Source organism: Colossoma macropomum, unplaced genomic scaffold (assembly GCF_904425465.1).
Source record: "Colossoma macropomum unplaced genomic scaffold, Colossoma_macropomum, whole genome shotgun sequence".
NCBI classification, from domain to species: Eukaryota; Metazoa; Chordata; class Actinopteri; order Characiformes; family Serrasalmidae; genus Colossoma; species Colossoma macropomum.
Genome location: NW_023494808.1, coordinates 18,946,701 through 19,090,353, shown reverse-complemented (window position 1 = coordinate 19,090,353; position 143,653 = coordinate 18,946,701). Strand labels below are relative to the sequence as shown.

The window sequence follows — 143,653 nt, the reverse complement described above, 5'->3', positions numbered from 1 at the left end:
TCTCTACTAGTGCGTTTAATGATTTATCTTCTAATATCTGTGAAGAGTTTGCAATTCATTTCCAAAATACAATAGACCTGATACGACAGGTTGTAGCTCAGCAGACGCAAACAAGCTCCTATAATGTTTCTGATAGGCATCTATCTGTTTTCAACTATGAGGAGCTCACAACTATTTTAAACAAACTAAGTTCATCCACATGTGATCTTGACCCTGTTCCTACTTCATTCCTTAAGATGGTTTTTGATTTTGTGCACAATGATGTTTTAACTATTGTAAATTGTTCTCTGTCAACAGGTGTTTTTCCAGATGCTTTCAAAACTGCCCTGGTGAAGCCTCTGCTAAAAAAGAGTAGCATGGATCCTTCCGTACTAAATAATTTTAGATCAATTTTAAACCTACCTTTTCTTAGAAAAAGTTGCTTTCAAACAACTAAATACGTATCTAATATCAAACAATTTATATGAGAAGTTTCAGTCAGGTTTTCGTTCTAACCATAATACAGAGACAGCATTGATTCGCGTTATGAATGACCTCAGGCTCAGCGCTGATGCACAAAATCCTTCTATCTTGGATTTATTAGATCTTAGTGGAGCCTTTCATACCGTTGACCACAAGGTTTTACTCCAGCGTCTTGAATGCTGGGTCGGCCTCTCAGGCACATTTTTAGAATGGTTTAAATCATATTTAAGTAATGGACAGTTTATGGTTTCACTTGGAAATCATTCATCAAAACGATTTGCCATTTCTTGTGGAGTCCCCCAAGGTTCAGTCTTAGGGCCTTTGCTTTTCTCTTCGTACATGCTACCTCTAGGTGATGTTATTAGGAAACATAGTATACATTTTCATAGCTATGCTGACGATACCCAGCTATACATTTCTATTCCTTCTGAAGATCCAGACTAACCAGCTGTGTGTCAGATATTTCTCAGTGGATGTCACAAAATTTTCTACAATTAAATCATGAAAAAACTGAATTACTGATTGTTGGTACAGAAACTCAGAGAAAAATGATTTTTGAGAAACTTGCTGGACTTCCTAAGAAAACTACACATCCCTTACAACTTGTACAAAATGCAGCAGCGCGCATCCTAACAAAAACAAAAAAGAGAGATCACATCACTCCTGTTTTGAAAGAACTACACTGGCTGCCTGTATCATTCAGGACAGATTTCAAGGTTCTGCTATTAGTCTTTAAAGCTCAAAACAACCTAGCACCTACACCTACAACCTAGCACCTGTCTGTTTATGTTCTGGCACTAATCTAAGATCTGCAGATAGTGGCCTTCTACAGATACCCTCTGTAAAATACAGAAAACATGGAGAGGCCTCTTTCAGTTGTTATGCTTCTAAACTGTGGAGCTCAATTTCCACCTTTTATTAGACAGTCAAGCTCAGTGCTCACTTTTAAGAAGCACCTAAAACGTATCTCTTTAAATTAGCATTTAACCAAAACTGAATGTCTTGTGGTGTTTATCTTGTAATTTAATCTTCTTCAGTTTCTTCTGATTCTAATTAAGTACTAATGATCTTTTCTATAACTATGTTTTATCACTTGTCTGTAAAGCACTTTGAGCTGCCATCGGCATGAAAAGTGCTATATAAATAAAATTATTATTATTATTAAATTATTATTCATTTGGTTTTAGGTATCAAAAACATTTACGTGATCATTTTCCTTCCTTGCTTCATCCTGTAGAATGAAACAGCTGTTTTTGTTACTGTACCTTTAAGACTGATATTAGATAAATTACTTCTGTTCTGATTGGCTGCCCAGTACTCAGCAATATAGGCTGAAACATTCCTTATAACTTCAGCATGAAAGGGTGGAGCTAAACTGCTATAGGCTGGATAAATATGCCAGTTTTATTGACATCACAAACAAATATTTGGAAAATGTGCTGTTTTTAGTTTCCATATACGGACCTTATGGACTGGAGAGTGAACGATCCACTTTGAAACGTTTACAAATGTTTACATACTAGATAAAAACCCTTTTATTTCAAAACGGTGTGGGAAATTAAGTTTTAAGCATTGGACTTTGATCTAAATTTGAAATTAACGTGGCGAGAGGAAGCCTTCCAATGTGTGAGCAATCAATTTGTGGGGGTCATTGGAGACCTTTGGCATGGCAATCTTTGACCTATGACCCTCTGGACAACCCCCACGTTGTGTCATATTAAAGCGTTGACCACCCGAGCAGCCCCCTTTTCTCTGAACGCAATTATTTTACACATCCACCGAGGCCTCATTGAACTACAGTGATCAATAACTGCCTGTTTTAGTTTATAGTCGCAGGATCAGGTTCCTATATCCAGCCTGTCCCAGTGGCACCATGATTTAACCCAGGTCAAGTAGAGGCCACTCTCACACATCTGTAAAATATTTCTTAACCCGAGATTTATATTTCAGTATACTGCATTGATTACAGAGGGCTGAGAAGGCACGTATGAAGACGTCGGTAGCACAGAAAACATGTTTTTTAGTCTCAATAATATTATACATTTCTTCAGGATTATGTTTTTGAATAATTCAGCAAATAACCCAAAACGAAGAAATTGTACTTTTATCCAAACTGCTGTACTATCATTAAGATAGATTAAGATTAAGACATTCCCTATATCTAGAAAAATTCTGAAGCTTGAAGGGAAATTCCACCAATTTTTCTAAATTTCTGTTTTAATTAAGTAGTTAAGATGTAAATAGAGTCATTTAGCGTGGTTTGGTGTAAAATGCTACGTTCTAGAGAAACATACCAAGTCAGAATTATTCAGAGTGGTGGTAATAGGAACCAGACGTCTGAAATGTTTAATACTTCAAAAATCCACCTCACAGAAAGATATTACATGAAATAGTTATGAATATGCCACCTGATATCTGATACATTGTTCTAAGATAGTTTTGAGAAAAGATTTAAGCCTAAAACACATTTTTTTAATCCATTAACGGTTGAGGGCTACAGTGTGTTCTAAGGCAAAGCATTCCCCAAACTTATTTTTTCAGATTTCTACTATTTTACCATCATAAACATCACATATCAATAATCAGAATACATATGTAAGTTCACTGGTCATTTTGGAAAGCAAATAAAATGGCAATATTTGCGTTGAAGTAAAAATTTTAACTGAATTTCCCTATTAGCTTTGACTCTTTCAATAGCACAGTCTTACCAGGCATCTCCTCCTCTTGGGCTCCCAGTTATGCATTGCTGTGGCATCGCTGGGCTTCAAACTCACAACCTCCTGATACTGAGGTAACGCTTAGATAGGCACGCCACTCAGGAGCCCCTAAAGTTACTCAGATTTCTGTTTCCATGAATGTTTTAACTTTAAAAAGTAACACAGCTGATCTATGTTTACTGATCAGCAAAAAATATAAAAACAATGTAAGACAGATTATTGTTAAGTAATAACTTACTTTTTCATGTTCAGTTTACTACAAATTTAAAACTAAATTTCAAGTGAATTGCAAATTTTGGTATGCAAATTTTTTCAACTATTTTATGTGCTCGTAACACTGAGACATATTATTTTGAACTAAAATGAACATTTTAACCCAATATTTTTTGCGTCTTTTTTGCTTAAATAAAAGCAAAATGCCTTAAAGGCTCACAAATTTGAATTAGATTTTTTATAGTGATCATGCATTTTTAATGGTGTGTTAAACATTTAGAATTACAGAAACTTGAATAACCTCAGAGTGGTACAACTGTAAGGAGACATCTGGAGATTATTAGTTTGAACTGCAGTGATGCCACAGCCATCCATAACTGGGAGTCCAAGAGAAGAAAATGCCTCATGATAAAGTGTTATGGAAAGAACTCCAGCTTGTGGGTAAAATAAGGAGAAAAAATAAACATTCTTTACCTAATTTAGATGTTGAACTATAAAATGTGAGTCCTAAAAATGTTTGACTAAACTAAGAAGGGAAACTCTAGTTTCTTTACTCAAGAAAGATGTGTAATAAATTACCTTATAATTTGAATTTGAGCTGACTTTTCAGTTCTTACAGTGAGATTCCAGCAGAAAACAGACAACATCTATTGAAAGGTTCTTTAGTATACCAAAAGTGGTTGTTCTATGGCATTGCTCCAAAGAACCGAGTTGGAGGTTTGAAGGTGCAGATATTACTATATTTGTTATATATGTTATTATGTTGCCAATATCAAAAAAGAAAGAAAAGAAATTGAAAGAAAGAACAAGAAAGTATCGGCAGCAACTTTAGGTCTGTCATAGCCTACATAGTCAAAAATGTTTCTCACAAAGCTTTTCTCTTTGTCGCTGATGAGAGGGATTATAGGAATGTCTTTGAAGGATTTCCTCAGTAAAGTTCTCTTTGTGTCCCCCTCCTTTTTGCCGGACCCTGAAAGCTGAGATGCTATCCCATAGCAGCTGACTGGATGCATTCAGAAGCAGCAGTATTGATATGCAAAATAATTCAGAGTGGACTGCTTATATGAGTGATACGTCCCAGCACTGTTGTAACAAAACCTTCTGTCCCTGAAATGGGAAACTTTATATGAGAAGGTAAAACAGTAACTTCAAAAGTATGTCATGTCATGAGATTTAATGAGATTTCATTTCAAGTGAGTTTGGATCAGTTCTATTGGTCTATTCTTCATCTAATGTACACACAATGTAAAGGCAGCTGGCATTTTCCAAAGATGAATGAATGAAAATTGTGCAAAATGACGTAAATAAAATCTGTCAAAAAAATCATAAAAAACAACATAATTATGTCTGTGCAGGTAAACTGTGCCTCATTTTCCATGATGCATCACTTTAAGGAAGGTACTTTTTTATGGAATTAGTGTTAATTTGACTCCAACTTAATCGTGCATGCCACACTTCTGCCTGTCATCAGAGAGTCTGATAGGTTCAGTCGCTTAACGTGACATAGAACTGGCGGTTTCAACAGGAAGGGTCCATTTGATTGACATGCCAAAACAGACTGCTGTTTGTGTGGTGTGTAGAAGCAAATGATTTTGAGATTGGGTCTACAACAAAAACAGACCTGCAGATAACAAAGTAATATGCACTGGCAAACATTACTAGCCTTTCACTGCTTTAAAACTGTTAAATAATTTTTAAAGATGTGATGCCATGAACTTCTCATTTTCCAATCCAGCTTCTACATCTCGCTCCAAAAGACTTGCAGAATAGGTAACTGTAATTCTCAGTAGATTGAGCACCAGAATAACAAAAACAGTTGACACTGTCAAAAGCTGAAGCATCAAGCTCACATGCACAGAAGTTTGCACATGCACAGTGTACATATGACTCAACTTGCACAAAAAGTTGATGTGCACCTTTATATCAGTGTGACTGAACAAGTGCTGGCTGGAGATGTTTTTCTATTGAAATAATTTAGCCAGCTGACAGACAGCAAACACAAAGGACCGTTTGATTAACTTTGTTAGACAGTTTACATTCTGAATGGCTACAGCAACAATGATGAAACATCACTTTGTCAGTCATCTATCTAACAGAGCTGTACAACAAATTCAGTAGTGCAAAGGAGACAAAGGAGAACATTCATAAACTTTTTTTTTGCCTTGGTTATTCAAGAGCCTTGGGGAAATCTTCTGGCCACTGTGACGTAAAACACAACCCAGTCAGTTTAACATTAGATGCGGGGAGGTCTAAGCCTTTTAGATGAGGTAAATTATTTTCTGCTCAGTGAAATATTGGGCAACACGTTGCGTGGTCGAGGTAACATTGAGAACAGAGAAACATCTTGTCTAACTTAAGCTATCATGGTTAGCGTAGCCACACTACTTTATACTTCACAGTCATGTCTGTGGCATTGACTCATTGGCCATTTCAGTTACTAAACGCACCTATAAAACACTGACTTAGGCTACGTGCTGAGATGTAGTGTAGTGGAACAAATGATTGTAAGACATCAAGTTGTTATAGTCTTACATGCGAGAGGGTCACTCTCCGAGAATCTCACGTCAGCTTTTTACAGTGTCAACTATCTTCATTACATAACGCAACTGACAAAATGTGGGCTGTACCCCTGTGTGCAGAGCATCTGAGACTGAGCTAGCTACACCTCAGATTTCTTCTAATTGTTTCTCTTCATCTCAGAAAGCAGGCAGCTCATTTTAGGCCTTCTACAAACCATGAGATCCTGTCCATGCTTCCCAAGCCCCTAACTGGAATTACAATCCATAATTTAGAAAGTGTTATTTCTCCTTGGAAGAAATTTCCACCAAACATTTTTAGCCCTTAGAGATGCATGACTAATAATAGTTATTACTGTCATGTTGCTATACTATTTACATATTATTACCTTATTAATATAATTATAATAAATTATTTACATTTGATTTACACTCTGTACCAACAGCTTCAAGTTTGCACATCTTTTTTCCATTTGCTTTGATGTCAGTAATAACAAAAACATGGCAAAAATGTAAAAATGTTTCATTTTCCTTCCAATTAAGACTTCAACTTATAAACAGTGATTTGTTTTTGATTGAAAGTTTAGAATCTGCACTTTAACTAGGATTGCTCCACTTGTTTCCCTGAGCTAGAAGAGAGAAATAAATCAACAGAATGCAAGAAGGCACAACGCATCGCTAGGCTATTGCTGCGTAGCATTAGGCAGGGATTATGGAAGTGTTGACAAAATCCTTTAGATTATAACACTTCTACTCTCTCGCACAAAATGACTGGCGACCCACAAAGCAAGGGTCAAGCATGGATACAAAACTGCTGAAGAGGCCGTTGAGTAGCAGTGTTCAGTTATGCATGATGCTGTCAAGGTTTCTAATCTGCCTGGTGTTGGTCTCTTTTGGACAGCTTTTCAGGACAATGGATCAGATTAAAACGAGCTGCAGTGGCTGCACAGAAGCACAATTACTGCAGCACAAATGGGCCACTGAAAGTCAGAGCGAAATAATTAAGCTGATATTTATTGATTACTGATAGGCATGATGTCCCTGGACATGAAATTATTTACTGAAAACACACACAACACACACAGAGGCTTGTCAGGCTGTGAAGTCATGTATAGCCAAACATACACATGCATAGCCACATTAGCATGTTTGTTGAGCATGTCTGGCCATATATCTATATATGCCTTCCTAAGACTTGTTAATATATATGAAATGCAGTCATGAACATTATGCAAACATCGTGAAGCCTAATAATAAAGCCTGCTAGCTCACTGTGGCCGACCAGTGGTGCGTCTCTATTTAAATAAGAATGCCAAAGACAGTATCTCACCATTTTGTAGGTAAACCAGGCTAAACAATAACCTTTCCCTGAATTTATATCTGAGCATCTATTTTTCGCTAATGGACAGCAAAATGCCATAATCAGTTTGTTTTCGGGACCTCCAGAATTTTGATTCTGAGACATTCAGGGGGTCTGAGAAGTTAACTAGGAGGTCTTGGACCCCTAAAATCCCCTTGTATTTCATACCATGGTCATGAATATTTGGACAATGACAAAGTTATTGTTATTCTATCTGCCAACTCGTTGGAAAGTTCTATTTGTAAAATATGTATTACAAACCTTGTATCTCCAAAATAGTAACAAAAGAAAGAAAAAATCTCTTAACTTTGAATGGAAGTTAATAGAACAAAATTTTATTGTATATTTTTTTTTCATTTTTTTAAATATAATTGAGACATTTTTATTGCTCTAGTCATTGAATTTTAACACAGTGTAAAGACCACCAGGTATCTTCAAAAACACTAAAATGTGCAGGACAGTGTGGGTCTCTAGGACCAAGGGTTGGTAAATTCTGCTGTAGACAGAGGCTACATGTCAAAGGCCAAATGTGCTAATGGGCCAACAAAACATTAAAAATTGAAGCCACCAATTATCATTTGCATATGGTTCATTGGTTTATTGGTGGTGGTTTGTTTCCATTTATTGTTAGCAATACTAGCATTTTTTTCCATCCTTGGTTGCCAAAACAACAAATGGTTTTACTCTTTACGGTACACAAATAGTAGCTTTTGTTAAAAGCACTTTACAGAAAAGCACTTCCTTTACAGACAAAAAGGAAGAAAAACAGAAATATTCTACAATGCTGTGTCCAAGAAAACGTTTCTTACTTTGAATGTTTCTGGTTTTCTTCCTTTTTTCTGTATCTATTATAAAGTCACAGTATCAGAACTCTCATCACTGTGAGGGGATTTTGTGCCTACGAGAACATTAATACACAATACATACACAAACACAAATGACATTCACCCTTTCTTTCTTCTCTCTATCTCCCTCCAACAGACTGCAACAACTGCAAATCTTCCAGGGTCCTTCATTCTTCCGCTGAAGTGGCCGTCTCTTTCTCTCTGCGGGGGTCTGATAGGATCGCAGTGACCTCAAAGGTCAGAGGTGAAAGTGCATTCCTCAGGCCTCTCGCTGATAGCCATCATGACTCACATCCTGCCCTGCTTGCTATTCTCAGGACGAAGGAGGACGATAGGCAGCATGTGTGGGTCACACTGAATGACTCCAAAATCTAAATTTGATGAGTTATTTATGGGGGTCGTCACAGCCTCTGAAAAAAAGTTTAAATTGAGATTTTAAGGTTGTCCTGAAATGGATCGCTACTGATCATGCTGAAAGGACAATTACACGTTTATCAATAGCAGTTCTGAAAATAAGATGTTTGCAGACATAAACATACGATGCAGTCTTAGGAAACGAAATCTAAAACAGATAGAACAGGGTTCTAAAATCTGATTGGCTGAGCCATGTTTGCAGCCGTTGCAAATTACTCAGTATACCCTCATAAGATCACACATGCCAGTTGAATTCTGTATTAAAACTCCAACTGTTGCATTGTTCATGGAATAATCTGTGTTATTTTGCTTGGCAACCAAAGCCTACTGTTAACAAACTACATTATTTGGTGGCAGAACTGTTGATCAACTAAATTAATTATGGCTATTGGTGCATTTTGTATTGTATTTCACATTCTAAAAGCAACAAGGCCCTTGACGCTGTGTGTGGCTCAGATACTAAAATCTGATTGTAAAATACTCAACTTATGCAAATGATTGCATTAATTGAATTCTGCGTTCAATTTTTAAAGACTAAATAAAAAATCTGTACTGTTACTATTTGTGCATTTGATTTTGTTGCCATTTTACAAAAGCAATAAGCCTCGAGAGGCTATGCATTGCAATGGTTTTCCTTTGGTTAAGAAGTATTAGGCAGGATGCAAAGCTGTGTACAACAGAGCGTATAACTATGACCACCAGAGCAAGCAGGACAAGCTATCATTTGATCCAGTACTTTTCGAAGCTATGGGGCGATGCCCCACCGTTGTTGATTGAGTTTAGGCTGCTTATTTAGATTAAAACCCAGCTCAGTGGCACAAGCAATTTAAATCTCCGTTTCAGGTGGGGGTTCATAAAAAGTGAAACCTGCATGACTTAGTGTTCAGTGAGAAAACACACTGTTCTCACTAACTAAAGCTCACTAATTCATTATAAGTTTATTTATGAATATGAAGGGCTTGAAAATGTATGCATTTGGTCACAGTTTATGCTACCACTTGCCACTATGATAAAGTTACTAAAAGGCATTTATAATCATTTTTGCTGCTTCTTTGCTAATATATGATGTTCTTCATAGATGCTAGAAAATTATATTACATTATAGCAGATTACATACCTATGATCTAGACTACATGCAGTACTGAAAGGAAGTTTTAGTTACTACTGTGGGTACTATACACCTTTTTTTCTCAACCTTGGTCCTGGAGGTCCTCCACTCTGCACATTTTACTAATTTTCCTGCTCCCAACGCAGCTCATCTAACTAATCAGCTCCTTAACAACCCCTGCTGAGCCAAAGCGGGTGTGTTAAAGCCAGGAAAGCACTAAAATGTGCAGGACAGTGTGGGTCTCTAGGGCCAGGGTTGGTAAATTCTGTTGTAGACAGAGGCCTAGTTGATTGAACCAATAAATTTTGCCTCACTATTTTCAGAGGTGTGGCACCACCCCTGCACATACTGCCACAGTTTGCTCTTTGTGGTCCTACTCAAAATGGAAAAGGTTAAGACTGAGACAAAATTGTTCTTAGATGGCCCTCATGGTCCAACTTCCGTCTTGTAAATTAGACTGACTTTCAGTCAGAGCCATCAGTCAGACGGAGCAAGCAGCTGCTGACCTTTGACCGCAGTACTTAAGGGTCTCAGGGTTAGTGAGAGTTTGCCGTCAGTCATCACACTGTAACACACGTGTCCACTAAATCATCTCAATCAGGACTGCTGTCAGAGCCGCCAATGAAGCTGTAAAATACGGTACAATTTCAGCATGAGGAACACAAAAGAGTCTTGGATACATGTCAAATACATGAATTGAAGTACATTTCACACTTTAGTGGCCTTTTATTATCCCTCTGATGAAACAAATCAAGAATAAGCATTTCATTTCCATGATATGCGCATGCTTGCTCTAAAATCACAGTGCGTCCAACAATAAAGGCAGCACAATGATCCAGGAGCTCCTGAGTGGCTCAACCATCTAAGCATTGGCCTAATCATCAGGACATTGCATGTTTGATGCCCCATTTACACCTGGTCACTTCATGTAACTAGTATCTGGATTGAATCGTGATAGGATTTTAGCCAGATATATTAACACTATGTAGACAAATGGATCTCTTGTTAGTTGGATTAAGATCTGATTGCTGGGTGGGGTGGAATATTCAAATCCACTCATTACGCAGCAACCTAGGAACAAACTGTTTATCCATTCAGCCCCTTTGTCTGCTGTTTGTTTTGCACAGTAGTGTCTGTCCATATTGCTATTAAGCATTTTGTTTCATCTGGCCCCCAACCATGTGTGTCCTCCATTATTATCTTCCTCGCATACACGGACCATGTGCCCAGTGGTGTACTGGATGGGGAGGAGAATCGATTGTACTGGGAGGGGTTTCGGTTGTTGAATGTGTCTTGGAGAGATGGATGCATTTACTCTGCTGTTACATGTGTCTCAAATGCGTCTCAGACCACCTCCTGAAGTGGTTTGAGTGATCGGATTTGTATCTGTTTTAAAAGAAGTTTCATAAAGTGACCAGGTGTAAACAGGGTCTAAGGGAGCATAACTGGCCTTGAGGGTAGGATGGCCCTCCCTCTCCCCACCACTCAGCACAGTGGTGGACAGTGCAGGCATCTCTTAGGTGACAGAATTGTCAGTGTTCTCCTAGCTTGTTGAGCTGTCCAGTGACATTGGGATGGCTGCAGTTTAAAAAGTTTTTACAAATAATTTTAACAGTAATGAAAATGAGCACTATTGATTAAAACTGCTGCTCCATCTCAGCCACATGGAACTCTTTCATTTTCTATGAGGAACATTAGACAAGCAATTTATAATAACTGTTCATGATCAGCATCAACACCCAAGAACTTCTCCCCACTGCAGGTTTGATACCACGTGATGACACACAAACACAACATCCCACTCATTATGCAGTATAGAGCAAAACAGAAGCAGGAAAAAAAACACCACTAGCACACACATGAGAGGGGCAGCCACAGTTTTTGAAATTATGGAAAAAAAAATTCACATGCCAAAGTGCAAAGTGTAACTAAAATTTTATGTAAATAATGGCCTTGGATGACCAACTGACCTTTGTTTCTGAGGATGTTGGATTTTGTTGGCCTATAATGTAACCTACTCATTGTAATAATTTTGGTAAGTGTATCTTATGTGAACTGTTTATATTTCTCAGCTTTTTTCGGTTTCAGTTTTCGGCTCAGTGAATTTTGGAGCAATTTTGGTGAACACTAAACTAGCAAGTGGAACCAGCCAGGACTACATTGAGGAGTAAACTGTGTAAAAGTCAAAATCCCCCCTCCCCCCGCTTAACAGCCATGAGTCTAAGAAGAATGAAGTTTCTGAAGTAACAGTATTTGCAAGAATGGTGATTAGTTGGCTGATCTTCAGGGTCTAGCAACCTTTCAGTTCAGTGTTCAGCAGTCTAATACAGTGGGCATTTGTGGCAGGAGCCCAGTAACCTTTAACACTTCTAGCTACAAAAAATGGGCTTAGCCATTATAACAGCCAATAAAAGCTCCAGCTGTAGCCTGACAGACAGGTCACCAGAATTCCTCCAAAACCAAAGTGAACAGATTGGAACCGTAACAGACACTGTAAGGCGTTTTAAGAAGCTAAGATGGAGTTCCTTTTTCCCCCTCAATGGTTTTCTGCATAAGAACCATGTGTTGGAACCAGTAGCCAGCTGTCGAACAGCTCTAGAAGGCCAGTTTTTTTCTTTCATATATAATATAAGGTTTCTTTCTGCAGTGGCCTGTAATTAAACAATGTGTTGGCATGGTAAAAGGAAAAAAAAGCTTGCTGCTTCGGAAACATTTGCACCAGTGTTTCCTTTGTAATTAAGCAAAAAGCTGATCAAACATGAGAGCCAACATCTGCTCTTATTATAAAGCTGCGCTTATGAGCTGGAGAGCTGATATTTTTGTTTAATGTTAGCGTTAGTTCAATGTTTGTACTGTGTTATGTTTGAAAGGCCCAGATTGAGGGATTTTTTTTATAATGAAAGGTTGAGAATGTGTGCATGGACCATGTGCTGAGCAATCTGGCTCTTGTTGCTCTGCTTGTACATGGACAGCTGGAATGAGAGGAACATGCCGTTGAAGTGAAAAAGGAAGAGTGACTCCCAAAATAGTCCAAAACAGAGGCAAAACGACAAACAAACAAACAGATTCTCTCCAGTTCAAAAAAGGAACATGGCAACATAACAGTTCAAACAGGGATTATGTACAAAGTTAGGTTGGAGAGAGGTTGGATTGTTGTTTGCAGATTGTCGAAAGTGAAAACATTCTCACCTCAAAGGCAAAGCAGGACAGACAAGTCATACTCACAGTGTGAATGTGTGAGCCGGGGGGGGTGGGGGTGGGTCGGGGTGGAGAGAAGTTGGACAGTTGTGCCAAAATGGGGAAATTGGGAAATGTGCCCAAATGACCGCTTCACAGCAAAGTGGAAACCAATGACATGACAGAAATTTTGGGATGGCATCTATGGTGGCCAGTTAGATTTCAAGGTATGGACCTGGCCACTCCGGTCACCCCTTTAAAACCACACATGCTGATTACTGTAGTTTTTAAAATAAAATTGAAGGAAACACTGACCACATCTTTCTGTTGTACATCTGGTGTGCTTTATAATAGTACTGTATTGTGATGCTGGTGTTGTGATATGTATCATACTGTGAAGTTGTTGACAATACCAAGCCCTATACATCATCATTTGTGTTGTTTCATTAAAATTTCACAAATATTTCACAAAGCAGGAATTCTTGGTTGGCTTAAACATGAAGCCCGTTCAATAGCAGAGGAGCTAAGGAACATTTCTGTAGGTTTTGGCTGTACAGCTTACTGCAAAAATCCTGCTAACAGCCAATTGCAGCACACACACACACACAACACCTGTCAAAACACGTGGTCCTCTTTTTTGTCTGAGATGTCCATAAAAGGAGTTATACAGAGGTTCAAGTTATTTTGGACTATGCCTTATTTTGTGCAACAATAGCACACTGCCAAAACAGAATTTTTCTTTTTTGAAAAACGAGCAAAACAGTATGTGTTCACAAGCATGACAGTCTTGTTTGTTTAATTTATTTTTTGAATTTTTTTCTTTCACTTACTGAGTCTGTTTAATTTAGTTCAGCATGCTATGTGCTCAACTTCAGGGGTGGTTTGGCATTCTTTATACACACACACACACACATAAAGGTTAAAAATAAATCAGGTTTTACACACCACTGCTGTAAAAATAGAAGTAGCATCATGGTGAAGATAAAGGTCGTTTCTCAACATTATTAAACTACGCTTGAATGAAAAAAGCTACAGAGCACAACTAATCAACATAAACATCCCTGTAAGTACAACTGATTTGATAACATGCAGTTGGAAAGTTCACAGAAATGCAGCTAACTGTGCCCGGACAGGTGCAACACTCAAGATTTCTCTCAGACTAACAATAATGAAGGTAAGAGAGAAGTAAGTGCTCAGTTGAAAGGAGTTGCCGGATTAACACGCAGCTGTGGATTCTTCATCAACACAGTGTGTATTGGCATTTGTAAAATTTCACAAATATTGTAAACAAGACAAAATAAGAATCTTTTATTTTCCAGCCCCATACACACCAAACCCACAATCTTTCTGTTTGATATGTTTATAAAATATCGAGAATAAATGCACACAAAGGGAAAAGGGCATTGATAAGATACAAAATAAGGCATTAATATGACATAATAGATGCAAATGATGCAGAACCAAACTGAATATACTTCAGAACATTATTATATACCCTTAAGGGGTATATATTCATCATGCTGTTCTGAAATTTGCTACAAGCTGCTGATAATCTCTTATACCGGATGTACAGGATTTTTGCCAAATGTTTTTTAAAGCTTGTCAAACCTCTCAATAGAATGCTTCATCCTTCTCTAGTCCTGGCAGCAGTAGCAAGTCAACTTATTTTTTCAGAATTCTGACTTAGTATTGTGAAATAATGACTTTTATCTTGAAATTTTGACTTACTATCTTGAAATGATGTCTCATTATCCCAAAAATATTACTTATTTTCATCATTGACATAAATCATTATTTTGAGATACAAAGTAAATATTTATACCGCTGCCAGACTTTCGAAGAAAAAAATAGGCATTTTTTCCTATCTGCATTACTTTTTTCAGCAAAGTTGGAGAAACCCTTCATGCAACAACAGAGAATAAAACAGATGGAAAAGAAGGAGATAAGAGAGCAGGCTAAAAGCATTCAGAATGTGTAAAAGGGGCTGTGGCACCAGGAATCGAAAGCACGCTGTCCAGTGATCCCTCTTGTCTGTGCTAAGTGACCCAAAACCAGGGTTGGATATGCTTCTATGGTCACCCATGACCTTTGACATTATATCAAAGGCTCTGTCTCGTCCAAGAACCCTGGCATGGAAGATAGCGGTAGACTAAAAATCTGTTCAGATTTGTTAAGAAAAGAGACGCCGCGCAGTAGCTGCTCTAGACCTTTCCATGGCCATGGATGAGCAGTTTAGTTCCCCTGTGTGCACGTAGGTGTGTGCGTGCATATAGCTTAGAAATAAGCAGCTGTAGCCCTCGCTGACCACCTGTGCTTTGACCACACATTAATGCCACCCCACCCCCCTTAACCGACATACTACATGGATAGAAGGGCACTTATGTGGACAAATAAAATAAAGCCTTTATGCTTCTACCTATGAATATTTTGCCAGCCTTTGTCATAATGTCACAATCGATAATAATGAATTGGAATAATAGTTCTATATAGTAAGGGTTTAGCATGTGCTTATTTTTTTGGCCAAAATAAAATTCTCAGGGGAAAATTGTCAGATTTTATTTTAATGTATTTTACTATAACAAAAAATTTGACAATTTTACCCTTAGGGGGAGAATGTGGAGTATAAAAATAGGAGCACCTTCACAGTTAAATTCAACAGGATGCTGAAATTATGTACAATACATAATACTGACATCACAATACAGTAAACATGAATACAAGAGTTGTGATGACAGACTTTGTTCAGTAATATAACAGTGTTATGTGACCATTACCAGTAACTGTAACGACAGATGCCACAAAGTTTAAGGTCATGCTAATATCACATGCTCATTTTTGAAGTGTGCTCTAGTTAGCCGTCTAACATCAAACATGCATGTGCAGTACATCACTTGTCCTTCTATCAGGAGACCGTCCCTGACCACTGCCTGCTTCAACGGACTGCCTCTCAGTTCAAGCTAGAGAAAGTCCTGATAGCATATATAAATCACTGTCTGCTGGACTTTTATCTTATGCAGCCATTTATTAGTTAAGCTAATTTACACTACCCATCTATATATTGTTAATGCACATAGTTTATTAGTTAGAGATAATTCATGAAATAATGAAACACTTTTTCTTTCGTCTGTGTGTTTCTGATCTAATCTGCTGCAATGATACTACATTAGCAAACACCACATTAGCAGTCAACACTTCCTTTAACTTTAGAGGAAATCTATCAAAGTTTGCGAGCCAGCTCATTTTTGAGACATCCCACTGACAGCTGCACCTCGCCGGTCACTCAGACCGAGCATTAGCATGCATTATGGAAAGCTTCACATCAGAATCTTCAATACAGACCAAACCAAGAAATCACAAAACGAAGGAGAGAACTCAATTACAATGTTAAGAATGAGAGGTCAGCTTAACTCAGAATGATACAGTAATTGATTACATGGCTTTTCTTGAGTTGACTCAGCTTGAGGACACCAGAGTTCACACAACTCAAACCTCTTAGTTGAGTCAAAATTTCTCTTACTTTTTTAGTTCTGCATCTCAGTTGGGTAAATGAAATAAACTTGTTTTTTTAAATACTCAACATCCCCACTAGCCAGGACTCTTTCCATCATACAGTTCTGCTAGACATCTTTTCCTCTTGCATATGCACTTATGGATGGCTATGGCATTGCTGGGGCTCAAACTCACAACCTCCTGTGGGGCTGATGGCTTAGTCCACTACACCACTCAGGAACACATGAAGACACACATGTGTCTACAAATGTTTAACACACTGAAGAAAATAGTTTTAATTTTAAAGCATGGTGTAGTCTTATGTGGGGCAACTGTCTAATAATTCATCCCAACATCAGAAGACTGTGAGTTTGAATCCCAGCAATGCCATAGCTGTCCACATCCAGAAGCCAAAGTGGAAGATATTACAGATGGGACTGTGTGATAGGAGTGCCAGCTAGTAGGGACATTCAGTTTTCTAACTGAGATGCAGACCTAGAAACAGTAGCTGGGAGACTTTTGACTCAACTAAGAAGTTTGAGTTGTAATCAGTTACTATATCATTGTAAGTTAGGCAGACTTCTCATTTTTTACAGTGTATGGAGCTATCCCAATAGACTCATCCCAATAGAAAGCTGAATCTGAATTTGAATCTCTATCATACCATCTGATATTGAATTCTGAACTGGCATTTCAAGGTTTGTAAGAAAGCATTTTAAAATCTGAAACTGAAATTGACGGTTGATATTCAACTGAAAGTTTGAATCTCAGTTTCTAAACAGCAGTTTTTTTCTACTAATTTACATTTCAAAATAACACCTGCATGTCTTGCAGACAAAAGCAGTTGACCACCCCCCTCCCCCCATCTCTACACTGACTTGCATTTTTATCAGAAACACTTACCATACAGGTACATTTGCAGTTACAGACTGTAGCGCATCAGCCAAAAAATTCAGTTTCAGATTTTATAGTGCTCCCTTACATACCTAAAAATTAAATTTCAGATCAGAAATCAATTTCAGACTTCATGGAATTCAATTTATTTGGGAAAGAATGCATTTGAGAAAGAATATTTTAATTCATCCATTTTATGAAAAGGCTCTAGAACCGCCGCTGCTGTATCACATTCCCTCAGCTATTTGTATTATTTTTTTCTAGCCTCCTAATGCTGGCATTATCATCTAAAACATTAAGCCCACAGCTCTACATCCATTTCAGCCAAAATAACAGATTTTGGTCATTTTTGTTATTGTTTTTTTCTTCCCTGCAGTTAAAAAAAATCTCTCTTCATTTGTCTGTTACAGATACTCCAATATCAAACTTACTATGAACGCATATTCCTAGTTGATGCTCACACAGTGTTTAGTGCTTAACCCTACCACAATTTTTGGAGAGCGGGTTGGGTCCAAGGAAAACTTGCTTGCGGGATGGATTTGGCCTGCTGGCCACTATTTGATGATCCTGGATATTGTACTATTGAGAAGATTTTATGTTTTTGTCTGAAAGTACACCTACAGATTATTACAGTTAATTAATATAATACAATCTCTTTCTGCCCACTCAGTCACCTTTCTGTCTGCTCAACATCTGGAGTACACTGCCAGATGACAGAACCGTGGACCTGACAGCTGCACAGGTCCCACAAAAAAAAAAAATCTATGGGCATTTTACAGTTAGACCTGTGTGCTGACGCTTTCTCAAATACAAATACACTGGATATTCTTGCCATTTCCTCTAGTCAAAAGAAAATCACTTTTTTTTTTTCAATATCATGTGCTTTGGATTTATTTTTAGAAGAGTCATATATTTCAAAAATCATACAGTACCAATCTTTACTGCCACTGAAAACATAGGATTTAAATGCAAGCATGTACTTGTAGTTTTTGGCAGTCTTGAACATGAGCACAGACTTGATGTTTGTGGACTTCGTATTGGAGGATTAAACAAGGCCAAAGCCAAAGAGTTGGCAAAAGGCTGCTCTGTCTCAGCCCTCACAGGGAGCATTTAGAAAAGACATGGCTTCCTTTAATCTTTAACTACAACATCGGAATGATGTAACAAACTGTATAACATATTGGACACATTCAGAAAGTGTGTCTCCTGTTCAGAACTTATTAAACGTGGCAAATATAATTGTTTGGGATACAGTAAAGAAATACTCCAGCATTTGTCAACCAGATTTACTAAGAGAGGCACTCTGTCTATGAACACTGTGCGCTGGTGCAGGTGGCTTATCTAGCAGGTTATCTACTATGAACTACCACACAAAGGAACACAGACTCAACTTCATAATTAATGTAGAAGCAGCACAATATAACCTAGTGTTTAACTCGCATGCTTTTTGTATGGAAGCTCATTACCTTCTTGAGGATTGGATTAAGTAGGTCAAATAATGACTTCTAGCTAAAGAGCAAGCTACTATTCTTTGAGAAAGTGCATAATTATTTGGACATAAATCATTCATTTAAGAAAATAAGATATTGTGGCATGATAAACAAAAATTGAGAGGTGAGCCGTTTTGACTCTCAATCTCTTTTGAAACACATTTTGATGGTTTGTGCTGAACTTAAGTTTCATGCTGAGTGCATTTGGAATTCGTATGACATTTTTAAAAACCTGATTAGTTTCGCTGAGCACTTCTGCTCGACTGGGAACCAAATGATTTGAACATGCTCTGTGCAGTGCATGGTACCATGACACTTCTGTAACAGAAACCACAAGTAACAAAGTAACAAGTAGCTCTAGTAGTTCAGTGATTGTAGAGCCGAATAGTCTGGGAAGAAAAACAGTCAAATTATTATTTAGACAGTGACACTTTATTTTGAGTGCTCCTTTTAGATGAAACAAACACTTAACAAACTCTCAGTAACATGTCAAAAACATATGAGGGTCAGGATTAGGTTGGGTTGAGGTTAAGGTTAGGGTTAGGATTAGGGCCAGGCTTAGGGTAGGTTTTGGGTAAAGGAAGTATCATATTAACAATACATCTACTTAATGTAAGTAATGCATCAACAGAACATCTACAAAATATTTACTTCAATATATTCAGATGCTTCACTACAGCCACTTCACTGATATGTTGTTGTATAACTGACAATCTGTTAGGAGTTTATTAATCATCTACAAAGGACCACTCCAGCTGCTCTTAAGACACTGTTTTAGGAAACATCAGTTTAAAACACTGTTACTAATTGGTTCAGTTTTTATTGACAACAAAGTAAGCATATCATACAAAATGTGTTACATGTGCTTACAATTTTTTTTTATCCACCTAAGTTGAAAATAAATTAATGTTGTATGATAAACTCTTTTTTTCTCTCAGCAACAACAACTGCAGCCACATTAGCACCAAATATGAGACCACTAAAAACCTGTAGATACAAAACCAGAGAAGTTATGAAGGAGGAGACAGGTCAGTGAATGAAATAAGAATGGGAAAGCTTGTTATGCTTAACATGGCATCTATTTACAACCTTCATTGTGGAGATCAGTGGCCAGAAAAAACAGAAAAACACGTTTATTGGGTTTATTGGCTTACTGAGCCGAACACAACAAACTATGAGAGTTTTCTCCAGTTTTACCAGTAATTTCAAATGTGTTTTTGAAATCGTAATTTGACCTTCAGTTTCAAGTATTCTGGTCTTTTCGCATACAAAGAGATAGATGTTTCGTCTTGTATGGCTGGAAATAACTGCCCGATTGCATTGCAAAGAAGGCTGCAGAGTGAAAAGACTTTCCAATAGGGACTCTGGCGAAACTCATAAGCCATAGGGCACTTGTTAAATTTTGTGAATAAATGTTTGAAACACATGATGAACATAAATTCAAAACTATAACTGTTATACTTTGCCAATACAGGTTTTACAGACGTGATGCTGAAGCTGTTCTTATGAAGTTTTTAATGCATATCCACAGCCTGAGAAAACGAACGTGTTACTGCAAATACTTCCCTCCGGAAATTCAGTCACATTTCTGAAAGATCTAATTGTAACAGCTTTAGACACTTTCAGGAAGGTTCAACAAAAGAATTCATACAAAAACACGTGTATGCAGGCAACCCTTCTAATTAGTGAATTTTGCTGCTTTGAGGTGCACCCTTTGCTGACACAGGTGTTCAAACTGTAGAAAGCAGCTTGTATAATCTCCATAGAAAAGCACTGCCAATCATAGGTGATGCTCTGGAGTTGCCTTACGTGAGCCTTTATGTCTCCATATCTAATACCAAACACTGGCTAGAGGGCTATAAAGCCCTCCAGCACTAGGCTGTGGAGAAGTGGTGTTCACTGGAGTGACGGAGCTCCATCCAAACCTTCCTAAAAGATTTGGGGTGGCGTCTGTGATCTAGAACTAATCATCCAACATCAGTACATCTGACCTCACTAATGCTGAATGCAATCAATTCCTCACAGCAATGTTCCAACAGCTAGTGTAGTCTTCTCAGAAGAGTAGAGGCTGTTAATACCTTTCGTTTCAGAAGAAACATTGGATGAGCAGGTGTTAAGCTTTTTAGACAGTGAATTTTTTCACTAATAGATTATTAGATCACTTTACCCTCAAACACAAGTTGAGATGCTAACAAAAGTAAAAGCAGAAATAGATTAAATTTGTCTTTCTTAAAACTCCAAAAACTCTGTAAGTAGTCAGTGTTTTCAAATACTGTGTACATCAGCTTAAAGGCAGTTGCAATCTTTAGCTTTTAAACCTTTTTTGAAGCTTTGATGTGTAGTCAGACTAGTTCATCTCACGTAGTCAGCAGTCTTTAGCTTTCTTTCAGCCAGAGATCTTTAGCTTTTAGTTTTTTAAGCACTTCTAAAGCTTATTTTGTTGCTTAATCATACCTCATCTCTAACTCATCTCACACAAGTTAGCAATTAATCTTCTTGATAGGTTGATAGGTTATCAGGGGCAATTGCTCCCATTAGGACCACCCATAGCCGCACGCTGCAGTCCTCATGTGCGCTTGTGGGTAAGCATTTAAATATTCATCAGGCAGAACACACACAGACACGCGACCACATGCGCTGTCTTTTTCGCTTAGTCAGACAAGCCAGCAAGGATGTACGTGTAGCTCTGGAATGGAATGGTTTAAAAAAAGTTCATATGCTTATATACATAAAATCACACACGGTTTAAAATTCATTTTTTCCCCCAGTAAGGTTATCCACTCACAATCTTGTCTTTTTTAAAAGCATGTATATTATGGAATTAAAATAGTTTAACATAGTATGTAAACATAGTCAAAGTTTCAAAATTTATCATTCACATCTCCGACCATACATGAGCTTAAGCTGCAAAAACAGCCCATTTTAGTCTATTTTTGTGATGTCACAAAAAATAATGCAGACATATCTCCACCTATTAAGCTTACAGCAGTCATTCACATAAAAGTTCTGAGTGTTTCAGCCTTTTTAAATGAGGCACAATACAGGGCAGCCAACAGAATAGAAGACATTTATACATTAAATGTTTATCAAAAGTTTGGGCACCTGTTGTTAAAATAATGTATTTTGTTGATTTCCTGAGTGAAAATAAGTTGCCACATCCTCTACAGGCTTTTGCACATTTCTGCACATTTTAATGTACAGTGACTATATCTGCTGAATTTAACATTTTGGTAAAATAAATAAAAAGTAAATAAAACAAAATGTGGCCTGTGCAAAAGCTATGGCACATTTATACTTTATACTTTATACTTTATACTATATATATATATATATATATATCCCAATATGTTAAACTCAAAGCAAATAAATAGAAATTGTGCACTAAATAAAATAAAATAAAATAAAAAAAAAGTCATTTGACCAGGGGTGTTCAAACTTTTGCATATGACAATATATCAGTACCAACACAGATCCGAACTATATCCTCTCGTGCCTCCCCTCAATAATACAGGCAAATTTACTGATTTTATAATGAGTATTTTTGATGCTGCTTGTCTTGAGAGTGAAATAATCCTGCACTGCCAACATGTTGCTTACTTCACTTAAGCTGCATCTATTGGTGCACATGCAAGAGCAGAATCAGAAATTGCTTCATGGTATTGGTATTCTCTATTAATGATGCCAATACCATTTAAAAAGGACCCACATTCTACATTCTATCAGTATTTTATTACTTCTCCTAAGGCTTACTTATAACACTTATGTAGATTTAGGTTCTTCATGGTGTAATTCATTTTTACATGACCACTTTCCAACCTCTCTTTGTCCCATAGAATTAAACAGGCTGTTTTTGTTACTGTGCCCTTGGGACTGATATATGTAAACGATGTTCTGATTGGCTGTCCTGCATTGTGCCTCCTTCAAAAAGCACATCAGAGCTGAAACACTCCTTAGGACCTCATTGTGAATGGGTGGAGCAAAACTGCTGTACAATGACTTGGTGGATGTATGCAAATATATTGGTTTTTGTGACATAACAGAAACAATGAATCCAAAGTGAGCTGTTTCTTGCAGTGTAGTTTCCTTAAATGGACTGTAGAGTGAATGACACATTTTGAAAACTTAACATTGTTTACATGGTATGTCAAACTCTTATTTTAAAAAAAAAGCAAGGACAGTTCAGTTTTCTATGATATGGACTCTTTAAGTGCCAGTATCAGGTCATGTTACTTGAAATGTACAGTAACAAAAACAGCCTGTTGAATTCCAAGTGATAAAGAGAGGCTGGAAAATAATCTTGTAAACATGAATTATTGCTGTTTTGTTGTGCATAACCACTCAAATGTCATATGTTGTCCTCGAGGTGAAAAAAAAAGAAGGATATGGGCCCTTTAAAGTCAGGGGTAGTATATTATGGTATGTAGTATACAGCAAACTCAGTTATATTCGTATATATTTCACTCTTCCTCTCCTGGCCATGCATGCATTTGCGACCTTTGCAGTCAGACTTTAGAATCACTTCAAAATACATTTTTCTTCCAGTCCTGCCCGTCTTATCTTACAATGTGTCCCAGGGGCTGATAAGTGGAATAAAAGTATTTCTGTACTGTATCGTCCACCGTGTTTTATCAGAGTTTCGGGTGTGTGCCAGCAGGCTAGACTACAGCTGCTGATAAAACCTTCCTCGCATGCATACCTGCTTTGAAGTCAGAACTTTCAGCTGCTTTCTGTTGCTATCTTCGCCATACACCGATAAGCAGAAAGATCTAGGGCAAGAGGAATGTTTACAAACAGGTTTGAGTCATTTGTGACTTAAAGTACATTTCAGGCTGGTTCAGGTACAAAAGGTGATTCATGCAGCAAGTTTACATCTAAATGTAATTATACAAGGTCAAATGATGATCAGTGGGTGATAGAGAGTGTGCAGTAAGGAGAACTGCCACTCAGTAGTTTTCCAGGTTTGTCAGGCACTAGAGGGCGCTCTCGCACAAATCCAAAATGAATGGGTCTTTATGGAGCTTCTGTGTAAAATCACATGCATTAAAACATGAACCTTCAAGGGTTTTTAGTAAAGGTAATGGTTCTATTTAGAGCTATTTCTTGCTTGAATGTTCTTTGCAATCTTTGCATGATTAAATGGCCCTCTAATTGATGGAAAATGTGTTGTATATGGTTTATATAGCACCAAAAAGGGCTCTGCTATTGCTACGATGTCAAGCTGGTTCTGTATAAACCCATACACAACACATTCTCCATCAATCAGAAGAACCAATTACCCATGAGGAATGAAATGGTTCTAAATAGAACTCATGATTCAAAATAGAACCATTGCCTTTACTAAAGAACCTTTGAGGAGCCATCTTTTTTAAGTGTGCAGTTTGTAAATGGCTAATCATACAGAAAAATGCACCAATTTTCTCAACACAGAACAGCATAAAAGGTTTCAACACTACATTTTTATGCACATTTGAATCCAAGTTAAAAGACTTGATAATGGCACCTCACATACATTCATGACATCAGTGACAGTGAACGGCTTCACGCTTCACAAGCCAAAGAGCTGATCAGATCACCAACCAATCAGCACTCAGTAGGAGAAAAAAAAATGGCAGATACTAGTACATTTTCTTAGATTTTTTAGGGACATATATCTTTCTACTTTCCAACATTAAAAAAAGTTCAGAAATAAGTTTAACTTTTCTTTTTAAGCCATTCAGTTTCATTCACCCACATTGGGGGCTCACTCACAGGCACTCTCTAGCATATGCCAGTCATGTTTTTGATATATAAAATGTACATTTACATATATTACATGCATTTATATATTAAGCAGTGAATGTGTGTGTGAATGTGTATGTCTGTCTGTGTCTGCCCTGCGGTGGACTGGCGACCTGTCCAGGGTGTATCCTGCCTTTCGCCCAACGGCAGCTGGGATAGGCTCCAGCACCCCACCGTGACCCAGAAGGATAAGCGGTTTAGATGATGTGTGTGTGTGTATATATTAAGTAACCTCTGGTGTGAGAAAGGCTCTATATAGATGAAACGTATTATTATTGTTATTCTTGTTAATGTTGTTATATAACAGAAGAAATAGGAAGTGGCCAGGCTCCCCTTAAACCAGCTCTAGAGATGCTGTCATCGGATCAGGTTACCCCAAAGGTCAAGGAGATCAGTTCAAGAGGGTGAAACACAAGAGCCTTGAAAATCATCTTCCACACGCGGGTCACATCCACGTCCTAGTGTTCCTTCATTAAAGTGATAGTTTGGGGAATGTATTACCAGATTTATGCAATTTTTCCTTTACAACAGATGGAGTTAGCATAGGCTAATGTAGGCTAACATAGATAACAACATCACGAGGCTAGCACTAAATAAACTGCATGCCCAAAGAGCAATCAGGCAAAGCCTCAAATTCCCTCAAGTGTCCAGAGAGTATTCATAACCATTTCAGGTAAAAATGTTCTGTGATGTAGCTTTTAGCATTAAACTGATTGAACTGAACCAACCGAACCGATGTCTGAGTCCTGTCACCACTGCTGTGAACAACTCAGTAAGCTGGTAAGTTTCTCTAGAACTAAGCACTCCACATCAAAACTGTCTGAATGACTGTGTACATCCTAAGGATTTGAATATACATTTTTGTATATTTGTAAGTACATTTTTGGAATTCCCTCGTGTTAAATTCAGCATGTAAACAGTAATTGTGCATTAAAATGTGCAGGAGTGGGTTCTCTGTAGAGGGTATGTTAACTTATTTACAAAATCAACAAAATGTTATTTGACCAGGGGGGCCGGACTTTTGCACATGACTTTAACGTATGAGAACAAGAGTTGGAACATGCCATCGTTGTTGCTCTGGCTAGACGTCACTCATGAAAAGAAGGTGAAAGCTGTTACCAATTTTCATGTTCACCATGTCCTCGAGGGATTTTTATGTCCAGGTTGAAGTAATGAAAGTAGTAAATACATTTAGATGAAGCTTATTTTGTCGATTTACAAAATGCTTTTTAAATGGAAAAAAAAACTTCAGATACATGCTATTATCTACACAGACCTGTGCGATTTATCGTAAGTCATCATTCAAATCATATGACTAATCTAATATCTAATATTAGATTTTTGGCCTAAACACAGCTTTAAAAGAACGGAGCTGCCATTAACCCAGACCACTCACTACATGATTTAATGAACAGTTTCCATCTGAAAGCCACCTGCTAGAGATACAAGACTACATCAATTGTTTGTGCATAGTCCTATTAATGCTGTAAGACCTTGGCTGAAGTGACAGTGTATTTCAGTCTTAAATTATCCTTTTCTACAAAACATACGTATTCAGTGTATTCAGAAAGTGGCCTTTAAAGTGTTGTGCCGTGATTTCAGTTTATGATGCTGTTTTGCTTCATGGTTAAATGGTGAATGCATGTTTCAACAGAGTTAGCATTATTTAAAAGATGTTTTTTTTTCTACCAGCTGGCATTTTTGCAGATAATAGCACAGAGAGAATGCTGAGACTATGTCTGGATAGAGGTGTTTAAGACAGATGGAGCCTTAATTAAGCTTGCAGTTTTGGTTCTTGTGGAGAAACAAAAATGTTGAACGCATCATTATCATAGGTGCCCACTGGGAGGAACAACCGTATCTGTCAAACTGAGGAATAATTGTATCATTTGCAGGTCTGTACTGGTTTGAATGATTAGAAGTGATTAAAACATGATGACTGTCTGAAACTGAGTGGATGGCAGTCTTAGGAGTGTTTGCTCAAACAACTTCATACAACATCTAAAACCAGCAGAAAAGCAAAAGAGTATATAGCATGTCAATGCATGGATACCCTCATATTCATGCCGGAAGCAAAGAAAGAAAGAAAGAAAAAAAGAGAGAGGAAAAAACAAATGAATATGTGCAGAAGCATGTGCATATCTTGGTTCCTCTCTTGTATTGGTTGGTTCTTGAAATCTGACAATAAAAAACATATCAAACTTCGAATGTCAAGGCTGTCCAAATATCAGGGCAGGGCTTTGGGCTGTCCAAAGTTGGCCTGTGAGGACTTTTGATTTGGCCCTCCAGAAAGTCACCTAAACCCATTCCCTCACTCAACGAGAGAACAAACATATTTGTACACTATAACCTTTGCAGTAACATTTGTAGCATGTTCTCTGTTGAGTATGTCCTTGAGCAGGGGTGCCTAAACATTTGTTCAAGACTGTATAACTTGTCAAATCTTCATTTGAAAGTTGCAAGTTTGGAATAATTTTGTGCAACATAAAATCCTTTTTTCTAAAACCTGATTTTAAAACTACCTACCTTTTTTTTTATCTGTACCTCATTTTGTCCTTTAGCACCAAAAAGCACCTTATGATGAACCTTTTCTGCTAAGAATGTACCACTGTCACCCAGTGGTACATTCTTAGCAGGCTTACTCACGGTCTGATGGCTATAAAGCTGCTTTGTGACGTGTTTATCAAATATAAGTTGTTGTATTCTAGTTCTTAGTGCCAGTACTGAAGACTTCATGCATTGCACATTTCTTGTGTTTTCAACTGTCAAATCTGATTCATATCCAGACTTACATTTTTACTCAAGTAGAAGTGTGAAAGTACATACTCCTAAATGTACCTAAAGTGAAAAAAGTATTTTTTTAAAAAATCATTGCTAATTCAATTTTTTAAAAAGGATATATTGTTAGTGAGGGTTAGAGGCACAGATCTGTGAAACTGCTCATAATGGTTTACACTAGAACTGCAGGCATCACCACAATAATCTACTTCTCTAGAGCATCCAAACATTTCCTTTTAGAAGAATTTGAGATCGACACTGCTGGAATCTCAACAAAGTAAAAACTGTTGCTTTTTATTTTAGCAGTCAATACTCAACATCAGGTCAGATAAGTCTTTTGTGTAAGGCCAGGGCCAGGAGTTACACACCAGACAGTTAAACAGCTGCTCAGGATGCTCTCTATAGTGCCTCTGTACAAGGTGGTAAGGATGGCGGAGGGGAGATGAGCCTTCCTTAAAGTCCGCAGGAAAAGACAAAAATACTTGCATTTTTGCACATTTTTTTTCTATAACAATATCGGCTGCTAGAAAACTGTTCCAACCAAATACTGTACTCCATTGCAGTTGTTCTGGTTGCTACCTCAGTGGCTGCTATGCTCATAAATGCTAGACTATCCGCTAACATGTCATAGTATGTTACATCCTGCTTTGCACAATCGACATATTCTCAGTAACATGTACTGCCTGTGTTTTTGTATTTATTGTAATGTCTTTTGTATTTATTGCACTGTATTGTCTGCACTGTGTATATTGTATTGTTTTGCACGTGTCCCTGTGTTGCACCATGATCCGGGAGAAATGCTGTCTCATTTCACTCTGTACTTGTATGTAGCTGAAATGACAAAAGCCTCTTGAACTTGAATGAACACACACACACACACACACACACGCACACACACACAATGTAGTCATCAGCCATGCAGTCATCACCCTACATATTCCAACACCTCCACCCTGACACAAAACAAGAGCAACCAATCAGAAAGCTGGATTCACACAAACACAGCCAACACTAGCACCTTCACTGTAAAGCGTGATCACCACTGACAACTTCTGCCCAGAGAGGACAAATTAAAGTCAGACTGTCAAACCCACAAAGTTGAAGATCTACAAACTTAAATCATAATTTTCAAAGCCAAAAATACAGGTTACTGCCTCACAGAGGGTAGACTCAATGAAGACAACATGAAAGTTAGAATAGAATAGAATAGAATAGAACGGTTAAATCAAACAGCTGATGTGTGAAGACGGGGGAATACAACATAATCTAATCACTGTAGACTAAAGCATATTGCCACGGCAGATATAAAACGTTAATGGTCTATTTATGGTCTTAACTGTGATGACCTGATGCACTAACGTTAGATGTTTGCTTTGGCACTTCCTTCCTAGCGTATGTAGTAAAACAGCGCTGTAAGTACCAAATTCCCAGAAAACCGACCACGACGACGTTTTTACATTTGTTGTCAGCTTTAGATGGGAAGAACACCAGTCACTCTTTTAACTCAACTGGAGCTTAAATTCAAACACTGGCTCGCTGATAACGAACTGAAGGGTTGAAGCAGATATAATAAACTCAGTAGAGCTGCCTGTTGGGTCAGCCAGATTGGCAGATTGGATAAAATTGTGGCCAGATTCACAATCACGCTAATCTCTCCAGGTCTATTCAAATCTCCGTTCCACCTTAAAAAACGCTATCGTTCAATTTTAGAAAGTAGAAAGACGCATTTTACAACAAAATAAAAGAATAGAAAATATGAACAGGAAGTGGCCTGATTCCTCATAAACCGCGCTGGCCTTACTGTTACTGAGTACTGATTGGCTGGCGAATGGAGCAGCTCATTGGCTGTTCGCGCTCACTGATGTTATAAACATACATGAGGCGCCGTTTTAACCTCCTATAACTGGAGCGCTCAAAAATATAATAGTGTTCAAATGTTTTATGCTGTTCTGGGTTATAATACAGAGCGGTAATTCTCTATATAAGTTCTCTGGTAAGGCCATGGATGCAGTGTCCATAAGCGCTCAATGCTGCCACTGTGTTTCTTTCTTTATCCCTTTTCCCGCGTGCTCACTGCTGGGCCTGTAAGCGTCAAAGTAGCCAATCACAGGTTCACTCCGCTCCCCGTCCCTGTAGCATTCCGATTTGCATGTCATTAGGTACCTGAATATAATTGCCTGATAAATATATTAATTACAAATACATAAATAGATTGGAAAAATTAGTCAGTGTCTGTATTGAAAATGTAGTGAGCAAAAAACAGATGTCTTTTGAAATGTAGTGAGTAAAAGTAAAACATATTAAGTGACAGAAATACTCAAGTAAAGTACAGATACCTAAAAAATTACTTAAGTACAGCAACAAAGTACTTGCACTTCGTTACTCGCCAAAAATCCTGCAGAGTGTATAATCAGCCCAATCTTCTCTCCTGCACCATCCATCAGTTTCGACGAGATGCAAAATCCCTGTCAAGGAGAAAACATCCCCAAAAACATGATGGTGCCACCCACATACTTCACTATTAGGATGGTGTTTGTTAACAAATGGGCAGTGTTAGGTTTGTACCACACACAGCGTTTTGAATTTTGGGCAAAAAGCTCCATTTTCATCCCATCTGACCACAAAACACAAAATGTATCCCACATTTTAGCTGAGTCACTCAAATGGTTTCAAACTCCAGATATGCTTTCATGTGGCTTTTCTTCAACAATGGCTTCTTTCTAGCCACCCTCCCGTACAGGCTAGTTGTATGCAGAGCTCTTGATTTCATTGACTCATGCACCATCAATCCAGTTTCATCAACTCAACTTTGCAGTTCCTTTAATGTGACTGTTGGCTTCTGTGGCTTCCCTCATAAGTTTCCTTTAGATTCACAGTCTGAACAATCATACTTCAGTTAATGAGGTCTTTGATCAAGAAAAGGTGAACATTTGTAACAATTCACATGTAGAGGCCAATTGTGTTAGAGCAATATCTTTCATCTGTGTAAACTTGGAGCTTCCAAAGCATAGTGGTTGAATACTTACACCAGGAGTGTCCAGTCTTATCCACAAAGGGCCGGTGTGGCTGCAGGTTTTCACTCAAAACAAGTTGGAGCACACCTGGTTCTACTTGTTTAATCAGTTGGTCTTAGTCCTCAAATCAGGTGATCTGCTCATCAGGTGACCTCCTGCTTTGTTGGAGTGAAAACCTGCAGCCACACCGGCCCTCTGCAGATAAGACTGGACACCCCTGACTTACACAAACAGTATTTTTCCATTAGAAGGTCTTGCTTAAATAAATAAAAAAAGACAAATACAAAAAATATAAAGCTGCCATTTGTAATCCAGATGAATTTTGTGACTTTTAGGGGGTTGAATATTTGTGCAAGGCACTGTAATATTAGTGTTGCTGCATCTGCAGACCTTCACTGTACTCATGGTGCACTAGTTCTCTAACCCCTTGTCTTGCTTTACTCTGTTCCTCCATCAAATGAACCAACTCAGTTACATATATCCAACTTTTCAGCCTAGGCTTAGCCCAGCTCCTTTAACATAGCAGTTATAGGCAATGTTTCACCTCTGAGTGCTTTTTGAATGAAGTACAATACTTTTTAGTTACTCAGAATAAAACTCATTTATTTTATATTAGCCTTTAAAAGTTGATTTAATACTAAAGAATAAAGAGCCACACAAATGTTGTAATTAGACCTCAATTTGATGAAAAAAAAAATGCTTGAGAAATATGAGATGAGATGGCCTTAAAGATTTATTATTTTAGATACCACACCCACAAAATTCACAAAGTGCTCTTTTGTTGGGAATACCGTGGTGGAAAAAAGGGAAAACATTTAACAATTAAGTCCAAAAATTAAAAAAATGCTTCATCACTACACAGGAACCCTAAAAAAGGGACAAGTAACCCAAAAAGCAGTGGATATTCAGGCTACATTGCATGTATGGCGACAATAAAGCCTTCTGCAGAGCGGCAGTTTAATACTATTTGAGGTTTAATGTTTACCAATAATAGAGTTTATTATTTGGAATTTTATGCTTATTCATCTGAAGTGTCTGTAATAAACATCACTTCAACATTTTCGAAAAGCAAGTCAATTATTAAAAAAAAAAGTTAGAAATGTTAAAGAATGTTATTAGTATTATTAGTATTATTACTATTTTATCCCTCTGTTCAGCATCATGTTCAAGACTGCTTCCAGTATTAATTAGACTACAGAACTCTTCACTGAAACTTGAGATGCAGTGCCCTCTAGTGCTCATTTATGAGTCTGGAATAAGAGTTTCAGAGGAACCCAACTCAGAGTTGTAAATTCCACATTTTCCTGTATAATCTATCATTTATATTTTTTATTTATATATATTTTATATATATTTATTTATATATAAATTAAATGTATTTGTAATTTATGTGTATATTTTAAATAATTAGAATTGAATATTCTATGTACAACAATCTTCCTTCAAGCTGATCTATATTTTTTTTGTTCATTCCACAAACTTCCCAGTCTTACATTGTCCCTGTCTCAAAATTCACATTTTGGAATGCATCAAATTTGGAACTAACATATAATTACAAAAACCAATAAAGTTGATAATATATTAAACATCTATTCTTTGTGCTGTTTTCAGTTAAATGCCTGTGAAAGAAGTTTAGAAATCACAGATTTCTGTTTTTATTGGCATTTTACCTACTGTCCCAAGTTTTTTTGGAATTAGGTTTGTAAACTGGCTTACTTTACCAAACATTAGGCCTTTGTTTTACTGTCTTGGTTCCTCATAGTCATATGTTGAGCAATAGCAGATAAGTTACCTCTAAAATAAAATGCCAGAGAATATTAAAATCCAGATTAATTAATCTTTTTTGTGTTTGCCCTGTAATTTATTTAAATAACTGAACATTATTTTATTTCTTGAATGTTTTACTTATATTCCTGTTTAAAGCACTCGGACTTGTTGTTAGTACTTTTGTGATACAAGATGCTCACACATGGGGAAATCATTTACAATGTTTACAAATAAAAAAACCTGGTAAAAAGGGTAACAAAAGATATATGTGTATAGAAAAAACAACAATGCACAAAGTAAAATAAACAAACAGAACAAGGTAATATGGGAAATATGAGGTAAAATCAAAGTAAAGTCAAATATTCAGTACAATTAGGTTGCCAGAATGAAACCAAAAGTATGGTTAATTTAATTAAATCCTTACATGAGGGGACAAACAACAATGAATTATTTTTCTATCTAGACTTCACACTAATAGGTGCTGAGCTGTCAAGCGATCACCATCTGGAGGTGAGTTGTATCAGATGACCAGGGAAGACTGGTGGTCAGACCTGGTAGACTCAAGCGAATAGTGAGGGTGTACTGGGAACGACTGGTCCCTGTTCGGAATGATTTTAACTCCCACCTCCGGGAGAACTTTTCTCATGTTCTGGAGGAGGTAGAGGACATGGAGTCCGAACTGACCCTGTACAAAACCTCCATTGTGGAAGCCGCCAGGCATGTCTGTGGCCAAAAGCTTGTTGGTGCCTGTCAGGGCAGTAACCCCAGAACCCTCTGGTGGACACCGGTGGTGAGGGAGGCCTTTAGGGCATAGCTGGCCCTGGAGGACTCCCAGTTCAGCAGGTAGGTACCAACAGGCAAAAAGGTACCAGCGGCAGTGGTGGCTAAAGCAAAGTCCAGAACATGGGAGGAGTTTGGCGAGGCCATAGAGCAAGACTTTCGGGTACCTTCAAAGAGGATCTGGACAACTGTACTGTGACTCAGGATTGGTCAGAGTGGCTTCAGTCAAGCTGTACTCAGCAGGGATGAAGAAACTCTGACTTCAAATGAGGATATTGTAGGTCGGTGGAAGGAGCACTTTGAGGAACTCCTAAACCAGAGAGACATGCCTTTCTCATGGTAGTCAGGGCCAGAGGTTTCTGGCATTTCAGACTGCATTTCCCTGGTGGAGTTCATTGAGGTAGCTGGCAAGTTTCTCAGTGGCAAGGCACTGGGGGTAGATGAGATACTTCAGGCTCTGGATGTTGTGGGGTTGTCATAGCTGACACACCTTGGCAATGACTCAAGGACCTCGGGACCAGTTCCTTTGGACTGGCAGACTGGGGTGGTGGTCCCTATTTTTAAGAAAGTGGACCAGAGAGTGTGTGCCAGTTCCTGGGATATCACACTGCTCAGCCTCTCTGGAAAGGTTTATGCCACTGTACTGTAAAGAAGGTTCCAACTGATAGTCAAACCTCGGATTGAGGAGGAACAATATGGATTATGTCCTGGGCATGGAACAATGGACCAGCTTTTCACCATCATGCAGATTGTTGAGGGGGCATGGGGGTTTGCCAACCCAGTCTACATGTCTTTTGTGAACTTGGAGAAGGCTTACGACCGTGTTCCCCAAGATATCCTGTGGGAGGTCCTCTGGGAGTATGGGGTGCCAGGGCCTCTACACTGGGCCATTCAGTCTCTGTACTCCTGGAGGGAGAGTTGTGGCCATATACTCAGCATTCAGTCAAGCTTGTTCAGTGCAAGTGTTGGACTCGGCCAAGGTTGTGCCTCGTCTCCAATTCTGTTTGTGATATTCATGGACAGGATGTCAAGGCATAGCTGAGGTCAGGAGGGCATTATATGTGGAACTGGACATGGATAAATGTGAAAACTATTTGTTATTAGTCACACAACTGCATATTAATTTAATGTATAATTATGAACATGCAAAATATAATATAGTGTAAACATATAATAATAAATATATTATTTAAAGGTTTGATTAAAAAAAATGACCATGCTAAATGATTATGATTATGATTATGATTATGCTTATGATTATCATTAGATGTATATATAATTGTTTTTAAGGTTGATAATGAGTAAGAGTAATCAAGTATTACACTCATATTAAAAGTATTAAAAGTCTTATTGTGAAATGGTAGTTAGACCACGTAAACACACAGAGTGGGTCCGCAGAGTGCTGAAGCACACAGTGCGTATCCTCTGTTGAATCACTCACTAAAGCGTTCCAAATTGGACCAGAGAGTGTGTGCCAGTTCCTGGGATATCACACTGCTCAGCCTCTCTGGAAAAGTTTCTGCCACTGTAATGTATAGGCAATGCTCGCCAAGTCTTACCAAACCAAGTTAGCTGACTTTACAGCTACTTTAACCTGCTAGCGTTAAATTATCAGAGAAATGAACAGACAGATATGTCCTAAAGACAAAACTAGCACTAGCCATCATTTTCTAGAAACATCAGCTCGTCATTAGGCAGTGAATGTTACTGAATGAACAGAAAAATAAGCAGAAATATACACAAAAAAAACACTACTTACCAGGAATCAGTGAAACCTGTCACCAGCAGAACATCAGTTACGGAGCTTTAACTTGTAAACAGCTTAAAAGACGCGGCAGCTCCGTCTTCAGAACGAGGCCCAGGCATGCACCTGTATGAATCACTGTGAATCGGATCATACGTCACAGGGAACCGAGTCTAGAGTCTCCAAACAAACACATACTGCAGTCGGGCCAAATCAGAAACGCCATAACACACAGCTTTCAGTGGTACAAATTCACCTCAAACACTTCCTATGTTTAGTTACGATTATATTATTATTTATACACTGAATTGTTTCCTTTTTTTAGGTGGTACATAAACTACTATAAATGATTTACATATAAAAAATCAGATGACACTGCATAATCAACCAGGATCTGTGAGCATGTCTTTTCTCTCTTATTCACTGAAACAAATAATTGAACTTAAAAACACCAGAATACCTCATTCGTTCATTATTAGTTATTTGTGAGGTGACATACATGTGTGTATATCTTTCATTTTTATATCTTTTATTTGTTGAGCTTGTGCTACACATTATTACCAGTTTTATTTATTTATTTAAATATATGTATTTTTTCCAGTTAAGTATTCGATAAAAAAAGATAGTAAAATCACTGCTTTCTGTAATGCAGATGTATCAGTATCAAATATATCTCATAAGCCATCCGGCCACATCATTAAGTGATTGTTAAGCACTGTGTCCACTCACTTTCATGACTAATGAAGAACAGGGTGAAAGAGGGTAAACAAAGTGTCCAGAGAAACAGATGGACTACAGTCTGTAATGTAGAACTACAAAGTGCTTCTATACAGTAAGTGGAGCTGATAAAATGGACAAATAGAGTAGATACAAGGAGGTGGATTTAATTAAGTGTCTGTTCTGTGCATTTAAAGTAAATATAAATAAGAAAACAAGCACAACTATTTTGATCAAGTCCTCCAACTCTGTCATTCCAATCAGCTTAGACAAACTGGCCTACCAGCTCTAACCAGTTGGCCAAGCTGGTCGTCCAGCTCTGACCAGCTTGACATAGAGGCTCAACCAGCTAAACTAGCCTCAGACCAGCTTGACCATGTAGAGCTCTACCATCGATACATGGATCTAGTCCACCAGTCTAGCTTTTCTTCTCCTTGTGATAATGAGCTCTATCAGAACACACAGCTCACCTAAAAACATGGTGACATGGTCTTCTTAATGACACAACTGAATACTATGAATACAGTCAACTCAGTCAAATGTTTGGCACCCTTGAAGAAGATGGATAAAAGGTCTTGTGAAAAATGTCTGTGGTTTATTAGCTCAGTCTCTCAATCTAGATTCATTTAGGTGTCTGTCTAGGTGTGCATGAACTGTAACCATGAGGATGAGGATGTTTTGACAAGTGTTTAAATTCAAATAATCATATAATTTCAATATTTTTATTACTGATTGATTGACTAAATGCATAGTGAAATATTAATCACTGCTGGAACGCCACAAGAGAAGACTCAAAACATCTTTTGAGTTTTAAAAATTTTATTGATGTTTAGGCTGTTATTTAGTGCAGAGCCTCTGAAAGGATGTGGTTTCGTAAGCTAAAAAAACTGGTGCACAACAGGTACTTTAAGAAGAGAACCAGATACTATCGGGTGAGCACTGGATAACATAGAGTTAGCAACAGAAACTATTGGGTGAATTCCAATTACTACAGAGTGAGAAGGAGATACTACAAATTGAGCCCCAGATACGAAGGTGTCGGCACCAGATACTATGGACTGAGCACCAGACAGGCAAGTCAAGACAAGTCAATGATTATTTATGAAGCACTTTTACAACAGATGTTGTCACAAAGCAGCTTTACAGAAAAAACCCGGGTCCGAGCCCCTGTGAGCAAGCCAATGGCTAAGAGTGAGAGGAAGAAACCTTGAGAGGAACCAAGACTCAAAAGGGGAATCCATCCTCCTCTGGTCGACACCGGGTAGCAAACAATAACAGTAACAGGTCTGAAAGACACTGGCTGTAAAATCTGTTACTGTGTACGGCTTCATCAGAAATCAGGTTTTCCAGCTGTCTTACTTTGGAGTCTGTTTGAAAAAGAGGTTTGGAGGCTTCCACAGTTTCAGCTGTTGGAGCTGAACTTTCAGAAATGGTGCATCTTCACTGATAGAGATTTCCACAACACGGTCATTGATTTTCTCTGACTCAGCAGAGGACTGTGTTGTATGAGCAGCTGCATCTCTTAGTAGTTTTGAGACATTACTGACAGCTGATACTGAGTGTGTTGAGGAGGCTGGTCTTTCTAAATGAGAAACACCATCAGCAGCAGTTGAACGCAGACACTGTGGTCTGGTGTGTTTGATGATGATGCAGCCTCCAAAATCAGTGGAGCACTCTCTCTAGATGTGGAGCCATCCAGGACCAGATAATATTGGGTGAGCACCAGATACTACTGAATGAGCACCAGATACTATGAATAGGCACCAGATACTATTGAGTGAGAAACAGATACTATGAATTGAGCACCAGGTACTATCAGTTATATACCAGATACTTTCAAGTGAGAACTAGATACTATCAGGTGCGCACCAGATACTATCGAGTAAGCTAAGCACTAGATACTGTCGAGTGTGCACCTGATACTATGGGGTGCACAGCAGATTTTTACCTTAAAAAAATACACCACATCATTTGAGAGGCTCCAACTTTTGAGGATTTGGTGCCTAGGTGGATTTAGGCTTGAAGGAATTACGAAGAGCTTTGGAGATTGCTGAAAAGATCCTGGGCAACAACTTGCGCGGTTTCTTGGAGGATGATGTACAGCCCTCTGGTTCTCTCCACGAAGCTGGTTCTCTCCACGAAGCTATTCTAGTCTATTAATATGAAACAGAGGATTTGTGTGTCCTACCTTTCACCTGAGAGTGGAGTCTTTAGGTCATCAGTCAAACCTCTCTCCATGTCAGCTGTAGATCGGCTGGTGTGTTTAGCTTTGAATTTCCTCTTTCCTTTGGTCTGCTGTGTTTCCTCTGGATGAACTGAATCTGTTCGAGGTTCATCAGTCAGTGTGGGGATGGAACCATTTACTGATCTCGACACATTAGTCACAATCTTCGTGCAGAGCGCTGCAAACTCCAGTTTAGATTTCTTTATAAATAAAAACACAAAAGCAGAAGAAAATAGTCATTATCATGTCATTTGAGGGTTTTTCTTTCATCTGCTGTTATCTTTTAATAAATAACTGGCTGGGTGTTTTATTAATGATACCTTTTGATGGTGGTTGTACTCCATGCCCTGCATCAAACATTGCCATTCCCTGTAAAACATTCAATCATTAATCAGTATATTACATCAACATATTAGTGTATTATAAGACTAATATGAATAATATGACACTGAAAGTTAAAAATCAACATACTCATCACTCAGACTGAGTAAGATGTCCATAATGCCTCTGAGACACTCCAGCTTCTCATTAGATGAGCTCATCTGTGAGGAGTTTCCTCTGCTGGGAGTTTCTGACTGACTCGGCATCTTCTCTTCATTCATATCTAGAACCCAAAATGAATCTACATTAGTTTAGTGGATTAAGCTTTGTATGTTAGCAGGTTAGTATTGTGTCAATCATTAGATCTAGTCACCAACAATCAAATGATCATGAATCAATATAAAGTTATTAAATATTCATGGTGATTCTAGAAGATGATATTGTTTCAGATCATGGCTGAACATTTTCCTAAATCAGATCATTTGCTGTTCTGTGTTTAATGGTGTTTATAATTAATGTTCATAATTAATATCAGCCCTATTTAAAAATGTGGAATTTTCATTGTATATAAATATGGAGTTGACTGCGAAAGAAAAAGAGCCAATATAATATCAGTGTTTAGACACCTGACTGTCATATTAATGACGTTTTAATATAATATTATAAAGCTGGCTGTTTATTACGTCATAGAGTACGATCTGACGCCACTGTCTCACTGTCTCACTGAATATTCTCATATTCATTATTCAATTAATTATGGAGAGTAAAGAGAAGTTAATAGCTAAAGTTCATTAACTTATGACTTTCATCCATTCTCTGAATGTGTGTGGATATAAAAGATGTAATATTAGAAGTAATTATGCAAATTATTGGACAGTGAAGTATTTTTCATTAATAGATTCGGAAATGAGTAGAAATTACACTGAGCCCAATTACAAGTACAGTCTTGTTTATAATCAGTCAGTCTTGCAGTATTTAGACTGTAAATGTTCATTTCTCATTAGCATATGTGATTACGCAATATAAAGTTAATGAACAAATGAATAAATGTTCGTTTTACTCAATAGTGAGTTCCGAAGTCACAATCTGATTGGCTGAGAAGGTTCTAGACGCTTTCACAGTAACTGGATGTTCTGCCGGGTTGCTAAGTAACGGCTCCTTCCTAGTGACCGTTACTACGTTTCTACTGTGACGACAGAACAACTGAACAAACTGAACCGAGCAGAAACGAACAGAACGGACTGTGAACCGTTTTACAGACTGACTGAACAAGACGAGCATCAGCTTCATCTGGAGAACTGAAGGACTGAAAAAGCGGAGCTCGACCTCACATTCACAGTTTTATGGCTCTATCGGTCACAGTGTCGCGTTTTGAAGCGGATATTTCTTTAGATATTCGACTTTCTCTCCTCAATTTCTCATGAAACCAATGTTCAGAAAACACAATTACAGAGGACGAAACGTGAGAACATAATGATAGATAGACAGACAGACAGACAGACAGACAGATAGATAAACTTCGCTCAGATCCTCCGTTCAATGAAGTATGTTAGGCAAGAGTAATCAAACAGGCTGCTTTCTCTGTGATTAACAAATAGCGCGTAGGTCTATTACCGTTCTCATGAATTAATCCAGTATTCATTATTGTATTGGCTGGTTTGTTCACCATATACAATCCAAAAACTGTCCGTGTTTAAATTTCTCTGAACATAAAGGCCTGAAAACGCAGATCAGTGCAGCGTTGGTCATTAAGGGTCTGGCTATAAACTGCATTACGCTTTTCTAAGTTTGATTTTATGTATTTAGCTTAAAGAAGGAAAGATCACATCACATCACTTGTAGTAGAGAGTGGCTTCCTTTAAATCTACTACAAAATCTCAGTTAATGAAGACTCTCTTCACTGCTATGGGGGACCAGATTTGCCAAAATGAAAAATGAATAAAATTAAAAATAAATGACTTAGTAAATTAATATATGAAGTAGAATTGCAAAGAATAATGATGATTAATCTAAAGGCAAATAAATAAATTAATTAATAAATAAAATCGTATATAAATTAATACATCTGCATTTATTTACATCTATTTAGTAATTTCCCCGTGTCACTATTTTTTATTTATTTATATGTTTCTTTATTAACATTTTTTCTGTTTTTCTATTCATTTATTTCCATAACTATTAATTTATTTATTTCTCTTTTTATTTATTTCTGTATGTCCTTGTCCTTATGCTAATAAAGGGGCTGTCAGTCAATGATGTCACAGAGTCTTAATATTCCTATTGGTTGATCGATATCAGATTCTGTAGATCGATTGTACATGTCTTGCTCTCTCAGCGGTAACTCAGGACAAGACAGTACAATAATGGCTTCTTACAGCAGCAGACAGTCAGAGATCTGGGAGTCTCGGTTGATCTGGCTGAAAAATAAGGTCCGGATTGTTTACTCTTCCGTGTGGAGGCTGTGGGGACAGTTTGGTCCATTTAGCTGCCTCTGCTGATACAGAGGTCGACCCGTAGTGTTCAGAAGGAGGAGGTGGTTCATCGTCTTTTTTCTGCAAAAATCAGATCACTCAGACGTTTGGACGCCCTTCTCACATACGGCCTGTGGAAGCCATCGAGAGTTATTTATCGGCAGATTTGTCTGTTCGTGGCACTGCAGTTCTTTATGGAGTTGGTGAAAGAACTGTTTAATCAACTCTTCTCCTCCCGGTCTTGATTGTTAAGCCTGAACGTAAAAAACACGCCCCCTCATTATATGAACGACGAAATACAGAAATTAATGAATAAATTAATTAATTAAAAAAAATAAATAAATAAATGAATACACGAATCAATGAATAAAACGAACAATTGTTAAAAAATATAGATACGGAAAAGATATGTAAAAATGGCATTAATAAAACAAAATAAATAATACAGAAGTAAATAATTGAGAAAAGGAAATGTGTATAATTACAATTACAATCAGCAGTATATACTTTATTTAGTTTTTTTTTATTATTTATTGATTCATTTACTAAGCCATTTATTTTTAAATTTTATTTATCTTTCAGTGTGGCAAATCTGCTCCTCCATACACTGCAAGTGATGTGTTGTTAACTGCATTTTACTGAACACATGAGAAACATGTTCAGCCCTTTTTAGACGCTCCCTTAATCACTAAATCGCCACTAATCCGCCTTTCTGAAACATGCAGCGTTTTTACAGCAGGCAGACCTGAGATTTTTTTTTCTCCCGTTCTATTAAAAAATGACTGTAAAACGCCAGAGGGCGCCCGCGAGTGAGTCTTCAATGAATGGGAGTAAATAATCGCTTGCCCAGAATTTTCCTTGAATTTTAGAAAGTAGAAGGATGTATTTCACCAAAAAAGAAAAAAACCTACCTGTATGGATTTCAAATGCGTTAAAAAAAATATAACAGTGGTGTTAAACTGTTTTTTTGCTGTTTTGTATTCAGGAAATTCTTGTATTCTTTTTCATTAAAATGTTTAATCATTTATAAACCATGATTTTACTCAGATGCTCCATCTTAACCCATGTATTCTGGACTGGTCCGGGAGCGCCACCTACCTGACGTCCGTCCGAACGCGACAGCGGATGACGTTCAAATGATTCGCTGGAGCGAGTCACGTGAAATAAATACCTCGCGGTTGATGACGTCACAGTTTAATTCTGATGACGTCACAGTTCAATCCCGATGACGTCATGCACCCATTGTGTAACACTCACTCAAAACGGGCAACTCCATAATGACTGGCACCCTTGGCAATAATTGGTGGAAAAATTGTCATTAAAAATGTCTCTGGTTAATGAGCTCTCTCTCAAAACGGAAATATGAGAAAAGTTTTATTTTTATTTTTTTTAAACAAAACCACGTGTCAAAATTATAGGCACCTCTCCATTCTGTACTTTGTGCAAACTCCCATAGCCAACATAACAGCACTGAGTCATTTCCTATAGTACCTGATGATTGGAGAACACTCCTCCATACAGGATCTCTCTAAATCCTCCAGGGTCCTAGAACTTCTCCTCGTCAACTCCACAGGTTTTCAAACACTGATTTATCCCACACACTGCAGTGACGTAAATGTAGGATGCGTGGAGGAGGGATGAACCTAATAAACTGGCAACTCATTGTATTTTACATGGTGATATCTTTCCACTGCCTGTCTCTGAAAAGTGCGTTCAAGCGTAGAATTCAACCAAACATCACAACACAGCAGCACCTCTAGAGCTCTACTGAAATGCACTGCTGACCATGCAGCACATAAAGACAAATTTACAGATGCTGTTTTTTTTTGTGGGGCTGTTTGGCTGCATTTCTGGTAATAAACATACCAAAAAGATAATGATTTTGCCAAAAAAGATTAAGAAAATGGAAGGGTAGCTGTGGGATGGAAGACCCACACCCTCTTATTTTCTCCTCTGATCAAATAATGTGGCCAAATCTAATCTCAACACATGCACTGAATGGTCATGCTCCAAATAGTTCTTTAATTTATATGACTGCATTCACATTGTCATGTATGTATGCGGTATTATTTGCACTTGCCAATATTGTTAAATTGCTTTGTTTAAATGGTTATTATTGTTGCAATAACTAAAATACTTGCTATTAATACTCACAATAACTAATGAACCTTCTATTTTACTGATGTGTCGCATGCAGAATTTCTCAGGAAGCTAATTCTGTCCATTTAAAAGCTGAGGCATAGGAGCTGCTATTACACACCAAGTTTGACCATTCAAACAAGCCCAACATCCATCATCCTCTGACACTGAGGCAGACCAGCACTATGAGAAGGAAACTAAGAATTTATTTATCAAGTGCAATGCTTAAAAAATAAAAACACTCAATGTACTGGATATGAACATTGCTGCAATTTTATCAGCATAAAATCTCAACACACTAAAGTCAATGTTGTTAAAAATCCTGCAATTATTAATCCCCAAAGTAACCTGGACTAGCACAATAATACAGTATGACTCCACTGTTTTGGCAGTTGACAATTCACAGAAATAAAAAAAGCCCAAGCTCCTTCCGGCACCTGATGCCTTTACAACCCAAACCCTGCTTTCCCTCTAGTCTGACAAAAAGAGAGATGGTACACATACAATCAGTCAGAGACTGTCAATCTGTTATAGTCAAAGTTCAGTACAAATACATTGACAAACTAGATTATTCATTTAGGCTTTAATATCCCTTGATGTCGTAAAGTGTAGGAAAAAAGAAACCCTGAATTTTAAGGTGTTACTACAGGGTGAAAATCAATTGCCACAGAAGGTCTGGATTGGCTGAGCGATCAGTAATGCTGTAGGTTCAACAATAAAAACAACAAGCCAACATCCACCATCCCCTTCAGCAGCAGGGGGCACTGTTGCTTCTCTCTGACAATCTGTTCAACTGTCTGTTCCATCAGGGCCAGGCCACAGCGATACAAATGGAACCAGCACAGAGCTTAGTGGAGCATGTGACGGCATTTCTTCAGAATTTTCAGGAACAGTCCTTTTTGTAGCCAAAACTGAAGGCACAGCAGCTTTACCAGCTGAGCAGGTTGCTGCGGCTGAGAGTCATGAAGTACACCTGGCTGGATCCTCCAGGACGTACAGAAGCAAAGAACACCTAGAGAGAGAGAGAGAGAGAGAGAGAGAGAGAGAGGAGAGAGAGAGAGAGAGAGAGCGCGGGCCGGGGGGGGGAGACAAAGAGGGAGAGAGAGACAAAGAGGGAGACAGAAAAAGGGAGTAGGGAGAGAAAAAAGGGGGGAGAGAGAAAAAAGGGACAGAGATAGAAGGGGAGAATAGAAAGGGAGGGAGGGAGAGAGAAAGAAAGAGAAATGTTTCCATACAAAATGAGTGTTGACTATTCAACTGAATGTGAAAACATGGACTACTTATTATCCCTCTGACATTTATTAAGGTTTATGCTTGAAGGTAGCTGGTCTGCAGAGCTATATACCCAGTTTACAACTTCAAAATATTCAAGCAATAGTTCAGCCAAGCGTTACGTTCCATAAATCTAGCCAAATCAACCAAGACATGTTTGGTATCTGGGTTTACATTTGGGCTACCAGGCTATTGTAGACCAATGAAGGAAGAAAGTATGTTGCATAGCTAAACAGAATCTAATTCCACTCGCTGGGAGGGTGAAGACAAGCACGTGCTTCCACTGAGATACCTCAAGCCAGCCACCGATAAGAGTCACTGGACAGCTCAACACACTAGGAGGAGAACGCTAACTGCCAATTCCGTTACATCAGTTTATAGATGCCTGGAATGCTGGTAGGAGAGGTACTGTCCTACCTGCCCAGAGAGAGTGGCCCACCAAGATTGTGCTCTCTTGGACTCGCAACTATGGATGGCTGTCACCTGTGATCAACGATGTTAAAGCTTCACTACGTAAGTTTTGGGGATTTGGAGCCCTCTTCGGTGGAATGTGTAATTGCATGCCATGTATAGAAAAATATTTTGTGCCGTTGGTTGTGGTTAGCACCCTCATGAGCTGATGTATTCTGATAACTGCAATTTTGCAAACTACAAATCAGTATAAAGATGATTGTGTATTTGAGGCCTGAACATCGAGCTGGACCTTGTTTTAAATCTGTGCGTGACATTAATACATACACATATCTGGAAAAAACCTGATACCTCTGACTTTTAAAGGATTGGTTCAGGCTTTACAGGGTGACACACAGCAGCGCGCACACACACACACCATTTTTTTTTTTGCCCGACTTACAATAGCCTCGTAGCTCCAAAGCAATACTAAAGAAGCAAACTTCGGATACTAAAAATGTCTTGGTTGAATGACTACAACTGTGCTAATTATACATTTGCGTAAATTTGATGTTTTGCCAAATTGTCTGTTCGATATCATTTTAATTAAGACAATGTTTTCAGCAGTAGTAGGTAAGTACTTTCCTCTAGATATGCTTTAAACCATGTCAGAACAAACATTTTGAACCTTACAACATGTATGTGCAAAGATCATCTTGTGACTGTGTATATGTTTTACCTTGTCGTTTCTCTCACAGAGGAATTTGAGTCTTTGTGCCCTCTTGTGCATGAAAACACCATCCAGATGACCAGTCTCCACAGAGCGGATCTCTATAGCCTTCTCTCCCCAGCCCATGATCTGATTAGACCTGATGTATGCTGCGAAGGAGAGGGGACATAGTGTCAAAACAACTCAGTAGAAGCACAACTGCAGGAAGGAGACGGAGCCTATAGAATTTAAGCTAAGCAGTCAGTGTTTCAACTACAACAGTATGTTTAAAACATACTGTTGTAACATTATATCAATAATTGCAGGATAAGAAATCAGAGTCTAAAAGACTAAGTTTGTACACACACACACACACACACAAAATATGTCCAAAAGTTTGTGCACACCCCTTCTTATTAGTGAATCCAGCTGCATTAAGGTGCACTCACTGCTGACACAGGAGTTCAAATGCGCACACAGCTTGTACAGCCTCCTTAGAAAAGCACTGACAATAGAACAGGATGCTCTGGAGCAGCCACACATTAGCCTAAGGTCACAATGTGCAATGCCAAGTGTAGGCTAGAGGGGTATGAAGCCCCCCAGCATTGAGCCGTGGAGCAATGGAACTGCGTTCTCTACAGTGATGGAGCACCAAGCAATACCTTGGGGAATGATTGGGGCTTGTGATCCAGAACTAATCATACAACATCATTACCTGATCTCACCGTTGCTCCCACTGTTGAATGCAATCAAATCCTCACAGCAATGTTCCAACATTTAGTGTAAAACCTTCCCCAAAAAGTAGAGACAGTTAATTCTGTTCCCAGCAATCTGGGACAAACTCCTTTTTTAATACTCTTGATTTTGGAAGAAACACTGAATGAGCAGGTGTCCACAAACTTTTGGTCATACATGTATGCATCATGCTACATTCTAAAGGATGCCGTGTGACCTACATACAAACTGTTCTCCCAATTTGCACAATAGTTTTTACCCATCTATATTATTATACAATTATGATTGAGTGTGCGGTTCTCCATGGGGGTGTTTCTGAGTCCACTATACCGACGGAAGTGGGCATCTCTCCCCACTGCAACACCACGTCTTTGGTGATCCGGCCATACGTGTTCACATAGACACCTTCATCTTCATAGCAAACCAGCAGCTCGATGCCATCCGTGTTAGGTAGAATGATGATGGCATGTGACTGGATACTGGTCTGAATCTAAGAGAGGTGAGAAAAAAGCCAAATAAATAAATCTGAATAAATAAATCTATAAATCTAACACAGAGATACATACCATGCACCTGTAAAATCGAGACAAATGAAAACAGGGTTGACCATCCCTATATAGCGTCCATTAAAAGCAATGCAGAAGCAGATACTGTGCTTACATGTGTGGGTAAGTAGATGTCGTAAACAGCCCCTGAATCCACATCCACTGCATGGAACCCAGAGCAGGAACCATAGATCACCTTCAGTCTTTGACCTTCCTCTACAGTCAAGTCAACTAACAAGGGCTTGTGCACCAGGTCTCCAAATGACTGCAAGAGAGGAAACATTTAGTAAGGAAAGGACATATCATGGTTACATTCCAATTAGGTGCACATACAGTACTGTCTGCAGAGATTGTGCACTTAGCACTGCCATTTCCCCCTGTGCACATAAATTACAACTTGAACTCACCTTAAATGCCATGAATTTGTGATACGGCTTTGGTGCCCATGCATAGACCTCCACAGAGTTTTTCAAGGCAAGAACCAAAAACTTGATCCTTTCATATTTCACTGGTGAAAGACAGATATTTAGGATTAGATAGGTTAGGCTTAAATAACTGTTCTCTGCATGAGACATATTTACCACAAGTTATAGTTCTCTCTTCTATCAAGTCATTAGATCCCTAACAAAAGGTGTTTTGTTCTAACAAATCTCCACTGTAACTCCCTTATTATTTCACACATACCGACTTTGTAGTGTACACAGCCCTCCAGCTCGCCCACTGTAGTCCAGCCCTGCTTCTTCTCCACCTCTGGGTCATTGTGTAGAATCTTGTTCCTCAGCCAGGACAGATAATACACCCGCAGTTTGTTTTTCTTTCCTGCATGTTTTAGTGTTGAGTTTGTCAGTAACATAAGAAGCACAATTTTTCCTTCATATCAAAGCATTTAAAAGGGAATTCCAATGATTTTTCAAAATTTCTGCATAACTGAATTAAGATGTAAACAGAGTCATTCAGAGTGGTCAAAGGTGAAATGCTCTGTTCTAGAGAAACCGAGTCAGAACTGTTCATAGTGGTGGTGGTAGGGACCAGACATCTGAAGCATTTAATGCCTTTAAAAGATCCCTCACAGAAAGCTATTTACATGAAATGGTTACAAATACATCAGCTTAAACCCTAACGTTGTTGTACGATGGTACCAAGAAGGCATTGACCTAAAGCTTATTTTCTTTAAAACCATTCATGGTGGAGAGATTTATGCAGACACAGTAGTCCTTACAGAAAACATTTTTTTTTTTTCTTTTCAGATTTCCCCACTATGAACATTACACATAAAAAAGTTTACTGGTTATTTTGGATAGTTAACAAAAGGCTATATTTGCATAGGAATTTTGAAAAATCAGGGGAATTAAAAAAGCCTGCTGGGTAATCCATGGATGCCGCATGACTCATTAGGACAAAAAAAACCCTACATAACTACAACTTGTCCACAGTCAAGTTTAAAACTGAAGTAGTTCAAAAATCTATATCTTACCTGATATCGTGACCAGGACATTAAGTCCTTCCAGAACATCCATTTGCTGGAAGCGACGTCGGCTGATGAGGGGGTAGACCTTACCCTGTCCACTGCGGTCAAGAAGCATAAGTCCACTTTCTGTCCCTACTAAGAGGTTCACCCCTACAAAGAGGACGAAAGGAAAGTTATCCAATATTAGGATATCGACAATCTACTGTATTAATAACTACACGTCAAAATCCCTCATATCTTTTCAATAAAATCATCAAAGATGTGTTTGCAAGCACAAGCTTAGCGTTACAGCTGTGACCTCGACCCCCCACAGCTTTAATGTATACCACGCAGTAAGTTTTTAAGTGGAGCTCAGTATCATATAGGAATTTCCTTATGCATCTTTTTCCACATAATAATGATAGTTGTGGAGAGTCACCCACCCCAGAGTGCAGCGCACAGGATCTCAGAATTGAACCTCTTCTTGTACTTGCGGATCTCGGGCGTGTCACTCTGTGGGCGAGTGTTCACTGGGTTCACATTAACCACCGAGCCCTTTCTTGAAGGGTCTGGCCTCAAGGCCTCCTGTAGCCGCCCATCATTCCCAAAACCTGTCAGAGAGCCAGAAGAGAGTGTCATCATCTGCTCTAAATTGAGCTGCTCTAACAAAATGTGTACATAGTAGCTGTCTTCTGTGTACAAGCATGCAGATAAAATAAAGCACAAATCACTGCAGCCTGACTGATACACTGTTTGGTTTGAATGATCTGCAGATTTATAGTAATGATCCACACAAGCTCATCAATATAGCACCAATAATGGCTCTATAAATGTTAAAGAAAAACACATTTAGGAATGTAATGCTACTTTGAACAACTAAACATACTGTCTAATTTGAGAGTTCAACAGTAACTAAAGATTTCCACCCATGTACTCAAATGGGAATTTGGACTACACTCATTTGAGGTAGACACGTTTTGCCAACAAATGCAATAAATTACTAAACCCACTTGCCAAATAAATAACATAAACAGCAGGTACCAGCAGACTAACAAAGAAAATAAAATGTACTTTATGTTATCAAAGAACATAGTGAGATTTAGGATTGTAAACAGTTAAAGGTTCTTAATGCATTTTATTACATAAGTGCTTCATGTCTTTGCGAACCTGCTTGTGAAATAAAGCAATAAAATGAAACAAAACAGCACAGAAATTGCCTAACAAATATATACATTTGTTTGTTTTACAGCATTTTAGTCAGTCACTTGAACTTAATTCAACACCTGTGTGAAAACCTGGCTAATGAGTGCTATTTACTTGTTTTTTTTTAATTGCTTGTTTCATATTATTTAAGATTATATTTCTGTATAAGAATTTTGACAGTTGAGAATTACAATTTTGATCAATTATGCTGGCTGATACCAGTTATCAGAATTTTTTAGCTGTTTAAAATTCTTATTGGCGATCATTTTCATATAAGGCCCTAATAATTACTGTTTGCATGGTGTGGTCACACACAACTTGTACACTGACTTACTCATGTTGTTGAGAGTACTGCCGCTGGAAGGGGAGATCTGAAGGAGACGAGGGTCAATAAATGGAGTGAAGGAAGAAGAGGACTTGTGTTTCTGAAGAGTATTACTGGCAGACTGTGTCTAGAAGAGACAGGTCACAGTTACATGCAGGTCTATGGTGGAAGATACTTACCTGTGTCTAAATAAATCTACAGAGGGCACCTACATATTTATATGTCTGGTAATTTGGGCTTATTTCAGATTTGTATTATACAGCAGTGGTTCTCAAATCAGTCCATGGGGCCCCACAGATCACATTTTTGTTCTAAACACCTGTACCAGATTTTCAGTGCTCTGAAAAAGGTATTCCACAGAGTTCAAAAATGTCTGCATCACTAAATTATTAAGATCATTCAAAGTGGCTTGATGTAAAACGCTCCATTATAGAGAAAAGCACTGCACACAGTGGTGGTGAAAGGAACCAGACATCCACAGTGCTGAATGCCTCTAAAAGCTACATCACAGAAAGTCATTATATGAATCAAAAAAACACAGACACTGAAACATGGTTTTACAATAGGTGTGAGTTATGGTCTGGACTAAATTTTTTTTTCTAATCTGTTCATGTTAAAGAGGTACACACAGGACATTATAAGGTAAAACAGTCCCTAAAGAAAACATACATTTCTTGATTTACCACTATTTTGCCATTATCAATATTACATATAAAAATATAGAAGAAACGTGTACATGCACTGGTAGTTTTGAAGAGCAAATTGTATTTGTGCTGTAGGCTGTGAACTTTGGTCCCCATCACCACTGCTGTAAAGACACTGAAGTTGTAAATTTCTTTACAATGCATAATTTTACCTTAAACTACTCCATTACTTTTTTAACATTAAACAATTGAACTATGAAGAATTTAAAGCTGAATTTTTCTTTAATGGACCGGTTGGAGAACCACTGGTATACAGTATTCAGCTATCTAAATGTGACTCTATAAACCATGTTAAGTGGTAATCCCCACTGACAATGCAAGTTATCCTAAGATTAGGCATTCTGTGTCTAGAACTATCTTCATTATGAAACAATGATTTTTAATACAGTTAATAAGCCAAAACAATACTGCATGCATTTTGGTGAGGGTGGTCAAAAAACAAAACAAAAAAAAAAAAGTTAGAAATTAAGTTGTGAGATGAGAAAAGCACAAATGAATGTGAAAACAGAGAAACATAATGAGGTGGATAAAAGTGTGATAAATTAACTGAAGGGCAAAAAGACATTGAGAACCAAGATCCTACATCCTACAACCTTTAAATTAAAATGTAAGCTTTATTAGTTTAGGAAGAGTAAAAATATTAGAATGGGGAAAAAAAAATCCCACTCAGTTCTATCAGACAGAAGTGTTGTTTCAGTGAGTATAAGATTCACACTATATATGGGGGAATAAAGACTGAGAACCAGACCCTCAAGGGACTGTACAGATAAGCAAGGCAAATACCTCCATCAGCACTCCTTGTAAAACTCTATACCAGAAACACTCACAGTTCAAGGTCAGTGCTTATCTGAGTCTAAGAATTCCCACACACTCAACCTGTTGCTGAACCCAGACTTGAAATTCCAAAATAGATGACTGGACCAATTCTTTTTAAAAAACTGATTTATGGGTAGTGAATCATTAGACAACTCATCAAGATAAACTTTTAGCTGAGACTCTATCAAGTCAAACACTTGTCTAGGAAGAAATTTCTATTTGGGTTTGTAATGACTACACTCAAGTATCCAGAGCCTTTTGGGTATATCACTACACTCTTAAAAATAAAGGCTCCTAAGCAGTTATTGGCTTGGATGTACAATTCTATTAAAACATGCTTTCACAACTCCATGAAAAGTTCTTTGGGGAACCAAAAGTAGCCATTCTATGGCATAACTCCAAAGAACCATTAACTGAAAGTGCTTTAGGGAACTAAAAGTGTTTTTTTCTGTGGCATCACTTTAAATGACCCTTTTTGCCACCTCTATTTTAAAAGGAATAGTTCAGCAAAAAATCAGGAGTCCAACTTTCGCTTCTTTAGTTTTGTACTGGAGCTACAAGGTTAACATTAATAACAAACATTAGCAGTCAATAGTCACCCAAATAGTTTCCATAAATACATTCTAAAATTTTTCAATCTGTTCAAACCACGTTCAGTTATTCAATAAGTTTTCTCAGACTTGTCAGTGTGGTTTAAAACAGCATGAGCTATAAAAATGAACCATTTTTTCCCTTCTGATACTAATACACTCATGCCTACATCTCAGAGTGTCAGTATACATGGCCATTAGTCAGTTATTTATAAAAAAGGAACAACAAAAAGTGCTAATATATGTCTATATGCCTGTGTGATGTGCATGCACATAAAGGCAGTTAAACACAACACCAATGTGGCTGCCCCAGGCGTTCAGCTACACGGCAACATTTTGTTAATTTTTATAGCTCACATTAAGTAATACTGTGTCCTGAACCACATCAACAAGTCTGTGCCATTTTAGTGAAGACCTGGATGTGGCTGAGTTCTGCAGACGAAAAAGATTAGGGTGACTATTGACCTGTAGGGTGTGTTACCAATGTTAGTCTTGTATGTCCAGCTCTAAAATAAAGAAGCACAATTTGGGCACCAAACATCTTAGCTGATAGATGTCATCTGGGCTTAATGGAAAATCGAGAAAAGATGCCAAACCATTCCCTTAAGAGTGTACTCTTACAATTTGGGAGTATTAACGTGCTCTAACGCACAAAACCAATATGCATGCCAAACCAGTTAATAAAGAAGTGTTGGTCCTCACTGATAGCAAAGTCTTCCTCCTCCAACACATCACAGTGGTACATATAAGGGAAAAAAATACTCCCTAAAGGGGAGAAAAGTACTGAAATGATCTACTGTCTTTATAGGAGCCTGTCATGGTGGTGTGGAGTTAGCACTGGTTAAGACTAGCAGGTTGTCCATCACTCAATGCCAAAACTGTAAAGGGGCACTAAAGTTAATCGTGATGAGTAGTAAGAATGAAGCCCAGTGAAAGCCAGCCAGCAGAATTCAGCACATCAAGGCACTGCAGTGCAGTGAACAGACATACCTCGCTGGCAACCAGCTTGTCCATAGGGGTTTGGGGGGACATGGAGGGGCTGGTGTGGCTGGAGGCAGGGGAGGAGGTGACAGAGGGGGAGGGGGAGTGATGGCTCTGCTGGATGAGATCGGGCAGGAGGTGAATACGGCCTGCAAAGCCATTTCGCTCCTGGTGGCCAAGGGCATGAGTGGGGCCCAGAGCTGGGCCATGACCAGGACCAGGCCCGGGACCAGGCCCAGGACCCAATCTCTTTTTCTCAGCTACACTCTGGAATCAAAAACAGGCACAGTTGAGTCTGTACTTGGCAGAAAAAAGGGAAAAAGGAGAGAAGTTCTGTGCTGTCTAAGCCAGCAAACTGTTTTGTTGTCTGGTTTGGATTTAAAAATCAGCTAACTGGTTGTTTTCACAAGCTGATTGGACTTAACATCGGCAAAGGGATTTTTGTGTGTTCATAAAATATATAGGCCAGAAAATTAAACATAAATTCTGATAAATACGAACATAAAATGCATACTCAAGGAATGGATGAATGAAACGGTGATGAAACACAAAAATGTAAAACTTCAAAAGACGAGAACAGAAAGTAGCCACCTCTCCTACCTGTCTGACAATTAAAGTGCCGTCTTTAGAAGGTGTGGTGGCCGGGTCGCTTTCTGCTTCATCATGAACAATCATGGTCTTCACGGACTCTGTCTCACCATTGCTGAGTTTTGAGGAACTGAAGGAAATAAATATTCAGAAGGCCTAGTTTGTCTCCCAATGAAGAGAAGTGGAAAACCCCACACATCATACGACACGAAAAGCCACTAACAAAAAATTCTACACTTCTTTAACCTGCGACTCAAAACTGACATCAGAACTAAATGGTGAGTACAAGAATTTTCTGGAGCCAGCGATTACTGCTTGAGAAACTTTAAAACTTACAAGTATAAATAAAGTAGGCCCTTAAAAGCCAGTAAAATAGCAAGTTAATAGCAAGAAAAGGTATAGGTAAGGTATGGACCAAGTACATAACCCTGGGGGACCCCCAAAGCCTTTTGTTGCAAAGCACTTAATTCAACCAATCACATACAATTTTAAGCAAATTGTATCACAGTACATGTATAAAGCAACCCCAAAACATCTGATATCACAGGTTATAGTATGATAAACAGTACGACTATGCTATTCAGGTCAAAAGGAAAACAGGCACTTACCAAAAAAAAATTTAAATAAATAACACAAATACCTTGCCCTTGAGTCCTCCGCACCAGAAGTGGACTCATTGCCCAGCTCCTGTTCCACCTCATCATCCTCCTCGTCTGAATCTGAATCATCGCTAGATGATGAGTAGTCTGTCACCTTGTGAGGCGGGCGAGAATCTTCAATTGTGCGTATCTCATTGGCCAATAGAGTAAGATCCTAAATGTGGGGTATAAAATGTAATGATCAGTCATTATTTACAGGGTACAAATTATCCTGCCTAAGTACGAGGTCACCAACTTTCTTCTTATTATATACAGCTTAAGGCCACTGACAAGACAGCAGGTTAAGATGTTTCAAAACATAGTTAATGAATACTGATGGACCAAAAACATTTTTTTAAAGCAGTAGAGGAGGGATGCATGCCAAGCTAGCACAGGTATGGTGCACAATAATAAAGTAATTGGACACTGAAAGGTAGCATAACATTAAAATTAAAATGAACTTTCAAAAGAAACAGAAATCATGTGTTTGCCTAATTTGGTTAATATATACAGTCCTTGTGAGGAAAGCGTGCAGCCAAAAAAGCAGAACTTAATGAGGAGATGTGGTCCAGTAACCAAAAGCCAAAACCAAAGGCTTTAGGGCAGTGCGGAGCAAATAATTAGTAAGGGGAGCCAAATGAGTCTCTGTTTACATCAAAGATTAAAAGGAAAAAAGTACATTCAAAAGATTTTGTTTAAAAAGCTTAATGTGCAGCTGTGTCTCATGCATTGAACACTGTGGTGATGTGCTCAGGCATAGCACAAGGATATGATCACCACCTCTATTTGAACTCACCACTTCACCCTACATAGTTTACAAAGTCAGTCATCAATTGGATGGAGAAGTTAATGGGGAAGACAGAGCGTGGAAATTCCGTAAAATGTCCAGAGGATGAGACAATGAAGGGGGAAAGGGGGAAAGAGATCAGCAGTAGATTAGCAAAAGCACACAAATCTACTGAATAATCAGTTCTGTAATGTTTGATAAACAAATGTGAAGTACATGCTTGTGTTTTTAATCAAACCCTTCACAATAACTTGAGCACTTTCCAGTCCCTGCACTGCACACAACTGCCGTTTAAAAAAAAAAAAAAACACCAAAAACTTACAACAGGCCTGGATGGTCTGACAAAGTCCTTCTTCTCCTCTGATTTTTTTCCAGCATTTTCTGGACGCTGAAGTGGAGAGCCCTCAGACTTTGAAGAAGCTAAAGAAAGTACAGAAAATCAGCATCAATACAAAGTCCTACAATTCTGAATGCACGAATTTCATTCCTTTGCACGTTCAGGTTTATGTGTATGGGCCAGTTTTCCCAATAGCACACTATACTCGGTATACTAGACAACTAATGAGCCTAACTTTGAATACACTGCAAATGCCAATGGTCATCCACCATAAAAAGTCAGTTCTAGGCTTACACTTAATCTGCATAGGAGAAGCAGGGCTTAGAAGTGTATGTGTAATGCATCTAAAGAAGAGACACTTACAGCGGACCCTGAACTTTTCTCCAGAGCCGCTCTGGGAGCTAGCCTGAGAGCTGGAGTTGCTAGAACCAGAGGAGCTCCCACTGCCTGGTCTGGAAGCCAGTTTCTCCACTCGATCCCACAGTAGACGTGGCTCTGCAGTACTGAGGGGAAGAAAGGTGGGCAAAAAGGGGGATGAATTTAATCAAAATATTCTGTTGTTTTTTTTTTAATTTTCAAAAAACACTCTGGTTACAGCCGTCTATATATACATGAACACGAACATATTAGGGATTGTGTGAAGAACTATAGCGCTATCAGTAGATATTCACTAAAAAATAAATAAATACATAAATAAATGAACGAATGAATAAATAAGCATGCATACATTGGACAGGGAGTTAGATTTAATTGTATCAAACCAATGTATCAGAATCACCACTTAAGTACAAGAAAAATACTGGCATCAGCCAATATTGTGGATTTCTACTACATAAGGGCAGTGTGAAATTCTCAGTATTGTTCTTTCTGTGCCTACTGCTCAATCTGTACATAGTGTAGACAGAAACATGTTGAAATCTTCAAAGTTTATATACTTAACTTACACTTAACTGACATCTTACTTGGCCAATAAAACAATACATATTCATCAGACATGACCTCTCTTCCTTACGTGTATGGCACCAAAAACAGTATAAAGTCATATTTTCTCCATACACCCTCTAATAGTTAAGGTAATGGCAATAACTATCTATTTAAAAGATCATTTAAAGTAAGACAACAGACCTTCCAGCATTCCTCTGCCCGATTTGGTTGCTTTGCTGGCCACTCTGAAGTGGAGAGTCTCTGCGGGACAGTACAGGAGATCTGGATGTCGTCCTTACTGGTACCTTTTAGAAAAGCAATTGGCAGAGTCAAAGAATATGTACAATTATTCAAATAATTTTTGTGCTTTTCAGTAAACAGTGAGAGTTTAGACCTGTTCAGTAGACACTTACAATGGTTATAAACTCAACTAAAAATTGCACTTGCAGCAGAATTGTCAAGCAAAAGCAATGTAACTTTTTTGTGGCAACTGCCATTCAAAGTACAGCACAGCAAAGCTTCAGCATGCAATTTAAAGTGATGTGCACAACAACATTACAGACATACAGAAAAGCAAAAAGGCAACCATATAAAACAAAACCTTTTCCCTCGACATCTGCCGTAGACCACCATGTATAGTAACCAAAATGGTACAACAGTTAACTTGATCTGACTTCTTGAAGACAATGAATTAGAGAGAATAAAAACCTATCAAAACAACCTACATAGTCCTAGAGACAGCATTCATCCCTGTCTTCTGCTCTAGCCAAGCAAGGTTTTCACTACAAAACAAATCATTAACTCACATCAACCTACTTCTACACAACTTTTGCACATGGCCCAAGAAATCACGTTATTCTTGCCTACTAATTTTTTTCCAGCTTGCAGGCATCATCTTTTGCCCCTGTTGTGCACTGGACCTCTGGATGCTATTCTTACCCTGGGGGGGACCTCATCATTGTGGCCCATCTCTGGGGCCTCGTGGCCCCTGGGCTGCGAATGAGGCTGCAGATGCGGGTGCTCAGGGCGTGCGGGGTGTGCTGGGTGGTGGTGCTGGTGGGACTCCTGAGAGTGGTGATGGAGATGTGCAAAACTAGGAACAGGATCGCTGAAGGAATGGGAGCGAGACACGGGGGGAGCGGATGCGTTGCTCTTTAGAGCGGCCAGGTGAGACCACTGGACCTTCCAGAAGGGGAAAGAACAAACGGAAAAGAGAGGGGGGGGGCGAGGGAGAGGAAAGTGGCACAGAAACAGTGAGACAGTAAGAAATGATCACAGGCAAGATGAAGAGAAATGATGAGGAAGGATAAGAGACACTCCCCAGATGACCACACAGTAAGTCATCCAGTATCACAATACTCATTCACATAGCAACATACAGGCCTAGAGCATGGAGTGGATAGGAGGGAGGGAGAGGTACACTCGCTGTACACATGACAGTGTAACAATGGGCAGGCAATAACATGCAACTAGAAGAGAAATGTGACTGCATCATGCTGATTAACAGCTCAAAGGTGATCATATGTGTGTGTGCATGCATATATGACCAAAATAATCTATGTACAAATGTAAAACTGTACTGTTTTTGTCTGTTGCGCACTATTGTGTAAATAGTTACAGTAGTTTCATTCGTGCCTTCAGTGCATTTTTAAAATTAATTCTGAACCGTATCAAAATAACTGATGATGAGATTTCATCACAAAAATTGTAAAAAAATGAGTTAAACTGTTGTGAGGTCAAAGATTTACCCTGCCTGGCTGGGTACTGAAATTCAATACCTATAATGGTACTAACCAAATTACTTACTAACAATACTAACAAATCACTGAACATCAAATATTAATACACTGTCTTATAATCAGCATCTATGAGCCAATAGGCAAGCTTATTCCAAAATGCACACTGCTGACTGTCTTTCTGAACTACTTTCTGTATGCATATTATTACCATTAGCACCTCTTGATTAGTCAGCAATTTACTGCGGTGAGTAATTATACCCATTTCCGGCAGCTCACCTTTATGGTTTAAGCCACACCCACTTTCGGTTTGTTATGAGAAAAGAAGGTATGGGTATCAATCAGGAAACTATAACTACTTAACTTTTACAATCACTTATTTTATATTGTTCACCTTTTTTTATTTTTATGTATTTATCTGTATGTTCAGCACTTCGGTCAACTGTTTTAAATGTGGACTACAAATAAAAATTTACATATTTACATTTTACTTACTTTCTGAAAAAAACTGAACAATAACAAACCCGACTCCCTGCTGAGAACTGTTATCTTTTAGGTTTTCACCTAACTGTGACAAAACAAAAAATCCTCCAAAAGGAAATGTGGATACAGATGAACTAAAAGAGGCATGAAGGGGAGATGGAGGGACTCTCTGGTGTTACCTGTGGCTCCATGGGCTTGTGCATGCCTGAGGAGTCGGAGGAGTTGCCATTAGAATAGGGTTCAGAAGAGCGGGGAGGTACAGGGGGCTGCTTGGGTGGAGCGGTCTGAGGGGAACCGTGAATGTTCTTACGGTGTCTTTCATCAGCCTGGAGCAGGGGGAGACAGACAGCGAGGGCAGAATTGGTCAGTGGGTGACAGGAGAGCATGAAGGACACGTAATTGAGTAAAGTGAACTGACAATCATTCAGGCAGGTGACGGCATGCTTGTGGTCAGCTGCCTGAATAGAACTCAGCAAGCCCAAGAAGGATGATGAAACAGAACAAACTAAACAACCGTTAGCACACTGCTGAAAGAGTTTCATGCTCAATGAAACTTTCACTACTCTCCTCAGAACATTACAATAAACTAAGCATCAACTGTATTTCCCCAACTACACAAACAGCCAAAACATGGCTCAAAGAAAACCTGGTGAAAGAAAGACATGCCAAACAAACTTGAGAAAAGGCAAGAAAAATGTTAGTATCTATCTTTCTCCAACCAAATTTATTTCCAAATCACAAACTATCGACCCAGGAAAAGAGTGAATAAAATTTGTGATTGTTTAATTGAATGAGACAAAGCCAAAAAACATGTAAAAACATTATTCAGAATGATTTGGCCTGTTGTAAAAAGCTTGTAATAATGCAAGACAACAACACAGAACAGAAGACAGGGAATGTTATATTGTCAATCTGTTTCAAGGCCACGGTGGTGAGCAACATGGTTTTCTTTCCAGCTGAACTGGGAGACATCATCTAATAAGAAATCACTCTGATCCATCTTAATTTGTTATTCTTTAACAAACCAAGAGGTGATGAATGAGGTGTCTGATGATTAATTATGGTAAACTTACTGGTGAATTATGTTAATGATAATCTATAATAAAAATATTGTAATTAGTAACAAAAGAAAACCAAATTTCTTTTGCTCCCACCATCACAGTTTTCCTCAACATGCAACACAGAGCCAAGGTTAGCTCCAGAAGCCAGAGAAGCAGCAGGCAGGAATGGCCGGAGTAAGGGGTGAGGGTCTTCACCTCTCTGATTGGCTGGGCTTCAGAGACTTGGCCACCAGTTGTGGGAACTGACTGGACGAGGGGATCGTCAGTCGCATCTGTCAGAGAACTTGTCCCACCTACTGACTGTGTAACTAAAGGGCTAGGGTCGACTAACACAGTTTCAGTCTGGTCTCTGGACTGGTCAGGAAAGGGTTTATCCCTGTCTACAGACTTAGTCTGTCCTGCATCTTGAATTACACTTCTGTCATTCTCAGTGTGATTGGAAGTTCAGTCTTTGGTGTGGCTCTAAATTCGTCAGTGTTAACATAAAGTGGAGTCTCTGGCCCATCTAACGGGCGAGCCTGAGGTAGCTTGGCCCAGTCAGGGTGGGGTGTGAGGGCTTGGCTCTGCTGTTTTGGGTCCTGCTGGAGGGACAGCAGATAGACCTGCTCCTGCTGGAGCTGCCTCTGCAGCCGCTCTGCCTTCCGCTGCTCCTCCAGCTCCCGCCATTTGAACTCCTGAGCACAGAGTGCAGCTCAATGAAGGAAAATTCCCAATATTAAACTCATTCAGAGTTAGAATTTATTTCACTTAAAATATCCAGGAGCGTCCATTCTTTACAGGTGTTTGTATTGTGTAGTACACATGCCTGGATGCTGCCACTGTCACATTATTAAACCGTTAGTTGATTACAGTCCATATGTTTAATAAAGCACTGGGCAGAGTGACCTAACTGCATACTTCAGCAAAAGTGAACTTTACAAAAGTCCTTTACTGCATCAACAAGGAACTTAACAGTACATCTAGCAACTATCAGCAAAGGGAATTAAGTTTCTGAGGCAGTGCTCTTTTCACTTTATGATCCCTTTAGTCTAAAATAAAATGCTAAATCTACAAAGTGCGAAAAGTAAGCAGCAAGCAGTCCAGGTGCTGGAAAAACAGATGATGAAATTTAATATATGAATATATAACACATGAATATGGAATGCAAGTGGAACTGAGTAAAAAAGTAGATTTCTTGCCTCAGACAATATACTTTAGTATACAATATTACTGCTGGAAAAGACTCTGAGAAGCACAAATCACCATTTTAATTTAGTACATGTAACTGAGTAAATGAAACTGGGTGCTACCACACACATTATACAAACCGCAATTCCAGAAACGTTGGGACAGCATGTAAAATTTGAAATTTAAAAAATGCAGTGATTTGTAAATCTATTTTGACCTGCATTTAAACAAAAACAACTTAACTTGATTGTTTTTTTACAAACATAATTTGAATCAATGCCTGCAACACATTTCAAAAAAGTTGGGACAGGTCAATTTAAGAGTGCGGGTGCTAGACAGATCTGCCCCCAGACCTGACTCCCACTGAAAACGTGTGGCACATTATGAAGCATAACAAAGGCCCCTGTATGTTTGCAAAGCTGAAGACCTGTATAAAAGAAGTGGACCAAAACTGGAGCAATTGATGTCTCCAGTCCCAAATGATTAGTAAGTGCTGTTAAAAGGAAAGATGACGCAACACTGTGGTAAACATGTTCCTGTCCCAACAGTGTTACAGACACTGAATTTGGAATGAACATATTTACAAAAACAAGTTCATTACTTAAAAAGTTAATATGTTTTCAATTTAACACAAAAGAGAATTTATTAATCACTGCTTTGTGTCATCAGCATTTCATACACTGGCCCAACTTTTGTTTTTTTAAGAACTGAATTTTGTACTTTGACAATAATTAAGTTTGTGCTCTTTTGGGTCTGGTCATGGTCTACTGTCCATTTAATTATCTTAATGACTGATTAAAAAAAAAAAAGGTTTCTGGTGTCGAAATGGCTTTAAAATAAGTAAAAGGCCCAGGACAAACATGTTTGGCAGAAAAAAAACGATTCAAGGAATATTAAAATAACTTTAACATACTGAACTTTAAGGTATGATAAAGACGAAGTGTACCATCACAGCGGTAAGACCATTGCTATTTCCAGCAATACCAGTTAAAATACCATATCTGAAGGCCCACAGTGACATTACACATTACTAAACACAATAAGCACTGCATGTGTTTATGCAGTCACGTGATTATGGTGATGGATGGTCATGGGAAGAAAGACGAAAAGGTCAACAAAAACACGGAGTACAGCAGCATTTAACTTTGTTTACGGCATCCACATATTAACTCATTTCCACTCTCTCCTGAGACGCACTGCAGGCCGTTCACCATGTAAACAACTGACCTCAAAGACAAGAACAATGAACTGCGCCTCACCACTTTGGGAAGACAGGAATTGTGGGAAAACCCCCGCGTTTCCTAAGTCTGTGTCATAAGAAGATGCTCATATAAATATGTAGACAGACTTAAATTTATGCTCCTTTACTAGTAGCTGAGAGTGACCCAAACTACTTAAGTGAATACATGATAACAATAGAACTGCCGAATTACAGTATAGCCATTTTACTGTGCGGTCTTCAAAATGACCTATTTCAACTTACCACTACACAAAAATATCACTGGGATCTATGTGAAACTAAACAGAGACACAAGGCCACGTCCTAAGACAAAAACCATCAGACAGCACGGTGAGATGAGGGTAGATAAGAAAAGAGTAGAAGTTCCTACCAGTAATATGGCCTGCTCATGAAGCAGCTGCTGCTGAAGGATCTCTAGGTGCCTCTGCTCCTCCTCCAGCTGACGGCGGATATACTCCTGCCAATTAAATGTATGTCAGAAATATCTGGGGGAGCCAACTGGAGAAGTGCAGGCAAAGAAGGGCTGAGCAACACCAGCTTAAACTGATGTCAGAAACTATATATCACATCACAATATAACAAAAATAAACCTAATTATGGTGATGCACAATTTGTAACTAAAAAGTGTTCTGTTCTTTATATTCCCACACATTAAAGTATTCTCTAGAGTGAGATTTTTCAGGTTAAAAACTAAAAAAACCCTTCTGATTATGTATTTTTATGGTGAAAAGAACTTATGAAAAGCTAAAACAGCTATGAGGTGGATTGCTAGTGGTGTTTTTTTTAAGCTAGTGAATGCAGACAGCTAACATTTCTGCTAGAAAGCTGAATGTCTTACTGCTTTCATGTAGTAACAGCCTTGAAATCATCACTACAATGGAGAGAACAGACTACTTGAATAATACAAATGAACAACAAGCTAAAAACTAAAGTCAGCAAACTAGCTAGATGGTTATCTAGACATATGACCCTAGTTTGACTTCACTTGCTAAAAAGGAAAAACTGTCTCTGGTGTTCATTTTGTGTCATATAAAGACAGATTCACTGTTTTCTTCATGATTCATTTTGACAACCAATACTGTCATCGTTACACTAATGGTGGCTTAATTGTATTTATTAGCATACAGATCAGCAGTGAGCAGTCAGGACTGGTCGACAAATAACATATCAGACTTTAGTTGAGGGTGGAAGCTACACAGGGCGACAACATAACTTGCACAGTATATTGTTTGTTGTCACTGTATCCACAGTGTGGTAAAACATATCATGGATTTGTGTCTTTTACTGTCCTTTTTGTTTGTACTGTATTTAACTTTTTTTCCCCTCTCTAGAAAAGTACTGTCTCAGAGTATAACTAATCTATTAAATATTTTATTTATAACATTGTTTTGTTTTCATCTCTCTGTAAAACACTGGTGAACTTCTATTAATGAGGGAATTCCCCCAGTTGTAAATTAAAAATTCTGTATAATTAAATTATTGAGTTATTAAGTTATTCAGAGTGGTTTGATGCAAAACTGTCCATTTAGTAAAACTGACAATTCTCTACAGTTGTGGTGTGAGGAAACAAAGGTTGCAGTGCAAAATACAGTAAATTTTTTATGCAAAACCACCAATGAACCTACATGCGTCTGCAGAGTTAATGTAATGCTGATAATGATGAAATGTAAATCTGAAGGGGACTATTTTGCCAACTTTCTGCCTTGAATGGTTTAAAATTTTAGGCTCCAAAATATCCGAACACTACGGTAACGCAATGTCTTTTGTGACAGGCAGTGTGTTCAAAAGCATTTCATGTAATAACTTTCTGTGAAGGAGCTTTTGAAGATATTAAACATCTGATGTCTGGTTCCTATCACCACCACTGTGAACAATTCTGACTCGTACGTTTCTCTAGAACAAAGCATATCACATCAAACCACTGCTAATGACTTTGTTCACATTTTAACAACTTAATTATACAGAAATTCTGAAAATCAGTGAAATTCCCCTTTAAAACAGTGCCATATAAATTATTATTATTATTCTTTTTGCTATTATTACTACTACTGATACTTATACTATTATTTTTATTATCACTATTACGTTATTAGGGAAGAATGTTCTTTTTCACTTTCATACCTCCTATACCCACAATACTCTGATGTACTTGATATATAACTTGACTAAAATACTCATATAAATACTCAAAAGATCCTGTAATTCAAATACCTGTTCACGATCGTTCCTTCTTTTCTCTTCCTCAGCCCTCCTGCGCTCTTCCTCTTCTTTGCGCCGCCGCTCCATCTCCTCCATTCTCCTCTTCTCCTCCTGTTCCCGCCGCCTCTGCTCTCTCTCCTGCTGCCTCCTCATCTCTCGCTCGCGGCGCTGTTGCTGCAAGAAGCCAGTAGAGGGCGAGAGTGAATTCACTGAATGCTACCCATGCATGTGCATGTGCAGAGAACCGAGGAATCAAAACAGTACTAGGTAATGGAAAAGTGGGTCTAAGTTACGAGCTGTCGGTGAAGCTAATGTAACCAACAGACTATGTAACATGAGATCTATGATCAACGCTCATGCCTGATTATAATTTTACATAGTATCTGCAGCAATTTGGGATAATTTAAGAAGTGTGGTTCAGATCCAGAAAGCCACACTAGACTTTAATGGTTTAAACAGTGTGTAAATAAACAAAGGAAATGGCGCGAGTACAGGAGCACAGACATATGCAGTCGCAATGCACACAGGCAGCCTGCAATTTTCCTAAATAAACATGAACAGATCCTCATCTTCATACGCTGGGCTGCTGTTGATAATGAAAGGAGACATAATGGGCCTCCCAGTTTCCTGACCCTCTGTGGCCTACTTCTGAGACTGTGCCCAAACCCAATTATAGTAAACGTGCCTCAGAGGGTCTGCTATAAAACCCTTTGCTTAAATATGAAACAGCAACAGAGACCCAAGACATACACAAACACATATGTACATGTGCACACAGAAATAAATATTCATTTGCTTCCATGTTCCTCACACACAAAGAAGCAAAAGAGGAGCCAAGTTTCTTCATAATCCTTAGGTCTGGCTTTATACTGTGAACCTTTCATGCAACTAGTCGGATGTTGTGAGATGCAATGTAATTTTCGAGCAACCTGACAATTACACAAAGCAATCAAATTAGCAGCTATTTTTGATACACCATATCGCTCTCGCTATAAAGTCATCCATGAGGTCATTGCCCTTCTTTTTTCCCCTATCTATATATCCATCTATCTATCTATCTAGGGTTCCTTTTCAATCATCCAAAAAACATCTTCAGTTTTACATTCTTGTCCATTGATTCGGTGTCAATGGTTTGAAAGTATGTCATTCAACATTTGTTCCACAAAGCTGACACTGTTGCAGCTAAGTTTCAAATGAGTTGCAAGGTGCTTGACATTAACCCACAGAAATGCATGTTTCTGTAGTTTCAAGCAACTAGTTCCATATTGTGAGTTGCATTACTTGTTGCTTACTTGACAGTCATGAAAAACAATTTAAAAAACAAAGTCACACAAAAGATTCGATTACTTTACTACAACAGCCAAATTAGTTCATATTTTTGATGCACCTTACGGGTCTTGCTATATAAACTCATTAGTGGGGTGTAATTTATATGTTTACATTATTTTTATTATCTTTGTATTTTTTGTCTAGCTGTCATTGTCGTTTTTCTATATCTATATATTTTTTCTTTGAAATTTTATGTTAAGTAGCTATTACAATTGTACTTAATTTGGTCATCTTCGCATCTTGGAAGCACTGCAACCTCATCGAGGCACGAATCACAATCTCCACCTTCCTTCGTATTAAAATTAGTGGGTGTCAGAGGACAAAACGAATCTTGCTACATAGATCACAATAACAGCAGATTAAAAAAGAACAAACACTGGCACACACATTCATTTAAACAGCTGTTAGCTGGATAGTCAATCCTGCTGGTTACAGGAATGTTAGCTTCAAGAATCTCATTTTGTTTATCATCATTGCTCAGGAAACAGACATAATGAAAAATTACCAGGAGAATCTCCCTTTCAACTGCCTAATAATCAATTTTTTTTTTGTTTTATTTTCTTGTCCATTGATCCCGAGTTTCAAAACAGGACATATTTATAGGACACTTTAAGCAACGCAAATGCAATTTAGTTTATTGTAGGTTTCAAGCAACTAAAGTTGCATGCAAGTTTCACAGTGTAAAGCCTGTCTAAAGTCAACTTCTAAGCCGTGTTGTATGACCTATCAAAAATTTGATGATTTTTCAATATTATAACACAGTAACTACATTTATGTTCTGCCCAAAGGCAGCATTACATTGCACATGGTAATTTGACTGAGATAAGCAGAGATACATGAGGAATTCAGATGTTTTACTTGTTTGGAGAAGCAAGAGTTTTCTAGAATGGCTACAGCGTGCTAAAAAAAAATCTCACATCTTTAATTTGTGGAAAAGACAGGGTCAGACGTTTGACAAAAAGCACTAGTCGTGCCACATTAAAAACACTATCAAAATGTATGAGTACAATATTTCACATACCATGTTGCACTAAATGAAAAACAGAATTACGCTAACATAGTAATAAAACATGTAGTTAAGTGTTTACGTGCTGATGATGTTCATGATGTGCTCAGAAAAGCATACTCTAAAGTGAATTCTCACACTGCCCACTGTTATTGCACAGTATACTGTTTGCTCATCCAGCATTTACTCATCATGTTACTGCATCAGTTTTGGAATGTTAGAATCGATTATAATCAATAATAACATTAAATGAAGTATGGACCAAAATAAAATTCCTGGGCTATCAAATTGGATTGTGATGAAATCTGAGATTTTCCTAAAGAGTCGCAATCAAATCAAATTGCAAGGTCAAAGATTACATTACATAAATTATCTTCTGTCAAATCCTACCACAGACAAATGTTTAACACCTCACCCCACTCCTCACCTCCTCCAGCCTCCTCCTCTGCTCCTTCTGCTGCTCGATGCGTTTCTGACGCTCGGCCAGCAGCTGGCGCTTGTATTCCTCCTGTTCGCGGAGCTGTTGCTCCTGCAGGAGCTGCTGCCTCCTCAGAGCCTCCGAGCGCTCTTTGTTTTCCTGCTGCAAGCGGATGAAGTCTCGGCGGAGTGTCGATTCACCTGGCACATTCACTATGGAGCTGTGTTAAGAAAGAGTGGTTGTGAAAAAATTAACCTTCCACCTTGACAGTATGTTATACAGGGTGGCTGCACAATGCTTTTAAATATATTTTTATGACCTAATAATACTATAAAACAATACTATTTTCACCACCAAACAATGCACAAAAACTCAAAGCTGGCATGTATTAACGTTTTCATATTTTAATTAAACAGAATGAAAATTAAATACTGATATATGCTTCAAGATGCAGTACATTTGCAACATGTCCTATCACAGCAGCCCTCTTCTCAGTCTAGCTCAACTAGTCTAACGCAGAAATTATAGTGACAGTACCTGGGCTCTCCTTCCTGCTCCGGCGCCTCCTCCGCCTCTTCCTCACTCCCGCTGTACTCGTACTCTGTTTCATCTGCAAGGAGAGGAGAGTTCCATTAACAGTTCTTATATAAAAGATATGATTCATATTCTAATGTAGATGTAGATGCATCTTATTTTATCATATATAATGAATGATAAAATATAAATTAGAAATAATGATACTAGGGCTGTCAATTAATTAACTTCCATCGATCACATTTGGGTAATCTCATTTGTCTTATTTGCTCAAATCTTGAGTGTGTATATATATATATATATATTAGTTTTTTTTTGTTTGTTTTTTTTTCATGTGACTATACTGTTGCTCATAGTGAAACACTAAATGAAAAAGTCTTCAGTTGCTATTCTATTTGCGCCATACTGTCCATCCCTATGTTACCCAAATACGGCTAGGCCTCATTACAGGCAATGATAACATCTCTGCATTCCTTTTTGCTTTAGTTTGAACCAATTTGTAAGGTCTTACCTTTCTCTCCCCTCCTCTTGCGGGTGCGGTCAATCTGGTCTTTGAGCTGGATGCGGACCTGTCTCTCGTTGGGCTGGTCTCTGATGAATGGGTGCTTCAAGAGCTGATCTGTGGGTGGCCGCTGGGTATAGTTCTTCACCAAGCAGCTCTCAATGAAGCTGAAGAACTTCTTGGACCTACAAAAAAAAAAAAAGAAAAGAAAGAAAGAAAGAAAGTAAGAAAAACAAATTTTGAAACACAAAACACTAACATTAAAAAAAATTAAAGTGTATTGTTGAAGGTTTGGCCAGGGCTACACAAACAAGCTAATTACTTGACACTAACACATGCTGAAAACATATCTTTGAAGGAACGTCATATTGTTCACACTGGGTAACCTTGCAAGGCTAAATATTTAAGTGGTCGTGAGTCAGAGGGAGATAAGTTAGGCCTGAAAGTGGCGAGTAGTTGCTCGAGCGGGCCGGTTTTGAATTTCATTGCTCTGGACAGCATAGCTTGGGAAGCCTTACTGAAGCTTATATCATGGAAATTATGAGAGATCACAACACTTTGACATGTGAGGACTGAGGTCAGCTTTGTTATGAGAGGCGAGAGAAGTAAGGGAGCTTTGGGTTTTTCCCTCTTTCGTGTATGCCAGGCTGTGTAGATGCCAGTGGTTTAGGCAGAGAAGGCATGCTACAGTTGCTAACCAAATAGATGTGGTTTCAAAGCAGCGTCTGACTGATATGAAAAACGTCACAGACAGTGATTTTAAGAGCCTAAAAATTCTGAACAGAAACATTGCCTTACCAACTGATATCATTGTAAATTGTGTGAACTGTCAAATGAAATTTTCACAGGTGGTCAGTATTACACCAGACGTGGCAACCAAGAGAACTGGAGCCAACCTACAACCTCTATCCTTGGGGTGACGCTCAATTAAGCCTTACTGAAACTGATCTTGAAGTATGGCTGTATAATAGACAATTATTAGTGGGGGACAGCCAAGCCTGGGAGCAAAAGGGCAGGGGCTTAACCCCACCCCCCCCCACCCCCCCCAACCCCCTTGGACATGAACTCATATTAGAATTAAATATTTATTTTCATGTCAAAGGTGTCAGTTTGTTATTATATAAAATAAGTCACTAATAATTGGTACTTTATGAACAGTTTTGTAGTTTTGCTAATATTGTTAAATCAGTAGGACGTCAATATAGGCTCATATCAGGCCCAGTTCAAAGCAAGTTTTTTAGGTCTACTCTTGAACTAAGTATTATTGTCAGTGCAAATAATAAGAACTATCTAACTAAAAATCTAGGCAAAGGCTTTTTCAGCATCAGAAAAACTAGCCCAATTACTTTTACGACAGGAGATTCTGAGTGCAGGGATAAATGACTGATAGTTTTACCATCTGTCCTTCCCTTTTTTAAATAGACATGTCAAATAAAATAAAAACTATGGAGTTTTAACTTGCAGTCTTTGTAAGCATGTTGGAGACTCCATAGCTAGCACTTCGTGTTTGGTCTGTGCACCCATGCCATTGGTAAGACAACACACCACCACATTCCTCACATTCTGACCAAAGTGGCATGAGAGCTGGGCCTCTGAGGACTTTTGCAAAGGCTATTCAGAAAGAGCCAGATGAGCTACAACGCCAGATGCTGTGTAATGATGCAGATTTTATGCTTGCAGTCGGTTACTGAAGGTGTTACAAGTGCATAGTCAACTAATATCTTCAATAAAGCACCTTCTCACCATGTTTTCGACTTAAGTCGTGGAGGCGGGTTCCTGGGGATGAGGAACAGTGCTCGCATTGGGTGCATGTCACACAGGGCTGGATGGGCAGTAAAGGAAGAAAACATAAGCAAGTATATACAAATTACCCATGGAAACCTCCAGCTAAACAACACCTGAACATGAGCAAATGCATGAATATGAACAGATGACGGAAGAGCTAAAAGAGTAAATGGAAAAGGAAGAGGAAGAGTCAGAGGAAATAACAGAAACACGAAAATACTGAGTCGGAATTAGACACTACGGAAAACAGTGTATGATGTGTGCATCCTGACTTATAGGCAGTACACAGAAATGTGTTAAAGTACTCACGGGGAGCTCCCTCAGCCATTTCAATAGCAGTAATTCCACAAGACCACAGGTCACTCTGCAGAGAGAGAGCTGCAATTAGAGGCTGGCAAACAATAATGCACACGCAGCAGCCTCAGGCAGCCGCCACGGGAGTGCATGAAAAAGCATACTGACCACTGCACAACATATTGATCACAGTTTTAGTGATCTGGTCCGGCGGTGCAGGCACGATGGACGGTTTTCCATCAAAACCTTGAGCTGTGGTTAAAAGTACACGCAGTAGGTTTGTCTCCGACTAGGATTTATTTTGACCAATCAAATAGACCTAATTCTTTTTGACAAAGTCAATCACCCTCTCCCTAATCCTCCCTCTTCAGAGCAAAAAGGAGTTTGCACCTCAAAAGGAGCATTTCACATTGATAGACATAATTGCGAATGGTTTTATTACACGTTTTACCTTTCTTATTTAACAAATAAACAAAGTAAACATGTTCCTGCTATATATTTTATAATCTAGGCTACAGTGCACCTGTTGGATAATTAAGAGGGAAACTAGGCATGATCGGTCACAGTATAGCATGAGGACACCTCACACAGTTAGGTTTATTAAGTACTGTGCAAAAAAGATCCCACTTTGTCTAATTTCCAGTCAAAATGGCCATTAAGTACAATTTATTCAGTTTTTAGCATCAGGAAAAGGCAGAAAACATATTTAACAAAATCCTCAACAACTAAATATGAAAAGAATATTTTCAGCATTAAGTGTGTCTACGCTTTGCATTCATTAAAGCTATCACGCTTCTTAGGAGACATGCTTTCAGTTTTGCACAGAAAACTACAGGGACATATTCCACACTTCCCAAGTTCGGTCCTAGAAGTTGGTTGCTTCTCACAGTGCAGTCATCACAATTTAGGCTCATCAGGCCATATAACCTTATAGCATGTCCAGATGTCCAGTTTCTGAGATGCAAAAATGTTAATGCAAATTGTGTTTTTTTTTTTCTATCCGATAAAGCTGTGTGTGTTTATCTGATGGTAACAGTTTTGGTGCTCTACCAGGTACTTCATGGTTGTTAGGAGTTCAGTTTTCTCTGTATCTTAAATTTTGTGTTTCAGAAACTCAAGTTTTGTTTTTTTAGGGTGGTTGCAGGGTGTACATCATAATTAAAGTTGTACTGTGCTTAGAAAAATGCTATTTGCAGAGTTTCATTTAATCATCTTTACAAATTTCAAAGTGCACCCAAACAAAGAATTAACTTAAGATATATAAAAAACAAGCAAGTATAATTAGTAAATAAAGTTATTCAACTGACACACAACCAAGAACGCTAACTGATTAGTTGGCAAGTTCGCTTAGTGTGGATAGTCCTGAAAGGAAGCAGAATGCTGAAATATACATTAAGTAAATTAATGCAGAAGTATTTTACTGAGCAGTCATACCCTGTAGTCATATGTGGCATCAGGGTTTTCATCACAGGCGATGACCTCGGGGGCCATCCAGTAAGGTGTGCCAATGAAAGTGTTTCGTCTGCCAACCGTCCGGTCCAACTGGGCACTCACACCAAAGTCAACTGGAGGAGATAAGTGAAAAGTTAGCCGTGGAAGGAATTTCAGACTATATTAGCAGTGGATTTAGGCCATATAGAAAGACCTTATTTTGTTGGCTATATTGTACTGATACCTATTATGAAGTTGTTTGATTTCTTTAAGAACAATCTTGACTGTCTATGACAGCTCCATAGCAGTTTTATAAAAAGGAGTATCAGTGGACACAGGTTAACACACAGTATGGTGTTCTACTTTAATGGGGTAGTGTTAACACACACAAGGGGCCTTGTGACTCACCCAGCTTAACCTCAGCGTTCTCAGTCAGCAGAACGTTTTGGCCTTTGATGTCACGGTGGATGACGTGGTGGGCATGCAAGTGGGCCAGACCCTGAAACAAGAAGTATATAGACAGATATTGAGGTATAGATAAAAAAGACTACATATCCTAGATGTGACCGATTTGTACACAAAAGAATCTAAGCCTGAGTGTACAGTGTAGGACATAGACTACTTGAGTAGTGTGAGGCTGAAGAGATAATGAAAACGTTAGCAAGGGAGTGGTAAATTCTAACAGGAGCAGTCAGAGTCACTCACTCTAAGGATCTCTCGGCAAATGTAGGCAATCTGGTCCTCCTTCAGTTTATTCCCTTTAGTGTTCTTCACCAGATCTGTGATGGAGCCAGCTCCACAGAACTCCATCACCAGCTGGAGAGAGGGAGGGAGGGAGGTAGAGAAAGAAAGAGAAAGAGAAAGAGAGAGAGAGAGAGAGAGAGAGAGAGAGAGAGAGAGAGAGAGAGAGAGAGAGAGAAAGAGAGAGACACTGTATTACTCTAACAAGTATATTGCAAGGTTAGTAGTAGAGCTGCACAATATGGAGAAAACACTAGAATTGAAATTACTCTCCATCAAAACAACCACAGAAATATTCTCTGGAACTGTGCTTAGGGCTGGACAACATGGACAGAAAAATTCTATATATTTAAGTCTGATAAACATTTTATTTTTCTCAACACTCTTTAAAATGACAAGTTTTTCAATCAAAAAAAAACATTTGGACTAAATTGTCTTTATTAAATATAATGAGACACATTCTGGAATGTAAATAAATTATTGCCAAGTATATTCAAACTTTACTGCAGTAGCATATTTAAAATTAATCAAGGTCTGTTTTTCACTGAATAAACACAAGGAAAAATGATACACAGTCTTCTTTGTACCAGTTTCATATATTTCTCATATAAGCCAGGGATCATCAGTCTTATCTGCAGAGGGCCAATGTGGCTGCAGGTTTTCATTCCAACCCAGGAGCACACCTCATACAATTTATTAATTGTTTGCGGAGTCAAGTGAACTTCTGCTTCATTGGAATAAAAACCTTCAGCCACCCTGGCTCTTTGTGGATAAGATTAGTAAACCCTGCTGTAGGGGATGCTGTATGAGGTGGTGAATCTGCCTAGATCTTAAGACCAATAGGTAAAGTAGATAAACACAGCTTTAGAGAAGCATTTCCTTTAGCAGTGATGTTCCAGCCTAAAAGAGTAATCAAACTCTGATCTTCTGTGTGCAGGGAGGTGGTTCCATATACTAAGCTATCCTTTTGCTTTCCATACTGCAAACATGGCCTAACAGGGTCTTGAGCTAACTCAACTGTGTGCATAAAATGCTCATTAAGATCTCTAAGTTCACATTTCCTAATTCTACAAAAAAAAATCATAAATATTCATTCCATTATATAGCCCAAGCTGTGATTGGTTGATCACACAGAAAAAATGATTGTTTAGAAGGCTAATTTGCATACTGCAGCCTTCTGTGATATCACTATGCAAAGGCCAATATCACAGTAATGAATAACAAATGATACATAGTGCAGCCCCAGTTAATATTGCACTTATTATTGTGAATACTTTATACTTACCCATAGCTGGTCATCGTGTCCTGGGGGGCTCTTTTTGATGAACGCACCGTAGTAGGTAGCGATGTTTCTGTGATGTGAGTACTTTTTCAGCATGTTGATCTCAAGCTTTATCTCTTCCTCTTCATCCTAAAGCATATTAACAAAGAGATAGAAGGGTACAGCAGTTAAGTCTTATGTAATCATCATGGGCACAGTTTGTGCAAACTCTATTTACATAGGCACTACTGGGGTCTCATGTGATTCAGCCTGTGAGAGATGCACTCTCATAAACCCATTCTCTGGAGCACCACAGTTGGAGAAACACACATTTTTATCCAAAGATAAAACCACTGAGAAGCAAGCAATTTTTGTCTAAAGAACTCCTTCTCTAAGCCTCATTAGCAGGCTGCATATTTTGGGATTAAACGCGGATGAATTTCCTTGTCCTCCGCTACAGTTTACAGGCATTTTCATTATGGAGACTTAATAATGCAAGAAAAGAGTGTAATCCATTTAAGCGTGGCTAATAAAATTAGGCACGTAATCGATTCGCTTAGGCTGTTTTTTGCTGCGTTTGCAAAGGCATTCAATATTGTGGTGGGGTGCAGATGAAAGGAAAAGAAGTATTTCTAAGGATACTGTGAGGAAACAGACCATATGTAAGGCAGCATACCCTTCACAGTGCCTCATTACCTCATTTGCTGAGCATTTTGATTAGTATGTGGTAAGAGAGAACATTTTTCTCTGTTTATTAGTGTGCCTTGCTATGCAGTGTTCGCATATGCATTTTGTGGCCTAAATAACATGACAACTTCAGGCCAAAACACCGTTTTACCGTAGAAGTAAGAGTGGGCAAAATGGTAAAAATATAATATCACCATACTTTAAGACATTTTCATGATATACAACATGAAATATAATTTCATTTTAGATGTTTGCGAAGTATCAGAAACAGACAGAACGCGACAGCAAACCAATAGTGCAACATTTAAAAAAGGCTATGAGTATATAAATCATGTTTTTCCTCCCCCAAGACTTCTCTAAACGAAACTACTTAAGAAGGAACTTAAGGAAAACGCAAATAATAAAAAAAATGATACATGAAGACATTGACATCACAGGTCAACATCCAATTTATTATTTGTTACTATGTAGTTTGGTGGCAAACCGTGACTACTGAAGCTAGGTATTTAGTACAGACCATAAATGTCAAAATTCTGTTAAAAATGAGGCACAAAACACCTCAATGACAGTGCTCATTTCTGCTAGCGGCATTATGAGATTCTAGCCAACAACAATTCACATTAGTATCTTTGACCAATACAGGTTAAACACAAACATGTAAAGCTTTTAAAAGACATTTTATTTTATTCTAAGCTTGTAACAGACGTATTAACATTTTTTTACCTTTCATGTTGCAGTTTTACAAGGAGTCATCCAGTAAAGAGTGCTGGCTTACAGTTGCCACTGTTTTCCATTTCTAACACCTGATTGAAACCTGTTTAGAATACCAGAGACTCTCTCCCACTTGTATTTGCAGTGAGTGATGTATTTAGGGCTTTTAAAAGTTCTACAACAGTGGTTCCAATTCCAGTCCTGGCAACCTCCCACTATGCACTTTTCTGTCTCATCAAACACATGATTCAACTTTTAACTCATCAGTGAGCTCCTCATTGGCTGGTTCAGATGTATAGAGCAAGTAAAAACACAGATGTGCAGATCATAGGTCGCCAGGACTGGTATTGGGACCCCTAGGCCTAAAGTGAAGTGTATTCCCCCCTCATGACAATAGTGCAACTCACTGGAAATCTAATCGTCATTGGCTGATTTCACCGTCACTCCATAATGATGCTGGCACCTTCAATATCACAATAAGTAAATTTTTTCTGACATCTTATAAGTTACAACAGACACAAAAAAACAGTGGTGCCAACTTCAAAAACTATGAGCAGCAAAGACTTCTACTCAGAACTAATTTTAATTAAAAAAGACTGATTATGATCTCTCTGTAATAAAACAGGCAGTTGGTCAGTGTTCCAGAAGTACTTACTATATCCACAACACACTCATAAAAACAGAATTTTTCAGACCTTCTGTAAAGACCTAGAAAGCCCTTAGGGTTCCCCCTGATGCAGTTTATGCAGCTATTTTACACTGGTTGTTTACCTCTCTAATTGGTCTAAATTTGTCTTTAGGATACATGTAGTTGTTGAGTGTTAAGCAAGTATTAATTATACTGAATACATGCAAAAGAATATAAAACATATTGTGATGTAATTTATCACAATAGCGATAACACTGCTGTATCACCTACCCCTACTTGAACTGTAAATGTTTAACGACCTTGACTACTAAGGATGGAGTAGCCGGCAGGCTTACAAAGATGATTCACAGGACTTTGGCCTTGATCATGACGGACACTGCTTAAATTAAAGTCTCAGAAACAATTTGTACTAATACCATTCAGCCTGACATCACGTCTTGGGCATCGGATCCACCCGATTACCCGCTGCCATTATCTAGTGTGTTCCAAGATATGGTGAAAAATGGCATTGTGAAAGACGACCACCGCTGAGCTCTCAAATGCTCCGACACCCATTACAGCTAATTCAAAACACACTGTTCCTCTCTGAGTCATGCGCTTTGTGTGCGAGGCATAGGCTGACAAAGGCTTATTGAGGGGTAGCTGCTATGCCTTTCTGTCTAATACAGTCAAATACCATTTTTGCCTAGGCTAGTCCAGGACGATTGTAAAGGAACTTAAATCTGGCCAGATCAGACTTGAACAACAGTCAGAGCAGACCGCTTGGATTAAAAATCAGTATATGTATGACGCAGACCCTTAAAGAAATAGATCGGTGTAAAATCTCATGTCTACAAGGCTAAAATATGAAACAAGTAATGGAAGTTTACACCTCACCAACCAGCACTGCACAAACTGCATGTCTAACTCAGCACACACTGGCAACAAACTGCTAAAGAGGGACACATAAAACATGTAAACATTGCTCCATTTGCTGTAAATGCCCTTACTCGCCTCCTGCAGAAATGCTGCAGTAATTTCTTGAACAAGATTTTCCAGTTTACGGATTACAAATATACCCCTTCTGATGATGGTAGGAGGAACTTCAGAAAAAACTGCTCGGGGTGTATTTTTGGGGATGGATTGGATGGCACCACAGGGATTCCTAAAGGTTCTATAATGCACTTGTTTGCTGGTACTGTAATGACAACCCAAAGCAGTTTCATGCATGCAGTCTGCACTATGCTCACTGGAGTATTACTGGCTGACTAGTACAGTCATGAGATTTTACTGCAAAAAAACAAAAAAAAATAAAAAATCAAACACCAAACGTCTGCTCTGTGTTGTACTGTACTGTTTATGTACAGTGAGCAGCACTGTCTGTTGAGATGACATCATCTCTTTCCAGCACCCACCCCTCCCCCTTCCTTTCTCACAGTAACACACACATACTTCCTCCAGCTGTCTGCATTCTCCCTCTCCCTCTCTCTCTCTCTCTCTCTCTCAGACATGAGTCTCATTACTGCAGTTATTACCTGACTGACAGGACAGAACCAGCTCACAACTGAGAGAAGAGGCCAATTCTACAGTTTCTCCACAAACAGGGAATCTGATCTGAGATCAGTCTGACAGAACAAATGCACCACCACAGGGGCTATGACAACAGCACAATCACACACAGGAGCCTCATGTAGGCCAAAGTGCACAGACCAAAGAAAAAACTAGACATGGCTGAAAGTTGAGTTTGGCTTTGTAAATACACACACACACACACACACACACACACACACACACACACACACACACACACACACAGAGAGAGAGAGTCCAAGTGGAATTCTCCTCTGTAAATAAGCAGTGGAGACCTTATGACACAAGACAAGGTCTTGTTAAATGGATAAGTTCCCATAGATCCCATAGAAATACATATAGAAAGAGAAAGAGAGAGACACAAAGACACACACAGAAAAAGAGAGAGACAGACAGACAGAGAGGGAGACAGACAGACAGACGACAGACAGACAGAAGGACCCATAGAAAAAGACAGAATAAGTGAAAAAATGTAAAGAAAGAGAAAGAAAAAGAAAAAATGGCTGAAAGAAATAATGAGAGAAAAAAAAAGGTAAAGACAGAGGGGGAAAAAAAAGGACAAGAGAGAGAACGAAAGAAAGAAAGACTTAGAACAGATGAAGCTGCACAGTGGTGGACAGCAGTGGGGGGAAGAGGTAAAAGGTTAACACTGCTCTTCATATATGGTAGATGTGTGTGTGGTGTGTGTGTGTGTGTGTGTGTGTGTGTGGGGGGGTGTGTGTGTGTGTGTGTGTGTGTGTGGTGTGTGTGTGTGGTAGGAGAGGAAATCTGGGTCACTGCTCGCTCTCTGAAGCAGCCAAACTCACCCATGAGTGTTTAAACTAAGAGCAGTCAGCTGACTCGAGTAACTCCATTCTCTCTTTGTGCTGATGTTAAAGTTACCTGTATGAGCACACCTGTCAGTTCAGTCTCTCACAAAATGCCATCAAAAAACTAAAAATCTTTCTAGTACTGAGAGGCAGCACTCAGACCATCACTGTTTGGAGGGTGTTATTACGTTTTCGCATGTGCCCCAATGATTATCATGCAAATTGCATGCCTACAGGCCAGGCCTACACTGCAGGATTTTTAAATCCTAAATGACTGATTCCACTGATTTTTGTCTTTATTTGTCCTTCAATCATCAAAGCACCCACACTCGATCTGTCAAACAAAACTACGCTCAGAAACTATGGTCTGACCGACAGTCTCAAGATCGTGAACAAACATGACTTTGGATCAAAACAAGCACAGCAGATGACAGCAAGGCAGAGATAACTGTGCTCAGTATGTGTGAATTCAGCAGCACAAAAGTGAAAGTATATTTTACTAATATTATTAATTAATAATAATATGTAATAATAATACTGTTTTTAAAGGGTAAATTAGGAGGAAATACTTTTTATCCTTCCATTTAGCTGGGATCTTTGCTCTTCAGTATCTCACGTTAGAGAAAACTTTAAAAAATAACCATCATCAGAGAGATAATAAGATTTAACCAATATTTCAAACGGATATTTAATAATGTATTTTTGCAGTCTGGAAAAACAGAATGTTTGAGGTGGTGCTGGACTACTGCCCTAAATATCTGTATTTTATTCACTGTACTTTGTCAGCCTCTAAAATTAAATTTAACATTTCTCTGCAATGCTAATCCAGGCAAATGTACATTTTATACATCTTTATGTATTGGCATCAGCAGATACTCACATGAAAAATACTGGATATCTGCAATTCCCATGTTGGCACCCCTATAGGCCACTACTTGTTGGCTACAATTATCCCTGTATCTTTAGAGTAAAACTGACACCAAAGATTCAAGATTCTGCACTATTCTTCAATATTCTGCACTATTTCTAGGTCCCTATACAAATTTAAGCAACTGTCACAATGATCATGTTGAAGTTGAATTCCGCAATTCTTTTAACTTTCTGCATAATTCAACTGGTGAGACGTAAACAAAGTCTCAGATTGTTATGATGTGAAATGGTTCACTGTTGAGAAATGTATCGACTTTATCAATATCCATCTATCATTTTCTTTACAATCCAGGAAATAAGAACCCGGGGTCACAATTTCCACAACACAAATGTATTCATTTAGTTTACTACCCAAAATACCCAGTGAACCTACACATTTTATATGAAATGATTGGTGATGGTGAAATTGTGGTAAAAGGAAAAAAAAAAATGTTTCTTTGGGAAACATTGTATGTGTACCTCCCTGACATGAACAAATGTTAAAAAACATTTCATGTATTAATTTTCAGTGAGGTAGCTTTTAGAAGCATTAAGTGCTTCAGACATCTAGTTCCCATCACCACTACTGTCACCAGCTCTGACTCAGTAAGCTTCTCTTTAAAAAAAAAAAAACCACTCAAACCACTCACAGGAAGATTTCGTCTACCAATCAGAAGCTTTTACACAAACTTGTGGGGTCAGTTCAAGTGCAGACACTAATTAAGTTAGACCCAGTAAATTAAAAAAAATAATAATAAATAAATAAATATTTAAAAAAAATATACATTTTTAAAAATTCTGCTTTTCACTCTAATTGTTATGTTGATAATATAATTTGTATTGAAAAATGTAGAAGCATTTTCACTGGGGGTCCAGACTTTTGAACCCCACTGTATATCTCATCTAAACCAGGATACAACCGGCATTGTACATTATTGAATAGGTACTGCTTGAGGTGTGTCAAACATTCATCTCACCTGATGACCGCGTAAGCAGTCAGAGTAAACAGGAAGGCTTGCCAGTGCCTACTTCAGGAAATGGTTGAGCAACGCTTAAATGTCATGTACTCATTGTTCCACAACAACTCCCGGGAATAAGTAAGGAGTGTCAGAGGCAAGTCAGAACGCCTTGATAAAACTGGTCTGACAAACACCTCGCTGGGTTCATAGTGCAGAAATTTTCTCACCATTTCAGCACTTTCATCTCCAAAACATTCATGTCAACATTACACTCTTAAAAACAGCCTCCCAAACGGTTCTTGGCTTGGGTCCAAAAAAAAACCTTTATATTATGTAGAGGTTCTTTAAACTTGTGTGCAATATGGCAAAAATTGAATATCACAACTTCAATAAGTCCTGTTTTTTTTTCAGACATCTAATAATTTGGAACAGACACAGTATTACTACCATAAAATACTATCAAAACTTATGAACAAAATGATTTATATTCACACTTCACACACACTGCACTGCCCAGCCCCAGTTCTTTACACTTGTTATTTACAAAAATGATTTTTTAAAGAACCATTCATTGGAAGGCTCCGGTTCTTCTACAGATTCACTCCAAAGAACCCCTTTTTTGACATCTTTATTAAGACTCTATAAATGACTACTGCTTTTCAAACCTGAACAAAACAAAGTTTTGAAACTGATTCAGTAATCTTTCTGGACCATATTAGCTTTTTCAGTTTAACAGAAGTTTAAGATTTCTGCTCTAATAGCTTCTCGGTTTTTAGAACACTTGTCTTTTATAGGAAATATTTTGAGTTATGGGAGGGTTTGCTGTGAATGGAATCTGAGCGTCAAGGGAAAAGCGAACTAGACTGTTTAAATGGGCTTCAGAAAACATTCCACTACAACGTCTAAAAACAAAGCAAGAGGTAACAAAACTGACAAAATGCTAAAAGTCTGATTACCAAATGTACAATCACTACTAACACAGTGGATCATAAATGACGAAGCTCCAAGCTGTAGGTCTGATTCTACTGAGACTGGATGTGTAGACTTTTATTAGGATCTGTGTGGGTGGGCATGCTCCCCCCAACCTCAACCTCCACTGTATCTGTGTGTACATGTGTGCATCCATGTGTCCTCACTGGGAGGTCTGAAATGCGAGATAAAAACACCATGTTTTGAGGGGTATCCCTGCCCTCTGACTGACGCAGCTTAAGCTCATAAAAACACAACCTGATAACAATCACTGGCACTTTTTAAACAATCTATGGAACAGCTGTCAGCTGGATACAGCACAAACTGAAAGCCACACCTAAGACGCACCAGGAGTTGCTCATTTCACACTACTATGTGCAAAATTATAAAGACCAAATTTATTTTAGTCACCATCCAAAGGAAAACCAATATTTCCAAAATGGTCACTTTACTAATAATTTTTTTAAATAAAAGTTAACACAGTCATATTGGGGCATTTCGATTGGTCCATTCATCATGAAATTTTCATTAATGTAAAGGACAGTAACTATGTTCAAATAGTATAGAAATATAACAGTTATATGACTGCGATACCATAGTACACACATTTATCTGTAATTCTACTCCAAGCTTATTTAGTTAGAATTTCTCTCAACACATCCCAACGTGTATCATATTGTACTGAAATTAGTTGTTAGTGTGTGATTAGGATGTTACCTCAGAGCTAACATATTAGCTTGAGGCTAGCATGTTAGATCGGATAATGATAAAGCAGACCTTTTACTTAACGTTTACATGCTGCTTAAAAACTAGTCTGAATTGATCAGGCAAAAATCCAATGTGGAATTCTCTTTTGCACTTTTTTAATGTTGGGTGCACTAATGCCCTGAAAATCTAAACATTTGACACTCCTTATTTTTGCTGTTTTGATAACAAACATCATTTTAGTTCTTCAAAATTTCTTCAAAAATTACTTTTAAATAAACACTACATAATACCAGACTACAGTAGTTGAAACAGCATTGTGAAGCCTCAAATGTTCATTACACTTTAGTATTCAATAAACTATACTCTAATGTTGCCACAACATAGCATATTGTACTGTACCACTGTGCATCATATTGTATCTTAATTAAGCATGTTCGCTTGAGAGTAATATGTTAGCTTGAGGCTTACATTAGTTAGCAGCTAGACCATTAGATCTGACACTATAAAGCACGGTTTTTGTTTCAAATATTGCACTTGTAATGTTAAATGTTCTAATAAAGTGAATATGGAAAAAATATATTCATGTAAGGCACACTTTCGGCCACTCCATTACTGCTGTATTAAATCGAGACCACCACCGTATTGTAGCAAATCAAACTAACGTCCACCTCATGTCTTCCAATCTCTCAAGTATGAAAACTCAGGTTTATCAACTTCCAACAGGGATGTTCTAGCTAGAGTCTTAGGCTATGAAATAATTTCCTTATAGCTCCTGATATATACATTAACAAGGAAAGACAATTTTATCTATTCAGGTCCACAAAGAAAAGCCTTAAATACAAACAAGAATTTGCTGCAAGGTCATATTTGGATGATATGTATTCTGATGCTGTCTGCAGGACCAGACATAGTGTCTGGAGTGGACACAGATATAAAACAACTCTCAGCCAGGAGTATAGTGTTCACACAGGAGTTGTACCCTTACTCAGTCATCAGAAACAACTATGGAGGTCTTGTTTCTTTACCCTGTTCCAGGACCAGCTTAGCCATACACTATGTCTGATCTAAACTATTCAAGACAAACAGAAAACTGCTTTTAGATCAGTGTTGGTGAAGCCTGTGACAGCGGTGCCTCACTTTACCTCTGTGACATCCATGACCTTGATGGCCGCCAGCTGTCCTGTTTTGACATGTCGGCCCTGTAGGAGAAAGGGGAAAAAAAAAAACGTTAGACATCAGTCTCAGAGCAATGCAAATGTTCACTGAACATATTCAACTTGTCAGCTGTGAAGAGAACTGGATGACAAAATTGTTCCTCAAAAGGAACTTCATATTTTTCACTTGAACGCCTGATTGTTTGTCAGAACAATGAAATACTCTTAGCTGACCTACATTTTCACATCATCGCCTAACTGGACCTCTACCTTTCTTCTTAGTTCCTACATCAAGCGAGCAAAACATGACCAACAGCAGTTTGACCCCAATCCTGAGCGCCTACATAAACATTCCCACACTCTTCTCTGGTCTCTCCAAGCACCTCTTTTTTTTTCCCCCTCCCCACTTTCTCTCACTTAACTCTATCTATCCCTCTGCTCCTCCATTCTCCCTAACATAAACAGAGCCCAAAATAGCCCAGCCTCTTCCTTTATCGACTGCCCAAATACCAGTTCCCCAAAGAAAAGCACTATTGTTGGGTGACGATGAAAAAGTCGTGGTGTGAAAGCAATCAAATCCCTCCAGCCGGATACACACATGATTCTAGGGCTGCATGGCTGAATGCTTAGTTAAAATTAGCTGTTGACAAGTAAGCAGTCATGCACAGACATGTACTCTGAAAGGCATGTATGCAAAAATATAACCTGCTCTTGGAAGGAAATCTAAAAAACACAGTGGGGGATACTCAGTGGGAAAACAGGCCCTCAAGAGTTCAGCCAAGTGCTTACGAATGCAGTGAACTGGCAGTCAGCGAAAGTCAAAGAGAAGAGTGGAAACAATCAAAGAATCATCATGCTGACAGGAGCCAAAAAAGCTCCAGGCCTACAGTTTTCTCCTGATTATCTCAAGACTAGGTTGTCTTGTAGACTCTAGAGCCGCATTTGATGTTCCATTAAAAGGACAAAAAATTTGACAAGTGGAAGATGAAAGCAAAAAGAGCAGTTCTGTAGCGTGAAGGGTGCTGCAAAATACATCATTGCTAACCCGTCATCTCAACAGCCTTTGCAATGCTGCTATTGCAGAAGTGTGTAATATGCAGAAGATCTTTTACACAACCAATTTTTATACTGGGTGCTGTGAGTATGCTGACCAACCAGAAATGTTTTGGGGTATTTGGATGAATCAAGACGTCCACATCTAAAAGACAAGTACTTTTGGTCAAAGGTTTACTGATGTGTTTTCAATACACTGGAAACGGAAAGAAATATATAGCAACAAAACCTCCATACAGCATTTTGTTCAGCTCATACAGTCTTAAATCTAAACACTGAACTACTGTCTTAATTCACAGCACCCTTTGCTAGAGTAATAATTAGCTCAATCTGGGAATTATTCTTTAAGCACTTTTTCTATTAATCAGAAAAGGTCTAAAAATATGACCATTAAATTTTTTCCCCACAATATCATTCAGCTCCAGTATGAAGGCAAATACAGTCACCCTGTCTTGTCAGAATGGTGCAGTCTGTTGGTGACGTCATAACGCCTCTGGCGAACAGATTCAGCTAAGGAGCTGAATGGGGTGAGCTCATGTGAGGAGATAAGAAAGGGGAGCTGAATAAGGTTTGGGCCAACAAAATCTTGCTGTCAGTGTTTGCCACATAGCACTGCAGTTTTGGGTTTCCTTTGTCTGCATGGAGCCGATATTCAAGCCAAGGCCTCTGCTCTCCCAGGCTTGCCTGTCATAAGGAGGGTCAGAGGTTTGGGGGATGACAGACAAGAGATTAAACCGGCTCCAGAATAGACAGAGGAGGTTAATTTTGTGGGTCAGCGCATTGTTATTGTCATTTTTCCCAAGGAAAAGTGGGATTACGTCATGCCAATCGAGGCTGAAAATGTGGGTAGAGGAGAAGTGAAAACTCAAGGCAAAACTTCTAGACCACAAAGATGAGAGTGGCCAGAGACCTTGGAAAAAAGGACTGACTTTCAAACTGTGGACACAGCCGGTTCGGAAAGTTTTAATTAAAACAAGACGTTTAACAACGGACAGGAAGATAAAAAAGGATGAGAAAAAAAGCAGGACAGTGGCTGAATCATAGTGAGAAATGCATCCTGTGTTGAATCACTACTGCCCAATGGCCAAGGGAACCCGCACACCTTAGGCACATTTATTAAATGATGCTAAGTAATGTCAACATATTGAGGTTTAGGGAACTGTTTAACATTTAACTATTAAGATGAACAAGGCGCTGAAAACCTTACTTTATTAAAATTCAACCGAAGATTTCTATTTCACTTTGTACTAAGTGGGGGGGAGAAAAAGGACCTTTAGCATTAGCAATACAATATTGGGTCAATGATGAAAATGATACCAGCACTCTAAATTCAGCTCCATAACCACATAGATGTAGACTAATTCAGCATGACACACTCTTAATTCTCATCTGTGCACAGCTCCCCTTTTTTCTGACAATAATTCAGAGAGGAAAACAATAAATACTTTGAGAAGATTGTCCTCTGGACAGCTGCCAACACAGCGTTCCTCAGATAAAGGGCAGGTTTTAAGCTCACAGTGTTCTGGAGTCCCACTGGGTTTTAGCTTCGGGCGACTCACATTTTACCAAGCAGTAAGAGGAGTACCAGATGAGATTATGACAATTAGCCTACATAAAGATTGCTCGGAAAGCACTTAAAACATGCATTCGCCAACTGTGGAGAGAAATAATGCACAACAGAGGCCTCTCTAAGTGTGTAGACAGGAAATCAACTCAACTCTAAGAGGAAAGAGGTAATTAGAAACAAAGAACAGAGTTTGTTCCTTCGTCTAACCACACATCCACAGTGACAGCTCCTCCATTTTTTCCCCCTTCATTATCTTCACACTTCCAACACTTGCTTCCTGCACAGGCCTTTGTGAATTGAGGCACCAGCAATTGTACTGCTCTGGCTGTTTGGGTCAAATCAAAAACAACCCTTCATCTGGAAGGGTCATTAGGACCCAGGCCACCATTTGCCTTGTGGTCAGTTATTCCACACTGATCTCAAGCCATGATATGTGCCTTATGACTGCTACTGGCTTCCCTGACTGCCAAATTATAATTAAATCAGTGCAACAAGTACTACTTTTGATGTGTAATTTGAAATGAGTCACAAAGACACACAAGCAAAAGCTAAGTCACACTGAAGACTGTGCACAATCATTATTGCTCAGTATGTTAACTAGAGCCCAATATGAAAACTAACAGATATTAGGGACCTAAATATCAGCCAATGTAGTCTTATACAGACAAAAATGACAGATTCCAATAGTTTGCTAAACAATGCTTTACTTACTGGTGACTTAATTTACTCAAGTCAGTTTCTTCAAGGGGATGTCCACTGCATTATTCAATGCAATTTTTTGGAATTTGAAATTTGTGGAATTTCCTTTTAAGACACTGACTGTGTAAAGTCACAAATCCTTGATTAGTACAAATTGTGCAGCACAAAAGGTGGCACTGTCCAGCATTCTTAGCAGTTTTCTTGGCTTCTGTTTGTTAGCCTTTATTTTTGACCAGATATTTTCCACAATGTTTTGTGTTGTAACATTATCCAGATGTGAAAAGATAAGGTCTATATGCATTTACATATTCTGATTAATCATGATGATGTTTTGTGTTATGCAAGTTTGCCCATTCAGCTAGTATTTATTTAACATCAATGCTTTATTGGCAGGATTTTCACCAAAAATGAACCAGAAACATTATAGGTTGAAAAATAAACGCGAAAGCTTGTAACACTCAAAACACCGTCTATTTATGGGTAAAGTCCCACTCTCCCCTTAAAAAGGGCCAACTGGCTTGCAGGTAAAGCCACAAGTAGGAAAAGCTCTGTCACTGTGGTGATACGCACATGTGCAGAAACCACAGCAACATGAAAACATTCGACTTACGTGAGCCAAACTCTGCAATATTTGTCATATTTTACCAAATATGACAATATGCTATCAAATATGCCTTTGAAACATTAACAAGGATTAGAGTTTCAGGTTAGTAGGTCTTTCCCCATTTAAAGAGATGGACGCCTGGTCTTGTATGACTGGAAATAACTGCCCAGAGTTGGTGTTTCCCAAGACTGCCCTCCTCAAAGATGAAGCTGAATTCTGAAACAAAAGTGTATTAAAGATTTTGAACAGTGACTGACGAGGGTTGAACTGATCCTAGCTGTGGCCAATACGGAGATATTTATTATCGTGATAAACTAGGTCACAATAGACTTTTTGGGCATATCGCAGATACTTAGAGAACACTGAGCAACTGCCACTGTCCACTCAGGAATCATTCTCCTAATTACATAGCATAATTAGTTCTGCGTAATTGGATTAAGATTAATTATATTGTATATCAAGAAAATCTAATATCACGCACCCTTAGTTGAGCTACTCTAAGATATGCTTTGTAATGGACTGCCTCCAGTATTGCAAGACCCACAGTGGCACTGTCAAAAAAGCTTACAGTAAATCTTTTATACAGCATTTAGGACAGTTTACTAAGCAAGCAGAGTCTATTAAAGAGACACACACACCACTTTCCTGTAAAGCTATTTCAGTGTGCCCAAGAGATGAGGGCTACAGGAAACAAGGGAGAAGAAGGAAGATAAAGACAAACAGAGCTCCAAGTCAAGGACTAAGGGACACAGTGCAGGTCTTCATGAGAGTGAGCTGAGCTGCTGACGAAGAGGACATGGAGGAAGAGGAGGAGGATACCAAGGAAGTCCATATCCTAAACTGACCCGAGGCTCAAAGCGACAGTCATTTGATAGCATCGCTCGTGGAGCGCTGGACTTCCCTGAGGAAATGCCAGGGAGGACGAGTCATGCTGAATGCTGAACAGCAACAGAAAAGAGAACCTGACAAGTTAGAAAAGCAGAATTCACAATGAACTGTCTGCAAGTGCAGCCAAAAAGAAGAACAAACAAACAATTTTATCATACATTTCAGAACGAACAATGCTGAATAAACAGCAGTAGCATGTAGAAGCCTGACTGATATGATAATTGTCACTGCTATACAATTTAATAAGGTAATTGTTCCAATAACTGATAACATCAGCTTATATAACTTTAGTTTTTATGCATTGTACAGGATTTTTATTGCTGTAATCATGAAAGTATTGTGTTAACGTTTACCAGTTTAGTCTGTACTGCTGTAATAAAGGTAAGCAAAAAGTTCTTGCAAGGTAAGCAGCCTGTAAAAACTAGAATGACTATGCAATTAAAATGATCAAATAAGGCAGCCATTCTCTTTATATTAGAGTAATATAAAATGCAACATAAAACAAAAATATAGTTATACTACAGCATAAAACATGCCACTTAAAAGTATTGCTTTATCATCATTTATTAACCTTAATATCAGCCAATTTTTTCTGCTAACCAGTAGCCTATCAGTGGGGCACGGGTTGCAGGTAGTTGGAAAACCTAGAAGCAGCACACAAACACAGCTTCAGGAAGGCTGGCTTGCAACGGACAGAACCAAAACACAGTACAGTACAATAGCGCTCAGTGTGAGCCTCTCCAAAAGTGGTTCAGTGGCAGACTCTATTTAAGCAGCACAAAAGATGAAGACTGGGCCGGCAGAGGGAAAAGGATTACAGTTCAATATGGTGCACGCTGGGGAAACAGCTCTTTGTGATCCTGTGAGAGAAGCAGGATGTGCTGAATCCAGATCAGTGGGTCACAGGTCATGGGAGGACTGCAGACAGTTACAGCCTTGACTGCTTAGTGATCCACAAAAGAGCAGTTTCAGCACTTGATCTTTATATTAGACCAATACAGAGGTAGTCGTATTTAATTAATACTTATTTTCTTTCTTTTTTGATAATTCTCCGACACCACAGAGGCACTTTGAAAAGTAGTGAACGAGCTGTTCACAAGGAATGGGTATAGCTATTAGAAGTAGGGACGCATTGCTACCGATACCGTGGACATTTACTCGTACTCCACCTAATAAAAATAGGATATTAACATTCGATACCAGCTGATGGACCATGTGATGTAAGCAGAGTGTACGCTACTGCACTAATGAACAAGCCACTTAAGCTGGCAGTGAACGAGGGTCTGTCCTCACAGAGGTGTTTGACTATTACAGTTGGACACAAAGTCACTGGTCACTTGAAACATTGTCTTGGCATATTCTAAACACACACAAACACAATCACTACCTCTTCCCCAACAAGGGGGAAAATGTGCAGGCTAGCAAAACGGAGGTTTAAAAAAAAAATAAATAAATAAAAAAAAAAAGCAAACATTTGCTGTACCAAAGTTCGTATATGCCAAATTTATGCTGCCTGATGTCTGAGAAAATGTTTTACAATAGGTGTTGAAGATTCTGGCCTAAAAGATATCTTTTTAAATAAATTCATGGTGGAGAGGTACACTCAGGGTGTTGTATAGCAAAATAGTCCCCAAAGAAAAGATTTCACACTGTCATACAACTATTAACAAGTACATATAAACATAGAGAAGACGTGTGTACTGGTGGTTTTGGACAGCTAATAAAATAGCTACATTGGTGTTGTAGACATCACAATCCCTGATTCCCAAAAAGATCACTGTAAAGAAATCTGAGTCAGGAAGTTTCTCTACAATTAACTATTTCACGTCAAAACACTCTGAATGACTATTTACATCTCAATGGTTGAATTAGTCAGAAAGTTTGAAAAATTAGAGGAATTCCCCTTTAAACAAAGTAACAGGATAACAAAATAAATCAAATTTGTATAGTGTATGTTTGTGCAACTCCAAGTAGGGCTGAATAATTAAAAGCAAAGAGCTGCAATTTTATTTATATGTTGCAATATTCACAGTTGTCTTAAGTTTTAAGCAGAGAAATTTACATTCAGGACTCGAGCCCTGAACCTCAAAAATTGGATGTGCTGGACTTCCTGGGGAAAAAGGCAAATTCTACTTAGATTTTTAACACTTTACCTTTACATAACACTCGCAATATAATAAAAAAAGCAATTAGATATTTTCCTAAACTGTTCAACATTAACTCAAGTTACTATACTATTATTAACAGCATCTGCAGGGAACAAACTTAAATATTAGTGTACAATTACTATTTATTTCCTGATTTTAACGTATTGGAAATAAACAAAACATAAAATGTGACATAACTTCTGCAGAGGCCACATTTTAGGCTTTTTTCCCCCAGTATGTTAAACTGCCAAGGGCCCAAACTGTTGCGAGTGTATAAAATATCAATGCAAAGAACAGTGTTCATACAAGTTCTCACCTCACACAATCCTGAGAAAGTGCTCTAAAGGGCCAATAAATCACATCATTGAACACAGCTACGGTACACAGTGAAGCTGTTTTGAAGGAAGTGATGCCAATAAACTTCCATCATACTTGGAAGAAGTTCAGAATGCATAACAAAATAGGTGGTATATACGCTATTAAAACATGTTTGCCTGTCAAGTTTTATTTTTGTCTCAACACAGACTGCGCCAGCTTACTGATGTCAAGTAGCAGAGCGATGACAGACATTCCCCCGTTTCTACAGTAGAACACAATGTCTAATCCATCTACATCCCTCATCTCCATCCAGCAGCGAAAGGATTTAGCATGAATTTTAACAAGCCAGAGCCAGGACCCTCTTAAAATGGAAGTTTGAGCATTTTACAGTGAAACGATGGGTTTTTTTTAGCCACATCTAAAGAGACAGAGCAAGTAAGTGTGTTACTGCCTGTGCAGAGGAAATGTGTGCAAACTACCCACAGTGAGTCACATGAGCAAGGCTGACAGGCAGGCAGAGCACCACCAAGCCTGCTAGGGTCTAATGGAGCAGTAATGTGTGCAGAGAGAGCTTAAAGAGAACGGGCACTGGGGATTAGGGAGGGGGTGTATTGAGTACATGTATGATAGCATGCAGTAAATGTCGATACGACTGTTTCCGTTCATTCGTCACGGTGCTTCCTGCTCTCTCTCTTCAAGTTCACTCTGAAGGCAAGCTCTTTTTCATATCTACAGGGAGTAAACATGTGCTTAAGACATTGTTCATCAGCCTCAGCTTTTTCTCCTCTCCACTAGCCTGCTTAGGTACAGACTCCAAGGCTAAAAGGTTTTAAAGGTTACACGTACGGCTGCAACAAGTAGTCAATGTCCACAATTAAAAGAAAATACTGATCCATTGTTTTATAGCCGACGCATCACATATACAATGCTCCAGAAGGTTCATATGATGCAGACAGTCTTTGATAGACTGCAATACACTTTCATAGACAGCAGTTGACACAGGGTTCATGGTTATGAAATTTTATATAACAACTGTTATATAAATAATTCAGATTAACAATTAAATTGTTACAAGTTTTTCCTTGTTCATTGTTTGCAACCATTAAAATAAATTCTATAGTGGCCAATTAGCCACGTGATTAGCCCACCTTCCTTGCTAGCTATTTTTACTTAGTAGCTGACACTGGTTGCACTCAAATGTCTACAGGTACACAGAATTAAACGTAAGGATAAGTAAAGCTACATGTTCTTCGTAATAGAGAAAATAAGCAAAAAACCTTATTCTGCTAGCATGCATACTAAAAATGTTAGAATTAGTTATCATATAAACATTACTAATTGCTGCTCTCTAAACATGTTAGATCACCTAGTTAGAGGTTACAACTTTGTTTTCATAAGCCCCTGATTTCTCAATGAATCATCATCCACTGCTTTCTTTTATTTACCTCAACACAACACATTCAATTCACATTTTGTTTGCTGCAGGATATGACAAACACAACTTGGAAAATCACTGCAGTCAGCTTAAATAATTGCGATTAATATATATATATATATATATATATATATATATATATATATATATATATATATATATATATATATATATATTAGGGGTGCGGGAAAAAATCGATTCTTTGATGCATCGCGATGCGGACGTGAACGATTCTGAATCGATTCACAAATGTCAAAAATCGATTCTCTAAATATTTAATTTATAACGTAATGTCGACGGAGCGCAAAAGGCGGAACTTGGAAGTGGGTAAGTGCAGCGCCCGGACAGTCTGCGGCGGCACATTACAAAAACACAACTGGGTGAGCGAGAAATCCGACCGCCTCCCTCTGCATGAAAGCCAGGCTAGGTCAGGTGTCACAACACAAATGATAAGAAGAGCCATTTTGTCCTTTCAACAAATTCAAACCACCTTGGGAGCCACAAAATGTAATGTCCAGTATGTCTCAGTATGTATTAATGTCCTTGTATAGACTAAACAATATGAACGAAAACGCAGATTTACTTTGCTCTGCTTTAAGCTTTGCCTACAGCCGCTTTCCTCCCATCTCCGCCAGAAAACTTTTCCTCAGAAGTTGATCAGTTAAATGTCTCTCAGCGTTCGACTGTTTTACGAGGCTAAAGGCGCTTCTTATTCTCCAGCTTCTTGTTCAAATTTACCCGTTCCACCTTAAATTCTGACTGAGGCGCCGAATGTAAATGCGGCACCATTAAGGTGGAACGGGAGAATTCGAAAGAGAAGCGACTTCAGCTTCGCCACTGGCTTGATGAAAACGGTGCTGAACGAAAAGTGCAAATGAAAAATCAATTGTCTCATATGTGCATTTCTTACACTTAAGCTTTCATCTATGACCATATACACTGGAATCTGGTAGCCACTCACGCTTTTAGTATTATCTAAGTAGCTGCAGAGCTTGTAGCCTGAGACTGCCATATTGTTAATGGTCCGCATGGAAGGCCAGCTAGTATTCCTGCTAGGCTAATCGCTACTGGCTAATTCCAAGACACTGGCATTCCCCCCCCACTCTCTTTTCACCCTTTAACTGATGTCTGCTCCTTCAACAGCATGCCTTTTTGGTGATGAGATCATGTTCAGATTTCGCTTGACTGCATGAAAAGCGAAGCTTGTTCACTCGTATCATAACAAGGAGAAGAGTAAACTAAAGGAAAATGGAAACAGTATGTGTTGATGTGCTTTTTATACAGGAAAAGTGCAATTGGGTCTCATCTGGTGAAACTGGGGATGCATTTTAGTGAAGTGTAAATGGAATCTGGCCAAAGTTTATCAATTACCAGATACAACCCGGTCACGAAACACGTTATAGCAGGGTGTAAACGAGTTTAAACAGTCCGAATTTCTCCCTCGCGGCATAGATGAGCAGATGAATTCACCAGTTCAGTCATATATGGTATGACCCTAGCTGGGTTCCCCAGCGGCACAAGTGTTTATGGTTTTGCCTCATCAATATATTAGATGACATATCGGTCAGGTCCTACTTCATCTCTCTACTCTATTGCTCTCAGCAGTTGAGGAAAGGCTCCAGAACTGTAACTCAAGCCTTGATCTCCCAGTGATCATCACCCTTGCATAAAGCACCATGAGAAAAAGTAAACTACCTCCCAAAATATTTCAAATAGATCATAATCCATCATATTTTATTTAAAGTGCACACACACAAGTGGGCCCAAAGACAGAGAGCCCTAGCCGAGCACTAGCACACTAGTCGCTAGAGCTTCGCCCTGTAAAAAAGATATCGTAACAAGAGCAGTCATAACACACCATGGCCTGAAAAGTGAAGCCAAATCCCCTTCACTTTGATGTGAGACCACAGCTATAAAAACACTCCAACCGTTATCAATTTCAAGGCAGCCATGGGGCAACCCCAAACACAAACCTTTGGTGGGGTCAGAGTTCACAGGTGCAGCGAAGGGGGATAGAGTTTCCTCCCTCACAGTATTTGCTACAGCAGCGCGCCTGGACGGACGATTTATGAGATACGATAATTTTAGGACTAAGGGGAGAGATAGTAGAGCAGGAAGGAATGCTAAAGAGCTGCCTCTTGAACAGGAAGTGGTGCTAATCAGATTAAGAGTGAGGAAAGAGACAGGGCTTGAGAGAACTACAGCATGAACACATCAGTCTACAATTTAGAACTGAGATTTTGCTTTATACAGCAATTCTTCTGCCAGCTATTCATGCTAATGGGGCCAAAAAATGTCACAGTGTGGCAGCGTACAGACAATGTACACTGTATTAGTCTGGACTCACTAATAACTCATGAGAGCATTATGCAGGGGTGTGCTAATCCTCCACAGGTTTTAGTGAGGACTACTGCAGCAGTATTTTTGTTACTATCAAGCAGCAGAGAGTTATAACAGAGATAAAAAACAAACTGAGGCAGGAATGGAACAAGATAGCCTTGAAGGAGGAGGTCTTTTTGTAGATCACCATTCCAAAGGATACAACATGCACAGAAATTTCTGAAGTGACGTTGGCTTAGTTTTGCACGAGAGCTATAAGGTTAATGTAGCTAACAAGTAATGAAGTTTATACCTAAGACTGAAAGATTAACTGCTTTTAAACTGAAATAGCAATTTGAAGGAGTGCAATTTTCAAATAACAATTTTAATGTTAGCCTACATCATTAACATGCTATCTTAAGTTTCAAGGGGGCATATTTAAACACTGTCAGTCATTAAGTGTTCATGCCTCAAGCCAGAAAAATTTAATATGCTGGTCTTCCTGACCAAAAACAGGCCTGGACCTTAACTTACAATCGCAAGACTGATCAGAAAAATCACAATTAGATATTTTCACCAAATCATTCAGCCCTACTTACAATCTCCAATTAGCACTGTGCAAACTGTATGCCTAAATCAGGCATGTCAAAGCGTTTACTCTCATCTAACGCTCTGAATTCAGTTCATGAAGACCTTGCTAATTAGCTAATGAGCTGAATCAGGTGTGTTTATTGAGGCAGCATGCTAAAGTCTACAGTGTTTTGGCCTGCAAGGACTGGAGCCTGACACGTGATCCAATTCACCACACATTTGCCTTAAACCACAATGAGTTGTCAAAAAAATCTCCAACAGACTTGCTTGTGTGGTTTCTGACATTGCATGAAATACATTTATTTACAAAAAGGGACAAGACAAATAAAAAAAAGTCTGGCTTCAAGCTGGTTTAAGCTATGACAGTTTTAAGGCATATTAATTGTTTAAACAGTATTGAGTGTCTAATAATTCTCATTAATAAAACTACAGTTATATGAAAGCAAAGGAATAGCTCATTTTACATTTTATGAAAAGATAATATATGAAGACTCAAGCGACCCTGAATCGCAAAATAGCTTGCTGTTCGTTTCAAATAACTAAAAATTAACTGAAGATAACTGCTCAGACACTGGATCCTAAATTTCAGGCTTTGCATCCCAGCTTAACCTGCCCACCAATTGAATTTTTTCCATGTGAATGGCACAGGAACATGCTGTGAAAGGAAAATGCCACTGGTGATTATGTAACTGCTCAATACTCAATTAGACGAGTGAAGAGAAAAAGCTCAAGAACATGAGTGTGCTGTGGCAGGGGCATCAGAGGGAAGTTCAAAGGGAGGTGTGCAGCACTGTGCTGAAGGTTGAACAGCCCCGGGGGGCCACAGTGGCTGAGGGGTCGGACGAAGATGCAAGGTGACATTTGAGTAGAGGATGTGGATGGTGCTGGGGGGGAGCACCACACACACGTGCACGCACACAAACACACACACACACACACACACGGTAGGGACGAGCCTGAAAAATCAACTATTCGCCAATAAAGACAGAGGCTGAACACTGGAGCTGACTGACATACTGTTAAGTTGCTGCAGAAATTTTTATTTTGTGGAATAATATTCACTGCCTCGTTTAAAATTGCAGTGAATTCTGATTGAAGCAGACGGTGACAGCACCCACAGCATCAATTGATGCTCCACAACGTTCAGAGAAGTGTAAAAGAGAACTGAAGTTAACTGAAGTGTGAGAGGTTTAAATAATCTCTCTCTCATCCGGTAGTTTGAAAAAAAAACGAAAATTTGTACATATTTCCATGGTATTAATGAGGTATTAGCAACCTTTTTATTTAGGAGTATTGAAACAATATTTGACTTTGTCATCAAATGCTTATCGAATTACTTGTTACTTTGTCTAATAGCCAAAAAAGGATGTAGTACACGGTAAATGAATAATTAACACAAAATAAGGTTTAAAAGGTCTCTTAAAACTTTTTAAATTTTTTTTTTACTTTTGTTTTACTTTCCGTTCACAGTACGTTTTGTTCCGCAAATGCCGTATGGGAAAGAAAAAAAATGAATACTGATGCATATTACAACACTCCTTGTTACTACTTGACCTATCTGTTAAATATAGAACATGGTGATCACACACACACACACACACACACACACACACACACACACGCGCACGCATACATACATACACACACTCAGCTAGAACACAGACACACATTTATATACATATACATTAGACATACAGACACCCCCCTACTTCCTCCCTGACTTTCTCTACACAAACCAGATGAGCATCCAGACAGGAAAGGGCCAAGCACTACATGACACGAGTATGCTGCTCAACTGTGATGCACATATCTGTATAGCCTGACCTACTTCTTTTACCACTGGCACACGAACTGTGTGTGTGTGTATATGCATATATGAATGAATGTATGCATGTATGTTCTGTATCTTTTACAGGGGGAAAATGGCTTTATCTGCTAATTTCAGTGCATAATTTCTGTTTATATGCATTTAACATATATGGCAAAAAAGAACATAAAATCTAAAATGTGCCATAACTTCTGCCCAGGCCGCATTTTATGTTTTATTCTTTACAGTATGTTAAATTCAGCACATAAACAGTAATTGTTCATTAAAATGTGCAGAAGTGTGTTCTCAGTAGAGGATGTGTTAACTCATTTTCACTTAGAAATTCAAAGAAACCATGTAACCATGTAAAAACCTTTAATAGATACATAACCTTTGCATTATGTAGCAAAGGTTATGTATCTGGAGCGATGCCATAGGTTCTCCAGGAAACCAAAAGCTCCAAACACACACTTTTGGCACCTTTATTTTTAAAACGTCCTAGACATTTCAGAACAGTAATGACAATCTATAGGGTTTCCACTTTTCTTCTAAAACCATTTTCCAGGACTTTTCCAGGAGAAAATCCAGGACAATTTCCATGATTTATATACACAACAGAACTACCAACATCCCTAACATTAAAGTCAACAATACAACCCCTACACACTTCCACACACTTTCATAAACCATTCCTCAAGCACTCATAGTTTGATCACAAGGTCTACTAAAATATTAAAAGTGAACAATACACTCCACAAGAAGCTGGCATGTGTTAATGTAGCCACACTCTACCAGCTGCTCCAACACAGCGTCTATACATCTGTCCATATGCGACACTGCAGAATTCCAAACTACAACAGGTATGAATGGACACTCAAAATGGACATAAGCAGCTTAAAAATATGCTAATACATGCAATCTAAGTGGTCTAATGACCCAACTTGACACTCTTCCAAGACTTCACTAGATATTTCAAAGGACATTTAACCAATCATCTTTTTTCCAGGACTAGACATGTGTGAACCCTGATCTACCTTCAGACTCCTCCTTGGTCTAAATGTCACTTACAGCCCAAAAATCATCCTCTAGAACCACATTACTTTTTGGAGATGCTTCACACAGCCAGCTCATTTTTAACTAAATGGGAGGAACAAGAGAAAAACACACACATCAGAAACTAGATATGTTAACTGGTGCCTTAATCTACGTACAAAAGATATTCATATCAAAGCCTTCAAACTTTCCTGCCAAGTTCAGTGGGTTCATTACTGAACAACAAGCAAAAGAGCTGGTTCTAGACAGCCTTGGGTAGGCAATTAGAAATATAAGCCAGACAACTGGCTGTTAATCATCTCAATCTACTTTTCTTTTTTATTTAGAGATAGAAGCCAGCCAAGCCTTGAAACCAGTCCTGTCATGCAAGATATGCTGTAAGAAAGTTTATTGCATAGTTATTATTGACGCATCAAGACATCAAGGCAAAATAACTATTGTAAAATGCCTTCCTAGCTTCATTTACCATTAAAGAAATACTAGAGTAGAGTAGGGCTATGAGATGCTGACAAATCACTAGAATTACAACTGGATAGCTACGTATTGCGCAATGACATCGGTAAATCAATAATGTGACATGGTTTATGACTGTCCTGCGTTACTGGATTACCTGAATAATTTATCAGAATCCCATTCAGGGTGACTTACGGTTGGGCAGTGTAACGGTTGGAAAACGAATGGGAAAGCTTGTAACAGGTCATCTGTTTATAGCAAAAGTCTTAACCTTCAATAAAAAGATTTCTTAAAAAAAACATTTTATGTGCATTATTTGAACCAAACACTACAAACTATGAGATTTTTGTCAGATTTTACCAGTGATTTCAAATATGTTTTTGAAATGGTAAATTGGTCTTTAGCTTCAAGTTTTTAGGTCTTTTCTTATTCAAAGAATAGCCTTATGTGTGGCTGGAAATAACGGCGTGACGGCATTGCCAAGATGGCCACTGGGGACTCAGCAAGTAACTCAGAAAATTCATTTCTAGCGTACGGCTAAGAGCTACACACACACACACACACACACACACACCACTAAACAGGTTTAATTTCACCTTTCTGTCCCTTCAACACCAGTTACTTCACTCCCTCAGATGTGTCAGTGTGTTGGTGCTTTATTTTAGCCAGAATCAAAGGTGTTCCATAGTATGTAGAACTGTTACCTTGCTAGCCAATGCTAACCAGCTCCTCTCTCCTAGCTGACATTTAGTTGTTAAAAAAGATGGTTAGACATTTACTGAATGATTGTGCAGTGTGTTCACCTAATTTGGTGACCATGTAAGCAAACTACCTGTTTTGATTTTGTTAAATTTTAAAGCAATGCAGGGGGAGATTAAAAAATTGGCTCAACCCTACCATGACTGGTCGAGATGCTCACAGCACAGGGTAAAATACATTGTGACTGGATTAGAGGGTCATTTGCCTATTAAAGCCTCCTGCTGTATCAGTATTGTATAGTCTAGGATCATAACAATTAAAGCATTAACAAAATTTATACCTGATTTTTATACTTACAGAATGTCAAAGAATCTCCGGCTTCATTTATAAAGCATTCACATGCAAAGAACTGATCTTAAAATGACTAATGACTGTTTATGTAGTGATTTTAAATAACATACAATGATGTGCAAATGGCAGGCTGTGTGTGCTAAAGGCATCGCAGTAAGTGATTCCTGAATGACGAGCTTAATCACAGGCAAATGAAGAGAACTTATTTTAAGAAGAAATTTAGAAAGAAACTCAATTATGTTTTATAAATGAGGCCCCAATCTTGATCTATACAAACACTATATTGTGCAGCGCTACCTCAGAGCCACATGTCAACATGATTGAGCTCATACTGTACACAGTATGAAACAGTTTTATTAAAACGAAGGCAGAAAGTGAGAAGAAAATGAGCACTTGCTGGGGGGAACAGGACAACGAGAGCAGCGACAACGAGAGCAGGAACAACGCAAGCGAGAGACATTGTGCTGGTGAAAGAAGCGAGTTAGTGAGCTACACAGGGAGAAACTGAGGCCTCAGCCCATTTGTTCATTTGGAGCTTGTGTATTGTCAGGGCTTCATTCAGCGGGGTGAGCAGGGCCCCCACATTACTGTCACAGCAGTGCTGCTCTCAGCTGCTCCAAAAGACAGCTGTTCAATCACCTGCCACAAAAGAGCCAGTATGTGAGTGCAGACTCTGTGCTCAGTTGGTGGAGAGAGAATGAGAGAGAGACTTGCACTACAACAAGGGCGAGAAATTAGGGCGATAGATTATACTGAAAAGTTTCTTTTCCCAATTGAGATCTCAACTATGCGCCAACTCCTACACTGACAACCAAAAACAAATGAGTACCACCTGCACAATAGTGCACAGTTTGCTGTTAACCCTTAGAGGTTTGCAGTTATTATGGTCATTTTGCTATACTAATTAAACACAATCACATAATTAGCGAGGGTGTAATTCCAACAGGGTACTGAAAAATCCCGAAAAGCATAAAATTCAAATGTAGATATCTGAGTGCAATCTATCAGAGTAAAGTGGAAGTTTGGTCTTGACTCAGCAGTTTATCTGAAATCACTTAAATTTTAGGCCGTTGTGCTTTTGGGCTTAATGTTCTTACAAGGTTGGCAAGCACTGAGCACTTACAGCAAGCACCAAAAGTTCTACTTGATCACTTTTATTTTTCTGTGCCAAATTAATCTGTGTAGTATTAGTGACAGACCATTCAGCATTTTGTGAACCCAGGGCTGATCGTCCTTTAGCACAATCAATCAGTGACGATTCCAACTGGGGGCAGGGACGGGGGTGGGATGATGGAACGCTACCCAGATAAAAAACACCAAACATGGTTTAAATTGGTTTAGCAACCCTAACACTGCAAGGAACCTACACCAAAACGTAGCACAGCTTTACAGCTTCATGGCCAAGCAGTAACCTGCCTTAAACACGATGAAATGTTTACTTTCAGCTCATGTAGCAGAAATTTGCATCTTAGATCAGCTCTCGCAATCAGCCAAATTAAAGGAATATCGGAAATTCCCCTATTAATCAAAAAAATGTCTGATTGCAATCTATAGCCAATTGATCTTTCCATCCCTATGTAGTACGGCTAAAGCGTTGCAGAATTCAAAAAACACATAAAATGTCAATCGAATCTTATCAAACCTTACTTAATCAAACCTGACACAAAAAGCTCAGTTACACCCCTCAAAAATAACATTAGCAATTACATAGATAGTTATGTAATAAACTACACAGGGGTGGGAAATACAGCAAAAACATCATATTGCGATACTTAAGAGTTCCACAGATACACATCACATTTTTTTCTTTCCGGAGAACAAGACTACTCACAATACCTTATCAAATCTCTTCTCTTCAACTTTTGAACGTTAATGTGGTATTGTGGCACAGCATTTCTCCACCAGTTTCAACGAGCCACAAGCGAAAAACAATTCATATCAAACCGCTCCAGGCTCATCGGCAAGAACTGCGACTTCAGGGTTAAACCAAAGCAAATCCAGAAACATTCTTTCTCTCTGTCTCACACGCACTTGCGCACCTGCAGACAGCAGGGCGAGATGCTGAAGAGGGGAAAATTGGTGACTGGCGGCGTCTGCATGAAAGAGAAAGAAAGTAGGCCAAGAAAACAGCAGCAGGAGTGGTCAATAGCAGAGCATCTATTGATCATGCAACACTGCAGCTGAAATGGCTCAGTGGAATTACTTAAAAAAAAAAAAAAGGGCAGGCTTTTACAGCAGACCACACACAAATGCTGGACTTAGTCTGTTGGTTCAAAAGTTATCAGCACAAAAAGACTGAATGCTTCCAGAGAAATCAATGGGGTCCAAGCACCGCCCCAACATCCAAATCTGAGCTAGATCTGCAAGATATGGGGAAAATGAGTACCACAATTATATTGTGATTGTGACTGTGACATGCCTTAAAACCACACTAGTGAATCAATGTGACATGGTTAAAATCTGGACTGCATTTCTTGAACCAAAATTAGTTACTTTCCATAAACGTCCTGATTATTCATCGAAAACCCACAGACGCACTCATCTGTTACTGTGATAGGTCAAGACGCTCACAGCACAATAATCACTACGATTGGTCAGAGGGATCTTCTGCATATTGCCGCCTTCTGTGATATCAGGACTGCCCAGCCCAATATCACAATAATTAATAAACAATTTATTGCAAAGCTCTAGTTGGAGCCCTCATTTTGTTCCAACCACCGCATTCCTTGCTTGCCCAACTGAACAGACTAGGATAAAGAGAGAATTCCAGGGATCCAGACCCTTTGATCTAGGGGGATCGGCTGTATAAGCAGTCGGAGAAGGAGAACTCCGGACCGGCTGTGCTCCGACTGTGCCCTCGGGCTGCTAAGTAAAACCCCGCAAAGCCTTGAGTCCACAAATGGATTACTGCGCTGTCTGCTGGCATCAGTGTCACTCAAGCGAAGTGAAGAATCTAAGCAGCCTAGAGAGAAGACGACTTTTGTACATATTTCATCATGATTAATGTCAAGATTATGAGCTCTGTGTTAGAATTAAGGTAAGTGTTGTTTTTAAGAGGTAGGATTAAGCACAAAAAAAGGGCAAGGCGAATCAAGCTGGCTAAGACTCTCCTATTTGCCGCTTGCCAACAAATATATCCTGGCCTTAAACAAAATGGCTGTTTGCTTTTCACATAAGTTTAAGCAATATAGCTTTTAATATCTGGGCCCATTAGATGGTCGAATGGTGATGGTCACAAGGGGATAATGTCCAACTTTGCAGTCAAAATCTATCCATACACACTAACACACTAACTTTTATATGTGAAATAGCACTGTTCACTGACAATACAGCTTGCCAAAGAGACTAAAATATGTTGCAGGTAAACATCTTTACTCAGTGTGAACAAATCACAAATCAAACTGCTAAAACAAACAAAGTTTCCAAAACTTACAAGACACAAAGACACTTCCACCAACCATGCAAGACCTGGTAGACCACCAAAATTGTCATCATCAGATAAACAGCACTTAAAGCTTGCATCTTTGAGAGATGTCAGAATATTAATTACCTTAACATCACTCAAAGTGTTTTGGGATTAGTCGGATTATGAAAAGAATAAAATGCAACCAACTTGTAAGACTGGACTTTGGGGACCCTTGCAGACTTCTTTGAAAAACTGAAAGCAAGTCTACTGAGAAAAATGGGAAGCTGTATTAAAGGCAAAGACTGAACTCACTATATTTACTACTCACTATATTTATCAACATACTATTCAGTACTAAAGGATTCTGTGAAATTTTGTAAAATGTCTTTTTTCCTGATTGCAGTGAATGTAATGTTAACAGGGTAAAAGGCATTGTGTTACAAGTGCAAGAGGAACACTAAAACTGACAGCCAACACTGGGACTATCATTTTGTAAGAAATAACTCTCATGCCATAAAACATTTACAGGACCCTTTGGGGATGTAAATGCAACCATCCGTTTTTGGGTGAAGACAGTGCAACTGTAGAAACTTCAAATTGGGGAAATTTTTTTTGGTCACATCTTCAAAGAGTCAAGGATTAGGATAAATACAGGCTACACGATGAGAGGGTATCATATTCACAGCAAAACTATAATAAAAGATCTCCGGTTATGGAAAGTGTAAGAAACCAACTACTTACTCAGACAGTAACTACCAGTGGAGATGCAGGAGGAAGCAGTGAGACGCTGTCAGACATACAGGGACACTGTTGTACTGCACAGGTTTTCCTGCTCCAACACACCTGGTTCTACTACTCTGGTTTATTTTTTTTTTCAGATGTCTGCATTACAGGTTACAAGGGCAGCCCTAACCGGGCCTGCAGTTTTGGTCTAATCCTGACAAAATTTAAGCCTAAACCCAACCACCACAAACCAAAGGCCGAATAGAATTCCACATTCCTAACGATCGTGCCTGCTAGCTTATTGCCCATTATACATTAGCAAACAAGTTAGCTTACAGCAATAATCACAGCAGTTATCAGATCAAATTAAATTAATACCCTAATCAAAAGTCAAAATTAAGCTTAAATTTAAGCTTTAACACTAACAAATTCATTCAATCAACATCTTTAAACAAAAAGTCCCAAAAGCCTCTCTGAAGTTTTTAGTGCAGATTGATTAAATGTAACACACTGTGCTCTCGCTGGCCACGTGAATCACCAAAACCAAGTAACTCTGCCAGATTACAAACTGTTGGTAATAAAAATAGGGAGGGACCAGCAGCAGTAAAAGTAGAGTGGAAAACTAAAGGGGTAAATGAAGGGCAAAATCCATTAAATGTGGAAAAACGGGTATGGTACAGTCAAATGTGATGTCAGAATATCCTCAATAAACATTTAAGAAGTTATGTCTGAGCCGAAACAAACCCAACCCAACTTGAACGGTCGAGTCCTGTCGGGTTCGGACAAATAATTCAAGTTCTAGTTACAAATGTCCAAAATAAAAACACTGATATCCTCATATATCTGCATGGCCACTGCCATCCTCTTCATTGTAAATTCCAAGGTTTTACAGATGGGAAGGCTTTTGGAGTCATTCTGATTGGAACTTCAAAGTCTGAAGTTGGATAAGGGAAAGCAAATGATCTTAGATAACAGACAAAGAGTAACTTTTAACTCAAATGTGCCTCCAAGAGTGAGATTTTGGTCTAGACATTTGCTGGAGGCTGATAAGGAAGAGCAGAGCAGACCTCATCAGGCAAACAAAGAGGACCTCTATTCAGGCAGTGTCACGGACAATCAGGGGCTTTTTGGTCTTGTGACACCTATTAGGGAGTGGGAGCGACTGGGGAGGGGTTAAAGAGCAAGGAGACAGAAAGTGGGGGTGGGGGTTCAAGGAAAGAGAGAGAGAGAAAGAAACAGGAATACATGTCTACGCACACACACACACACACACACACACACACACGTGTACATGTGGGTGCCCGTATGATGCTTAGAAGTAGGAGCCAGCAATATGATCAAGCATTTTTGCCATCGTGATAAAATCATCATGATAAGCCTTTCTGAGCATATCACTGGTGATGTAATTTATCATGATAACAATAAATGTGATTATGCTGTGCGCCACTACTTCACGGTTTATTAAAAAAAGAGTTTTGGGAGAAATTACAAATATAACTCAGTTACTGCTGATGCAGCTTACCAAACAGAAAAACACTTAATTCTGTGACACATAACAGTATTGTTGCATCATTTTCATGCCATACTGTCTACACTAACTTAGAAATGACCGTTGAAAGGGTTACATGGGACAAACCCTGCCTCCTGCCTTATCAGCAGTCCATGGCTTTCGTCCACACTGCTCCATTCTCTTTCTCTAAGAGCGTGCTGGCAACAGACCAGAAAACTGTGACTAGTCTGATAATGCTTTGGTTAATGTGACACTCGACTAGCAGCTGAGAGGAGGACACATATCAACTTCACCCATTAGGAGCTGTTTGGAAAGCCTTGAGGGCGAGTTGACCTCTGCTGTTTTGCTGAGTCAAATGGCCTCTCCAACATTCTACAAAGAACCTTCACACTTTTCAGAAATCTTAAACAGAGATGAAACAGATTTGATATCCAGTATTGGTATGAGGACAATACAAATAAATATGTGAGTGAGTGAGCAATTGGCAGGGGGATGTTATATGCAGGTTGGATTGAACTATGTAGTTTTTTGAAAATTTTGAATCCACAGGAGTCATACTCATGGCCTCTAGCGGTGGGCAATATGATGATATTTATTGTTATTGTGGTAAATTATGTCATCACAATATTGCTGATATCGTCAGCACTTAAAGAACAATGATTAACTGCATGTTTCATTACACAAAGAGCATAATTTGGTCTGTTCAACTAGAACATTGGAAAAAAAAAAAATTGCACTTTTGATAGTATTCGTTTTTCTTAATATTGTACTATTGGTTCTTTTTCTCTATTCCAACTAAACAAACCTCTAAAAACTAATTATGATACTTAGAGTGTATTGTGAAAATGCATTAAAGTATCACAATATCAAATCACCCACTCATATGCCATCTCCACTCTTAAGACGACCTTCTTCAAGTGTGCATATCCACTGTTGATATTACAGAACTTCAAAAGCAAGCTCAAAAGATGTGAAGTTTCCTAGACCGTCTTTGCTGAATACGCCTTGGTTTACTCTTTCCCGCAAAGTAGGCGTTCCAATTTTGTGAGGGTTACTTGCCCTCTTGGAAGTTTTCTCTTGGGCCCTAATCAAAGCCCTAAACAAGGTTTCAAAGCCTGTTTGAGAGAGACAGTGGGTGAGTGAAAAGCAAAAGAGAACCTCGTTTAGATAGAGATCCTAAAGCACCCCAAATGCTGAGCAAAACAAATCTGCCTGTGGCCCACCACTCCCTCCAGCACACTAACCCACAATTCAGTTTCCACCGAGCTAAATATAGCACTTTAACCACAGCGAGGGCATGTTAACTCTACGAGTGCTGGATCCACAGCTTGAACTCAAAAGGAGCTGCTTAATCAAAAGGAACTTCATCTACGACACCTTCATTTCCCTAGTTACTCTAACAGCAGCCTACCTTCAGATGAAGTCATGACAACCTTGTGAAGGACCGGATGTTATACCAACTGTGGCTGAAACTGCAGTGTACTGTCAGACATTTCCTCAGACACGCACAGCACATACAATGGGGGCTACCACAAAGGCTAAATTTAAAGGCTTCTATACTGTATCCTGTGTATGTTCCTGAAATATAACATCTGTGGTGTTGTATGTTTAAAAGGCACCAACACAGCTTAAGAAGAGTCAATGTCTGCAATTATGAGTGGAATAGAGCGAGAATGAAGCTTTAAAAAGAACCCTAAATGTAACAGCTCTGCATGAAAACTACTTAATTTCAAAAATAGATGACTTGGCCACAGCCATATGGCCACCATACATGAGCTTTAACTCCGCTATAATGAATAGTTCTTAACTCTTTGCTTAGCATGCAACACTTTACAAGCACCAAGTTTCTTACTGGCCTTCAGCGCTATGAGTTTCAAAGTCATTATTATCAAAAACGCTGGCCATGGAAGCTTCCTCTGCCACCAACCACAGCTTCCCTGCTCCTCCCTCTTAAAGCGTCTGTGCAGACTCTGAGCCGGGTGACCCCCTTGCTGAGACATGCCTCATGTCCATATGGCCCTGCCTGGTATTAGACAGCATTAGACAGCTTGCACTAAGAGGATGCCCATCCACTGCCAGCAGCACGCCACAGGCACACTTGAAGCTGTGTATCCACAGAATATCTGTCTAGTACGAATGTGCATTCTGACTAATTTTAACATTTGAGTATCCATGTAAGTTAATGACTGGATATTCTGACTAAACAGAGGGCACAAATAAATTCTTTATCCGATATCAATGTAAGAAACATGATAACCTGTAATACAACGTTGATACAGACCAAATGTAGTTCTTTGTCATAATACACAAACATGGTAAACTGGTGCATCCCTTATTCTTTTCCAAAGTAACAGCATTTAGCCTAGCTAGAAACACAGTGTTTTGAAGTAGTAAAGGTTTATTTTTCAAGTATCCATAGGAGCTAACAAATGGATATTTTGTTAACCTCTTGCGCCGTTCAGAGCAGACACATTCAGTTCCAGCAGACAGAAAATATCAGTGAGTGGAACTTTTTTACAGGGGTATCAGACAAACATACTGATAATCTATTCTAATGCAAAGTATCAAAAGGAGGTACAGCACCCAAAAACTTTCACAATATAGGTTTGATACAACTTGAAAAACACAACATCCCGCTCAACATGCAGAACACAGCAAAATGACACAAGCGAAAAGTCCCTCTGTAGTCTCAGTTTTTGAAATTTCAAAAAAATATTACAAACAGTAGCGCGAATATGCAAATTAAAACTAAACAATGAAATTTCCACCTTAAATGACAAGATTTTAATCACTTTAGCAAGTTTACTGAAATTATTTACATTTTGGCTAAATGTCTCCTGAATTTCAGTTTTAATCAAGTATTTTCATTTCAGTGCATCACTATTTTTCACAGCTAACATTAGCTAAAGAAGTTAGTCTAGCTAGTGATACAGCCACGTTACCTCTCCCTTGTCAGTCACATTCTTGGTAATCTCAAATTAAGATACTCCTGTTTCATAGTAAAATGTATTACAACATACTTATTTCACAAATATAAGCAAACACAACACATTTTACAGTACATGTAAGAACTAAGCAAATGATGGGAGAAAAAAGGGAAAGATGGCCCATTCCCGTAAGAGAGCCTTAAATAAAGCAAGATGTGACAAACAGCATATACACACAGTTCTGAGAAATAGTTAATTAAAGCTCAGCAATTCAGCAAACCTCTGAGCAAAACCAGCATTGCTCAGACACATCCAGCATTCTGGGAGAGAGGAGGGAGCGGGAGGTTTCTCTTTGTGAGACAGAGACGAGCTGGGAGGTTTGCAGACTGCAGAGGCTTTATAGGTGAGCTTGCACACCCTTGCATCATCTCTCTTGGCTGAACATAAGTCATTAAGGTTGTTAAGTTGGTCCACTTGTGGTATTAAGTGGATCCGTCAGGAGGCATACTGACGTCATTGTCTATTTGAGGAAGCATATGAAACTACCCAAAATAAAAGTTCTGATCCTTAAAAATTCAGGTTGACCTTTCTTAACAGAAATTAATTATAGCAACAACAAGTTATATAACATGGACATTACATAAAGTTCAATAAATGAGGTCAGAGCACTACAAATTACATCAACACTGACAAATGTTTTTCCTATTATTTTCAAGAGTGTGAATCCTATTCTCTTGCGTTCGTTTGTAACCAAGTGCTTAACGACTCATAGCCAAAGGAGAACATTCTCACATTAGACCCAACAGCCTGTGTTGGCCCTCTTCCCCACAGCCCCTCACTGCAAAGATGGTAGCTCAACTAGTCCACAAACAGTACATCTCTATCAGTAAGCCTCGAGGGAAAACTGGCAGCGCTGTGATCTGAAGCCAGCAGGCTGGAAAATGGCTGCCACAACGGGAGAAGACAGGAAAAGGTTATACACTGTCCCGTATGCCACATTGGCAACTAGCTTCAACAGTGGGGGGGGGGATACAATTAAGCTTTTTTCTCGCAGCCCCTGGGTTGCCACGTGACTTGCCTGTTTCTGCACAGCGCTGGCCAACTACAGCAGGCGACTGGCCCAATTCATTAGTTGCCATGAGACCGAACAAGTCAACAGTGGCCAAGAGGGTTTGTCGCACGCATAAGTTGGGGGTGCTAAACACCGCACCCAGTCAGTGCCCAATGCAGCCCAGACAAAAAGCCAAAGTAGAGTCTATGGGAGAAAGAACAAGGGCAGTATATTGTACTACAGATGCTTGTTTGGAAGTCCAAAGAGGGAGCTGTATGATGTCGACGCAAACTGCCAGACCGCCACAGCCGCTTACCACCAAACACAAACACCCACACAAGGGGCCTGTAGGGGAGATTCTGTGACTGTGGAAAGATGGCGTGCCAACGTAGAGAATAACGCTGAGGGAGGCCAGCCGTTTGGGCACACATGCTGAGTTTCGTTGACCACAGAAAAAATAAGATTTCTGCATCCAAAGAGGGGCCAGAGTATTTGTGTTGTTGTGAGGGCACATACAGCATTACTCAGGAACATAAAGATCCAATATCTGAAACTCAAGGGTTTAACAACTTTATAATCCTACTGGTCATGAACCGTGGTTTACAGCAGGCATGGGCAATGTCAAAAATGTATTCTCTAATAAGACATTTTCACAATACATGTCACAATTTTTGTTTTCTGGAATTTGATTAGTTAAAATAGACAATGTAAAGGAGTGCAAAACTCCTAAAATGCAATTAAACAAGGGTAAATTTTGCACGCTTAAACTTCTGGCATTGTCAGGACTCAAACACATGATCTCCCAACAACCGATGGAGCCTTTGGACTGCTATTCCATTTGAAAACACCTACATTTTCTAACAAAACATGCAATTGGTCAGTGTTTTGGAGTTAACACACCCATTATATGCTCAGAAAAGACCAACTGTGCACCCCAGTCCATTGACAAAGAAAACCCTCATCTGAAACAGTATGGCAAGATCTCAGGATGACTGCTGGAGTCAACGATCATCGAGTCACAGAGTGCACGGACTCACAGCATGTGCACTCTGTGCGACCCTGAGCACTGGCACTGAAATTGGCACCATGGCAGGAGGTGAGACTGCTCTATGATGGAATCCTCCCCCCTCTGTCCAGCAGACTCCACGCTGAGCAGAAGTGGGCTGAGCTATATAGAGCAGCCTTCTAACACTGTAACCCCCTGTTCACCAAGCTGGAACTGGCTGGAATGGTGAGGAGGACAAGGAGATAGAGAAGATCAAGCCATTGAGGTTTCCAAGGAAGACAAAGACTATACTCCACCTTGGACGGGGGTGGGCAGCTGCATGGACACTGAAGGGCTATAAAAGCAAAGACCATTGAAAGTGGCAGAAAAGTAATGGGGGTTGAAAGAATGAAGGACAGAAAATGTTTGCAGCACTTCTTTGCACTCTCATACAGAGAGCACAGTGGAGACCAGGTCATGAGAAAATGGCAAGCAACATGCAGGGAAGGGGAATGCCAAAGTGGTTCAGTTGACTATATATGGCCATTATATGGTGGAATTGTTCTCTCTCCCTCATACACTCCACATATCTCAATAATTTAGTCTCTTTCTTTACTTCGAGGCAGTTTTAGAGAGGGTAGTGTGGGCCACCTGAGGATTTCCATTCCTAAACGCCAGCTGGCACAGGACCAGAGTGATAAAACTCAAACAGATTCCAAAGCTCTGCTTAGAAGCTGCCCATCCTCCACAGGGGCATTAAGCACTTCAGGCAACAACAGAGGAGACAGCACCAGTTTTGCCTGTTATGGATACTGTTAACAAAATAATATCCATAAAACATATGGTTACATAACTTGAAAGTGTTAAACTCCACATTAAAATCTGTGTCCAAAAAAGAGGTCCAACACCTGCCATACTAGATGATTAGAGTAGCATATGCTGGTAACTGACATATTTGATAATACAGCAAACATAATTTTTCAAGAAAACTGCAGTTGTGACAGCTTGTGAAACAGCACTTATTCACCATGCCACCGTCTTCCCAGAACCATCCCAGGCCAAACGCACCTCAGCTACAAAAACACCTACTGTTTTCAGCAGTCATCTAGCTAGACTTCTATTCCACACACAAAAACAGCTAGGGTCTCTTTTATCAGTGCAGTGAACAAACACATGATGCTAGGCTTTAGCTAGCACTAGAATTAGCTCATACTGCAGTATGGTTTTTGATGTTGGTCATTTCCTACGTTGCTTAAATTGAGTCAGAAGAATAACTTTGGGACACCTTGGGTCAGTGGCCCAGACAGGGACTAAGCATAGTCCTGGACTACAGAGAGTTCTGAATAAAGATTCTCAATTCAAAGAAAAATATAGTTGCACATTAGGCTTAATCCCTCTCTGGGAAAGTGACTCTGTGAACTCTACACCTTTGTAATATTTTTCAAGTTTCTTGTAGATAAATAGATAAAAAAACACTTTGTAAAGAATGTTTAATGGGTTTTCCCCCTGTTCCAATAATTGTTTATGCTTGAAAAAATTTTCTTTATGTCTAGAAACCACAAGCTATAACCTTTGAATGTTTTTTCTATTGCTACAAAACCAAAAGCTAAGCAGGAAATAGATGGTATTACATTAAGCAAACAAGATCTTGAAAAAAAAGGTACTAGTAACAAAAAGGTTTCTGAAGATACCCAGCCAAACCCAAAGCACACCTGGACTTAACTATTACAGAATTAGAGGAAACTGCCAACAGACCAATGTCAATTTCAGGAACCATCTTTTAGAAAAGAGGAAGTAATACATGGATGTGGTTAAACCAGTTTGCACATTCACTAGTGGTCAAAGTCTGTGGGTCACAATGAAATCGTAATGGTCCTATACTTGGCATTAGGTCAGCATGTATACTAAGACTAAAGGCAGAGTACAGAAGGAGTAGAACTGTGTGCATGTAAACATATAACTTGTCCTTTAAAAACAGTTCATTGCAGCAAGACCAACCACCTTTCTGGCCTCTGTCACTCCACATGTCATTTGTTGTTTGATATTTGAGTGCCTGTCAGGGGCCCGGGCCCGATTAGATATGGTCCTGCGAGTTCAGGGAAAGTGCAGTCACGCGCTGCTGAAGAAAAAGGTCATCCATTCAAACAGGTATGTCAAGCAGATCAAGCAGTATATCACAGAAGGCAACTAAAGACCTTGCTGCAAGACACGAAGCCAGAGAACTGTAACTAGGCCTGTCACAATCGTTACTTAATCACCTCATCGCATTTATTTGACATGAGTGCAATTATTTAAGCTGACTGCAATCACTTTAAACAGGCGTAAGATTTCACAGTAATTTTAAGCAGCAACAAACAAAATGTGAATTGAGTGTAGAGAGTTGAGGCAAATGAACGTACATAAAAAACAGAAGAAAGAAAAAAAACGGAACTGCATTCAAACAAACAGCAGTATTGATTCAACAGTACAACCAGTATTAGCTACTACGTAAACATAGCTAACAGGTAAAGTGGATTATCAGCCAGTTTGGCCACTTTAGGGTTGTATTTTAATAGTTTTAAACAATGAACAAGACGATGAAATTGTTAATCACATTTATACGGCAGTTAATTTTGAGCTAAAATTTCATGACTGTGATAGCACTAATTGTAACACAATAAATTACTGTTTAACATCAAATCTGGGAGAGGATACAAAACAAAAGTAGTCGAAGAGTTAGTCAAGGGGACACTCCGGCCAAACTGAAAAATACAGCAATCACTATACGGGTCTTAAACATTCCTACTCGTATCTTACAGCGGTGCTGCTGTAGTCTTTAGTGTGAGATTTCCAGGTTTAAAAGATCCTTCTGATGATTTATCTTGAAGGTGGAAGTGGATACTTGCAGGATGGTTGCTTTGCTAGCTGTCCAATTCTTCAACTAAATTATTACTTTAACAAAGAAACAAGTTTGGTGACCAACTGAGGTTTGTGCTATAAGACTAATGCTAGCTAACATCACAGAAGCCTCCAGATGAGTGGCCAGCAGTCAGGATCTGTTGAGCGCTGTAAGGATTCCCAATGACACATGTGTAAAATGCATGCTGAGTACTATAGTGAGAAAAAGAATGGAAACAAAGTCATGTACAAAATGGTACAGCCACTATAAAATCTATCCTGGTCCACAAAGGTGCAACACACTGCTGCTTTTTAGTTTTAGTGGTATTTAAAAGACAAAGCAAATAGTAAGTTTCAAGTTTTTTATAGTCCATTTTGTGCACTTCACACCAAGACCTGGCACTCTGACCTTCCTTGTGTGCTTATAATTAGTCCCAATTGATGTAGGACCACTGTGACCACCACCTCTCACTTAACTGAGCCTGACCACATCGATAAAAAAAAAGCTAGTCTTGTTTGTGGAGGTGTGCACTTAAAAACTAAACTCTTTAGCTGCACAATAACACAAAAGAAAGTTAGAAAGGCTTCAATTATCTACCACATACAGCAACACCAGGGCAGCAAAACTAGTCATCAATGTCAAAAAGACAATTGCTGAGAATCTTCATAACCGATGAGTCACCCTTTCAGACAAATGACTCATTTGAGACAACAGAGAGACAAATTTCTGCAGTTGTTCTACATCTATGACAAGACTGCCAGATTTTAACTGTGAGAAGGGCTTTAAAGGATGATCATTCAGATTTAACTCACGTTCACCAGGACGTTTTTTTATTTATTTTGGATTTATATCCATTTTTTTCTTCAATTTAGTCAATGCCAATACTACCTGCTAGTTAGCCCTCCTTCATCACACAATGCTACCAAGCCAGGAGGGTGAAGACTAGCATGTGGTCGTGCTTTGTCTGAGACACATGAAGCACCATTTCATCTTTTCCAACCGCTGCCAACACAACACTATCGGACAGGCCAGCAAGACCGGACAAGAACACCAACTGCCATTTCTTTTACATCAGCTAGCAGACGTCCACATTAGCTGTTTTCCAGCTAGTGACGGCTTTTGCCTTTGATGACGATGGGAATGATGTGTTGATGGACAACAGCCACGCATGATAGTGTGTGAAAATTATGCTACATTGTCCATAATACACAAAAAAAAGTTTGCCAGAGCTATAAATATATGGTGTGCAACAGGGCTTCAGTCAGTCATGCTGACTTTGAACAAAATGGAAGAAAAACCATGAATAGCGGTTGTCAACTTATATCCAGAGCAGTGCAATCCAGATATAGTAGGACAACTGGTTTCAATTTTTTTGGTGAAAGAGTTTAACAGAACCAAACAAGATAAGCTGCTCATGATTTCTATGCATTTCTTGCATTTGAGCAGTTTGAACACTGTACTTTTAGACAGCCATCTTAAGTGATATTCTTCGATGAAAATAGTGCATTTTAGAGTGCCTGCAAAACCCTATAAATGTCGAAGTAAAGACAAAATTCAGACTAGATTAAGCATTGGCTGATGCCATCAGAATTGGTACTGGAAAAGAAAAAGTGGTATCATGCCATCTCTAATACAGAGCAAACTATGACAGTACATTAATTCTACACTGTCACAAACCACAATATACTGATATGTATCACTGCAAACACTGGGATGCTGTCTGAGTGCATTCATTTGAAACAGTCTTTCTTCCTCTGGCTGAGAAAGGAGCCCGTCTAAACGCACCACAGAAATCCAAACAAAAACACCTTTGTAATGAGGCAGTTAGGGCTCTTACTGACCCAACAACAGCTGCTGCTGCACAACCAGTTGCAGCCCCATCTATTAGAGCAGGGCTGCTCATTTGTCACTTGGATAAATGGACAAACCAACTGTCCAATCAGAGGGGTCAGTGCAGAAGCAGAGGACATGTAGCACACAGGAGAAAGGAGACTTGTGTCTTGACTGTGATGAACAGCTTAACTGGCAAACACATTCACTGGGGCAGTCCACAGGGCAGTGCATCAAATCTCTGAATATTCAACAGCAAGTAAGCAAAAAGAGAGCCATTAAGCGAAAGTGAAACGTTGCTCAGGAAACAGCGACCGCATTATCAACGGACCACATCTTCTCGCTGAATAATTATGCACACTGAATCTCTCTAAACATCAAGCCTATACATCCCCTCTCCACCTACACGAGACAACTAGAGTAGAGCACAGTTCTACAGTGTCACTGCGTCTGAATGCATTATGCACCTTTAACTGAGAGTTGATGTGACTAATGCACCACTAATTTATGGTTGTGATTTAGTTGTGAGATGAACTGAGCGACTGCAGCAAAACACTGAAGAACAAAACATAAAAGCGATATGAATGGGAAATATGATGGTATGCTGTGGTAAATGTCATGATATGCTGATGACGATACATGCCAATGATTCATGAGTATCATTAGTGCTGTAAGACGCACTTAGTTGGAGACCGGACATGAAATGCCTAACGGCAATATGGACAGACACTACTGTGCAAAATAAACTGAAGACTACTTAATAAATAATCTGTAATTGTTTGCCGGATAACAAATGGATTTCAATCGGACTAACCAGAGGCACATTTGACTACTAAGTGTAAACGCACATGGCTAAAATCTTATCAGGATTCAATCCAGACACTAGTCACATGGAGTGACCAGGTGTAAACAGGGGTTACAGAGAAGACAGACTGACTGGGACCCAGTGAGCACTTGCTCTCTCAAATGCTGACAGTTTGTGAGGGGAATATAAAAACTAACCCACTGAAATCTGCTGGGAACAGCACCGGTTTTAAAACGAGAACTGCCTTCAGTTTAATGTTAGTCGCAACGGTGAGAGGCTGACACAAATGTACTTCCCCTCCATATGACAAACTTTGTTCCTTTGTCCCTCCTAACTGCACCAACTCGTCAGCTGAAACGGCATCATTTAAGCAAGGCTGTTGTTTGTTTTGAGCTCGAACACTTGGGTTTAGCTGTACGAGCTATACTCAGCCATTGGTGTTACTTTTGTTTTTAGAGGAAGCAGCCTAACCATGCAACACGTACACAATAAATATATGGAAATGTGAAAAAGGCATACTGTTTTTTTTTCAGTTATTGTGAAAAATGCACTATTATAACAAAACAGCATAGGTTAAACTTCTCAACCAATCAGACTGTGCCATCAGAAATAACTTTCACAAACGTTAAAATAAGTAACAGCCTTTATACATAAAATCACCCAAATGTCATCAGGAAAAACTGCAATAAATAAAATACATGACAAACAACACACATCACAAATGCCTTCAAATATTACATTTATGCCATTTCGCCGACGCTGAAAAGCAATAGGATGAACTCTTGCTGTGCTAATTGACCAACATAACAAATCAGCTGACGGTGCTGGGGGCTGTCAAAAAGGAAGCGGCTGCTTCGTGAAATGATGGGTTGCGTTCTTGGCTCACTACCACATGGTATAAATAGAACAGGACGTGTATATATAGCCCAGTCCGCCTTTGATGCAAACAGGCAGATTAACAAAACCCATGAAAAGAGACAGATTAAAAAAACCATGTCATTATGGGCGCTTGTATACGTGAGCATGTGAGATAAAGGGGGGGGGGTGGTATCTCTCTACTCTGGCCCAAGAAGCCATCTGTTCACATACGGACGATGGCATGTTGGCAAGTTTTCCATTAGCTAGCGACAATGCATGCGGCCTAGAAAAACCTCAACACTTAATCGCATACATATGGAATCTATATGTAGACATAGTGAGCCTTAATAAACATTGTGGAATCAGACAGTTCGCACTGAAATTGATCTAAGACTGGACACGCGTACCTATTCTTCAGGAATATGACAGCACTGGTCTAATTGAATGCAGTAAGTCACTAAGAGTGTCACAAATGCTGTCAGTGAGTGTAATGGATGAAAACCAGTGAAAAAAAAAAAATACAACTAGAAGACAGGCAGGGAGGGAACACAGTTTGGTTTGAAAGCAGCTTTCATGACTTCACACCATGTCTGCAATAGTATAAAAAAGCTGAAAGGGGAGGCAATGCAATGAAGATGCAATTCCTGTTAACTGTAACTCTATGAGTCACATGCAGGGGAGTAAACAAGACTCTGAGCACTGGAATTCACATGAAGCCATCTTCATAGCCACAGATTTGTTCCATGAAGTTGCACACAAATGCACGCTTGCTCAAAACAAAACCATTGTTGAGTTCAACCATGAAGACTTCAACAAGGCCATTGCAAATGCTTTCATTTCATAGGCATTTTACAAATAATGAGACAATAAAGGTCATAACCTCAGTCACTGGCACAACTTTTCCATTCTTTACTGACCTAAATGACACTATTTGCCAAGTCTGAGATCTCAGAAATACAGAGATTTCTTACACCCAAGTTGGAGTGTCTGGGAGCACAAATATGCATTTCAGAGACTTTGATTCTTGCAATCTGGTGACTTTTCACATGATTATGTGATTTTTACATTAAAAATAGAAAATAAGCCAACAGCAAACATTTTTGTTGAACACTTACAACAGTAACAATGATGTTCACGTTACAAATCATATTGGTCAATTCTGATTCCCCCCCCCTCATATCTGATCTTTCTGCCTTGACATTTCACAACCCTGAAATAATCCACAGCAACGTGAATAAACCACGTGTTGTAAACAACAATATGCGACTGAGCTAGCAGCACGTTGCAAGTACCATTTTCTCTGAACAGCTCTCAGCTGTTGGTTATTAGGGCAAGAAGGTGTTAAAAACAATAGCTTTTGCAGCCATTAACAGCTGAGTTTGTCACTGCTGCCACACTCCCAACAATGAATGACGGTTGCAGCGTGCTGTAATTGGGGAAGGAAGGGGCACAAATTCTGATCTGAAGGTGCTCATTTAAGTCACATATACATATGGCTAGGATCTAATTTGGAAATAAAAAACCTGATCTGCGCCACATTAAGGGGGCGTTGAGAGGACGTCTTTTCAAACTCAAGCATACTCCTATCATTGTGGCTTAGCAATGCGCGCTGTGACTCAGCAGTCCTTTAGCCTGCACAACACATTTAGAATTTTTTAACTGTGCTGATAGTTGAAAAACCATTAAAGTTTGTGCTCAGCACCCACAGAAAAGCGTCATAAGCTGACCAATCAATATCAAGGATGCCTTCTCATCCAACATGGAGGAAAAGCTAGTTTTGTCTGTTTTCAAACACCCAGAGCTGTACAATATTCCACACAATACTCTGAACATAAAGAGGGTTTTTGATTTATTCTTATATATGTCAGTGTCAAAATGTTTCTCTCTTTTTAACTTGTCAACCAAATGCGATGACCTGTCCAGTAAGAAGTGTATTTTGGACGTGGGGCTTGTTATGAGGGATGTGTGTGTGTGTGCGCGTGGTGTGTGTGTGTGTGTGTATTTTATTTATTATATATATATATATATATATATATATATATATACACGCACACACACACACCACACACACACACACACACACGCACACACACACACACACACATATATAAACACGTTTGCTTTGGTGGGCGATATCGCAAAATGTAATATCACGATAGTTTAATGATACATGATGTGTCACAATACTGTAATATTGCCCAGCTTTTTATTTTTATTATATACTTGTATGCACACACACACACACACACACACACACACACACACACAGTCTACTGTACTAAATTTGACTTTAGATACAGTACTAATTGTCCACTTTTGTAATAAAATGCTGTTAGCGTGCAGCTTCAAGCAGCATGTTATGAACAAAAGTAGAAAACTCGTCCAAAAACGGAGAAACACGGAGGAAAGAAAATCGGGTTCAGCAACAGTCCCTACAAAACAGGATGTGATGTCAGCCCCCATGCATGCGCCTCAGAGACAACGCTGCATGTGTGCTGCAGCAACAGCAGCTGGTCACTTTGCCTCCAAACAAAAGTTGTGAAAACGCAAAACAGTTCATTAATTTGACTGAGAAACATGTCGCAGGTTTGCTGACGGTGCTCGGGCCGAGCTGGCTGAGGCTCTGAGAGACAAAGCTGCTGCTGCTTCACCGCCGCTCTCCAGTTTAACGGCTCAACACTCTCTGTTTCTGTAGCAGCCACGGCACTGATTTCAGCAGCGACCAGCCTGAGAACCCCACCAGACACAGATCCCAGACCGGAACGGGTTTAGCTCGGGTTTAGCCCGGGTTTGTGGCGGTTGGTTTATTTAGTGAACATTAGCACAGATTAGCACGTTTCCATTCAAATAGAGAAACTTTAACAGCCCCGTGTAGAGCCGCTAGCTCCACCCTACCCGTTCATATTTACATTTCGGTGGGGTTTCCAACGGCAACACATTCGAAAAAACACAAGCAATGTTTTAAAAAACAATCCCATACCTTGTACACTTGTCCGTACGTGCCATTTCCGACCACTTCCACTAATTCAAATATCCCGGCTGGATCCTGGAGCGAGACAAAGACAAAAAAACACGAGACAAAAGGACAGAAATGTTAAGTTAACGGCCAAAAACAGTGGCGTGGCGTGTCGGGCTGAAAAAAATAAACGATAAAAGCAGCTGTTGCGCTGAGAGCTCTCTCCCCGAACACATGCCAGAGCATTTCAGACAAAGGAAAAGAGCCCAACTCCCAACAACGCCACTAACACCAACACTAACAGCACACACACAGCTCTGTCTGCAGGTCAGAGACAAAGAAAGCCGGAGCAGACTTTATAAAAAAGACACCAGGGTTAACACAGCGCTAACAAACGTGCTGAAAAGGCAGTGTAAGGAGAGCTAGAGGGCTGCCGTCCTTACCCGCAGCGAAGAAAGGTCTATATCTACGAGACTTTTAGCCGGAGAGTCGTTCGCCATCTTCTTCGATAACGTTAATAAATAGGAAACTCGCTAGGCGAAAACGGTCTTCAGTCGGAGTCCAGACTCAGAGCTGGACTTCTACATCTGCGGCCACTCTTCAGGCTGGAAACGGACAGGAGAAAGAGGACCCTCATGCGAGTTTTCCTTGGTCAGAGAGAGAGAGCGAGAGGCTCAGTCCATGTCGAGGTGGCAGACTTGAGTCCGCACAAACACAGGAAGCCGGCGTGCTGCTGCTGCTGATTCACTGAGGGAGAGAGAGAGAGAAAGAGAGAGAGAGAGAGCGAGAGAGAGAGAGAGAGAGAGCGAGAGAGAGGCTGAAGTGTTTTTTATTACTATTTTTTATTAGTATTATTATTAAACCCGTTCTCGAAAACGTTTCACCCAGACTGTACTTTTCTGAAAAGGGTAAAAGCTACATATTCAGACATGAGCACGTGGGTTTGGCAGCAGGGAGCAGCCCTATAGGTGAAAGAGGTTTGGGTGTGGCAATAGGAAACCTCCACTTTACAGTAGGCCAATTAATCATCCGACTCTTAACTAAAACGCGGGCTGAGTCTCATATGACTCCCTGCCCCCTACGTAGTGCACTAGGTGACGAAATAATGCCCACGCCCTAGTAGTGCTCTATATATGCAATCAGGAGCCCTTCAGGATTCAGTTGTAGCACAAAGCTCTGGCAAAACTCCAGTAAAAGCTAACAGCTTTTTCTCTTTTTTTTATTTTTTTTGTTTTGTTTTTGTAAGAAATGATTCAGGACCTTAGTTATATACAAAGGGGCCATATCTTACATTTTACTCTTATTTTATTACTGAGGTCCACTTACTATATAATTATGATTTTATGTACCAAAAACATTTTATTTTAAAAATTTAATTGCTATAATTTTAGAAATTAAATGGTTGTTTTTGTTACTGGGCCTTTCAGACTGATATATGTTAATGGCTGCTGCACTAGAAATCTAGGCCAAAACACTACTTATAACTTCAGTATGAGTGGGCGGAGCTAAACTGCTTTAGGCGTAAACGGAATAGGCGTAAATATGAAAATATGCTGGTTTTCATGACATGACAAAAATGACAAATTCAAAATGGGCTTATATTTCATACATGGACCGCATGCACTGGGGAGTGAAGGGTGTTTACACAGTACAGTCATATGCAAACGTTTGAGTGCCCACAGCTCAAAAGATGTTTTGTTGATATGTATTAAAGTGCAAATGCGTTAACACATCCTGCAGAGAACACACTTCTGCACATTTAATACGCAATTTCTGTTTACTTGCTCAGTGGTAAAAATAATAAATGCCACATAAAATGTTGTGCACATTTTATATTGTATGTTTTATTTTTTTCACTTATCATCTGAGCAAATAAATATAAATTCATATTTAAGTTTGTTCCTTGTAACTTTTACTTAGAAAATCAACAAATTATGTAATTTGACTGTACATTAAGCTTTCTTATTTCAAAACAGTGAAGAAAATTTATTTTTCCATAACACAGAACCTTACTGCATGTCTAGTCACATTGAGTGGGGTTCCTCTTGTATAGCTCATAGCTGGCCATTACCAGACGGTCTAGGAGTGGCCTAATACAAAGCCAGTCGATTCTCCGCCCATTTAGTGAGGGAGTCCCTGCGGAGTGAAGCTCCAACCAGCAACCTCTTCATCCTTTTTGGCCACTTCCTGCCTTAGTCATTAGTGCTGAGCTGATCATGTCCTAGGGCACTTTAGGGGCGGGAGGCGGTGGGGGGCAGTTTGCCAACAGACCGAGTCAGCATGAAGTTTGGTCTACTTCCCAGATGGCTATTGCATTTACTAGTGTATGGGGTGGAAAGCTTTCAGGCCAGGGGTGTCCAATCTTATACGCAAAGGGTGGCTGCAGGGTTTCGTTGCAACAAAGCAGGAGCACACATGATCAGTTGTGTAAGACTGATTATACGAGTAAAATCATGTGTGCTCTTCTTGTTTGAAATGAAAACCTACACCCACACTGGCCCTGACTTACATGGATGTCTAAAAAAAGTATTTAGACACCTGCTCATACTGTTTGCTATTGAGGATTGCCAGGGGGATTTGATTACATTCAGCTACAAGAGCATTAGTGAGATGTGGTACTGATGTCGGATGATTAGTTCTGGATCACAAACGCCACTTCAACTCATCCCAAAGGTATTAGATGGAGCTCCATCACTCCAGAGAACGCAGTTCCACTGCTTCATAGTACAATGCTGGGGGGCTTGGTGTTGTTTATGACTTAAGTTTGGTTACTCCAGAGCATCCCATTCTGTTGGCAATGCTTTTCTATAGAGATTACACAAGCTGTGTGTCCACAATAGAGCACCTGTATAAGCAATGGATGCACCCTAAAGTAACCGAATTCACTAATTAGAAGGGGTTTCTGGATGCTTTTGGACAAACAGTTTATTTTCATTCAGTCTTTTGCTTTTCATTTATTCCAGGTTCAGAAATGGACAAGATCAGCTGCCATGAAAAATCAGATATTTGTACAACAAATCAGATTACATCACCTGTTCAAACATAGCCCAAGAGCATGATTATATTGTCATCACTGCACATAACAGCGCTGTCAAATAAAATCACATTACATTAGCATGCATTAAAGTTTATTTCCTTCTCTTGTAAAGCTACTGTTTCAGATTTACAAGGCTTGGTTATATTAGTGCTGACTAGGCCCTTCATTTTGCCTTAGCCTGAATTCTTTGTGGCACAGATTCAACAAGATGCTGGAAGCATCCTTATAAATTCTGTTCCATATTGACGTCATTGCATCACGTAATTGCTGCAGATTTGTCAGATGCGCATTCATGCAGATCTCACATTCTACCACATCTCAAAGGTGCTCTATTAGATTCAGGTCTGGTGAGTGTGGAGGCCATTGAAGTACATTGGACTCATTGTCATGCTCGTGGAACCGATTTGAGATGACTTGTGCTTCATGACAACGTGCAGTATTGTGCTGAAAGCAGAAATTAGGATTGGGATGGGAAATCGTTGCCATAAAGGAATGCACATGGTCAGCCATTTCTCAGATAGGCTGTATCATTCAAACAGTGCTTGATTGATATTAGGGGGCCCCATGTGTGCCAGAAAAACACCTCCCCACCATTACGTCATCACTACTAGTTTTAAACAGCTGGCATAGGTCGGATCTATGAATTCATGCTGTTTACATCAAATTCTGACCCAACCATCTTCATGTCACAGCAGGAATCGGAATTCATCAGTCCAGGAGACGTTTTCTAGTCTTTAACTGTCCAGCCGGTGCCCACTGTAGGCTCGGATTCCTAGTCTTGGTTGACAGGAGTGAATCTGATATGGCCTTCTGCTGTTGTAGCCCATCCACCTCAAGGTTCAACTTGATGTGTGTTCAAATTCTGGCTTGGCACATTTGATACCCAGACAAAAAGGCACAAAAGCAAATTCAGCACAAGTACGCAGTTATGGTACAGTAATGGTACTCAGCGGTGGAAATGGCAACAAAATGCATGATTACAGATTTGTAACTGTACCGTACCATACTGCACTGCCCAGTGGAAAAACACCATTTGATCATATTTTCCCCTATTCTGATCTTTGATGTGCACATGAACTAAAGCTCTCGACCCATGTCTGCATGATTTTATGCTGCCACACAATTGGCTGATTGAATAAATGCAGGACTGAGCAGGTATACAAGTATTCCAAATAAAGTGTAGTTTACTGTGTATGATGGGATGGCAATAAAGTTCTTCTTCAGTCTTACATATGTACATCTACAAGGATTAAGGTTTGTCAGTCCAAGGGACAAAATGAGACGATGCTGATGATGAACGCTAATCACCAACATAAGCCTAAACCAAAGACTTGACGAGATCTCCATGTGTTATAAGTGGATCTACTGAACCCTTAATTGCAACTGAATTAAAAGGACAACGGGTAAAAATGGGAAAATGAAAAAAAAAAAGAAATACACAAGTATATATTACTGATACAACATGAAGCCAATGGAACTTCTGCAAACACTGTAATCCTTCTCCAAATTCACACCTCCATTTTCAACCACAAAAAGACCTGCACTGTTCCCAGGAGACAAGGCTTGACAGTTACACAACAAAATTCAGCTGTGCTTTACATGACTCACCAACTGACAGGACAGACCGGTCCGGCGAGGTCTGGGAAAGACGGGATGTGAGTATGTGTGCATGAGAGAATGAGAGATGTACATTTATATGAGGCCTCAGGCACCGTTCTTATGGGAAAACCTTGCCTTGTCAAACCATTCAATCTCTTAACTGACAATTTCTGTAAAGAAAATGATGTTTAAGAGTTTAAACTCTTTTGACCTTATGAAGTTTAATTTAATGGAATCATTCTGCCTGTCTCAGTTTAAACAATATGCACCATATTCTTACACAATGTACTTCTCTCTCTAGCACCTGGATTTTTGTAGTGCTATTGACTCAATTCTAACACTAATGATCTCACGTCATTGAATCAAACCTACTTTAACCTATAGTGTTATAGGTTATGTTATATTTTGTAATGCAAAAAATGTAACTATAATAATGTTGCATAAAATTACAGTTATTGACATACAAAGACATTTAAAATCAAAGCAGCATCTCCTGCCCCTTTCTCTCCCACTATATATAGACCTCTGAAGTTGCTTTTCATTCGGTAGTCAGTGTCATGTCCTTATTAGGAACTCTGGGTCTAAGCAGCTTTTCCCTATGGGAAAAATGAATGCTATTTTCGAAAAACACCGCTATCATGGCCTGCGGTGAAGTATAATATTCCAAACCTGATACGTTTCTCCCTGAAGCATTACTGGATACTTTGAATTAAGATGGCATTGTGAAAACAATATAAGCAACAACATTCTGTTTCCCTGCAATATTTTTGCATTTTCTTGTAAATATTTTATGATCCCTTGCAAAATGCAATACATTCCAAGGGAATGCAAAATATTTGCAAAGGAATGCAAAATTATTGCAAACCATCAATGCTTTGTTTTAGAAGGGGTTACAGTTTGAAGTAATAATTTGGTAAGGAATAATTTACACAGTTTTCCTCCAAATGTAGTTAAATAAGAAATGTTTGGTGTACAGAGTTTGCTTGGTTTTGCACTGAAGCTACAAGCTAACAACTAATGTAGCCAACAACTCATTCATTACTAATGGAAGCTTGTTCCAGCACTGTAAAAACTGCGTAAGTCATCACACTTGCATCAAATTGCATTAAGTTGATTAAGAATCTCATACAGATGTGCTTTTTGATATTATGAAATACTGTAATCTCTGAAAATGTACAAAAAGACCACAAAATTAAGGTTTCAAGAGTTTTTAGCTATGCAACATACTCTTGGCTAATAGACAGTATGTCATACAGTGTTAGGAAACGCATTAGCCTTAGCTATATTAGCCGTGTAGCTCAGAGGCAAATCTAAAGAAGCAAACTACACATACTAAACATGTCTTGGGTGATAAACTACATTAAAGAGGAATTCTACTGTTTTTTCAAGCAAAGTTGTTCTTAGTTTTATGTGAAATTGTCACTGTTGAGATGTTTATTGACCCAGATTTCTTTACAGTGGTGGTGATAGTGACCAGGGGTTGTGATGTCTATGTTTACTATCCAAACAATCATGGTAAATCTGAATCTTTGGGGACTCTTTTGCTTAAAACATCTCTGCATGTACCTCTCCACCATAAATGGATTTTTTTAGGCCAAACTTTTCTCTCAAAACTGTTATTAAAAATGTCTTATAAAATAACTATACCATTATAACCATTTCATGTAGTAACTTTCTGTAAGTAACTTTCAGCAGCACTTACCTCTTCAGACGTCTGGTTCCCATCACCTGCACTGTAAACAACTGTAACTCGGTACGTTTCTGTAGAACAGAGCATTTCACATCAAACTACTCTCAATGACTTTGTTTACATCTTAACCATTTCATTTTACAGACATTTTGAAAAATCCCCTGTAATGGGGAAAATGGACAAAATTAACTGTGTAAATTAGCCTGTCAGCCGAACTATTGCTTTACGTTAAACATTCAAAAGTTCTCAGATAAAGATATTATGGCAGCCTTTGCAAACACACCAAAGCACTTATGGTCTTTCTGCTGAGTTTGTCATCTAGATTACTCTAGATTATTAAGTTTTTATATGTAATATTTATCTAATGGTGTGTGTATCTGCAAGTTTGTGCAAAACAGTTTCTTTCCCAACTTTCAGAGGAAGTGATATATAACAAAGATAAGCAAAAGTGTTGAGTAAGCATGCAGGTGAATGAAAGTCTTGACATTAGACATACCGTCGGCCCAGATGCAAGAAACATTGCTCAAAGCAAACTATGACTCAAACACGACGAGACTGTTACGTTCTTTAAGGTTTTTGGGGCTGAGCACAGTTCATCATCCTGGTAAGAATGATGTATTGAGAAAGTTAAGTCTTTTAAAAGAATAGTTTGGCAAGCAATCACATTTACACAATTTGTCCCTTTTCTCAAATGTTGTCATTCAGTCAAGACATGAGTTGTGTCTGCTTTTTTAGTTTGTTTAGCTTAGTTGACACTATATGGCACTATTATCTATACAAATGTAACATGTTGCATAGCAAAAAGCAGCAGTATAAGCCATCTTAAAGTCTGAATTTTGTATGTACTTTTGTCCATTTTCATAAATAAAAGTTTCAGAAGCCACATAAGTCTATCTGAAATTACTTAAAGGGGAATTCCACCAATTTTTCAAAACTTCTACATAATTCAATGGTTAATATGTCTTTCAGACTTGCGGAGTCAGAATTGTTTACAGTGGTGGTGATAGGAACCAGACATCTGAACTGTTTAATGCTTCTAAAAGCTCCCTCACCGAAAGTTATTACATGGAATGATCATGAAGACAGTGAATGATGTCTGAGATGTTGTTTTTTATGATAGTTTCAAGTTCTTATTTTGGCCTAAAATGAATTTTTAAAGGCATTCACCATGGAGACGTACTTTCAGGGCACTGCTGAAATAGTAAACTGATTATTTTCAGATTTACGACTATTTTACCATCATCAACATTACATATAAACACTCAGAAGACGTGTAGGATCATTGATTGTTTTGGACAGTAAATGAAATGGCTATGTTTGTGTTGTAGATATCACAACCCCTGGTTACCATCACCACCACTGTAAAGAAAACCAATGCAGTGAACCATTTCACATCAAACCACTCTGAATTACTCTGTTTACATCACAGAGGCTGATTTATGCATACATTTGGAAAAATCAGTAAAAATTTTAACTTAAATTTTTAAAGTTTTACTTTTAACTTAAACTTTTAATCTTTTTAACAACTCAATTCAATATAAAGTGTATAATAGTCTTGGCATGCATTTTGGATAATAGTAACTTGTGGTAATGGCTTCTGTTGCTTGTTATCTACAATAAAAAAGATGGTGAAAAGATTCTTAAGAATGTGCTGTAGATGGTTCTATATAGAACCTTTTTTGAAAAGGGTTCTTCTGTCAGGCTTGTTACAATAGAACAACCCTTTTTGGTGCATATATATTTTTCAAAAAGGTTCTATATTGAACCATCTACTGCCCATTCTTCATCAATTTGAAGAATGCTTTTATGATGCAAAGAACCCTTTACACATGCTAAGGGTTCTTCTAGTGTTCATGGTTCTATATGAAACCATTTTCTTTATTAAAGAACCCTTGAAGAACGATCCTTTTTAAGACTGTACATTAGCTCCAGTGCAAAACAAAAGAAGCAAACTTCGGACACCAAACATGTCTTGGCTGATCGAATATTTTTGGATAAGGGGAGAATTATGTCAATTTTTCACAAAAAAATTACTTTAATAACAGCAAAGAATCAGTCTGAGATATTTGCTCTGAAGTGAATTAAGGAATATGCCTCCCAAACGCACAAACATACTCCCTTTGTAAATTTATTGAGTGCAGTGACCAGCTATATCAGGTGACCAGTTTCACACAGCCCTCAGGGTTCAACACCAGGACACAGGTCGAGTGTCAGGAGGGCGAGGAAGGGGGGAACTCATGAAGAGCTAATGTTTGAGTTTCACTGATAAGGCCATTACAGCAGCTTCACTTATTCAGGCTTTTGACTCCAGCATAACATCTAAAATAGTTCATATGCGGTTTTGTAGAGGAACCATCTGCAACTAGCAAAGCAATCTCAACACAGGCATTTGGTACTGGCAGCTGAAGCTATAAGGTGCCTTATAAACACCTGTGAATTGACAGTCATGCAACAAAACAAATGCGATTTTCTACCCAGGCATATTTAATGTCTGAAGTTTGCTTCTTTAGATTTGCACAGGAGCCATGAGGCTAACATAGATAACAAGTAATCTTAAACTTAAGTAAGTTTAAACCTCTCCAGGAAGCATCCTACTGTTTCAAAAGTACAGAAAAAGTACTATGCAACATATTTGTAGTGTGCATTTTGCACACTGCTAATTTATTGCCTATAAACTTTCATTAGTTGTACATTAGCCTCATAGCTCCAGTAATAAATAAAGAAGCCAACTTCAGACACCAAATGTGTCTTTACTAATTGACTTAATCCAGGATAAGTGGAAAACTGCATGAACTTGATTTTTCACCACACATACAGGTTGTTGTGCCAAATTTTGTTCCATCCCAAAGAAAAGATTCTACAATGTGGAATCAGACTGGAAAGATAATCATGGAGTTCATCAGAAACTGATCTATATAAAACATACCAACAGATTGTACAGATTTACAGAGTGGGCTAACCTAAAGCTGCTAAAAAAGAGAGAGAGCATTGGCAGGCAACAGGTTTTATATCCTAAACCTCAGACAAAACCAGATAAGACCAGATTACAACAACTAACACCTGATATCCCAGACAGACAGTTAGCATTTGCTGATGCATAGTTTGTCATCAAGCCTCACCATGTCACAAGACAATGACTGGTGCGGTGCACTTTAGAAATGTATACAAACAAAGGGGAAGTTGGCTCAGGCATCGTTCAGGAATGCATCAATGGAATTATCCAGTAACATTTATAATTATTCTCATTTTTTCCATGACACCCACCTGGTTTGGGAAACTAATGGCGTCCAGATTTTGAGAAGTGGGTCAGATGAGCAAAAGACGTACACATTGCAAAGGGAGGATCAGTTCACAGCATCTTTCAGTAACTTGGGCTAAAAAGCGTATATCATTTTTTGAAGTTGCCCCTCTATATACCGATGTTATTAAAGCCCTTCTTTAATGATAATGGATCTAACAAGTAATGTATGCTGGGTTTGACCATGTAAAAACAAAGTTCAGGCCTCAGACGGCTGCTAATGCTTTTTAACTATGCAACGTACCTTTGTTTATTTCTTTAGATAATGTCATGCAGTTTTAGAAACAACTTAAATAAACATTGAACTTAGAAGCAAACTGAGCAAATCTGACAGTCAAATATGAACTAGAGGGGAAAGTTAATGCATGAATTTTAATTTGGCTTGTAAAAGCTGTTATGAAAAACCAGGTCACTGCTAAGGTGTTGTTAGGCCATTGCCATGGTATCACTGGTGGTTGCTGAGGTGTTGCCATGTTATCCCAGGTGGTTGCTAGACCACGGCTATGGAACGCCAGGTGGTTTCTATGATGTTGCAAGACTGTTGCTATGGAGTCCTAAAGGTTGCTAAGCTGTTGCCAATCCATTTCTACAGAATCCCAAGCAGTTGCTGAGGTGTTGCTAGCCCAATGCTGTGACCTCCCATGTGGTTGCTAAAGTGTTGCAAAACCATTCCTATGTTATCCCTGGTGGTGGCTAGGGTGTTGCTTGGCTGTTGCTATGGGATCCCAAGTGGTTTCTAACGTGTTGCTAGGCCACTGCTATGGAATCCCAGGTGGTTTCTATGGAGTGCTGTAGCTATGAAATCCTAAGTGGATGCTAAAGTGCTATGGAACCCTGGGGGTGGTTGAGGTGTTGCTAGACCATTGCTGTAACATTCCAGGTGGTTGCTAGAGTGTTGCTAGGCAGCTAAAATGTGACCCATGAAAACAGTACAAACAAAAGTGTAGAATAATAAAACGAAGAACAGTAAGTGGATCTCAAGTCAGTGTAAATGCTCCTTTAACACTGTATGTAAAGCTTAAGCTAATCATATACCACTATAAAGGGGCCTTATAACTGACAATCCAGGAACAATCTGATAAATTACTAACCTTCTGTGTAACTCTGCATTACTTAATAATACTAATAATAATACTTGATAGTAACATCGTTGTAAATGCCATTTAATTAAACAAAAGCCTGAGCCAGCGCTGTATGTGAATACATGTCCACACTTCTCAGGCTGAGGAGAAATAACTCTCTATTGTCAGTTGAAATGGACAGCAAACCTAAAATGTCACAGGCGTGTCATATTGTCTACCCATATGTGTATAGCATTTATTTTCCGTCTCATAAAGCCGACGTGTAAATGGGTCCATTGCCAATCTGTCAAGATACACACAAAGGGCCGAATGCTGCACTAGCGTTAATCATAGTAGCTACAACAAAAGGACATGTTTGGGCATGTCTTGTATATGCACGCTGGACTTCCTTCAAATGGAGTGAATAATTTGCAGGCTCAAATGAAGCCTGGGAATATGATTATTCCGAGCATCTCATCTTCAGCCCTTATTTTGTACTTTTATTTTTGGCCTTTTTTCTTTCTAGCTGTACCTCGTATACTTTCCTTCTAAAAACAATAGTAAATCAAATATAATTCAAACAAACCCATTCATCAGTACATGAATGATGTTTGACAATAACTTCTAGACCGGAAGTACGGACACATTTCAAGCTTCAAGCTACTAGTTACACAACATGTTGTCTCTTTTACTGTAAAACATAATGTATAAGTTTTCATAAACCGTCTGTTTGAAATTACGAAACACTTTTACGCAATTTAAAGTAACTGTGTGATGAGTGAGGCATGCTAATGCTAATTAGCGCAATATAAACTTATTACTTGTTATATATATTACTTGTTAGCATTAGCCTCATAGCTCCAGTGCAAACTTCAGACACCAAGCATGTTTTGGCTGAAAAAGATGGTTCTTCATGGATTCTTTAGTAAAGGCAATGGTTATTTACGACCATGAGTTCTGTATAGAGCCATTTCTTTGCATGATGAAACAGTTCTTCAGATTGATGGAGAATATGTTATATATGGTTCTATATAGCACCAAAACGGCTTCTTCTAATGTTACAAGTTTGACATTGTAACAGTAGCAGAACCCTTTTTGGAGCTACATAGAACATTTTCAAAAAGATTCTACATAGAAGCATACACAATCTGAATAACCATGTCACCATGCAAAGAACCATTTAAGCACTCATGATCCTAAATAGAACCACTGCCTTTACTAAAGAACCCTTGAAGAACCACCTTTCTCAATTGTGTACATTTGGTATAAGGAGAAAATTATGATTTTGTTCCATGAATGTGTTCACACAATGTTTGCACATTACACAAAAGCACATGTGAAGCCTCACGTACTGCAGCTTCTCAGTGTTAAGTGGTCATGTAACTGCATGGTTTTGAATGCTCATTCATTGCTGAGTCAGATACGGATGATGCATCTTACTGACAGTGACTTCAGAAGCTGTTACAGGCTTGACAGTGATACAAATATCCAACACTGACCAAATCTCAAAGGGACTTGCCTCTGTAGTTTCTGACACTATATGATGGTGGTAAGGCTGTATGATAACCCTGAAATAACCACACCATACACGTTATGGCAGATGTCATATGCTTTCATGTGAGATTTTATTCAGTAATGTAACCATGTCATGTTACCATTACCAGTAGCTGTCATGACAGCTTGTCACATGCTATTTTTTTATAAAACACCCTAGAACATTACAGAAAGTACACTGCACACATGCACAGGTTACACAACTGTACAAATGCACACGTATACACTGGCTATTTCAATTAACTTTCTATATGATAGAACTGTATATTATTTTATACTGCATACGTCCACTATGCGTATGATGCACTCATATTGCATACTGCCAATCAGGCATAACATTATGACCTCCTTGTTTCTACGCTCGTTGCCCATTTTATCAGCTCCACTTACTATATAGGTGCACTTTGTAGTTTCTACAATTACAGACTGTAGTTCATCTGTTTCTCTGCAAACTTTGTTAGTCCCCTTTCACCCTGTTCTTCAGTGGTCAGGACCTCCATGGACCCTCACAGAGCAGGTATTATTTGGGTGGTGGATCGTTCTCAGCACTGTAATAACACTGATGTGGTGGTGTGTTAGTGTGTGTTGTGCTGGTATGAGTGGATCAGACACAGCAGTGCTGCTGGAGTTTTTAAACACCTCAGTGTCACTGCTGGCCTGAGAATAGTCCACCAACCAAAAATATCCAGCCAACAGCGTCCTGTCGGCAGCGTCCTGTGACCACTGATGAAGGACTAGAGGATGACCAACACAAACTGTGCAGCAGCAGATGAGCTGTCGTCTCTGACTTTACATCTACAAGGTGGACTGACATGGTAGGAGCGTCTAATAGAGTGGACAGCGTTTAAAAACTCCAGCAGCACTGCTGTGTCTGATCCACTCACACCACCACCATGTCAGTGTTACTGCAGTGCTGAGACTGATCCAAATGGACAAGGAGTGTAGAAACAAGGTCATAATGTTATGCCTGATCGGTATATATTCTTATTCTGCTCTTGTGCCTAACACACCCAGAACGTATAGCAAATAATATATATTGTATGGTATGTTTGTGTGTGTGTATATATATATATATATATATATACACACACACACAAACATACCAAGAATCAGTTTCTTCTTTTGAGATGTGAAAGTTTGAAAGGATCAGGCTGATCCCAGATCATTCATAAACGTAGACCGCTTCCTATTTGAATAGCTTTGTATGCTGGCATGCAATAAACTATATGCCATAATAAAACATTACAACTTATCTACACTTTTCTCTTGAAGTCAAGTTGAGAGAACACCAATGAGCTTGTAAAGACCGCCACCTTGTGTGTGAGCTGACTTACATGCTGTACATTTCCACCTGCAGAGTACTTAATGTAATGTTAATGTAATGTAATGCTAAGGTTCCTTTGCCATTTCTAATGGATTGCATTGTGATCTGTACAATATCGCTCGTTCTGTATTCCATCAAATTAGACTCAAACCGACACTACAGCTATACAGCTGCAGTCGTATTCAAAAGTTTGGGTTCCCCTGGTCAAATTTCTAAGTGACGATAAGTTAGCACATCGTCTACAGGGAGCACACCTTTGCACCATTTAATACACAATGACTGTATATCTACTGATATATATTTTATGTTTTACTTTTTTCCAATATGCTACACTTAACACAATTAGAAATTGGGCAGTACATGTGCAGAGAAAGGTCATTTTATGTTTTTGTTAGAGGATGTTCATTTTTCAACAAAACATGTAATTTGGCATGGGGTGCTTAACTTTTGCATACAACTGTATGCGTTACTTACAGGTCTGAAAATGCTTGAAGTCAAAATTATGTTCATACAGAAAGCAAAGAGAAAGTAATACTCCTGCATTCTTCAATCTGATCTCATCTGCCATATTTGTAATATACAGTAAATTACCACATGATAAATTTGACTCAATTGAACCTGCAGACGTGCTAAATTGCCCCTAGGTGTGAGTGTGTGTGTGAATGTGTATGTCTGTCTGCCCTGCGATGGACTGGCGACCTGTCCGGGGTGTATCCTGCCTTCTGCCCAATGACAGCTGGGATGGGCTCCAGCACCCCACCGTGACCCAGAAGGATAAGCGGTTTAGATGATGGTTGGTTGGATGGATGAACCTGCAGCCACAAAACACATTTATAATAGAAGCCAATGGGCAGGTAATGGAGTTCTATTATGAGTGTGCAAAGGAGGTAAATGTGTTGAAATCGTCTGTAGAAAGCGACCATGTGCTACAGATGCAGTAGACAGAGATTAGGTTGAACAATGCTGGAGTATTAAAAAGTCAGCATGAACTGTATGTGCCCATACTATGACGTCCCAACCCGCTGATACACAGTGACGTATCCAAAAATCAGATGTTGTAAAGCTGGCTAAAAGTCATTTGATTTGTAATGAAAGATGAGTGGAAAACAAGTAGTTTGGTACACTTTTTATGGGTCATTTTAGGTTGACTGGATTAAATGAGATTTTAGGTTCACTTTCAGGTTGCATGTGCCTTAACACCACAGCCACAGATGTCAAATTATTCTTCTGATGAACGATGCAGCCTTTCCCTTCCTGTCAGGTTAGTGACTCATTTAATTTAACAAGTGTACTACGTCACATCGCTTCCCCGGTAGAAGAAAAGGATGTGATGAAACATGCAATATGAATCTCCATATAAGCACGTTTTACTGCTCAGAAATTGGGTCAGCCACCTGAATCGCCCATGTGCAGCCATAAACACATCAGAGTGCAGTGTCCTCGTAATTATCACAACGTGACTGCTGACCTGAATAACACAATAGAACGAGGACTGTTATCAAACGTCAACACTTCCTGAACAGACAAGAACACAAGCCTCATCAAGAAACAGGCAACACTGGCTTGGTTTGATTTAAAATATAAAATAAGTTTAATTTCATCTTAACGTACAAATTTACATGAAAAAAATGCAGCATCTGTGTAGTTACCGACAGGAGATGGTACATGGAAAAAAAAATAAAATAATAAAAAAAAAAACACACGCAAAGGGAGTCTTGTACATCACAGAAAAAAGAAAAACTGCCACGGCTGAAAAACGTAAAGATGACTTAAAGGCCTCCAATTTGTCTGTACACAGATGAACCAACATGGACAAACAGGCAAACCATCCACAAAAAGGTGCACCATACAAATATACTACATCATACAATACACAAGGGAGTTAGTGACTAGAAAAATTCCAATGCACACTATATCTTTATACATCATTTTGTCTGTCAGATGATGGTAACTTGGGCCTCATTAGCTTTTTTTGGCCACCTACATCACACCAATACATGCATAACAACTGTCTTTCAGAGATGGTACATGACAAAAAATGACCGCAGACATCATTTCAACAAGCCTATTTCCTAAATTTAAACATTCAAATTCAAGTTTAAATTGCATTTGACAGGCGAGATTATTCCCATATGAGACTAATATGATTCAATCAGCCACTAATATTGCATAAACATAACTGTGAGTACAATGTGCAATTTTAAATTAGTGTAAATAAAGTGTAAAGTCATTCCATTTTTTTTTGTTTTCCTTTTCAAACAGTATATAATTTCCATTTTACCAAAATGGCATCGTGCCAGGCTTTAATAAGATGTTTCAATAAAAAATGGAAGGCAAATCTTTCCCAAAATTTCTCACACTATCTATATTCCACACGCTCACCAAAAAGCCAATGATTTGTGTTCCCTATTATGCCAATTCAGTCTTGATTAAACTGCACTGTGACATGGATAACTAAAAGACCATTTTTACTAATGGATTACAAAAGCTGTTTTCTAATGATGTTTTGCATGATTTCAGACCTGAAATGTGCAAAATGGGGCCTTTTTTTTAGGGTGGTACAAAATTGCAGATTTTAAAAACACAAACAAGCTGTTAGGCCAGTAAAGATGCCTGAAGGCCTATGAGAAGCGTTTGGTCAGCCGTACACACCAAAAAGAGGCACAAAAGCAGAGGTGAAATCTGTACAATGTTTGTTTTAGCTGTTGTAGTGCTTCTGGTTCAGCAGACTAAATGTCTGAAGCTACTGGAGTTGGAGAAAGTCAGTCGCTCTTGCCTTTTTGCAGAGGCAGAGCACATACCGGAGAGTCTTTACTTCTGGAGCAGTGCACTGTTGTGAAACTTGGTTCAAAAACTAGGCGAATGATGAAAGACTCGTCGGTTTTCCTACTGTGAAAGACAAATGGCTGAGTATGGGACAGCCACAGTCGACGGAAGCCGCTTCAGTGGCCTGCTACCTGTTGCTCATGCTGCTGGGCAGCACGATAATGATGAGGATGATGACTGTGGTGGTGGCAGTGGCTACGAGGAAGGCTGTGGTCATCGAGGGCGCTTGCGGGTGACGAAGATGAGGACCCGGCGGATGGCGATGAGCCGGTCTTTCAACGAGGTCATAGCCAGGATGGTAAGCTGAGCTCTGCTTTCCAACGGCAACACGGCCAGCAGCCACCAACACCATGCTGGCCCACTCGGGTTTCCCTGAAGAACAGAGCGAGGAAAGTTAAAGGGCTCTGCATTATATCATTATTTCCTCATATACAACTGAGCAGGTAGTAAATATTGGGACCACATATGTTTCAGTTCAGCTACTATCAAAAGAGGAACTCAAGAGGCACTAGTAGGGCTGGGCAATTTGGCTTTAATTGAAGATCATGATTTTTTTAGTTAGTACTAACTGTTATGTGCATTTCCTATTGTCCAATTTTTTACTTCATTTTCATCATTAATGTGATTATCACCAAAATAGAAAACAAAAAGAATCAGGAAAAGATTTTGTTGTCTTGACAAACCTTGTGTCTCCAAAAAAGTAACAAGAGAAGGAAAAACATTCCAACTTCTTTCTGAGTTAAAGTCTCTAACAGAGTTAAAGTAACAAGATTTTGTTCTCAGTCATTTTGGCTCATTACTATCGGCCTGTTCATCTTAAAATTGAGTAAATAATTATCTAAAAAAAAAAAAGGGCGGAAATACTAGATTTTTCTTTAGACAATGACAATATAAAAATATGTAAAACCACAACTATATTTAGTGGATATTGCACTCACTATTTGGTGGTTTTGGTAGCCACACACCGACAAACTTTTCAAACAACGTTACTCTATGTTACATCTACTCGATGATAGGTGGCGATGGTGGGAGGTGGAGGTTTAGTTTAACAATATTATTGGCTAATATTATTCGTCTCTGCCTGCTTGTGCATGGCCAGTGGAAAAACATTACATTCTGATGGAAGATTTCAGGTAAACATGAATTTCGTCTTATAAATTATCTGATGAATCTTTTTTTCTTCTCTTTTTTTTTTTGAGTTCCACATTACTGAGAATGTGTGGCTATTTTTGTTCACAATCTCCTTGTTGTGGAGTGTTTTCCTCAAACTAGTAGCCTTTATTTCTAGCAGCTCTAGCTGACTTTCCAAAGTTTCTTGTTGGTTCTCACTGTGAAGTGAATGGAGAAAACGGTGCGCAGCTTTACCTAGCGTAACAAAGTACAAGCTACAAAAAATAAACACAGACATTTTCTACATGTCTTTCAAACACCACAGATAGAAAAACATACCAGCAGCAGCAGACAGATTTACCAGTCGACCAGAACACAGAGGGGGAAAAAAGTTAACTTGTTTCTCTTGTGTAAAGCAAGAAATGCAATAACCAACATAACTTTTTACGTGCCGGTCGTTTGACACTTACGCCCTTGTATTAATGAGCTGGTTGATGATTGTGTCATGTTCAAAATGATACAGTACAGCTACTGTATTTATCAACTCCTATCTGGTGCGCTACTTTTGTGCTTAAAAACAAGCTGCATTCATGCACTTTTAACCCTCACAGCCATGTAACAGCCCTCCTCATATTCATGGCCAAAATGATGAGATCACTGCTAATGCAGGACCCTTCATACTCAAACTTCTAATAAACTCAGGAGAAGTTCATAAATTCAGTGCTGCAAACTGTAGCTGGGTGTTTGTTGCTCAAGAGGCAAACCCATGGCAAGTTATATTTATTTGTTACACTGAGACTTGTAGTATGTGTAATTTTATTGAGTGTGATTTTATTTCTGTACCAGTTTGTTTATTCAAAAGATTTTAATATTAAATAAAATAATAATATTATTATAGATTGGGTGGGCCAATGATAAAAATGGGTGGGTCTATGCGCGCTCGGCCCAATCACAGCACCACCACTGACGAAATAGCTAATGTCACACAAGTTCAAGCCTTTTCTGCTAATACCAACTCAAACAGAAACCAAATTTAAACAGAAAAAACTCAAACATGCTTTATTGTTTTTATCATTTTCATTCATTATTGTTATGGTGTTATCGCCCAGCCCTACACGAGTTACATTTGTTTTCCCAATCGTCACCTGTGCGTCAGGGTCTTTGGCAGGCAGATGGCCAAAGTGGCTGAGGATCTGGCTCTTCATGTTGTCTTTGAGAGAGGTGAACCAGGCTGTGGCCTGATCATACACAGAGTCATGCAGCTTTAACAGCTCTGTCAGCTCCTCCCCCTCAACCTAAATGTGATGCACACAAACCAGGTCAGGATGGAAGACCAGCGATTTCTCCCAATCACTCAGCTTCACTCATTCACACAGACTACTGAGAATCACTCTCTTTCCTCATACTTGCACTCCACTCTCTCCTTTACCTTCTTGTCCTCCAAATATTCAATCTTTGCAGTGTTGTAGCCGTCTCTCTGGCCGTGAGTGAGAACTTTGAAGCGAGACACACCGATGGTGTCCACCACAGAGCGGCCATCTGGGAAGAACTTTACATCTCTCACCTCCAGCATGCAGCCATAGTCGGCAAACCTGACAACAAAACACAGCAGAGCATTAGACAGAAATGACTACTCGCTTCAATGATTTTTGCTGCTTAACATACAATAATAACTTATACCGTGTTTCGATAATATTGTATGATTTAAGTACTTATGGATTAGACTCCAAAAAGTTTTGATATTTTTAGATGATTTACTCTGGGGAAAAAAGTTAGTAGATGATAAATCATACACCATAGTTATATATGTACAATCATTTTTGCCAAATTATCTGCTTCAAGATTTGAATTTCACTTTTCAAACATGACGCATTCTGCACATTTATTTCACTATAGAGTCGTTCTCAATAGCCAGTTTTCCACCCAGCTGCCAAATTAAATGACTAAATAACTAAACATAAAATAAAAAAATAACCAAACATAATTATTATGTTAATTAGGCGCTGTGTAAGAGAAGAAAGATTATGTCATGGTTGTTATAACACTAAGAAATATAGACAGTTTATGGAGAATTTTCACTGTTTTACTTTGAGATAGAGGTACTTTTTAATATCATGATCCTAAATAAAGCTTCTTATTTTTTTGAGTGTCCTCATAGCTGATCAATTTGAATCCTCTGAAGTAGCATAAAGAATCATTTTATAAATTTATTTGCAACCACACTGGTTTTATATTATTGGAAATTTGTTGAATGGCAGTGGAAATGGACATGCATAGAATGCTGAGGTCATTACATTGTTTTAACAGTGTTTTCCAACCCGTGCGTTAAGGCAGTTCTGCCAGAGGCCGTTGGCTGCCAGGTTGTTACAATATGTAGACATTTTACCAAACCTAATTTTAAACATGTGGAATATGACAAATATTGTTCTTATGATGATGATTTGCAAATATATTCAGTAATCTCAGTAACCGGCCTGACAAAAAGCATGACAAGCATAACTGACATGGCTAGCTATTTATTTTTATAATTCAGTGCAAGTCAACATAAAATGTTTCTTTTTTTGAACCATCATGGATCCATGACTACAAACTGAATTTTCAGGGTTTTTTTCGATACTAATTATATTGCAGGACAATACAGTCTAGTAAAATTGTATCTTGACCATTGTGTTATATTTGTTTTCATTTACAATGACTGAGCCAGTAACAAATTTTCTGTGTAAGTGTTTTAGTGACTATCTGTACTTCTGATTACTTGCATGTCTTACCTAAAACTATGATTAATTCCATTCGTGGTTTGTTATCTGCACTCTAATTCAAATGTTATGTCGAACCTGCTTACCCTTTCAGTTCATCAGAAATACACATGCCAAACTGCTTAGTTCCCGTTTCCATAGCCCTGCGAATCATCAGTCTATAGCGAGGCTCAAAGACGTGTAGTGGGCAGGGGATTGTGGGAAATGCCATTGTGCAGACAAAGATAGGCACTTCCACATTCAAGCTGCAATGGAAAAATTTGACAATTAAATGAATTTTATCGTTATGCACTGGCAAAACCATCACCATCACAGTAAAGACATGGGTTTTTATACACTTTACACTTTATTTTAGAGCTTAATTTCAAAACAGAGACAGGGGCTCACAGGGCAAAAAGAAAGGTACAGGGATCAGAAAGAACAGACTCACTTTGAAAGTTCCTTCATTTCTTCTTCGTGTATTTTCCGGCGCTCCTCCAGCTCCTCACTCAAATAGCGCTGTAGCACCTCTTCCATCAGAAAAGTCTTATTGTACCCTCTAGTGGCCAGATACTGTAATTACAACCAAAGAGAATCATTTTACTAACAAAGATTTTTCAGAAAGATCAATTAACTGTGGCCTGTGACCATTTTTATAGCAGCATACTCGGAAAAGTCATTTATAACTGGTCAGTTATTTTTACTGCAATACTGCAACCTAAAAACACACAATGTGAAAGAATGCCACAAAATCAAAAGTCTTAGAAAGCATTAATGGCTGTGAGAGCGATAGAGTACAAGAAAGAGAAAGCAAGAGTAAAAGAGTGAGAGAGAGAATCTAAAAGGGAGCACAAGTTTGACAATTAAATAGATGCACAAGTACTTCAGAAAGGTTCTCCTTGCACAGTGGGCAGTTGGAGTTGTGGTCCAGGCAGCGCTCCAGACACTTGAGACAGAAGGTGTGCCCACAGGGGGTGGTGACAGGCTCATAAAACAACCTAGAAAAAGACAGTAATAACTTAATGCAGAATGCATTAAACCTATAAACCTTCCAAAACATTACTTCTTCAAAAAAAACAAAACTAAATCAAAATTTAAAGACATTACTAAATCATCATCTACTTCATAAAAATGTTTGACAGGACTAACGTTTTAGAGAAAACCACTTTTAGCACAACAGCAAACTGATGGTAAACTCTTCACTAGCGTGGAGAAAGCCTGGAGAAGAATTCGAACCAGACTGCACTAAGTGTACTGCGAAAAACACGGTCATGGAATCTGGGGCTGTGTTTTTGCAATGCCGTCCGTGAGCTTGTATTCATTGATGGGATCATGAACTCAGAAGTGCACAAAGACATTTTGGATGCAGAAGTCTGCAAAGAAACTGCTCAAACGATAACGATCTGAAGCATCAGCACTTTGCCAAAAAGAAAATTACAGTCTGGAAACTGTGTTCAAAATAAATGCCACTCGGTTTTAAATTTTGTTTCCTAACTCAATGAACTTAATGCATTTTTAAAAATGGCAAGCACAATGTGTCCAAGCACATAGTTACCTCATGCACAAAGAACACTCCATGTCTGAACTGTCCAACAGCTGCGTTGGTACCTCCCTTGAGCCATTTAAGGCAGGAGAAGTCTGAGACGAACAGGCTGGATCTGAGCACGGAAATCAAGGAGGAACACAGAGACACGCACAAGGTAAGCAGGTAACAGAGATAGACAATCTAAGTAACTACAAACAAACTAACAGTTTGTCTACAGAAGGAATACATCCGAAATTCTATCATCCCACACAGAGTTGTTTCTGTCTGTATTTACCAGGTCACTCATACCTTGTTTGAGAACTTTATTAGGGGGCCCAAAGGCATTGGCATCACCAGGACTCTTCCTTTTAAGACCCGCAGGTACAGGCAGTGAGGAGAGGACAGCTGCCAGACTCTTGGAGTCATCCAAGCTGTGCTCAGGCTGGTTTAAGGATGAGGAGCTCCCACTGTCACATGCTTTACTGCTACTGAATGCAAGGTCCTGTGAGAGGAATATTGCACAGCCTAATTAGACTAATCACGAAATACACAAAAGAACATTTTAAGCCTTTAGGGCTAATGCAAAAAGGAGGCTATTTCTGCCATTTGATCTATTCTCTCTGTTAACCCATTAATTTCTCAGTGCTGTTGTGTTTATTCTGACGTGAAGAATGCGATGTAACAAAGCTGAAAATTAAGATTTTCATTTACAAGAGAAACACAAGAATAGAAAAGTAAGTCACGGTCAGATTTTAACATTATTCTGACAAAAAATAACAATAATTATAAGCTCTTACTGATCTGAATTGTGATCTGACTAGCCTCGCGCTCTCACAAAAAGGCGCGTCCAACAAGAAAGGAAGCCTCCTTCGTATTTTATATAGTGGCAAATACATGGTAGCACACAAAGCTCAGGTTCTACATGATGAAATTGATTAAATGTTTCTGCTGTTGCCAAAACGGATGTGCATGCAGCTTAACTGCTCTGCTAGCAGAATCAAAGAAGTGGCTATCTTCTGGACGTCGGGTTCATGTAATTAACAGAATCAGAATATGTTGAGCTACAAAATGTTTTGAATATACACATGTAACATGTTATTTAGATTTATGGCATTATTCAGGGATTTTTTGGCATTGTACTTGTGCTTTTAGAGACTTTCAAGAACACTGAACATTTTGGCCTTTTTGGACCAAGTTAGTTCTGACGCTTGTGGCATTCTGTTTGGAAGTGAGTCAGTCTGTGCACTCACCTTTGAGCAGCCAGCTCTTGCTCCATCTCTTGGCAGAGAAGAGTGAAGTGAGCTAAGGAGAGATAGAGGTTTGATGCGAGGGGCGGGGCCTGTGGCCTGAAGTGGATGTAAAGGTGTGTCCAGACCGTCATCCTCAAAAACAGAAGAAAACATCTCACACAAGACCTGCAGAGTAGACAGAACAACATGGCAGAACAGTTATTCTCAGAAATATCAAGGAGTAAACATTTTCAAGAACACATCACATCATATCATATCACTCAAAGGTCAGCATTAAAGGGATGGTTCGGCCCTTTATCCCAAACACAATGAATCAGACAAGACACGTTTGGTGTTCTGTGCTTGCTTCTTTAGTTTTGTGCTGGAGCTACAACGCTAATGCAGCCACAGTATAAAAAGTATAAACTGGACGAAAGTATGTCGTACACTGTCAGATATCACATAAGCTAGCCTAGTTCAAGATTACTAAACAGCCTGACCTGGTTTGAGGCAAGCATGTGACAACGCTAACCTGGTAAGCTACACTATCCTTAAAACATAAAAACTAAAGTAGCAAACTTCTGACACCAAACATGGCTGAATTTTGGCCAACTATTGCTTTCAGTACAAAGTACGCAGTTAGAACTCAAGCACTGGCAGCCCAGGAAGATTAAGCAGGCGGTGCGTTCCAAAGAATCCTCTATATGTTTACCTTCTGTGCCTCCATTTTGACGGACATCCAGTCTGGTTTTAGTGCTACACAAAAGAAGTACTCTTGCAAAGCCTCTTCCTTGCGACCAGCACTGCAAAAGGCCTTGGCCTTAATGTAGCGGGCCTGTAAACAAACAAATAATACATCAAACAATTTCCATATAAAGATTCTACTTTGTTAAAGGGCACAAACACTGCATTTGGACAAAGAAAAAAAAGTTGATACTGCCTAACTATTTAGCATGAATCTGGAAAACTGTTAGTTTGTGTCCCTGGTCATTTTAAGCACCGTTCATCATACCTTGTTATACTATTTAAAAGATAAACGTCTTGTTTCCCATCAAAACATAGTCCACTTTGTCTGCCTCTAAAACGTTCTTAATTTTTCACTGTCACTGTGCAACACTAAGGAAAAATAACATATACCAATATGTTTTGCCTAACTCTCCTACCTCTCCGACCTATCATCAATCAAAATGCTTAGCTAGGTCAGAGACCCTCCCTGATACCGTGTTTCACTCAGAAATAAATTCCGATACCGAAGGAAAATGCGTTATGATTTCCGATTGGCATTGAGTTGATGGTGAAATGTTCTCAAAACAATACAAGAAAACATTAGTGGAAGACTTACAGTATGTACAATTTAGAGCAGATTGTCGTATTGCTCCAAAACTCCTAAAAGTAAAGGATTTCATACAATTTGGGGAGCAAAGATCACTGCAACACTGTGATGGTAGCATGCTAACTGTAGAGATGGACACATGACCACTGTAAGCACACATATTTCTGAAGAAAGCATAGCTTAAGCAGAAATGGTCACCACAGCACCTGTGCCACTTGCGGTTTAACACCTGGTCTATGCTTTCCACTTCAAAAGAACAATGACAGAAGGGGAAAATCCGAGTACAGAGTATTCATCATTAGTGTAAAAACAAGTGCTCTGCTTCACTACCATGCCTCAGCACTTCAGGTATAAACAAGCTTGCATTGGTGTAATCTTTACTTTTGATATTTTATATTCAGTGATACACAGCATGCAGTATGCTAACCCAAAATTAGCCAAGTTAGCCTAATGCAAAGACAAAGACGTAAGGCCTGTTCTTTTAAACACCAAAAGTATTGAATGATTTTTTTGTGGGGTGGGGGGCTTGGTCAGATATTTGGCATTTTTCAGATTACTGGAATCTGCCTTTACCTTGTTACCTTGCCAAAAAAAGGCCTTTTTATGTGATGCATACATATTTCTAGCAAAATCACAACCGAAACCTATTTTACAGTTTGGCTCAAAGTCCCACTCGCAGCCTTACTGGATTGCTTGAAACTTGGACCACATTTAATCGCTTTTATTTAATTTCTTTTTATTTTCTTTAAAATATTTACAAATATTTTATAAAAGTTTAATAAAAAGTTTTTTTTAAGACACCCAATGCTTATTCATAATACACACAAAATGCACTTTGTTTTTTATAACATTCAAGTGTTTAGTGTCAGCATACATTAAACATTTTGTTCACTTAATGTCATATATTATGTGCAGAAATTGTGTTCCTGTAAATTTTCACACTGCTTAGTTCTAAAGCGAATGAGCAGGCACCAGTCTTTCAAATAACATGGCTTCTGAGACTGGGAAAAAATGAGTAAGCACAACAGCGAAAGAAACAACCCTCTGAAAAACATCATTCAAGCTTGCTATTGCCAACTGAACAGCTCTCTGGAATCAGTGTGCATAACAACTTAATACTGAGCACAGCGCATGACATCATGCGCTCTTATTTTACACTCTCGAACTCAAAGCTCAACAGGAGCGTAAAGTCAGCATAAATTTTGGAGCGGAAACACTACTATAGATTTCCATACCTTTGCCGAGATTGGCCGGAGCCGGCACATGCTGTCCCCGTCCTGGACCGCTTGGCTGAAGTTCTTCATGTCCATATGCAGCCCAGCTCTCTGTGCTAGCAGCTTACACATAGAGGGTGCTGTGGTACAGAAGAAAGAAAAAAAGGTTATAAAACCAAGATCACATAATACATTAAATCCAGAACACCTTCAGTTTCCTTCACAACAGGTAAGCAAACTGGCTAACAATGATGGACAACAGACACTCAACATAATTTATTTGCATGACAGTAACTGGTGCCTCTAGCCTTTCTTTATTAGCGATATTATATTAATATTATTGCTATAACAATCAACAAACTGTCTAAGAACAGTCAGTGTCCTTAACTGATCCACTGACTCCCTATTGTTGAAAAACGAGGGGAAAATTAACAATATCAACAATACTGTTTGCTGTGCCTACAAACTAGGCTTAGGCAATGTGG

The 143,653-nt window shown here is 38.9% G+C and overlaps 2 protein-coding genes across 2 annotated transcripts in view; both read right to left on the bottom strand.

Moving 5' to 3' along the window:
- Positions 1-42,602: 42,602 nt before the first annotated feature.
- Positions 42,603-118,538, bottom strand: LOC118798351 (TRAF2 and NCK-interacting protein kinase-like). The gene is given in 34 exon segments (XM_036557782.1): positions 42,603-43,430; positions 44,820-44,959; positions 45,855-46,014; positions 46,185-46,334; positions 46,477-46,577; positions 46,754-46,888; positions 47,544-47,687; positions 47,960-48,127; positions 49,054-49,171; positions 52,145-52,402; positions 52,736-52,853; positions 53,364-53,536; positions 54,158-54,166; positions 54,471-54,568; positions 54,849-54,988; positions 55,611-55,714; positions 56,349-56,591; positions 57,808-57,954; positions 58,885-59,123; positions 59,126-59,363; positions 61,467-61,553; positions 63,308-63,469; positions 66,058-66,268; positions 66,586-66,658; positions 67,094-67,269; positions 68,828-68,906; positions 69,179-69,233; positions 70,598-70,728; positions 71,003-71,093; positions 71,300-71,410; positions 72,621-72,746; positions 81,709-81,765; positions 117,658-117,723; positions 118,077-118,538. Coding segments are annotated over 34 exon segments (4,449 nt in total). The 5' UTR covers positions 118,134-118,538; the 3' UTR covers positions 42,603-43,346.
- A 14,225-nt stretch (positions 118,539-132,763) lies between these two features.
- The window catches only part of lonrf2 (LON peptidase N-terminal domain and ring finger 2), a 16,769-nt gene continuing 5,879 nt past the window's right edge, over positions 132,764-143,653 (bottom strand). The window contains exons 2-12 of the mRNA XM_036557168.1: positions 143,190-143,308; positions 141,334-141,456; positions 140,643-140,807; positions 139,702-139,894; positions 139,423-139,525; positions 138,751-138,865; positions 138,319-138,440; positions 137,975-138,133; positions 136,562-136,724; positions 136,278-136,427; positions 132,764-134,394 (exon numbers count right to left, since the gene is read on the bottom strand). Of these exons, the coding sequence (XP_036413061.1) occupies positions 134,236-134,394; positions 136,278-136,427; positions 136,562-136,724; positions 137,975-138,133; positions 138,319-138,440; positions 138,751-138,865; positions 139,423-139,525; positions 139,702-139,894; positions 140,643-140,807; positions 141,334-141,456; positions 143,190-143,308 (1,571 nt within the window). The 3' untranslated portion in view covers positions 132,764-134,235. The remainder of the gene's footprint in view (positions 134,395-136,277; positions 136,428-136,561; positions 136,725-137,974; positions 138,134-138,318; positions 138,441-138,750; positions 138,866-139,422; positions 139,526-139,701; positions 139,895-140,642; positions 140,808-141,333; positions 141,457-143,189; positions 143,309-143,653) is intronic.